Below are 144,179 nucleotides of genomic sequence, written 5' to 3'. Positions count from 1 at the left end.
TATATAGCATTCTCAACGTGACAAAAGTATAGAGATGGAAAACAAATTACTGGGTGCCAGGGATTAGGGATGATTGAGGGGAGGTTATGGCTGACTATAAAGGGGTAACTCAAGGGAGATATTTGTGGTGATGGAGCAGCCCTACATCTTACTTGGAGTGGTGGTTATACAAATCTACACAAATGACAATATGGCATAGAACTATATACACACATCATACCAATGTCAATTCCTAGGTTTGATATTATTACTATAGTTATGTAAGATGTAACCATTGGGGGAACCTGGGTGAAGGGTACATGGGACCTCTCTGTACTATCTTTGCAATATCCTATGAATTTAGTTATTTCATAATAAAAAGGTTTTTTTAAGATGAATTGGGAGATTGGGATTGACATATATACACTAATATGTATAAAATGGATAACTAATAAGAACCTGCTGTATAAAAAAATAAATAAAATCAAGTTAAAAATATTTTTTTAAAATGGCAAAAGACTTGAACAAATACTTCACCAAAGAGGATATATGGATGGCAAATAATCACATAAAAAGATATTAAACATCATTAGCCATTAGGGAAATGCAAATGAAAACCACAAGGAAATACCACTACATACCTATTAGAATGGCTACAATAAAAAATACTGACAAGGAAGCAGAGCAAGTGGAACTCTCATACTTTACTCGTTGGAATGCAAACTGGTACAGCCACTCTGAAAACACTATGGCAGTTTTTTATAAAGTTAAACATACACTTACCATATGACCCAGCAATCCCACTCCTAGGTATTTCCCTAGAGAAATGAAAACTTATATTCACCCAAAAATCTATACATGAATGTTCATAACAGCTCTATTCATAGATGCCAAAAACTGGAAACAACCCAAATGTCCCTCAACAGGTAAATGAATAAACCAGTGGTGGTACATCCATACAATAGAATTCTACTCAGCAAGAAAAAGGAAAGAACTATTGACAAATGCAACATCATGGATGACTCTCAAAGGCGTTGTGCTCCCAAGTCTCAAAAGGCTGCATGTTGTGTGATTCCATTTGTATGACATCTTTCAAAGATAAAACTATAGTGACAAAAAACAGATTAGTGGTTTCCAAGCGTTAGGGGCAGGGCAAGGGCATGACTATAAAATGTTTTCTGCAGAGGGACAGATAGTAAATACTTGAAGGCTTTGTGGGTCACATATGGTCTCTGTTGCATGTTCTTCTTTATTTTTGTTTGTTACTTTTGTTCTTTTTGCAACGCTTAAAAATGTAAAAACCATTCTTAGCTTCTGGCCCTAAGAAATAGGCCACAGGCCAGATTTGACTCGGATGTGGTTTGCCAACCCCTGCTACAACAAGATAGCAAGAGGGAGTGGGGCGGGGTGTGTGATGTAGTTGTTTTCTGTCCTAACTGTGGTAGTGGTTACACAGATCTGTAGATGTGTTAGAATTCATAGAAGTGTAGTTACACAAAAATGTCAATAATATTGTATGTTAATTACAAAAAAAAAAACCCAGTAACCTATCAGATCAGGTCAGTTCATCTCTGTCACAAAAGATCAAAGATTCACTTTTCCCTAAAATATAGAGATCAAGAAATCTTTTAAAAGATATGACTTCTGTCTATTCTACTTACAAAATTATTTACTGTAGTAATTCCCACAAATTAAAATGGCAGGCTTGTGTGAATGAGATAATGAATTCAGTTGTAACTTACTAGGTTATGAGGACGACAACTGTTTCTTTGAGGACAGGAAAGGCACGTGTTGATTATTCTCTGTTACAGAGAGATAAAGGGATTTATCACTTACAATAATGTCCAGTTTCTTAGCTGAGCAATGAACACTGAAGCTCAAAGCAGTATGTGAGTTTCAGCCCTTAAACAGCAATTCAAGCTGAATTGTTTTCGAATAAGGTACCCTTATAAGTGTCAGAAATTATAACTTGTGTTCTAGAGAATATGCCCTTTCTTAACTTTTCCAAACCAGAGAAGAGAATCTGACATTTGCTTGAATACTCTGGACAAGAGGGTCAGTGTACCACAGCAGAAGCTCTTTTTCCACAGGCCTTGATTACTGTCAGAGAGAATACTCAGCATATTGTATAAAGAAAATTGGGAGAACTGAATTCTGTGGTCTGGCCAAATGAATCCATTTTTAATGCTGCCCTAAAAATAGTCTTTAAGAAAACAAAAATATTTAATCTTTAGTAATGACTCTTGCAGTGGTTGGTGTGTGTACCTCAGGGTTGGGGATGTCTTAGGAAATTATATGGCCTAATGCCAGAATCATTGGCCTGGTGAGCCCTTTGAAAAGGAGTGTAGTCCTTCAAACTATATTTATCAAGTGTGTACTTCTGGTAATCATGTGATAGAGAATGAAAATCTTTCCCTACATTTCACTCTGGATACAAAAGGATTTCAAAACTAAGCATAAAACATGAAGCATAAAAGGACAATGTCTTTCTGTGTCCCTACAGGATGGCGTCGTACCAATGGCTGGCTTGGCATTTCTCTCTGTATTTCTTTAGGCACCGTTTCTTCCCATCATCCCAAGCACTGCCCCACACTCCAAAGCAAGTTCTTGTGCTTATGTGACAAGAACTTTTTTCTCTTTATGCCTGTAAGAATATGTTCATGCAGGAAAAATGTACTGAGCACCTATTACATGCTTGGCATACACAAGCAAACAAAAAAAAGTCCCTGCCCCTGTACAGCTTACTTTCCAGTGGGGGAAGAGAGACCACAGACAATAAGTATAATAAATCAGTAAATTATATAGTATGTTCGATATATTTCGATTGCTTAAGGTGACTAGTTAGCTATCTTTGCTAAGTCGCTGATAAGTTATTCTCCCCTCTCTTTTTTGCATCGTCAATTTCCCCCCTCTCTACTGGACTGTTCCATTAGTGTGCCTTGCAAAGAAACTGTTATTTCTCTAATCTTAAAAGGAAGCCCTGTCTTGATTCATTCTGTTCTCATCACAGCAGTCAGAGTGGCCCTGGTAAAGCATAAGTCTGATGATACAACACCTGTGAAACTTCCAGTTCCTCTTCAGCTCACTCAGAATCAAGTTATAAGACCTCACAATGGGTGGGGCATGAGCTGCCCTCAATTACCTCTCTGACCTCTCTCTCTCTCTAGGTCTTCAATGTCTTTCAATAAAGGTTTTTTTGGTTGTTTTTTTAATTACATTTTTCAACTTTTCCCTTTGAAATAATTATAGATTCACAGGAAATTGCAGTGATAGTACAGAGAGACCCCAGGTATTCTTCACTAATTTTCCCCCAATAGTTACATCTTCGCTAACTGTGGAGCCATATCAAAGCCACTAAACTGACATTGGTACAATGTGTGTGTGTAGTTCTGTGTCACTTTTTCACATGTGTAGATTTGTGTAACCACCGCTGCAATCAAGATACAGAACATTTCTGTCACTGGAAAGAACACCCTTTTGCTAACCCTTTATAGTCACCCCACCAACTCGAATCCTGGCAACCACTAATTTATTCTCCATCTTTATAATTTCATCGGTAGAGAATGTCGTACGAATAGAATCACAAGGTATATGAGCTTTTGAAATTGGCTTTTGTTCACTCAATATAATCCCTTAGGAGTCACCCAAGCTGTTGCATGTATCAGTAGTCGCTTCTTTTTTTCTTAAATCACATTTCCTCTTTTTTAAAAAAAATTTATTGGAGTATAGTTGATTTACAATGTTGTGTTAGTTTCTGCTGTACAGCAAAGTGAATCAGTTATACATATACATATGTCCACTCCTTTTTAGATTCTTTTCCCATATAGGTCATTACAGAGTATTGAGTAGAGTTCCCTGTGCTATACAGTAGGTCCTTATTAACTATCTATTTTATATATAGTAAGTAGTCTCTTCTTTTTATTGCTGAGTAGTACTCCGTGGCACAGATGTACCAAAGTTGCTTAACATCATGTGTGAAAGACATCTGGGCTGTTTCCAATTTTAGGCTATTACAAATAAAACTGCTATGAACAATCATATACAGGTTTTGGTGTGGACATAAGTTTTTTGTTTCTCTGGAATAAATACCAAGAAGTGTGATTGCTGGGCCATATTGGAAGTGTGTTTAGTCTTTAAAGAAACTGCAAAACTGTTTTCCAGAGTAACTGTACCATTTTACATTCCACCAGCAATGTATGAGAGATCCAGTTTCTCCATAACCTCACCCACACTTGGTGTTGCCATTATTTTTTTCCAGTTTTATTGAGATATGATTGACTTATAACATTGTATAAATTTAAGGTGTATACCACAAAATGATCATCACAATGAGTTTAGCTAATATCCATCATTTATTCATTTGGTCAGACCACAGAAGTCCGTTCTGTATATACTGCATACCATATACTGTATGATCTCACTTATATACGGAATCTAAGAAACCAAACTCACAGAAACAGAGATCAGATATGTGGTTGCTAGAGGCAGAGGCTGGGGGGATGGAAGAATTGGGTGAAGGTGGTAAAAAAGGTACAGACTTCCAGTGATAAGATAAATAAGCTCTGGGGGTGTAATGTACAACCTGATGACCATAGTTCACGATACTGTATCGTATATTTGAAAGTTTCTAAGAGAGTAGAACTTAAAAAGTTCTCATCACAAGGAAAAAATCATAACTCTAAGAGGTGACCTCATCTCTTATTTCTCTTCCTTTCCCTCATTTTGCTCAAGCCACACTGGCCTTCTTGTAATTCATCTAACACATCAGACAAGCTCCTGTCTCAACATCTTGGCATTTTCTCTTTCCTCTGCCTGGAATTCTCTTTCCCTGGGTACCCTCACTTCCTTCAGATGTTATTTAATGTCACCTTCTTATTCATCTTCATACCACCACCATCACCGCTGCCCAAGACATCTTATCCCCCTCCCTGGCTTCATTTTTTTTTTCTCTTTAGCACTTAGCTCTATTGCTATAGCTCTTTTTGTATCTATATCTGTATCTATATCTTTATATTTTTATCTATAATTTTATTTATCTTGTTTTTATCTGTTTTTTTCCAACCACAGTATAATTTTATGAAGGTATGAACTTCTATCTGTTTTGTTTTCTCTTTAATCTCAGTGTTTAGAACGATCCCTGGCACTTTGTAGGGGTTCAGTAAGTATTTTCAATGAATCATGTTGCCTACTCTAATTAAATGTGTTTCAACAGGGAACTATTGGCTGACGATTATGCTTTAAGAACTATAATGCTGGTCACTGGGCAAATATTTTCTACAAGCTATTCCTTCAATATCATTCAATCGCAACATTTTGATTCTATCAATAGTTATAACTCTAAATAATAAAAGATAATGTTGTCTGTCAGGTCCCCATTCAGTGTATTCAAAAGAGTTGTGAATATGGGCTCCTCCTTCTTCTCCAGACTGTAGATCTTCAAGAGCCAGGATTTTGTTTGTTTTGTTCTTGGGTATGTGTTCTGTTTTCTTCTCAGCAATTCCTTCATGATCGCTTTCCTTTCTTGTGTCATTCATCTTCTTCTCCCACTCCCTGCCCTAAAAAATTGGGGACACTGGTTGATATCCAGGAAAACCTTTCATCTTTTACCTTAATCTCTTTTTCAGTGTTAGCTCAATTTTGAACAGGCTTAAGTGAAATAAATTATTTCTTAGATACAGATAATATTAGACATACAGTTGTATTCATCAAGCTCTGCTTACTGTAAATCTCTCTTCTGGAACTAGCGCTAATTGTAAGTTGAATTTTCAAATTACCTGGACATCATCACCCTGCAATGTATTTTTAATTTTCCTTAGTAAAACCTTTAATTATTCTTCCTATAATTTTAAAGCATAACCAGTTATTATGGCATCTAATTGGAGTATACCAGGCAGTTGGAAAAATATTTGAAACTAGATTGATTTTAAAATTAAGACTTGCTTTCAAATGTGTGTACCTTAAAAACATTTTGCAAGTATGTGTTTCCTTCTATGGCTCCTCAATAAAATATAATGACTAGAGAAGTAGATTCCCTACTTTGTATTATAAAGGCTCAATATTCAAGATAAATGCTTCTTGTTAATCTTTACTTTTTTGATTTTGGTAATTCTTAAAAATAATTTTAAAAATTTATTCTCAGCTAAGGAATTGGAGTTACATTTCCAAACTTGGGCATCATAAATTATTAAGTGAACTAGGGATTTTTTTAAGGTTTAAGATACATGATTTTAAGCATTTAGGGAATTTAAGGCAAAAGTATAAAGTTATTTGTGGAGAAATTCAAAATGTTGCACAACGATGGAAATAAAATTCTTGGGATAAGAATAGTGTGTGTGGAGGTGGGTTTGAAATATCCCATTGAAACATCTTCCTTTTTAAAAATGGAAATTCCCTATTTTAGTCACTGAGAATTCTAAGCACATAGCACGCCAGATTTTAAGATATTTACTTTTAAATTTGAATCTACATATTTATATCTATATATGCATAAATCATCTTATGGTATAATCAAGGTCACAGTTATTTGGTTTAAAAATATCTACCTAGAGCCTCTAGACTACTTTCACTGGTTTCACATTTGTTGGACTTTAACTTTATTGAGTAATCATTTGTACTTAGGTCATGAATATTTGCTTATTTTACTTGTCTTCTGATGGCAGTTGGGAGTAAAATTCAGTCTGAAGGTCTCCCACCTTGAACAGAGAATATACTCTAATAACAGGTCTCATTATCCCACCATGATAGAAACCTCAAACATCTTTATTTAAAGGATTCGAATTACATCTGTTGCAACACCAAAGCACCAGCTCATTAATTGCCTTTCTTCTCCACTCAGAACTACCTTGTGTAAAATATAATACCATACTCCCTAATGTAACTTGATTTTCATTAAATTGTTAAAAAAGAAATTAGCAAGTTGAGGTAGTAGAGGTGAAGAGTGTCACTTTTTTTGTTGTTTTTTCCCCGTCCATTCCCAATTATTTCTGCCACCTGGTGCACAAAAGATGTGGTCCAACAAAAGGGATTATATAACACACACACACATCTGTCACAGTACTGGTCCCAGGAGTTGACATACTTCACTTTTGTTCTTTGGTTTCCCATTTTTATGTTTAAGTTATTTAGCTTCTAGCTTTCTTTTTAAATAGGAGCTATTTGTGCAACAAAACTGGATGATAAATCCCCCCCCCCAAAAAACCCCACAAACTATGAGCAAGTAGGGACAAACTAGTGACAGCTACAATACTTACAGTATCAGCTTATGTACAGAAGGAAGCATAGGGAAGCAATAGGGACTCTCACTGACCTGAGGACAACAATATAACCAACAGGTACTCACTGGGGGTCATAGAGCCAATACGAGGACAGGAGCTAAAACTGTAAAGTTTATAACATTCCAATGGCTACTGAGTACCATGGATCTACAGTAAGGTCTAAGAGGGCTAAAACAGCCTGACTGAAACATGAGCTTTTGGGACTAACCAGTGAAAGCATCCTTTGATGATAAAGATCCACACTGAGGAAATCTGCTGATGAATCTAAATTGAACAAGATAGTGACAATAGAGACAAAGGAAAGAACCAGTCCAGAAAAAGTAGAGGAGGGAATGGAGGCTGGAGATCTCAGAAATTAAGCCACCATAGTTTTCAACACTTCACAAAAACAGCAGGAGAGAGCTCTAGCCATAAAGTTATAAATCCATATCTCCCTTCTAAAAGTTCAGAAAAATTAAATTCACTTGAAAATGAACAATGTGACATAAAAGACAGAAACCATGTGATCATCTCAATAGATATGGGGAAAAAAAGCATGTGACATTCATAATACAAACTCTCAACAAACCTAGAATAGAAGGGAAATTCCTCAACCTGACAAAGACATGTACAAAAACCCTGCAGTTAACATCATACTTAATGATAAAAGAGTGGACGTTTCCTCTTAAGATCTGCAATAAAGCAAGGATGCCTACTCTTTCCACTTCACTGTTGCCACTTCAACATTGTACAGGAGTTCTGGCCAGTGCAATCAGGCAAGAAAAATAAAAGGCATCCAGATTGTAAAGGAATAAGTAAAACTGACTTTATTTGCAGACGACATGATCCTATATGTAGAAAATCCTAAGGAATTCACATACAAAAAACTATTAGGACCAATAAATAAGTTCAGCAAAATCACAGGATACAAAATCAGTACATGAAAATCAATTGTATTACTATTTACAAGCAATAAACAATCCAAAGTGAAATTAAGAAAAGAGTTCCATTCACCTAAAACTAACATAATATTGCATGTCAACTATATTTCCAAAAAGAAAAAAACAATTTCATTCACAATAGCATTAAAAATAGGGAATTCCCTGGTGGTCCAGTGGTTAAGACTTTGCCTTTCAGTGCAAGGGGTGCAGGTTTGATCCCTGGTCGGGGAGCTAAGATCCCACATGCCTCACGGCCAAAATACTAAAACATAAAAACAGAAGCAATACTGTAATAAATTCAATAAAGACTTTAAAAATGGTCCACATCCAAAAAAAATCTTTAAAAAATAAATTAAAAATAAAAATAATAAAAATACTTAGGGATAAGTTTAACAAAATAAGTACAAGACAAGTACACTGAAAATTTAAAAACACTGATGAGGGAAATTTAAAAAGATCTAAATAAATGGAGAAACATCTCATGTTCATGGATTGGAAGACTCAGTATTATTAATACGGAAATTCTCCCCAAACTGATCTGTAGATTAACACAAGCCCTACCAAAATTCCAGCAGATTTTTTTTGGGCAGAAATTGACAAACTGATTGTTGGGAAACAATTTTCCATGGGATATTTCACAGTTCTGCAGTTAGGTCTTCTGTGCAAAGAACATGTTTGAACAGCAAAGGCTTTAGAAGCTAGAGATTTAGAGATATGTCTCTTTAAGAGAGGTATTTGCTTACATTCCAAGGTGATATATCTAAGAGGCCTTTCCCTCTCCTCCCCAAAGAAAATTTGTTTACAATCCTGAATAAAGATGAAGTCATTCTCTCTGTCTCTGTTTCTGTCTGTTTGGCTGGCTGGCTGGCTGTCTCCTCCTCCCTCCCTAAAGAGGAGGATGGGCAGATGTGCCAGCAAACCTTATATAAGCTTAGAGACTCATAATTTGGGGGATCCTTTCCTGTGCTGAAACCCACTGCATGTGCAGGTAAACATCTGACCCTCATTTGTGTTGCCCTGTAGAGAACAGCCACATGGGGAGCTAATGCAAGATGCTACTCTGGATTCTGCTTTTACTGTGAGTGATAAACCATCTGTGTCACTGACACAGGGGTCTGATGTCTTCTGTCAGTATATGTGTGTGAAACTGTGGCAAACTCACTTTGTTGGAAAGTAGGATAAAGTCTCAGATGCTTCACAGTTTCTGACTTAGTACTGATCCTAAAATTAAATGGAATAGACCTAGAATACTCTAAACAATTTTGAAAATAAAAAACAAGGTTTAAGACTTTCACTCCCCAATTTCAGAGCTTATTATAAACTGTAGTTATCAATATAGTATGGTGTTAGCATAAAGACAGACATATAGATCAATGGAAAAGAATTGAGAATCTAGAAATAAACTTTTATATTTATGGTCAGTTGATTTTTGACAAAGGTGCTAGGCATTTCAATGGGGAAAATGATAATCTTTTCAACAAATGGTGCTGGAGAAATTGGACATCCACATGCACACCATACTAAAAAATTAAACAGGATCAGAGACCTAAATGTAAAAGCCAACACTATAAAATCTGTAATAGAAAACAGGAGAAAATCTTAAGGGCCTTGGTTAGGAAAAGATGTCTTAGATATGACCCCAAAAGTATGATTCATAAGAGAATGAATTAATAAATCCAACATCATCAAAATTCAAAACTTTTAAACTTCTAATTGCAAAACACAAGAAACACCAATAAAAACCACTAAGAAGATGAAAAGAAAAGCCACAGACTGGGAGAAAATATTTGCAAATCACATATCCAGATAAAGGATTTGTATATCCAGAATATACAAAGTACTCTTACAACTCATTAATAAGAAAACAAACAAACCAATTTTACAAATGGGCAAAAGGTGGACTTATTCCCTACACCTAAACAGGACTGCCTGCTAAGAATGATTAATTAGGATCCAGAGTCTCACAACATAATACCCAAAATACCGAGGATACAATCAAAGACAACTTTTCATACCAAAAACCAGGACAATTGCAATAGATGCCAACACTGAGATTACTCAGGTGTTGGAATTATCTGACAAGGATTTTAAAGCATTAATCATAAAAATGCTTCAGTGAGCAATTATAAACACTCCTGAAACAATGAAAAAAAAATTCTCAACAAAGAAATAGAAGATATTAAAAAGGAAACAAAGAAATTACTGGAAAGTACAATTACTGAAATAACTCACTGGAAGTGTTCAATAGTAGATTGGAGAGGACGGAGGAAAGAATCAGTGGACTCAAAGACAAATCAATATAAATTACACAACCTGAACAACAGAGAGCTCTTACATTTAGGTCTTTGATAAATTTGAGTTAATTTTTGTATATGGTGTGAGGTATCGGTCCACATTCATTCTCTGGCATGTGAATATTCAGGTTTCCCAACATTATTTGTTGAAATGGCCAGTTGATTTTTGACAAACGTGCAAAAGCAATTCAATAAAGGAAAGACAGTCTTTTTAACAAGTTGTGCCGGAACAACTGGACATTCATAGAAAAAAGAAAAAAGTGAGCCTTGACCTAAACATCACACTGTGTACTAAAATTAATTCAAAATGGATCATGGGTTTAAATGTAAAATGTAAAACTATGAAACTTTTAGAAGAAAGCATAGGAGAACATCTTCAGGACCCAGGACTAGGTGAAGAGTTCTTAGAAATGACACTAATATCACAATTCATAAAAGAAACAAATTAACAAACTGGACTTCATCAGAATTAAAAACTTGTACTATGAAATACTCTATCAAGAGGATGAAAAGACAAGCTACAGTGTGGTTGAAAATATTTGCAAACCATATATCTGCTAAAAGCTTTCTTTGTAGAATATGTTAAAAAAACTCAAAATGTAGGGAAAAAATCCAATTATAAAATAGGCAAAAGACCTGAACAGATATTTTACCAAGGAAGAGATATGGATGGCAAATAAGTACATGGAAAGATGTCAACATCATTAGTCATTAGGGAGATACAAATTTAAACCACAATGAGATATCACTACAGAATTATTAGAACAGCTAAAATAAAATATAACAATGATACCACGTGCTGGTGAGGATGCAGAAAAACTGGATCTCTCATACACTGGCAGTGGGAATGTAAACTGGTCCAGCCACTCTGGAAGAGTTTGGCAGTGTATTAGTTTCCTAGTGCCGCCATAACAAATTACCACACGCTTGTTAGCTTAAACAACAGGAATTTATTCTCCCACAGTTTTGAAGGCAAAACCCAAAAATCAAGCTGTGGCAGGGCCATGCTCTCTCTGAAGACTGTAGTGAAGAATACTTCCTCTTCCTAGTTTATGGTAGCTCCTGGTAATTCTTGATGTTCCTTGGCTTGTAGCTGCATCACTCCAATCTCTGCCACCATCATCACATGGTCTTCTTCCCTCTGTGCATCTCTCTATGTAAATCTCCCCTTACTTTCTCCTATTCATCAAATCCAATCATTGGATTTAGGGCCCACTCTAATCCAGTATGACTTCATCTTAACTTGTTTACAGCCTGACTGATGCTTGGACCTTAAAATACTCTACCCCCAATTTCCCCTTCCATTTTTACATGTCATTGCCAATGTTTTAATTCCACCTTGTTTTTAATACACCCGAATTAATTATTGTTGTCATCTTTGTCTTTTTTAATAGTCAATGCCTATTTAGATTTATCTGCATATTTACCAATTTCTTTCCCACATATTTACCAATTTATTTGTTCACCATCACTTCCCCCATCCTACACTGTCCTTCAGGATTCAAAATATTTCTTCCCAAAGTGAATCCTTCAGAGGTTCTTAGAGTGACAGTCTGTGAGTGATAAGCTCCTTCCGCCTTTGTCTGAAAATGTCTTTATTTTGTCCTTCTTTGAATACAAAATTTAATCACATGGGGTGGCGGCTTTGAAAATATGCTACTCAGATCTCTTGCTATGGGAGTGTAACTGACAGATGGCCTCAGCTGCTGCACTCTGAATCCACCACCACATTAGCATGGAAACCACCGAGGCCACATTTCACACAGGCTGCTCTCAATCAGTGACTAAGCAGGGCAAGGATACTAAGGCAGACCCATTCCGGCAAGACATGTGACTCCTCTGATGGGCTACTTTGGCTTAAGGACTCCTCATTAGCCTGGCTGAACCTTTCTTAGAACTGCACTGCAGTTTCAAAATCTGCCTAGGCAACGCTCCCTTTTTGCCAGGGGTCAGACTTGCATTGTGGTCTGAAGACTCTTTCCTACTTTCTGGTACTCCCTCCCCTTTTACACACAGAGGCATTTCCCCCAATCCGTCTCTTGCATGTCCGATTCCATCTTGGCTTCTGCTTCTCAGAGGACCTACAGTAACACACATGGTTTGTAAATTAAACCAATATAACATGTATACACGAGTACTAGGGATGCAATGTACAGCATGATGACTATATTTAACACTGCTGTATGGTATATTTAAAAGTTAAGAGAGTAGGTCCTAAGAGTTCTCATCATAAGGAAAAAAACACTTTTTTTTCTTTTTCTTTTTCTTTGTATTTATATGAGATGATGGATGTTCACTAAACTTACTGTGGCCATCATTCCACAATATATGTAAGTCAAACCATTATGCTGTACACTGTAAACTTATATGGTGCTGTATGTCAATTATATCTCAACAAAACTGGAAAAGAATAAAGTGAGATATTAGCTTGAGGTTAAAAAAAGAAATAATAAAATGTATGCAGTAACAAAAATCTCAGTCCCACCCTCACCCACATCTACCGTTTCCCCTACCACAAGCACATTCACACAGGTGTACTACTCTTTATCATTTTTGGTGCACCCTTTGAGTTTCTTATTGAAATAAAATATGAATACGTAGTCTCATTTTCCTCTTTCTTACTCAAAAGGTAGCAAACTATAAACACTGCTGTAGGTCTTACACATTTTATCTTCCAGCTCTCTTAAACTTCTTTAAATATTTTCAATCTTTGTGTCACTGTGTCACAAAATTCTGAAACATTTCCTTAAATCTGTTACATAGTTCATTTATTCTCTTTTTAGCTGTGTCTAATTTGCTTTTTAATTCATCCATGAAATTTTTTTTCAGTGCCTGTATTTTTTTATCTTTGTATTTCTATGGTTATTTTTCCGAATCTATCTGTTCTTTTTTCATAGAGTCTTGTTCTTAGTGTTTTGATCCTTCTTTTAGGTTTTTGATTATCTAAAATATTCTGATTTTATATTCTCTTTCTAATTTTATTCTATTATCTCTGGTTTGGGGGCTCTAATCCTTCCACTTATTATGTCTGCTGATTTCTACTTGTGAGTTTTTTCCTTATGAGGCTTTATAATTTTTTATTATAAGTTCAACAGTGGTGGGTTTTTTTTTTCTTTCTTTCTATGTGTATCCAATGCAACTGGGGCTCTTTGCATTTACTTTTGCCAGGTGTATCAATTAGGGTCCAGCAAGGAGACATAAACCACACCAGTAATTTGAACATACTTAATACAAAGAATTACTAATGAGTTAAAGGTGATTACTAAATGGATAAAAGAGAACTCTGAAGAACACAGGAATAGCATTGCAGGGAGCAGCTACTATCTCTAGAGTTGAGGGAAAGGATCCAAGGGTGAAAAAACTTGAAAGAGCACTGCCCCTTCCCCACCCCTAGGCTAAGACTCAGACCTCGTCAGAGAGGTGGGTTGCAGCCCACTGGATGGTGGGGAAATCCTCTGAGGTGCAACAGGTCAGAGCTGGTCCACAACTGGAAGGCCAAGGCTGGCGATCAAGGAGCTGCTCGCCAGGGTGCTAGTGAGCTGGGGCTAGTGAGCTAGGGCTGGAGAGCAGAGAGCTGCCTGTTAGGGTGCCAGGCAAACTCACTGGGGGTGTGTGCCACTGGGTCTCCTATACACTGTTGGCAAGGATGCCACCTGCTGGGATTCTGGTGAAGATTGCTGAATGGTGAGCACCACTCCATCTCCTGCACACCACTGACAGTTGCACCATAGATTCAGGAAAGAAAAACACACCAGACCAGAAAGAGGAGCTCTTGCCTCTTCTGTGCTTTACACTGTTCCTCCAGCACCCTCACTTGACAAAGCCTAACATTACACTATCTGGCAAAGGAGAAATGTTTACAAGGTCCAGTATCACAAAGCATGGCCAAGAAATGTAGATTTAGAGCTGAGAGGCAGCAAACTGATAATTGGCACATTGAGTTCTTGAGGCGGTATCACTGGACCAGGACCAATTCTTCACATTGGTTTTATAGTTTGGGATTATCAAACCATGTAGATAGTATAAATTTGGACTTCAAACCCAGAAGAGGCATATCCCTGGGATTTTGATTTTTCATGTAGACTTCCTCCCCTCAAAGCTTCCCGTATAGCATCACCTGCTCATAAAGGAGGCCCCACTCCCATGTGGCTGGTAATTATACAGCCAGAACAATGTCCATGCAAAAATACTTATATGTCTTTGTACTGAAAGAATGACGTTACAGATTAATTCAGATAACTGAAACTTATCTAGAACCCCTCATTGCTAGCAATGCCAAATTCATTACATGGAACAAAAATCCATAGACAGAATAATAAAATACTTCAAAGAAATATAAGCACAAAATCAAGAACAACCATAAAAGAAAGTTAGCAAACTCCCCAAGTGGAAGAAACAGTTAACATGGCAAATCAAAGACTTTAAAATTAAGTATAATATCCCCAGAGAGAGTCTAGAGGAAAGTGCATGAGGGAAAAGATAACTAGAGCTTTTAGAAATGAAGTATATGATCATTGAAATAAAAAAACTCAAGAGATGGACTGAAAAGAATAACAAACACACCTAGGAATGATATTAAAACTATTTGCTCACTAGTATGGCGTAGGTATCAAACAATCGGAATATACACTTAATCAGGAAGACTCAGAACAGAATGCCCTAATGATGTATATTGGCTTAATTTCAGCCTTAAACACAGATGAAGTTGAGCCAAGAGATTTTTCCAGAATACAGTACATAGAGACAAAGAAATGAAAAGTATAAGAGACACACCAAGAGACAGGGATGATAGATCCACAAGTTTAAATGTGTACATGATAGTGATTCTACGTGGACAAAACAGAGATAGTAGAAGGGAGGGAATGAAGAAATAATAAATGAAATATTGTAAGAGCTCCAGAAAGATACTAGTCTTGAGGAGGCTAGGTCCCACCAAGTGCACAGATGGATTTTTTTTACAAAATTGTTTCATTTAGACACAGTAGAGACAGAGAAGGTATCATTGTTCTTATGTTACTGGTGAGAAAATTGTGGTATAGGGTAGATAAATAACTTACTCAAGTAAGTGAGGATTTGAACCCAGACAGTCTGATTTCTAATCTTCTGATGTACTATTTTGCTGCCATATTGACAGAGGCTTTGGCTTTACTTACTTAATAACTTTGTGAGCACCTCTGAATTCCAAGGCAGTGGGTGAGTATAGGAGGGGAGGCTAATTAGAGGTGAATAAGATGCTGTCCCTATCCTAGTTTACCCTTTTGCAGCCAGTGGGTATATAGAGAAAGTGATGGCATAATGGGAAGAGAATGGATTTCAGCATCAGTTAGAGCTGGGGTTGAATCTTCACTCTAGCCCTTACAAACTGTGCGCTCTTCACGCAATTACTTAATCTGAACTTTGGTTTCACAACCATAGGATGGGAATAACAACAGTACCTACTTCATTGGGTGGTTGTGAAGGTTGAGATATCATCCTATGTAAAGCTTTCAAGCTCTTGTTATTTTAGACAGTACTAATGTATCTTGGGAACTCACAGAGAATTTCAAGTTGGGGAGATTAGGGAACACTTCATGGGAGAGAGAATATTTGAGCTAGGTTGTAAAGAAGAAATGAAATGTTTAATCTGTAGAAACGGGAAGAGATCCCTTGAGGCTGAGCTAACAGCATGAGCAAATGCGTGCAGGCAGGACGTTAAATTGGGTCAGATCAGACAGTACATTAAAGGAAATATTAGTAAGTAAAGCTTGAACAGTGGCTTTGGTTTGTATTTTGGCAAAATAAATGAAACGAGATTATGAACTCCCGGCAGACAGAACTGCTTTGATTTCTTCCTTCATTTTGCTACACTGTGTCCCATTGAGTAGAACTGAATAGCATAGAAGTTATATGTGTTTCACATGTGTTGACAGGCTAACGCGATGTCTGTTCCCATTTGCTTTTGCTCTCACCTGGTCCCCATTCTAGAGGCTACAAAAAGCCTTGGTTTCCCGGTCTCCCTCATAGCCAGTAGTGGCCATGCTTCACGGTTTCTGACTAATGAACTAGAAACAAATCTGTCAGAGGACTTCTGGGAGAGTTTTGCTTTATATAATGAAAAGGACAAAGATCCTGGAACCATTTCTTTTTCTCTACCTCATGCCATGTCTGGAGTTGCAGCAACCATGTTGGGACCATGAAGTTATGGAGCAGAGGATCTTGATACAGTTGAGACATTGAACCAATTCCCCAGCAACCACAAATCTCCAGTCACCTTGTTATGTGAGAAAAATGAACTCCTGTCCACTGCTAGCCACATTGTTCTTGCAACCAAAATCATTTCTAGCTGATACAACAGGAGATATTTGGACTTTGAGAATTTTTTAAAAAATCAAGTACAACTAGTTTTTACTCAGGCAGAGTTTCACTTATTCTCTTTTTCTCAAATCAGTGCCCATAGTCCTAATGATTTGGAAACCTAATCTAGTGTTTGGCTGAGGTCACACTAGAACTGGGAAAGTCTGCAAATGGGCTGTGACAATTACAGCAGAGACAGATGGGCTTAGTGTTCCTGAATACAGGTTTCTGCATGGTCTCTTAAAATTCTTTATTTTTTGTTCTATGTGGAAAAGTGTTCTGTTGTCAAAGAGAAATGCTGTGACATTAAGTAAGGACCTATAACATCAGAATAATTGAATGCAACATCTGTAAAGAGGAAATAACTGACTGATATGGAAATTCAGCCTGACAGAACTGTTATTTTGCTTCCAGATGTAAGGTACCATAATCTAACTTTTTCCTGCCCTGAAAAATTGTTATACAATGATTCCAGGGGATGATAAATGCTCACCCTAGTATCAGCTCTCAAGGTATAGATTCATCCATGTGTATTTTTGTATTGTGGTGGCCCTCAAAGTCAAATAGTTTGGATTCGATATAGTCTAGGTTCCAATACAACAAATACATTTCCGGTTGTTTGGGCTGGCAAAAATATAAAACTTTTGGGGGCTTCCCTGGTGGTGCAGTGGTTGAGAATCTGCCTGCCAATGCAGGGGACACGGGTTCGAGCTCTGGTCTGGGAAGATCCCACATGCCGCAGAGCAGCTGGGCCCGTGAGCCACAATTACTGAGCCTGCGCGTCTGGAGCCTGTGCTCCGCAACAAGAGAGGCCGCGATAGTGAGAGGCCCGCGCACCGCGATGAAGAGTGGCCCCCGCTTGCCGCAACTAGAGAAAGCCCTCGCACAGAAACGAAGACCCAACACAGCCATAAATAAATAAATAAATAAATAAATAAATCTCTGAAAAATTAAGAAAACATATATAAATGAAATTACTGAAGAATTGACAACCTCATGATATTTGGCAATCTTATTTTGGACCCTTGGTTTAGTGAATATGCTGCTATACTGCTACCTATGTCTCAATAATACCTAATTCAACAATCTTTTGGTAACATTTAGAGGGGGTAATTTTGGCAGCCTTCATAAATATCAAAGAAGAACCCAAGTTTTAATTCACATGTTCCTGAGGAGCATTGTTTTCTCTCTAAACTTTGCTTTTAGCTTAGAAGTGGGAGTTTCCTTCCCTTTTGGCTCATTCTATCTTGTTCAAAAGTGTCTAGAAATAATGGGCTAAATTTTTTGGAAGTAAATATGAATTCTCTACAAATCTTTCCAGTGATTTAGGAAGAGGTAGTCTACCATGGATTCCAAACATCCTTGCCTGGCCTTGCTAAGTGTGCCACACTAAGGCCTAAACATCCCCTGATACTGAATAGTTTCTATAGAGAGTCATGTATACAATTAAGTTGGTCAAGGTGACCAAAACATGACTACTCTGGGGAAAGGGGACTGGCTTGTTTTTTGTTTGTTTTTTATAAATTTATTTTATTTCTTTTTGGCTGCATTGGGTCTTTGCTGCTACACGCGGGCTTTCTCTAGTTGTGGCGAGCGGGGGCTACTCTTCATTGTGGTGTGCGTGGGCTTCTCATTGCGGTCGCTTCTCTTGTCACGGAGCACAGGGCTTAGAGTGCGTGGGCTTCAGTAGTTGCAGCACGCGGGCTCAGCAGTTGTGGCTCGCGGGCTCTAGAGTGCAGGCTCAGTAGTTGTGGCACACGGGCTTAATTGCTTCACGGCATGTGGGATCTTCCCGGATCAGGGCTTGAACCCGTGTCCCCTGCATTGGCAGGCGGATTCTTAACTACTGCGCCACCAGGGAAGTCCGGGACTGGCTTGTTTGACACTTACTACAAAATGTACTGAGCCCTTGGCCCTGGATTGCAGTGCAGTCCGCTATGTGTGTAGCCTAGCTCATTGCCTCATGAGACTTGGGGACATAGGAATTGATACCACCATGCTGATGCTCCTCTTGTTTTCTATGCTGTAATAAAATGCTTTATTCTGATTTATCAACTCCCAGTGTCTACTTTTTTGGCATCTGTGGAAGTAGGAGGTTTACTCTGTGTTAGCCCAGACTACCAAGGACACATTTGTAGTGTAACAAAATCAGGTTCATTGACCCACTGCAGTGAGGGAGATCACACAAGAGGAACCATGGGGCATCTCATCAAATAAAGGAAAGGCTAGAGTCATTATGGAATTTAGGGGAAGGGTGGAGTTTAGGTGACATTTAAATGAAGCAGTGTTTTGGTAGGCTCAAAGTAAGGCTGTGTGTAAAGGGCTCAACATCAGCTCTAAGCTGCAAAGTGAACACTTGGATTAGCATGTATGTGGAATAGTGAATCTAGGACCCCTATCTGAAGCTATGCACCTAGGATGGAAATTGTGGCTGCTTCTCTAGGTCAAAGTGACTTAGATCCTCCAGGCAAGAGTGGGATGTTTTATTCTTGAAGATGTAATTTCAAACAGCAAAGCTTCTGACAGTCCATGATTTTAGAGAACATAGTTTCTCAGTGAGTATGGCAGCAGTAGTCACACAAAGAAGGTGGTTATTATGACATTTTCTACCTGCAGCATGTCCTTGAGAGAAATATTATTTTCGGTTGACAGTGCAGTTGACTTTGTGTATTATTCAAGCCTAATGAATGGCTGGGCAGATTCTGAGCTAAATTTGACTTTCACAGTCTCTTCTTTTGTCCAAGGGCTATGAAATCCAATCCATAGGACATTATTTTGTGAAATCCAGATCTGCACCACTGTCTGAGTTCCATTGATTGGAAGACTATTTGGACAGTTGGATTAGTAAGTCCTTCTCATTTCTTTCATTGTAAGATGAATTGGTGAGTCAATTTCTTTGACAGTATCTGAATGGTAGCATTTAAGACTCTGAAGATCACACATTTGAACACTGTAACACAGACAAATACTAAGAGAAAGTTTTATCATCAGAGTTTGAAGAATACTTGTAAGTTAGAAGGTGTCCAAATTAAATTAAGACAACAGATCTTATCCCCAATCCGAAGAGCCCACAGAGCCGGATATGGGGGTATTAGCTAAGTTATCTCATTTTTAAAGGAAACTTCTTTGTCACCTATAAAGTCACTTAGTATTGAGTTCAATTACCTAGGAAACCAATTGATCCGTACTATAGGAAGTTGGATAGAAAGTGAGTACAAACTCAACAGCTGGTTTAATTGTATGTTTTTAGCCAAATCATGAGCAAATTGTAGCCAGGTGTAGGATCTATACCAAGGAGTGATTAAGGCTTCAAAGAGCAATATTAAGAATAGACCCTATATATACTGTAGTTAAAGGAGTCAACAATCTAAACCTTAATCTGGTAAAGAAGGAAAAAAGCCTATCCTGTGCTATGGATGTTGGGTGAAAGCCGTCTACTTCATGCTGTCATCTGCTTCTGAAGGATTTCGAAGAATCTTTAGTTTGAGGTCTCCAACTGATACAGTATTCCAGTGATTTAAGGTGGTTTTTATCTCTTTAATTGAGAGACATGGGTCCAAGGATCAATATCCTGGAGTATTACTGTTGTGTTAGTTAAGAGTACCTGGTAATGTCCTCATCAAAGTTGGAGGGAAGTCTTTCATCGATGTCTTTTTTCAGAAGACGAAGTCTCTGGGTTTTATTAAATTGTAGACTTTGTTTCAGAGCAAGGTTTCTCAACCTTAGCACTATTGACATTTTGGGCTCCTAATTCTTTGTTGTTGGGATGGGGGGCGGTTCTGTGTACTGGAGGATGTTCAGCAGGATCCCTGGCTTCTACCCACTCGATGCCAGTAGCACCCCGCCCCCAGTTGTGACAACCAAAAATGTCTCCAGACATTGCCAAATGTCCCCGGGGGTGGGGATAGCCCCTGGTTGAGAACCACTGTTTTAAAGGATGTAGTGAAAACTCTTCTTGGACATGTCGAATGCAAGACTGAAGACGATATGGACAATGGAGATTTTGAGTAAGATGTAATATCTCCCAAAGATGTTTGGCAACAGTTCTAGAGAAGTGACTGTCACCATCACTAGAGAGAAAATCAAGATTTCCCAAGTAAAAAACAAGTCAAGCAACTTTTTTGTTATTGTTAAAGTAGTGGCTTTTTGATAACATTTGATGATCCTCAAAAATAGATATATAATGGCCGAACATATTTATAGCCCATGTAAATCTATTTGGAGGTTTTTAAAGGAGGCTTGAGGCTTTGGCTACAGTATCTATCCCACCTTAACAGTTTTCACAGGATTACGGCACAAGCAGGTGAAAACATCCTTGGCGGTATCTTTTAAACCAATACTGGTTTTAAAATTAGTCAGATTATCTCTGCCTTAGTAATATGACTGAACACCTCTGGCTAATGTGTTATATTAATCAGCACTAGCAGACTGGAAGAGAATGGCATCCTCTCTTGGGGTCTAACACAATTAATTTATAAGGATAGAGTCAAAATTACCCTGGGAGTAAGAAAATATTACGAACAGTGGGGACAATAACAAATTTCCAGTAGTTTCTGATTTATATCGATGAGAGTTGACCAGGATTGTCCCTGATTGACAAGAGTATTGAAATCTAGAAAGAAAATCACTGTGTAGACAATTATTGTACAAGTCTGTGTGCTAGAGCATGAGGATATTTACTCTAACCTAAAAAGTACACACTGAAGTGTATCTACTCTATTTAACTTATACATAAGTAATCTAAGAATGCTGAACCTTTTTGATGTGTTAGCTTCCTCCACCTCTCTCTCCTCCACCCCTCCCTTTCAATCATAACTTTGGGAAACAAAAGAGTTCTCACAATAGTTTTGAGTTACTTAAATGTGGAGAATACTGAAACAAACCTATTTCTATTATCCTTCTTTTTTATGAGGTGAAGAAGCAAATCTTTATGAGGCCATTCCAGGAAATCCAAAGATAGTTTAGGCACAAAAGACATCTTTACAGTTTTATTATTTCATATGTAGGGTCTGATAAGGGAAAGACAAAATCAGAAACTGTCAGGAGACAGAAGATATTAACATAAGTCATAATTTTTAAACCCAAGATACAGTTATATATTTTAAAACCACAGTAATAATTAACAGTGATTTTTAGGGCTTAACTGAAAAAATAAGAAACTTTTGTTGAAATTGCTCAAGAGTTTGCAAGAAGTACAAAGAGTAAAAAGAATATTTTCGGTCTTAACAAAATAAGTCCTATAAATTTTAAATAGGTCATAACAGAAACCTCTGTTTTCCAGGCAGAGACTTAGTTGGTTGTTCTACAGAAGGAAAGCCCATGTAATAATTTGCAGCAGGGTACTTAAATGCCTTTTTAAATAAATAAATCTATCAACATTGAATATACCCTTAATTTTTTGTTACCATTTATAGACCTTTTAAAAATTACTCTTGTCACTTTCATATCAGGGTAAATTAAAATTCACATAACATAAAATTAACTATTTTAAAGAGTACAATTCAGAGACATTTAGTACATTCACAGTGTTGTGCAACTATCCCCTCTATCTAGTTCCAAAACATTTTCACATCCCAAAAGGAAACCTGGTACCTATTAAACAGTCACTCTCCATTCTCCCCTCCCAGGCCTCGGCAACCACTAATCTACTTTCTGTCTCTATGGATTTGCCTGTTTTGGGTATTTAATATAAACTGAATCATACAATATGTGACCTTTTGTGTTTGGCTTCTTTCACTTAGCGTATTTTTGAGGTTCAGTCAATGCTGTAACATATATCAGTATTTTATTTCTTTTTATGGCTGAATAACATTCCATTGTATGGATTTACCACATTTTGTTTATCTAGTCATCAATTGATGGACATTTGGGTTGTTTCCATCTTTCAGTTATTGGGAACAGTGCTGCTATGAACATTTGTGTACAAGTATTTGTATACCTGTTTTCAATGCTTTTGAGTATATACATAGCAGTGGAATTGTTAATATGCTAATTAATATGCTAATTATATGTTTAACTTTGCAAGACCAACCAAACTGTTTTCCACAGCAACTGCACCATTTTACATTCCCACAATCCATGCATAAGGACTCTAATCTCTCCATGGCCTCACCGACACTTGTTATTCTCTGTTTTTTAATAACAGCCATCTTGCTAGGTGTGAAATGGTATCTCATTGTGAATTGTACACTTTAAAATAATTTGACTTGCATTTCCCTAATGATTAGTGATGTTGAGCAACATTTCTTGTGCTTATTGGCCATCTGTATATCCTCTTTAGAGAAATGTCTATTCAAGTCCCTTGCACATTTTAAAATTGTGTTGTCTTTTGTTGAGTTGTAAGAGTTCTATATATATTCTGGATACTAGACGTTTGTAAGATTTATGATTCACAAATATTTTCTCCCATTTGTAAGTTGTATTTTCAATTTCTTGATAGTTTCCTTTGATGCACAAAGTTTTTTATTTTTATGAAGTTCAATTTATCTACTTTTTCTCTTATTGTTTATGCTTTTCATGTCATATCTAAGAATCCATTGCCAAATCAAAGATCATGAAGTTTTATCCCTATGTTTTGTTCTAAGAGTTTTATAGTTTTAGCTTTTATATGTAAATCTTTGATCCATTTTTGAGTTAATTTTGGTATATAGTATAAGGAAAGGGTCCAATTTCATTCTTTTTTTATTGAGGTATAGTTGATGTACAATACTATATAAATTTCAGGTGTACAGCATAGTGATTCACAATTTTTAAAGGTTATATTCCATTTATAGTTATTATAAAATATTGGCTGTATTCCCTGTGTTGTACTATATATCCTTGTAGCTTATTTATTTTATACATAGTAGTTTGTACCTCTTAACAATTTCAGTCTTTTGCATGTGGATACCTAGTTGTTCCAGAACCATTTACTGGAGACACAATTCTTTACCCCGTTGAATGATCTCGGCACTCATAAAAAAATCAATTGGCCATAGATATGCAAGTTTATTTCTGAACTCTCAACTCTATTCCATTGATCTATATTGTTGTTTGCTTGCTTAGTGACTTTTCTAAACTATTTTTGTAAAGTCTGTATTCTTTGTCATACGTGGCCACCTAAGTCTGTTCTGTTAGCTTAGTGGTTGGCTAGTGTTTTGACAGTTTCCTTAAAGACATGGAGAGGAGAAGGAGGAGGAAGAGAGAAGGAAAAAAAACCCTCTCTTAGTCTTTGCAGATTGGCTCAGTGTCAGGGCACTCCTTCAATGCTTAGCCAAGCCGTTTGCAACTATGCTTACCCAAGCCCTTTGCAACTCTACTTAGCCTTCACATCCTGCTTACACAGAGCCTGAAGGCAAGCCAGAGGTGAGAGTTTAGGATCTTTTCAGGGTTTTTTTGAGCATACATCCAGCTCTGGGCATGCATGTGGCCTTCTTGATTCCCAAGTGTATGTGGGAGCTTTTAAAGTCCTTATTCTCCCATGTATCTCCTTTCCCAACCTCTTCCTTCCCAGGCTTTATGGTCTCTGTATTTATTGTCCTGAAAGTCATTCTTTGTCCCAGGCTGCTACTGCCAATACTTGGGCCCTTAAATGCTTTTGGCAAAAGCTGTTTGGGAAGCTGCTCCAGGCCTGGGAATGCTCCCAGTTGAGCAAAACAAAGGTAAGTCTTGTGCAGGTTCTTTAGGGAGCTGCCAGGCAAGTCTAAACCCACAACAACGATTATTTGAGAATAAGGTCCATATTGCTCCCTTAGGCACTAGCAACCTACACCAGGGGTGTGGGCTGCTATCCTCATGGCTGCCACCATTCTGGGGTATGGGGGATTGTAAGTGGGCAATTTAAAATGCCACTGTGCTCTCTTTCCCCAGTGCAGCAGCTTTTGTCTTCACCAAGCCTTCCTCTCGTTGTTGTAAGTATTTGACCAAATTCTAGAGTTGTGCAAAAGTTGATAATGATCGTTTTTGCCAGCTCATTAGTTGCTTCTGTGGAGGGACACAGCCCTGGAGTTCCCTACTCCACAATTTTCAGTGACATCATTCCATAATATACTTTTATATGAATATGTTTGCATGTAAATATATAGCAATGTTAATAGACAGTAAAATTAAAGACTAATTTTAAGATATAATTAGTGTTAGCATATTAAATAAAATATGTATGACATTGAAATTACTATTTTAACGAACTAATAATTTCCTTATGTGACGGACAAATCCGTCATCAGGAAAAACATTTTCTTGTACACATATTTGTATTTTACGTGATTATTATACTGTGTATAGCTTTTTTTTTTTTTTTTTTTTGGCCTCGCTGTGCGGCTTGCGGGATCTTAGTTCCCCGACCAGGGATTGAACCCGTGCCCTCAGCATTGAAAGTGAAGAGTCCTAACCACTGGACCACCAAGGAATTCCCTATACTGTGTACACCCTTAATCATTTTTATTATTTCCTTTAGTTTACATAGCCAACTTTTGTTTTCTTTAGACCCAGAGAAAACCACTAGACAGGAAGCCAAGAATCATCTAGCTAATTTTCCCTGAATATACTTTTTAGATTATATTTATAAATTTTAAGGTGGCAAAATAAGCACATACATCATCCAAAGGCCTGGAACATTCTGTTAACTTACAAAAGTTTTATAATATATAAGAATAAGGATAAATTGAAACTATGTTTAGTGACCAAAGTTTTGTATATGTTTGTACTTAGAAATTATTCAAGTAGCCAAAGATTATTTACCATTGAATTCAACCTAATATTTAAAACCTTAACAAATGTTAACTAAAGATCTGGAAATTGTAATTTTAGCTAACACACTAAGCCCTTATGATCTGTAGAATCATAAGAAATTTATAAACTCAAACTCTTTTAAAAGATATCTGTCATTAAATTCTCATTTAGTGAAATACCATTTTCATTTAGTGAAACACAGTTTTGTAATCTTTAACATTTTGTGGAAACAATGAAAATTTATTTGATCCATAAGACCAATATGAAAATTTAGGAAATCTAAATCATGAGAAGTTTGGCCTTAGTTTTATATAGACTAGAACACTGGCTTGCATTAATTTTAATAGATTAAAACCAGGAGAAGACATTCTTCTAGTAACAAAGGCTATTATTTAAATTTACTTGTCATATATTTTTTAAAGTGAAGGAAGTACAGTTTATTACATTTTTTCTTTCTCAGACATTTATGACTATTTATCTGTACTAGATGTTCTTAGAATATGAATATGACAGAATGATTTTTCTGATCAATTATCTTTAAAATTTCCCAAGTAATGAAAAGAGAAAAATATGTAAAAGAAGAGAAGGAGCGAGTTGTAGGATAAAATTATCACTGTAAAAGCTAAACACCCATTTTGACATATAGTCATATATACACATCCACACTAGAGTCATTAGAGGTGTTTTAAACAATAACTTGGGGCCTTGATAATTTTTTTAAATTTTATTGAAGTATAGTTGATTTACAATGTTGTATTAATTTCTGCTGTACAGCAAAGTGATTCAATTATACATATATATATATATTCTTTTTCATATTCTTTTCCATTATGGTTTATTACAGGATATTGAATACAGTTCCCTGTACTATACAGTAGGACCTTGTTGTTTATCCATTCTATATATAATAGTTTGCATCTGCTAACCCCAAACTCCCAATCCTTCCCTCCCCCAACCCTCTCCCCCTTGGTTACCACAAGTCTGTTCTTATATCTGAGTCTGTTTCTGTTTTCATAGATATGTTCATTTGTCGTATTTTAGATTCCACATATAATGATATCATGTGGTATTTGTCTTTCTCTTTCTGACTTACTTCAGTTAGTATGATAATCTCTAGCTCCATCCATGTTGCTGCAAATGGGCATTATTTCATTCTTCTTTATGGCAGAGTAATATTCCATACCACATCTTCTTTATCCACTCATCTGTCGATGGACATTTAGGTTGTTTCCATATCTTGGCTGTCGTGAACAGTGCTGCTCTGAACGTTGGGGTGCATGTATCTTTTCGAATTATAGGCTTGTCTGGATATATGCCCAGGAGTGGGATTGCTGGATCATATGGCAACTCTATTTTTAGTTTTTTAAGGAAAATCCATACTGTTTTCCATAGTGGCTGCACCAATTTACATTCCCACCAACAGTGTAGGAGGGTTTCCTTTTCTCCACAGCCCCTCCAGCATTTGTTATTGACACCTTGATAATTTTATCAAGTCATACTATTAAAAAGCCAATACTTATTGATATTAACACTTGTATGGAAAAAATAACATGGTCTCTCTCTTTTAGACAAGGCAGTCTCCTCATGAGTATTTTTGGTCTCTTTTTGTTCTAAAGCTCCTCTCAGATGAACAATCTTATTCATGTCAAAGTTGCCCAAAGTGGCCACTACAATTCCAAACTCTCCTCAGTGAAGTTATGCCAGAAGTTAGTACAAGTTTATTAGCAAACAAAGCCAGGAGAAATCGGCTGACACTTGGTCCAGTGTAAAAATATCACTTACAAATGAGTTGGGCCCTTAACTCTAATGTTAAGTCACCTCGACCACTGACTGGAAGAATCAGCAGCCTCCCGGAAGGCAGAATATTTACAAAGATCTCTTCCAAAGTCAATATCTCATAAGTTCTCAGACAAACAACAGACAAGATGGTGGACACACAGATGATAGAAGATGGTGTTAAAAGCTAAATTTCACCAGAGGACACCAAAGTCTGATCAGGCCTCTAAAATCCTAGGAGACAAATGACACATCTGATACCAAAGGGCCAAAGAAATCAACAGAGTCCAGATTCAGAGCAAAAATCCATGTAATCAGGGACAGAGATGCCTCAAGTGGACGAGATGCAAGGGGCTGCAGATGTGCACGTGATTACTTAGTCAAAGGTCCTGGTCCATGGCAGTGAGGATCTCAGCCATACCTTGGTAGAAACTCCAAATTATTCTAGCCTAATACGCCTAAGACCACCAGGGACAAACCTATAGCCTGACAAAATCAGTTTTAGTTGACCCATCATGGTGAGGGACACCTGGGATGGCTTTGGCTGATGGCCTGGGGAGCCGTTAAAGACCTGGCTGGCGTGTCTGTGTGATGAGGGAACAAGAATGAGTGGCAGCAGTGAGGCTGTCTCACATGCCTCAAGCTGCCATGCAGGCTATTCAGTTGGGACAGAATTATTCCCTCAACAAGGCTTGCTACTTTGGATTTCTGTTCCAATGACTACATTATGGCCAACCCAGGAGGACTCTCCCGAGGCTGATAAAAATCCCACGGAAAACCATGGAAGAAGCTATTCAAAGCCTGAGTGCTGTAGGTGCTCCAGACTGACGATGAGCATTGGACAGAATGACAGCCCCCCACGATGAGCCTCTCACTGCAGAGAATGGCTGAAAAGATACTTCGATCTGCCCCCTGCCCCAAGTGGAAGAAAGACTCCATTATCTTTGTTTTAGTACTTGGGGGTCCTCTGTGGTAGGCTGTGATGATGCTGAGCCCCAAAATGCCCAGGATAAAGATAGGCACCCCAAACCAGGCACAGACTGTGATCTAAGACAAAACTAAGGAAGGGAAAGGCACAACAGTCTTTTCTTATTTAATGAAAATAATAGAGTCAAGGGAGAAGCAAGCCTAGTCCCACAAGTGAAGAGATTGTGGCCACACTTTTAGGGGCCACTGTAGCTCCCTCTCCTAGATGACTCAGAGAGCAGCCTTTGGCTCCCTAGGGAGAAAGAGTGACTACTGACCTAGAACAAATTAACTATGTGGCCACGGAAAGAGAACAATAACCCTGGTACCTGAAGAATGAACACCTTCATTCCTTAGGAAGTTTGGGGTGGTGGGAATATTTAATGCTTTCTTTGTCCCCTAGACCCAGCACTGCAGCATCACAAAATAATCACATGGTCCCCCTGAGTCAAGCAGCGGGTGCAATTGGCAATATAACCCTGCTGCTGGGTTTGTCATCCCATCCGAGTGCTAGGAAAAGAGAAAAACTCATGTGGGTGTGGCCAGAGCAAAACCATTCTGCTGTGTGGGACACCCGCACAATAGCAGGACTGTTCAGTTCTGCCCGATACCCTCAGGAAAGCTGGACTGCTTGGGTGTGTCTGACACCTCAGCTCCCCCCTCATATGTGCACCAGTGTAACCTTTTTTCAATCTGACTGATAGGAATTAAGGCATTGAGCCCTTGGCCCTGGGTTCCTCAGCTGTGATGGATCTCACTGCTCACAGACTCTCCGTCTGGGCTCATTGAATCACTCCCTGGGACTTGGGGGCATGAGAACCAGAGCTACCATGCTGATGCCTCTGCTGTTGCTGTGCTGAGTCTTACTCTGATCACGTGATCTAGTTCCAGTACCTATGGATGCCAGGTTTACTCCTTGCAATCCAGAGGTTGAGGGTTCTTCCCTAACAAAGGTAGAACAAGGCAAGGTGAGATTTTTTATCTCTTAATGAAGAATATGATAATTGTATTCTAAATGGGTTCCTTCCCCCTTCTTTCTGTTTCTAATAATACCCCTCTTTTCCTTTTTCCTTTGTTCACCCACTAGAAATCATTTATTTAAAAGATATTGAATTTTACCAAGAGGTATCTGCACCCTCCGTGTTCATTGCAGCATTATTCACAAGAGCGAAGACATGGAAACAACCTAAGTGTCTGTCGACAGATAAAGAAAATGTGGAATACACACACACACACAAATGCGTGCACGCATGCATATTATTTAGCTATAAAAAAGAAGGAAACCCTGTCATTTGTGACAACATGGATAAAACTTTGAGGGCAGTATGCTAAGTCAAATAAGTCAAATATAGAAAGACAAATACAGTGAACACTTGAACAACATGGGTTTGAACTACAATGAATTTTTTGTTTTGACTAAATATGTACTACACGATCCACGGTTGGTTGAATCCTCAGATGGAGAACTGCATGTACAGAGGGCCGATTGTGAAGTTAGACATGGATTTTTCAACTGGGCAGACGGTCAGTGCCCTCACCCCTCACCTTTTTAATATTTATTTATTTATTATTTATTTAGGCTGCTCCGGGTCTTAGTTGCAGCACGTGGGATCTTTGTTGCAGTATGCGGGATCTTTCGTTGAGGCATGCGGACTCTTAGTTGTGGCCTGTGGGCTTCTTAGTTGCGGTATGTAAGTGGGATCTAATTCCCTGACCAGGGATCGAACCTGGGCCCCCTGCATTGGGAGTGTGGAGTCTTACCCCCTGGCCACCAGGAAAGTCCCACCCCTCACCTTTTTAAAGGGTCAACTGTACTCTATGATCTCAGATGTATTTAGAATCTAGAAAAGCCAAACTCATAGAAACAAAGAGTAACTTGGTGGTTGCCAGGGGTTGGGGGTGGGGGAAATGGGGAGATGTTGGTCAAATGGTACAAACTTGCAATTATAAGATGAGCAAGTTCTGGGGATCTAATATGCAGCATGGTGACTAAAATAGTTAACATGTATTATACACTTGAAAGTTGCTAAGAAAGTAGATCTTAAATGTTCTCACCACAAAATTTTTGAAAAGGTAACTATGTGAGGTGAAAAAAAAAAGATACTGAATTTTAGCAAAGCTAGAAATTTTTAAGATTATAAATTTGTGTGTGTGTGTGTGCGCGTGTGTGTGTGTTTTTGAGAGTCCCTTGGAAACATTCTTTTTTTTTTTTTTTTAAATTAATTATTTATTTATTTTTGGCTGTGTTGGGTCTTCGTTGCTGTGCGAGGGCTTTCTCTAGTTGCGGCGAGCGGGGGCCACTCTTCATCGCGGTGCGCGGGCCACTCACTGTCGTGGCCTCTCTTGTTGCAGAGCACAGGCTCCAGACGCGCAGGCTCAGTAGTTGTGGCTCACGGGCCCAGTTGCTCCACGGCATGTGGGATCTTCCCAGACCAGGGCTCGAACCCGTGTCCCCTGCATTGGCAGGCAGATTCTCAACCACTGCGCCACCAGGGAAGCCCTGGAAACATTCTTATATCAAGGTCTGAAACAAAAATTGTTAAAATATTTGACATTTTCATCTGTTTTACAAGCAGTTATAATTGAAGTTTCTTGTAGTTTTCTTTTTTAATGTTAGTTTTAAGCACCATAAATTACGAAAAAAGTTTTTAAAATCTGAAAAATTGAGTAGATATATAGTAAAGGCTGTTCATTAGGAAAGAAAAAAGATCTGGGCCTTTAGGTTACTACCCATTCTTAATTTTTTTTTTTTTGGCTGCACTGCGCAGCATGCGGGATCTTAGTTCCCTGACCAGGGATCAAACCCATGCCCCCTGCAGTGGAAGCGTGGAGTCTTAACCACCGGACCACCAGGAAAGTCCCCCCTCCCCCAGTTTTTTTTATTGTGTATATTCTTACACATACAGAAAAGAAGAGAAAGAACGGAGTATAATGAACTCCCATGTATCCATCATCAACTTTAACAACCGTCAACATTCTGCCAATCTTATTTCATCTACCTCCCCCAACTTTTTTTTCTGAGCTATTTAAAAAGAACTCCTAGACACTTCATTTCACATGTAAATATATGAAAGTCAAACTTAATCCCAAATAAGTTAACGCAATATAAATAAAATTACAGTGTATAGATGAAGGAATATGCCTGTTCTACTCACTCATTAAAGCCAGATAGCTAGGCACTATGTTAGGTGCTGGGAATATCAGAGAGAGCCACTTGAGGGCAGGAGAAGACAGAACGTTCATAGGTTATTAGGTGAAGAATCAAATATAAACATTATTGCTCCTAGGTGATGATAATGATAATAGTTAATATTTATAGATCAATTACTGTTTTAAGCCCTTTGCAAACGTTATTAAGAATAAATGTTAGGGATTGGTTCAAGATGGCGGAGTAGAAGGACGTGCACTAACTCCCTCTTGTGAGAGCACTGGAATCACAACCAGCTGCTGAACAATCATCGACAGGAAGACACTGGAACTCACCAAAAAAGATACCCCATATTAAAAGACAAAGGAGAAGCCGCAATGAGATGGTAAGAGGGGCTCAATCATAATAAAATCAAACCCATAACCACTGGGTGGGTAACTCACAAACTGGAGAACAATTATATCACAGAGGTCCACCAACTGGAGTGAAGGTTCTGAGCCCCACGTCAGGCTTCCCAACCTGGGGGTCTGGCAACAGGAGGAGGAATTCCCAGAGAATCAGACTTTGAAGGCTAGTGGGATTTGATTGCAGGATTTCGACAGGACTGGGGGAAACAGAAACTCCACTCTTGGAGGGCACACACAAAGTAGTGTGTGCATCAGGACCCAGGGGGAAGGAGCAGTGACCCCATAGGAGACTGAACCCAACCTACCTGCTAGTGGTGGAGGGTCTCCTGCAGAGGTGGGGGGTGGCTGTGTCTCACCACGGGGGCAAGGACACTGGCAGCAGAAGTTCTGGGAAGTACTCTTTGGCATGAGCCCTCCCAGAGTCCGCCATTAGCCCCACCAAAGAGCCTGTAGCCTCCAGTGCTGGGTCTACTCAGGCCAAACAACCAACAGGGAGGGAACTCAACCCCACCCATCAGTAGACAAGTGGATTAAAGTTTTACTGAGCTCTGCCCAACAGAGCAACACCCAGCTCTAACCACCACCAGTCCCTCCCATCAGGAAGCTTGCACAAGCCTCTTAGATAGACTCATCTACCAGAGGGCAGACAGCAGAAGCAAGGAGAACTACAGTCGTGCAACCTGTGGAACAAAAACCACATTCACAGAAATATAGACAAAATGAAAAGGCAGAGGACTATGTACCAGATGAAGGAACAAGGTAAAGCCCCAGAAAAACAATTAAATGAACTGGAGATAGGCAATCTTCCAGAAAAAGAATTCAGAATAATGATAGTGAAGATGATCTAGGACCTCGGAAAAAGAATGGAGGCAAAGATCGAGAAGATGCAACAAATGTTTAACAAAGATCTAGAAGAATTAAAGAACAAACAAACAGAGATGAACAACACAATAACTGAAATGAAAAATACACTAGAAGGAATCAATAGCAGAACAACTGAGGCAGAAGAACGGATAAGTGACCTGGAAGACAGAATGGTGGAATTCACGGCTGTGGAACAGAATAAAGAAAAAAGAATGAAAAGAAATGAAGACAGCCTAAGAGACCTCTGGGACAACATTAAACGCAACAACATTCACACTATAGGGGTCCCAGAAGGAGAAGAGAGGGAGAAAGGACCTGAGAAAATATTTGAAGAGATTATAGTCAAAAACTTCCCTAACATGGGAAAGGAAATAGCCACCCAAGTCCAGGAAGTGCAAAGAGTCCCAGGCAGGATAAACCCAAGGAGAAATACGCTGAGACACATAGTAATCAAATTGACAAACATTAAAGACAAAGAAAAATTATTAAAAAGCAACAAGGGGAAAAATGACAAATAACATACAAGGGAACTCCCATAAGGTTAATAGCTGATTTCTCAGCAGAAACTCTACAAGCCAGAAGAAAGTGGCATGATACATTTAAAGTGATGAAAGGGAAGAACCTACAACCAAGATTACTCTACCCAGCAAGGATCTCATTCATATTCAACAGAGAAATCAAAAGCTTTACAGACAAGCAAAAGCTAAGAGAATTCAGCACCACCAAACCAGCTTTACAACAAATGCTAAAGGAACTTCTCTAGGCAAGAAACACAAGAGAAGGAAAACACCTACAAAAACAAACCCAAAACAATTAAGAAAACGGTAATAGGAACATACATATCGATAATTACCTTAAATGTGAATGGACTAAATGCTCCAACCAAAAGACACAGGCTCGCTGAATGGACACAAAAACAAGACCCATATATATGCTGTCTACAAGAGACCCACTTCAGACCTAGAGACACATACAGACTGAAAGTGAGGGGATGGAAAAAGATATTCCATGCAAATGGAAATCAAAAGAAAGCTGGAGTAGCAATACTCATATCAGATAAAATAGACTTTAAAATAAAGAATGCTACAAGAGACAAGGAAGGACACTACATAATGACCAAGGGATCAATCCAAGAAGAAAATATAACAATTATAAATATATATGCACCCAACATAGGAGCACCTCAATACATAAGGCAAATGCTAACAGCTAAAAGAGGAAATCGACAGTAACACAATAATAGTGGGGGACTTTAACACCACACTTACACCAATGGACAGATCATTCAGACAGAAAATTAATAAGGAAACACAAGCTTTAAATGACACAATAGACCAGATAGATTTAATTGATGTTTATAGGACATTCCATCTGAAAACATCAGATTACACTTTCTTCTCGAGTGCACATGGAACATTCTGCAGGGTAAATCACATCTTGGGTCACAAATCAAGCCTCGGTAAATTTAAGAAAATTGAAATCATATCAAGCATCTTTTCCGACCACAATGCTATGAGATTAGAAATAAATTACAGGGAAAAAACGTAAAAAGCACAAACACATGGAGGCTGAACAATACTCTACTAAATAACCAAGAGATCACTGAAGAAATCAAAGAGGAAATCAAAAAATACCTAGAGACAAATGACAATGAAAACACGATGATCCAAAACCTATGAGATACAGCAAAAGCAGTTCTAAGAGGGAAGTTTATAGCAATACAAGCCTACCTCAAGAAACAATAGAAATCTCAAATAAACAATTTAACCTTACACCTAAAGGAACTAGAGAAAGAAGAACAAACAAAACCCAAAGTTATCAGAAGGAAAGAAATCATAAAGATCAGAGCAGAAATAAATGAAATAGAAACAAAGAAAACAATAGCAAAGATCAATAAAACTAAAAGCTGGTTCTTTGAAAAGATAAACAAAATTGATAAACCTTTAGCCAGACTCATCAAGAAAAAGAGAGAGAGGACTCAAATCAATAAAATTAGAAATGAAAAAGAAGTTACAACAGACACTGCAGAAATACAAAGCATCATAAGAGACTACTGCAAGCAACTGTATGCCAATAAAATGGACAACCTGGAAGAAATGGACAAATTCTTAGAAAGGTATAACTTTCCAAGACTGAACCAGGAAGAAATAGAAAATTTGAACAGACCAATCACAAGTAATGAAATTGAAACTGTGGTTAAAAATCTTCCAACAAACAAAAGTCCAGGACCAGATGGCTTCACAGGTGAATTCTATCAAACATGTAGAGAAGAGCTAACACCCATCCTTCTCAAACTCTTCCAAAAAATTGCAGTGGATGGAACACTCCCAAACTCATTCTATGAGGCCAACATCACCCTGATACCAAAACCAGACAAAGATACTACAAAAAAAGAAAATTACAGACCAATATCACTCATGAATATAGATGCAAAAATCCTCAACAAAATACTAGCAAACAGAATCCAACAACACATTAAAAGGATCATACACTATGATCAAGTGGGATTTATCCCAGGAATTCTTCAATATATGCAAGGATTCTTCAATATATGCAAATCAATCAATGTGATACACCATATTAACAAATTGAAGAATAAAAACCATATGGTCATCTCAATAGATGCAGAAAAAGCTTTTGACAAAATTGAACACCCATTTATGATAACAACTCCCCAGAAAGTGGGCATAGAGGGAACTTACCTCAACATAATAAAGGCCATATACGACAAACCCACAGCAAACATCATTCTCAATGGTGAAAAACTGAAACCATTTCCTCTAAGATCAAGAACAAGACAAGGATGTCCACTCTCGCCACTATTATTCAACATAGTTTTGGAAGTCCTAGCCATGGCAATCAGAGAAGAAAAAGAAATAAAAGGAATACAGATTTGAAAAGAAGAAGTAAAACTGTCACTGTTTGCCAATGACATGATACTATACATAGATAATCCTAAAGATGCCACCAGAAAGCTACTAGAGCTAATCAATGAATTTGGTAAAGTTTCAGGATACAAAATTAATGCACAGAAATCTCTTGCATTCCTATACACTAACAACAAAAGATCAGAAGGAGAAATTAAGGAAACAATCCCATTCACCATTGCATCAAAAAGAATAAAATACCTAGGAATAAACCTACCTAAGGAGTTTAAAGACCTGTACTGAGAAAACTATAAGACACTGATGAAAGAAATCAAAGATGACACAAACAGATGGAGAGATATACCATGTTCTTGGATTGGAAGAATCAATATTGTGAAAATGACTATACTACCCAAAGCAATCTATAGATTCAATGCAATCCCTATCAAATTACCAATGGCATTTTTTACAGAACTAGAACAAAAAATCTTAAAATTTGTATGGAGACACAAAAGACCCCAAATAGCCAAAGCAATCTTGAGGGAAAAAAACGGAGGTGGAGCAATCAGACTCCCTGACTTCAGACTATACTACAAAGCTATAGTAATCAAGACAATATGGTACTGGCACAAAAACAGAAATATAGATCAATGGAACAGGATAGAAAGCCCAGAGATAAACACACATACCTATGGTCAACTAAACTATGACAGAGGAGGCAAGGATATACGATGGAGAAAAGAGAGTCACTTCAATAAGTGGTGCTGGGAAAACTGGACAGCTACATGTAAAAGAATGAAATTAGAACACTCCCTAACACCATACACAAAAATAAGCTCAAAATGGATTAAAGACCTAAATGTAAGACTGGACATTATAAAACTCTTAGAGGAAAACATAGGAAGAACACTCTTTGACATAAATCACAGCAAGCTCTTTTTTGACCCACCTCCTAGAGTAACGGAAATAAAAACAAAAATATACAAATGGGACCTAATGAAACTTAAAAGCTTTTGCGCAGCAAAGGAGACTATAAACAAGATGAAAAGACAACCCTCAGAATGGGAGAAAATATTTGCAAATGAATCAGCGGACAAAGGATTAATCTCCAAAATATATAAACAGCTCATGCAGCTCAATATTAAAAAAACAAACAACCCAATCAAAGAATGGGCAGGAGACCTAAATAGACATTTCTCCAAAGAAGACATACAGATGGCCAAGAAGCACATGAAAAGCTGCTCAACATCACTAATTATTAGAGAAATGCAAATCAAAACTACCATGAGGTATCACCTCACACCAGTTAGAATGGGCATCATCAGAAAATCTACAAACAACAAATGCTGGAGAGGGTGTGGAGAAAAGGGAACCCTCTTGCACTGTTGTTGGGAATGTAAATTGACACAGCCACTATAGAGAACTGTATGGAGGTTCCTTAAAAAACTAAAAATAGAATTACCATATGACCCAGCAATCCCACTACTGGGCATATACCCAGAGAAAACCATAATTCAAAATGACACATGCACCCCAATGTTCATTGCAGCACTACTTACAATAGCCAGGTCATGGAAGCAACCTAAGTGCCCATCGACAGATAAAGAAGATGTGGTACATATATACAATGGAATATTACTCAGCTATATAAAGGACGAAATTGGGTCATTTGTAGAGATGTGGATGGACCTAGAGACTGTCATACAGAGTAAAGTAAGTCAGAAAGAGAAAAACAAATTTCCTATATTAATGCATATATGTGGAATATAGAAAAATGGTACAGATGAACCAGTTTGCAGGGCAGAAGTTGAGACACAGATGTAGAGAACAAACGTATGGACACCAAGGGGGGAACGCGGGGGGGTGGGGCGGGTGGTGGTGTTGGGATGAATTGGGAGATTGAGATTGACATGTGTACACTAATATGCATAAAATAGATAACTAATAAGAACCTGCTGTATAAAAAAATAAAATAAAATTCAAAAAAAAATGTCAGTTTTCAATAAGCTTTAAAAAACACAAATGAATATATCTACGAAACAAAAACAGACTCACATATATAGAGAACAGACTTGTGGTTGCGGTGTGGGGGGCATGGGGGAGGGAGGGTTTGGGAGTCTGGGATTAGCAGATGCAAACTATTATATATAGGATGAATAAACAACAAGGTCCTACTGTATAGTACAGGGAACTATATTCAATATCCTGTGATAAACCATAATGGAAAAGAATATGGAAAAGAATATATGTGTGTATAACTGAGTCACTTTGTTGTATGGCAGAAATTGAACACAACATTGTAAATCAACTATATTTCTGTAAAATTAAAAAAAGAATAAATATCATTTAGTTTTCATAATCATCCTTTGAGGTAAATACTATTATTACAGATGAGGAAACTGAGAAACCCAGAGAAATGAAGTAACTTCCTGGAAAGCATTAAGATCATAAGTGGTTGAGCTAGGATCTTTTTCTAAGTGGTCTGATTTCAGAGGCTGTGCTCTAAGAAAAAAAGACTACCTTAATATTGTGGTAAAAACAATGTTATTTGTTCACCAAACCATTTCATTTTCTTCCTAGGCACACAGGAAGACCGTACTTCCCAGCTCCTTGGCCTTTAAACAAGCCATGTGGCTAATTCTGGCTAATGGAATGTGGGTGGATATTTAAAAAAAAAAAAAAAATCTCCGGGTTAGAGCGATGGCTTCCCAAGATGAAAAGAGACTGTATCTCTAGGTTATTACTTACAGGAGAGCCTCTCCATCAGGTACATCTTTACTGAACTTTGTGAGCACAAGAAATAAACCCTTTCTGTGCTACGTTACTGAGATTTGGGGGGGGGGGTGTTTGTTATGGCAGCTTGTGTAAATAATACTAATAGAAAATTTTAAAATTTAAAAATTATGAAATATTTCAAAAATATTGAAAAGTGCAGAATATATTAACAATCATATCTCTATCCCCAGATTTAACATATATTAATATTGTCACATTTCCTTCAGGTTGTTCTTCAAGAAACCCATTAGATATAACTAATAGCTAATAACCAATAAAGTATCACCTCATCCCTAACCCTTCCTTAGAAGTAACTACTATCCTGAAGGTGGTGTCTATTATCCTCATTTACATTTTTTACTTTGTCTATGATATATTAAATTATAGAGTATTTTGTGTGCTTTAAAAATAGGAATGGTATCAAAAAGATGGGTTTTTTTCATTCCATATTGTTTTTGAGGTGTCTCCATGTTGGTACATGTAGGTCTAATTTATTCAATTGAAGAGTTATGTAGAAATACAGTAATTTATGTATCCATTCTCCTACTGAGAGACAGTTGAGATTCTTCTTATTTTTTTGCTTCTACAAACAACGTTGCAATGAACTTCCTTGTACCTGCCTAATATTATAGAGTCAGGGGAGGCCTCTCTGAGGATTTTCTAATTTAAGCTGATACTGGAAGGATGAGAAGCCAGCCACGTGAAGAGCTGGTATACCAGTGTTTCAGGTATTTGGAACAGTAGACAAGCCCTAACACCTTAGGGAATGGCATGTACTTGATCCAGTGAGGTTACAGTGAAGTGAATGAAGGAAAGAGTGGCAGGAGGTGGAGGTGGAGAAGCAGGCAAGGACCACTGTGTTAATGGCTTTAGAGACCACACTAAGAAGTTTGGGTTTTCTTCTATATGCAAAGCCATCCAAATGTTCTCATTTTTTCTAGGTTGGTCAGACCATACTCACAGTATTGTGAGTTCCTTCCCTCAACTTCACTATGAAAGAAGCATCTCTTAAATGAATGCAGGTACTGCTTTTGCTCTCCATTTTGGAGGAATTGATTGTAATATCATAAAAAAAAGAAAGAAAAAATACTTTTCAATTCCTTTCCCAGACTTTTGTGTCTGAGGGGCAGCTGTATGTTTCAAAAGGAAACTGCAGTTGACCCTTGAATAACATGGGTTTGAAGTGCATGGGTCCACTTATATGCAGATTTTTTTTTTTTCAGTAAATGTTACTACATGATCCGAGGTTGGTTGAAAATCGCAGAACAGCAGATAAGGAGGAATTCCAGTTAGGGAGGGCCAACTATAAATTATACATGGATTTTTGACTGCAAGGAGGGTCTGTGCCCCTAACCCCCAAGTTGTTCAAGGGTCAACTGTATATGTATCAAATTTTCAATTTTCCATCAAAAGGGCTTATAAGGAAATGTTCTTTTTCCCCCATATTTTGCAATCAAATTGTTCCTCATTAAAATCAGATTGACTTCATGAAAGATCTAAAGTGTTAGGTTGATTTAAGAGCTGAGGAAATATGCTGCTAGTTCTGAAATTATCTCAGGTGTGATAGAATCTGGTGATGACCAAATAGAGAAACAATTGAAGAGTGGGAATGAAAAATTAGGTATTTATACTACAGTGCCAAACACTGTACTGTAGGCTTTAAAATGATAAATTACACTATTTCCAAAAGTTTGGGTATGAGCCATTCCTTTAGTAACTCAGCCAAACATGCTAACATTTTCTCTCCTTCCTTATTCATTTCTTCGATTAGCAGTTCCTATATTTGCTTAATTGGCTGTACTATCAGGTTGGGAGGTGGGCTATCACTTTCAGTTTTCATTTAAATTACCTCCCCGATCTCCAACAATTCAAGCACATCAAGTGTCACAGTTCTATTCTTGTATTTTCACCCTATTTTCCGTTAGAATATCATTTTTAATAACCAGTACTTTTCAATTTTTAAAGATACGTATTCAGACTCACAGAAATTTCATTAAAATCTAACCCGATGGATGCCGGTGAAAATTCCTCTTTTCTAAAACAACCCCCATCCACCCATTAATTTTTTTTTTTATTTGCAAATTGGTTGTAGTTTCTCTAGGTAGAATCTTACTGTCAAATAGAATGAATGCCAAGAGGCATGGTGTATAACTGTGTTTAATAAATGCAATAAGGCAGAGTTAAAATCCCATCAACATCACACAGAATCAGAATGTGAGTATTAGAAAAGACCTTAAGGACCATCTTGTACATCTTGTGTGTATGTGACCACCAGGGCGTTTGAAGTCAATAGTTTTCAAAAGAGGAAAAGGAACCTTCAGTAAAACAAATCAAAACAACTGCAAAAGAAATGGTACCATTCTAATTTACTTAGAAAAAACGTGTTTGTTTCCTGAGGTAGCAGCATACGGATGAATCTTAGGGAGGGTATCTGCCCTCCAGCAACTGTACCTGTGGGGGGATGGTGTAAGTAATCTAATGTCTTTTGCTGAGTACTATGATGGTATTGTTTGTGTAAATGTGCTTTAGGATCACAAAAGAGGGAGCAAGTGATTAACTACACTCCAAAAGTTACACCCTCAAAAGACAGGTGAATGGTCTTCAAGAATGACTAAGAATTACACAAGCGGACAAGAATGAGAGTATTTTAACCTTAGGGAACAGCAAGTGCATCTCTTACACCTAAGAGTTACATTTAAGAATCTGCAAATAGATGTTTGAAAAGGGTCGCAGCAATTGACGCTTTTAAACGGTTGCACATTAAAATCACCTAGGAAGCTTTTAAAAATCCTGAAGCCCAGACCAATTAAAGCCGAATGTATTGGGGGTGGGGGTGGCATAAGTATTTTTTAAAGCCACCCACCCCTCCACCCCCCAAGATTCCAACGTGCAGGCAAGGTTGAGAATCGCCGCTTTAACGCAGGAAGCAAAATTATTAAACGTGAATTTTGAGGGGGAAAAAGTGGCAGTAGGGCACAGAAGATGAACTGAAAGTCCTTGGAAGGCAGGGCGGCTACTTCAAGAGCAGGGACAAGAAACAAGTGGGAGAATCAGCGGTAGAGGATTTAAGGGCTGTTTCCGTGGTAGAACTGCCAGGATTTGGGGGTCGGTAAAGAGCTCAGCATATATTTAACTCCGTTAAAGTGAAGTTATTCTGCCAGTGGCCCTGCTCCTACCCCTAATCATATTTTCTCGAATCTTTTCCCACAGTTTAAAAAAAAAAAAAATGACGGAAACGTCTTCTATCCCACGAAAGGCACATGGGCAGACTGTGGGCGGGGCAAAGATCTGAGCAGTCAGAAGTACGCAGCCGCAACAATTTCTTTGCGAGTCCAGAACCATAAGTCACAAACATCTGGGACAGGGTGGCCTCCCGGTCGTGTTGCACCCACCAGGGGAGCGTTGATCGACACCTCAGCGCAAATTGGAGCCTTTTAAATCCCGGAGGGCGGAGAGGGCAAGGGCGGGGCAACTGCTGACGTTCGCGGTGAGGACACCAGCCCTGCCCTCACACTCACTTCCGTGGCCGCGCGGCCCCCGCTTCCGCTTTTCCCGCCAGCGCGCCGGCCCAGCCCCACTCCCACGCGCCCCCCAGCGTCCGAGCGCCCGACAGCCGGGAGAAAAGGCACAGGTTGCTGTCGGAAGTCCCCCTTTGGCTCCCTTTCCGTTCTGCCTAACAACTTCCGCTTTGGGCCGTCAACATGGACGCTGCGGCAGCCTGGCGGAGCTGACTCTGATCGGTTGCGGGGGCGCAGCTTCTCTGCGGCGCCCGCCCCGCTTCCCCGCCCTCCCCCTCCCCCCCGCCCCTTGCTCCAGTCCCTGGAGCCGGCGGGCTTGTCGCTACATGGGGGCGGGCCTCCGCGGCCGGCGCACGGCTTCCTGTTCAGAGGCGGCCTGGCGGTAGTAGGCGGCGGTGGCGGCGACTCCGCCCGCGCCTACTTCGGCGCGGTGATCGAGCGCCCGGGAGGGAGGCTTGAGGGCCGCATCTTGTGCCGCTGCGCCAAGCCCGGCCCTGCGCCGCCATGGCCCCAGTGCAGCTGGAGAACCACCAGCTAGTCCCGACCGGAGGCGGCGGCGGGGGCAGCGGCGGCCCGGCGTCAGCCCCGGCGCCTCCTCCTCCGGGAGCCGCCGTGGCGGCGGCCGCTGCGGCGGCGGCTAGCCCTGGCTACCGGCTAAGCACCCTCATCGAATTTCTGCTGCACCGGGCCTACTCGGAGCTCATGGTGTTGACTGACCTGTAAGTGCCGCGAAATCCACGCCTGCTCCCCAGCCCCCCCTTCCCGCCCAGCCGGCTGAGAGGTTCGCACCTCCTTCTCCCCAAAAGGCTGCTTTCTCCTCTTTGCTGGGCTGCTTAGTCTAGAATTTTTGAACTCTTGGGGCCCAGCGGAGGTGGAGGAGAAGCTTTGCATTTGGGATCTTTCTGGAGATGAAGCAGCCGAGACTTGTGAATTATGCACGTTGTTAGACTTTCCCTGAAAAGCCAGTCTTTGGAATTTTTGCTCGATTTGCCAGCTGAACCCTATTGATTTCTTGGTTGGAAGCTTTCTAGCCCAGACCCCAAGATTACGGTTTAGGAATACATACTATTCGAGCTTAAAAGAAAAAAAAAAAATCCCAAAGATGAGAAATTGTTTTACAGCTTCTTACGGTACATTTTAAATGTAGGTTGTAATTACTTCTGACAAAGTTTGAACTCAGGAGATGTATTGTGTATAAAATAATGCAAAATTTTGGATTCCAAGCTTGTTTGTTTTTCTGGAACGTTTGAGACTGAAGTCTTCACGCATTTAGTGTAAGATTTTTTTGTAACTAGCCTGCTGTTTTTGTCTCTTGGGGTATGAACGGAGTTTATAAATCACCAAGTTACCGGGTGAAATGCCTTGGGACATGATTAGGGTGTTAATCTCTTCAGAATAGGATCAGAATACACTGTAAAGATTTTCAGGTGTGTGAAGAAAAGAAACTAAAATTGAAGGGTATATATACTTGAATTACTGTTTTACATTTTTAAATTCATGTTCAGAAAAAGTAAGAATTACTAGTTTTCATCTAGATTCGTTTTTATCTTTTATCTATTGGTAGGCTCCAGATCAGTGTATTCAGTTGAAATACATGAGTATGCAGGTATTAGGCTGTGCAGTGTCACAGTAATTTGTTGCTAGAGACTGTTAAAATATTTTTTTGCAGATGACTTAAAGAATTAGAATAGGCTCCACTTATTCCTGTAAAACATCATTCTGAGATTTTGGTACATTGTACTTTACAGAAAGAAGCCACCCCCGCGCCCCCCCCCCCCCCCCCCCCCGCCCCGCGCCCGTGTAATGAGAAACTTAAATAGCTGTCATGATTAGGGATTATTGTGGTAATGTACTTCTCTGCACCATTAGTTGTTGGATTTCATAAGAATTTGAGTATCCATGAGAAAATATCATGCACCCGTCCTATGTAGAGCTATGGGAAACTGTTGAAGACTGCCGCTATCGGTGGTTGTGTAATTTGTATACTTTGTTTCTCCATAGGGCATTTGTAGCAATTCTTTGAATTGTGTTGCTGTTACTGTTTTAGGACTTAGTTACGAAAAGAGAAACATTTATTTTATTGCTGTAGAATAAGTATACAGTTTTATACTTCATCCTGCACCCTTTGTATGTTGATGATTCCCGTACTTATTTCTCCAGCACAGGCGTCTCCACTGAGCTGCAGACTATATCCAGGTGCCTACGTATAAGTACCTAATGGGCATTTCAGTGGACCAAGTCCAGAACCAAACTCCTGATTACATTCGATCCCCCCAAAACTTTCCTATCTCACTAAATAGTATCTCCATTCTTCCTTTTGATGCTTAGGCCAGAAATTTTGGAGTAATTCTTGGCTCCTCTTTCTTCCAATCCCACACAGTACATTAGCAGGTCTTGTCATCTCTGACTTAAGAATCTGACCACTTTTCAACGTTTCCATCAAGTGTTAATCCTTTGCTCGTGTTACTGCAGTAGTCTGCTAACTGGGGCCTCTGCTGGTACCCTTGCCCCTCTACGGTTTTTCCTCCATAAAATAGCCAGGATGATCCTTTTTTTTTTTTTTTTTTTTTTAAAGGGAACGCTATTTATTTATTTTTATTTTTTTGGCTGTGTTGGGTCTTCGTTTCTGTGTGAGGGCTTTCTCTAGTTGCGGCGAGTGGGGGCCACTCTTCATCGCGGTGCGCGGGCCTCTCTTGTTGCGGAGCACAAGCTCCAGACGCGCAGGCTCAGTAGTTGTGGCTCACGGGCCTAGTTGCTCCGCGGCATGTGGGATCTTCCCAGACCAGGGCTCGAACCCGTGTCCCCTGCATTGGCAGGCAGATTCTCAACCACTGTGCCACCAGGGAAGCCCCAGGATGATCCTTTTAAAACTTATTTGCTCACAACTTTCCCGTGGTTCCCCATCTCACTTAGAGTAAAAACTTTTTATAGTCACCTGTATAGAGAGTGACCATAAAATTTATGGTCCAAGTCAGGACACTTTTGAGTATGAAAGGTGGTGCTCTTAATAACAATGGCAGAAGGACAGGCATAAACCGGGACTATCTTGAGCAAACCAAGACTGTGGTCTACCTTTAAGATCCTACATGATGTGTCTTCTCTCCCTTACCTCTTTAACTTCATTTCTAATACTCTCCTTGCTTCTTCTGTTTCAGCCACGCTATTCTTATTGATCTTTCTTGATAGGGTCAGGCACACTCCACCTTAGAGCCTTTGCTCTTCCCCCAGAAATCTGTGTGGCTTGCTTTCACATTTCCTTTAGGTCTTTGTTCAGATGTAACTTATCAGAAAGACTTTTTGGTGATCACCCATGAGAAGTACTCTGCCCCTTCAACCTATCCTTCTTACTCACTGCTTTGTTTTTCTACAGCACTTGTTGTTTGTTGTCTGTCTCCTCCTCACTGGAAGTTCTATGAGGACAGGGATTTTGAGTTGTTTGCTACCTTCCCCAGGGCTGAGAACATTAACTGTTCTAAGTCAGGGCACCTGTCATCGTAGACATGGAGAATTTAAGGGGAAAATTCACTGTTGCTTTTGATACATAGGTATATAAAATAACTTTTTTCTCTTTTGATTTGTGGTAACCAAAATTGGTTTAGGAATATACCTTGGAAGTTCCTAAATCATGTATTTTTCCTTGTTCCAGGTAAAAACTGCCAGGATTAATGTATTAATATAAAACCAGTGTTCAAGGTATACTTTGAGTCTTATTTCTGCCACATTTGATGCTTGTCTGTGGACTATTGAAAGTAAAAAAGGTGGTTTGTTTTTGGCCCCAGATTTCTATTTTTTTTTCCTTTTGCTTGTTCATTTCCTCCCCCGACTCATGTAATACATGCTTTCATCTTAGAGTTTACATTCTGCTGTGATTTTTTAGAGACTTAGGTTCTTCCTTTTAAAAACGTCTTTTAATTAAAATCAAAAAATGTTAGGATCTCAGTCATGTAAACTTGTCTTAAAACGCTTTGGTGTAAACAAGGTTTCTGTGACTTCTTCCAAAGATTTGCCCTTTAGGGTTGGTTTTTGCCCCAAGTGGTGGATTTGTCATCCATAAAGGAATTTTAAATAGATTAGGAGGAATTGGGGGCGGAAGGGATGTAGGCAGCAAAGCCTATCCTTTGTCCCTGAAATGACACCACCTCTGGCAAGAGATGATCCTTTTAGGGTCTCTGGGGGGGGCTAGAACAATGATTCCTATTCTTTCTACCCCCAAAGGCTCTACTCTTCTGTTTTTCTCCCTCTCTCACATACAAGCATCCATGGTTCTCATTCTCTGCCTCTCTTGAGGACAGGGGAGTCTTCTCAAGGAGTGTTTTCCAGATCTTTCACAGGTATAGGAACTTCCCAGTAGCTGCTTTTACTTGCAGTCTTATAATAAGGCCTTAATTTTTGCTTCATCCTCTGATCTGCTGGCCTCTCTAGCTCCTACCTAGTTTCTTGTATCACTTGGATCATAACTTGAGCTTCCATCCCATTGTCTACCCGAAGAATTGTAGGTAACTCTAAGTCAGAGTTCATTTTAATAGTTTCCCTTCCTTGTACCTCGAATCTCTGGCAGTGGTTTTAGTTTTTCTGCACCTGTGGCATGTCGGTGGGGAAGAGGGTCTAAGCGGCTCAGTGTGTATTCTTCACGAGCCTATTAGATGTAGGGGAGGCTTTAGAGTTCAGGCTGTTGAATCTTGGACCATAGGATAGAGGTTTACAGAATGTGGTGATTCAGGAAGCAAATCAGGACCTTTCTAAGCATCGGTGGATGTGAGAGTGTTAAATGGTATAATTTCAGGGGAAATGGTGACATTGGTTGCTGGCTTTCGTACTGGAGAACTAGCAAAAAAGAGATCAAAATCTCACTGGAACTGTTTAAAAGTAATCATTTGCATCTAACCAAGCAACATCATAATTACTGTACATCCCTTGGCTGACGCTGGCCCTTTTGTGTGCCTAGCTTCCAGTTTTGCCCACCATAACAAAACATGGAGGGATTAGTGCTTGGAAGCAAGGTTCCATTGAATATGGGGAGGCTGGCAACTAAGTAGTACCTTGCATCCATGATCATTTTGGTCTTAAAAGAATATTTTCTCTGACTCTCTATGATTTAGTGTGCTAAGGTAAGACTTGGTCTTTTTAAATGTTTGAGGTTCATGCAGTATCTTTTGAAGCACTTTGAATGGAGAGAAATGTTCCTTTGTTAGTTTTTCCTTTGTAGCTATATTGCCGGAAACTCATAAAGTAAAAAAGAGTAGGGAGCCACACAAGCCTGTAGTGTCTATTTATCCAGTTTTTCTGAAATACTAAGGTATTTAATAAGTCAAAGTAAAGACCGTTACCGTATTTTGATGAAGGTGTGCATGTATTTAGTCAGTTTCTTTTTTTTTCTTCTTAGACTGCCAAGGAAATCTGATGTGGAAAGGTGAGTATGAAAAAAACCTTAAATCTGTGTCTGTGTTGATATATCTATGAGTATGTGTGTGTGTCTGTGTGTGTGTGTGTGAGTGAGAGAGAAAGTGGCGGGGGGCGGGGAGGTATGTGTAGGTATGGGTGGTAGAGTTGTGGACCGGGAACCTAGGCGCAGAGAGCCTAGGGTGACTTCACACCATTTGTTTAAGGAGCCCTGGGAAATATAATTTCCTCATCCTTGACAATTCTTGGTATGAGGCCAGCTCTGGACCTTCTCTTGTAGAAATCTTTATTGAATCACTGACCAGGTCAAGTGCCTGAGGGGGTAGGAAGATGTAGAAAATACAGAACTAAATGGAGAAAGCTGAGGAAGAGACTGACTTTAGAAAGCTTGCTGCTAATTTATCATTTGCTGCAATGATGCTATTAGATATCTGTGGAGAGTGGACATTTGTCTACTGCTATTGCTGTTTTATAGTTAAGAGAATTTTGATTCAGTTGGAGTTTGGGGCTTAAGACATTACTAAACGCTAGTATGTTTCCATAGTCCAAAGGAACAAGATAAATTAAGGTTTCAAAGAAATCAGGTGATGGAGATTTAAACTGTGGCTACAGTGTAGGCTACTTGACTCTATCTTTGGAACTACTTATGCTCTTTGGTTGATCTTTTTTTTAAATACCTAGTCACTAGGGCAGATTTTAGCATTTATTAGTGACTACGCTCCACTCCCTACCCCCAATGACCTTTCTGAGAGAATTAGACATAGATCGAAAAGATAGAAGTGGAAGAGACAATTGAAGCATACCTGTATTATGGTTTGGCTGGACCGTTTTAAAGGAAGGAAATGAAAATCAGGATTTGAACAAAAATAAACAAATGGGACCTAATGAAACTTAAAAGCTTTTGCACAGCAAAGGAAACCATAAACAAGACCAAAAGACAACCCTCAGAATGGGAGAAAATATTTGCAGATGAAGCACCTGGCAAAGGATTAATCTCCAAAATATACAAACAGCTCATGCAGCTCAATATCAAAAAAACAAACAACCCAATCAAAAAACGGGCAGAAGACCTAAAGAGACATTTCTCCAAAGAAGATATACAGATTGCCAACAAACACATGAAAGAATGCTCAACATCATTAAATCATTAGAGAAATGCAAATCAAAACTACAATGAGGTATCACCTCACACCAGTCAGAATGGCCATCATCAAAAAATCTAAAAACAATAAATGCTGGAGAGGGTGTGGAGAAAAGGGAACCCTCTTGCACTGTTGTTGGGAATGTAAATTGATACAACCACTATGGAGAACAGTATGGAGGTTCCTTAAAAAACTAAAAATAGAACTACCATACGACCCAGCAATCCCACTACTGGGCATATACCCTGAGAAAACCATAATTCAAAAAGAGTCATGTACCACAATGTTCATTGCAGCTCTATTTACAATAGCCTGGACATGGAAGCAACCTAAGTGTCCATCGACAGATGAATGGATAAAGAAGATGTGGTACATATATACAATGGAATATTACTCAGCCATAAAAAGAAACGAAATTGAGTTATTTGTAGTGAGGTGGACGGACCTAGAGTCTGTCATACAGAGTGAAGTAAGTCAGGAAGAGAAAAACAAATACCATATGCTAACACATATATATGGAATCTAAAAAAAAAAAAAAAAAAAGGTTCTGAAGGACCTAGGGGCAGGACAGGAATAAAGACACAGACTTAGAGAATGGACTTGAGGACAAGGGGAGGGAGAAGGTTAAGCTGGGATGAAGTGAGAGAGTGGCATGGACATATATACACTACCAAATGTAAAATAGATAGCTAGTGGGAAGCAGCCACATAGCACAGGGAGATCAGCTCGGTGCTTTGTGACCATCTGGAGGGATGGGATAGGGAGGGTGGGAGATGCAAGAGGGAAGAGATATGGGGATATATGTATATATATAGCTGGTTCACTTTGTTATAAAGCAGAAACTAACACACCATTGTAAAGCAATTATACTCCAATAAAGATGTTAAAAAAATATATTTGACACCAGCCAAAAATAAATAAATAAATAAAATACCCACAGTGCATTCATTTGGGGAAAAAAAAAAAGAAAATCAGGATTTGTTCTGTCCATTCTGGGGTAGGAAGGGACACTGGGCCTTGGAAAACCAACTCATGCTGCCTATCACTTGAGACAGCGTGGTGTCAAGAAAAACCCATATTAAAATAGTTTACAAAGGGGGATGTCTCCTTTCCAGTAGAGAAGCTCCTCTGGCAACGGAATTAGTAATATACAAATATGTTTACTCTGTGAGAGAAGAGACCTCACATCCTCTGTAAGCCGTTGCTGAGTTAGAATGACAGCACTGAGACTCCTAGCACTGAGGTGACTGCCAGATCTTAGTGTACATTTAACATTTCTGCTGTGTTCCAGTCTTGCCTGTGATGCTCTCTGCTTGTTTTATCTCTAAGGATCCTTCACAGACCCTGGCAAAGAGTCATAATTGTATCAGTGTCCTTGATTCTTCTCTTTCTATTACCAATAATCATTTTGCAGGCTGAACCTTAAGGAAGTCTTTCAGGTTGTTTGTGGGCTGCGTATGCTCTCAATAGGAGCTAGACTCTGTGGTCTTCAGTTAGGATTATGCTTCAGCAGAAGCTTTCATTTTGGTGCATTGCATCATGGTATTGCTGTTGGTGAGATACAGAGGTGTGGGTTGGATCTACAGGTCAGTGAACAGCTGTAACAAGATTAATATGTCAGAGTCCACTTGGAGGGAGGTTGGTGTCTTGCTAAGGCCTGTCATCAGTCCTGGCTTGTCGAATATTTTTTTGTGTGTCGTAAGGTAAACCATGAAAGGTATGATTATCAGTTTTGTAGCTGACATGAAGTTGAGAGGTCTAGCTAACATGCTGATTGACAACGTAAAGCTTTTAAGCCTTTATGAGATGATAAAAATACTGATGAGTATGGGGAGAAAAAGCATTGTAGTGGGTGTAGCATAAAAATAGATATGGACAGACCTTCTAGCTTTTATTTTTAGTACTTTGTTATTGAAATTAGTTTGGTAAAGAGTTGCATAGTTAAGCTCTTTATTCAATTTTATAAATCATGCTCTTGCAAGATGGGAAATGGGCCCTTGCCTTTGTAGAAATAATACAGTGTCAAGTTTTGATAAAGAGCTGTTTCACTTTCTTTCTCTTACCAGAAAGGTTACTAATTCATAATTTCAACTTCAAACCATAATTTGGTCCCCTTTGTGACCCAGTTAACTTCTATATAATAATTTTATATTTGTGAATTTAGTATATTTTAGTAAACAACTTTTATTGCAGTATAAAATTAATTTGAAAATGTGATTCATTGCTTAAGCATTCTATTGGAGATGTTACTCTGAGGTAGAAAATGAAGTATATGCAGGTGGTATACAAAATGTGACAATAATTCATATTTAGATAAATATTTTAGGTGGTTCATTTCATTGTAATGGTTGTAAACAAAGACTGATTCATATTTTAGCTCAGATAAAATAAATTGTGAAATACTCCTTCAAATTTGTTGGTTCATTAAGAGTTGTTTTGTTTTGTTTTATTTTAAAGGAAAATAGAAATAGTGCAGTTTGCTAGCCGGACACGCCAACTCTTTGTTCGATTATTAGCTTTAGTAAAATGGGCTAATAATGCCGGCAAAGTGGAAAAATGTGCGGTGAGTTAAACTTTTGACTTTATTTTATATAAAATAACTTTTTTGGAATGTTAACTTGTAATAGGCATAGTTTCTAATTTTAGCTCTAACTTATATCTGCTGATATGTTTTGGGATACATTACTTATGTGAGTAATCATTATTTCTGTATGATAATGTATAATATATATCTGTAGAAACTTAGTATTTGTTTATGGACACCTAATCAGAAAAAAGAGTAGGCCATATCTGGAGATGTCATTACGCCAGAAGACATTAAATATGAGGCTGGACCTAAAGGGGGAAAATGGTTAGCTTACATTCGTATGCTTCCTTAGAGTTTGCAAAGTATTCCCTAAATTTGCCTATTGATTTCTTGACAACCCTTTGAGAATGGCAGAGTCAGTATTCTCTTCTTATTTTACAGATGAGGAAATAAGGTTCCTAGAAGTTAAATGGCTTTTTCAAGGCCACAGAGCTGATGATAGCACTTATCTGTCCCTTCGTTTATTCATCTGTTCATTCTCCAACCGTTTATTGCACACAGGGCATAAGGCATGGTGGATGGAGACTTGAATAAGGCATAGTCCCTGCCCTCAGGAAGCTCATGGTCTTTTGACTGTTGAGTCATTCTTTTGAATTCAAAGGCGTGACCTGTAGTGAAGTGTACCAAAGATTCTAAAATATGCACCCCCCCACCCCCCACAAAAGTTTTAAGCTATGTTCAAGAAATGTTAAGGAGGAGAAACATCAGTAGGGATCTTGTGTTAGCCTATTGAGCTTATAACTTAGGGAGGATGATATGGTGTTAACAGACGAGACACAAAATGAGGAGAATGGAGTTCATATTGGAAAGGGTAGAGTAATTATAATAAAATGAATAAAATCTTAAAATAATGAGAGCATTTATTTATCCACCATAATTTATTTTTTGCACCCTGACAAGCTAAGTTGAAATATTTTTATAGTAACTTTACATTTGCAAATCTATTGGGGTTTGTATATTCCATAATATTTCCCTTTAGAAAGAAATCTCCAACACAGTGTGTTTCTGCATATGATTTTCTGACATCTCCCCTCAATTTTAGCCCAGTGCATTTGCTATCCTCAGTTTCACTAGGTTCCCTTATCATTAGAAAGAGAGCTTATGTGAAAATTGCTAAAGTGAAAGGAAAAAAGAGGTTTGAAGAAGTTGAGAATTTAAAATTCTAGAATAATATATTTTTTGAAAGTTAAAAGAAGACATATTTCTAGCCACAGATCTTTTGTCTCTAGGAGTAAGCTGGTATCATCCTTTTATATAACATTGATCAAAGGGGGAGGATATTTTGTACCATATATTGAATTTTCTTTATGGGGGAAAAAGTCATTTTATTCATGTTGTCATCATTCAAAGGATAGTTTTTATTATAAATATTAATAAACAGGCTTATTCCAAGCTTATTTACCAGAAAGTTTACAATTCATTTCATTGTTTTGCAAATTTGGGTACCAAGTCTAATGAATCTATTTTGGCCGAAATGGAGAAGCATGGTATAGTATTTCTGAAAAGCCTAAGGTTTCTTTTCAGTAATTAGTTAATTTGAGGTAATCTTTTCCTAAAGATATTCAGACTTTCAGTGAAGAGTTAAGTATTACTGAAGTATATAAAATCCAAGTATTCAATTTTTCAAATCTAGTTTTAAATCCCTAATTATACCATGGGTATTTAAATTACCTGTTTGATACTACTGAGCTGTATGTCGTTAAAATAATATCAAGCAAAATCCAAAACTCTTGGTTTTGATATTGAGCCATATTGTATTTATCTTTCATTAATTCATAGTATAGTATTTTCCTATTAGTTTTTTGAATTGGCTGTTCCAGTAAGTCACATTCTGAATAAAGTCTCATATTGAACTTTATACATAAAGTTTTGGTATTTTTGTTTTGTGAATGTAGGTACAGAGATGTGTTTTTGTCAGGGATAAAGTCCATCAGCTGGAGAATTAGAGGATTATTCACGTTTTGACACTTGTGTTCTCAACCTAATGATTATTTAACTAGACTCATTAGAGGTTCTTAATAGATAATGATCTTTAGCCATGTCAGACATATGAAGTGTTTAGCTGAGTGTATAAATACACGGTTTATAGAACTCTAACTAATGGTAAAGCAGTCTGGATAATGTTTTAGCTAAGAAAAAGAAAAAATATCTTTCTCCTCCTTGAGCTTTTTTAAAAGCAATTTTGAGATATAATTCACATACCATACAATCTACCCATTTAAAGTGTACAATTCTGGGAATTCCTTGGTGGTCCAGTGGTTAGGACTCTGCGCTTCCACCGCAGGGGGCACGGGTTCAATCCCTGGTCAGGGAACTAAGATCCCGCATGCTGTGCGGTGCAGCCAAAAAAAAAATAGTAATAATAAAGTGATAATAAAGTGTACAATTCAGTGGTTTTTAGTATATTCACAGATATGTGCAACCATTAGCAGTCAATTTTAGAACATTTTCATCACCTCAAAAAGAAAATCATTACCCTTTAACTATCACCCCAAGTACCCCCCAGCCCTAAGCAACCTCTGCTGTCTCTCTAAATATGCCTATTCTGAACATTTCATATAAATGGAATCATAATATATGGTCTTTTGTGATTGGCTTCTGTCATTTAGCATGATGTTTTCAAGGGTCATCCATGTTGTACTTGTACTGTACATGTATCAGTACTTCATTTTTATAGCTGAATTGTATGGATCTACTACATTTTGTTTATCCATTCATCAGTTAATGGACTTCTAGGTTGTTTCCAGTTTTTGGCTATTATGAATAATGTTGCTATAAACATTCATTATACAAGTTTCTCTGTGGACATGTGTTTTCATTTCTCTTGGGTATATACCTAGGAGTGGAATGGCTGGGTCATATGGTAACTGTATGTTTAATAATCATTTGAGGAACTGCCAGACTGTCTTCCAAAATGGCTATACTATTTTACATTTCCACCAGCAATGTAAGAGGGTTCTAATTGCTCCATGCCAACACTTGTTATTGTCTGACATTTTGATTCTGGCCATCCTGGTAGGTGTGAAGTGGCACTTCGCTGTGTTTTTTGTTTGCATTTCTCTGATGACTAGTGATGTTGAACGTCTTTTCATGTGCTTTTGGCCATTTGTATATTTTCCTTAGAGAAGTGTCTGTTTGGTGCTCAGTTAAATTTTAAAGGAGGTTGGTATTAATCATATCAACAGTTGGTATGTGAGTACTTAAAAATAAAAAAAGAACATGATTATTAGGGACCTATATGGATTCACTAATAAGTAACTCAAAACTAAACTTTTATCTTTATTAATTTGATTTCTAAGTCAAAGAAATATAGCTGGAGCTAGTTTATTTTGAGTTGAGCAAGGTAGTTTAGAGAGTTTCATTAATAACCCACATTGAAGGTGGAATGATGTAGGCTCGATGAACTGTGGCACCCCACTAGGGTTGATGCACATCTTCCTGGACGGAAATCTTTAGTATTCTTTGGCCTAAGCGTTTTTACAGTGTCCTGAGTGAATGGAGACTTGGGAGGACCGAAATCTGAGTAAAAACCTATACAGAAGTTGAGAGAAGCAGGATTCAAATATGTTAAAAATCAGAGTACAGTCATGCCTTAGGTTCAGGGTGGCCAAGGGGACCTTGCTTGATAGAGATTCATGCACAGAAGATCAAGACCTTTTAGTTAACTTCAAGCTTGCTGTGTGTTAGCAGTGTCGTGGCTGCTGATAAGAAGTTAGTGTTGGTGATGTTAATAGAACTCCATTTTACTAGTCATGGAAGGTAGCACTTCTGCGGGGCTGTGCTGGTCTAACTAAGAGTTAGAAAAAACATTTTTTGGTTCCAGCTTCTCTGATTATTCACTATCTTTGAGCAAGTGCCTAAACCTCAGCCTCAATTTTCTCATCTCTAAGATAATAGTAATTATCTTGTTTTGTCTATTTCCTAGAGTCGTGAAAATCAGGTAATAAAATAAGTGTGGGAATACTGAGAAAATGTAGGGCATTGTGTGTGCATGATGTGTTATTAATTCTGAATACCATATTTTAAGTTGATCACTGATAAACTGGAGCATTTCCAGACAGTGGAATAGGGATGGTGAGTCAGGAATTTGGAATGTTCAGCTTGAAGATAGAGTGGGCTTCCCCTGTTTGAAGGACGTGAAAGACCTTAAGTATTGTTCCAGAAAGGAAGTAGTTTTCAGCTTCATGATGACCTCTACTAGTTTAGGCACACTTGTGAAATGCATTGAGTAGAGAACTGATGGAAAGGATTTCTGTATTGGGCGTGAAGTTGGCCTAGATCTCATAATGGACAATGTTTACTGTGTGTTTTATATGTTCTAGGCACTGTTCTAAAGATTTCATATACATAAACTTTTTTTTTTTTAATTAATTAATTTATTTATTTATGGCTGTGTTGGATCTTCGCTTCTGTGCGAGGGCTTTCTCCAGTTGCGGCAAGTGGGGGCCACTCTTCATCGCGGTGCGCGGGCCTATCACTATCGCGGCCTCTCCTGTTGCGGAGCACAGGCTCCAGACGCGCAGGCTCAGCAATTGCGGCTCACGGGCCCAGCTGCTCCGCGGCATGTGGGATCCTCCCAGACCAGGGCTCGAACCCGTGTCCCCTGCATCAGCAGGCAGATTCTCAACCACTGCGCCACCAGGGAAGCCCCATATACATAAACTCTTAATCCTCGAACAACCTTATGAAAGGGAGGAAATCAGCTCCATTTTATATTGAAAAAACTGAGGCAAAGAGGGATTTAAGCAACTTGCCCAAGGTTGTAGGGCTAGTGAGTTGCAGAATTAAAATTGAGACCAAGGCAGTCTGGGTCCAGGAGACCATGCTTTTATGTCTCCTTTATTACCAATCAACTCTAGAAGTCTGTAAGAGAAAAAGCATTTTATTCTATTTATTTTTCCTAACTTGTCATATGTATGTGTAATGTTAAAGATGGAGAAACGAATCGGGAAACCTTTTATTTAAATTGATAGAAAATTACTGGTTTTTAAAAATATTTCTTCTTTCCTCAAATTACTGGAAAATTTTTTGATGAAATATTTTGAAATATGGAAAAGCTATATTAATTCCTCTCAGAGTTTACTTTGGAATCAATAAATGATATTTGACGTGAAAAGTGGCTAGTTTTCAAGGAAGCGTAATACATTTATCCTTTACTTTGAAGATGATCTCGAGCTTCTTAGATCAGCAAGCCATCCTGTTTGTGGATACTGCTGATCGCCTGGCCTCATTAGCTAGAGATGCTCTGGTCCATGCACGCCTGCCTAGTTTTGCCATCCCATATGCTATTGATGTACTGACTACTGGGTCTTACCCACGGCTGCCAACCTGCATTAGGGTAAGTGCATTCCTACCCCAGCCCACCCCCAAAAGGTGAAGGCTTTTGCATTGGATTCTACAATATTAATAAGTAACCCAGCCAAAACAAAAAACTGTTCTGTATTTTTAAAATAAATATTTCATGTAGTTTGCTTTTTTCTCTATAATTAAAATGGGGGGGGGGCGGGTTTGAAATAAATTGGAGCCAGAATGTGAGTAGCTATCAAAATGAGTTTATTTATTTATTATTTATTTATTTAGGTGAGGGTGAACAGAATTATGAAGGTAACTTAACATCTATTTCAGATGTGAAAATACGGCACGCTAGTTGCTTTTTGGAAGTGTTTTTTAAAATTTGTTGTTGTGGTAGTTGTTTACTCACTTGGTGCTGTTGTATTGTATACTTCTAAGAAGTGGTGAAAGTCATCTAGTGACATTAAGTTGGTTTCATAAATAGAACATGAAGAAGATCGTGTTGCATTACCGTCTTAGCTGGGTGACTGGTGGAATCATTGACACTCTAATGCATGATAGTAATGGTCACTATTATTGGATGTAGACTGCAGAAATGAGTGTTGAGGTTCTCTTGGGTAAAGTAAGAAAATACTGTGTTAGAACAGGCGCAGGTAAAAATTATGTCTCTTTGTACATTATTTTTAGATCACTTAAACTTTTTTGTAGGATAAAATTATTCCTCCAGACCCAATTACCAAAATTGAGAAACAAGCTACACTTCACCAGCTGAACCAGATTCTTAGACATCGGCTTGTAACCACAGATCTTCCTCCTCAGTTAGCAAATCTTACAGTCGGTATGTACCTGAAATACATTTTTAAAGAATTGACTCGTTAGAATATTTTTCAAACAGCTTTTGGGGTTTTATCTTTTAAAATATCCTTATGAAGTCTTGACCTACAATTTTGGTGGTATTTGAATCTGTAGCTTGTGCCATATCATTTCCCTTTAGTACCTGGAAATACAATGCTGGTATTTGAAGCTGGGGAGTGGGCAAGATTACCTGGGGCTCTAGGAGAGACTAGGTCCTAGAGTTGAGCCTCAAGAAAATATTGTTCCTTGATGTTAGAAGAGTTGCCTTTGGTTTCTTGATGACCTGGAAGCTGGCTACTGTTTATGCAGGAACCAGTGAATTGTCTGAACACTTATGAAAGAATCTTGAGTCTATTTAAAATTTCTCGTGAGCGAAACTGAAAGTTCTAGGTTAGCGGGAAGCTGCTTATTTTCTAGCAAAGTAGACCTTCTTCTTCTTCTTCTTCTAAAAGCAAATGGCCGAGTGAAGTTTCGAGTTGAAGGAGAATTTGAAGCCACCTTGACTGTGATGGGAGATGACCCTGATGTTCCCTGGCGTCTTCTCAAGCTAGAAATTCTAGTTGAGGATAAGGAAACAGGAGGTAAATCATAAATACTGATTTAAATCGTATGTATTGATTTAAATGTTCGGTGTTATATTATTGAAACATTCTTGCAGAATAATACATGTGTTTAGCAATTTATCCTGTAACCTGATGCAGATTTTATGATAATCGTAACTGCCTACTGACCACAGAAGTTTCAGTGTTTCTCTAGTATACTCTCTAGTTTTCATAGATAATTTCAGTTCTTTTTTTTAAACTCATCGTTAGTGAGCGTACTCTTCCTTAGTTGGTCTATGACACAATCTGTACACTTTTCTGATTAACCACCTTCTTTTCTCCTGCCAATGGAAGATGGACGAGCCTTGGTTCATAGTATGCAGATCAACTTTATCCATCAGCTGGTACAGTCTAGGCTCTTTGCTGATGAGAAACCTCTTCAGGACATGTACAGCTGCCTGCGTATCCTTCTGAAATTTGAGCCCTGTATTTGTAAAGAATTTGTGTCCCCCAACACACACACAATTTCCATCTGCCCCTAGTCCTGAACTAGAGCAGCTTAAACTCTCCCCGTCACCCTTTTTGGGTGGAAATGGGGGCTGGGGAACTGGCCAGTGTAAAGAATAGTGATATGTCTATAAAAAACCAAGTTTTTAATTTTACTATTGACTTTGCAGGTAAAAACTTTAAATGATGAGGTAGAAATAGTACTATTTGGAGAGAAAAAATAGTACCATTTGGTCTACTCATATTCTCTAAACTATGATGAATTAAGGGACAACCTAGACCTTACGTTTTGTTTATATTGGTTCAAAATTAAATACAAAACCTTTTTCTAAAATTATGTCACAAATTCCAACACTTTTTGTATAAGTCATTGGAAAAGTATAATAGCCAACTTTTGGGGAATAGAGCGTTTGTTAAATGAAGTTTGCTTATACTTCATTGGCTGTTGTAGTAATATATTAGATTTGCTTAACAAGATCCATCAGATTCTTTCTGCTTATCACTTCAGTTAGAAGTGCTACATTCCCAAACTCTAATGTTAATCCGAGAGCGGTGGGGAGACCTCGTACAGGTGGAAAGGTATCATGCAGGAAAGTGCCTCTCCCTCTCAGTTTGGAAGTAAGTAAAGTTGATTCTGGTGGGGTCATGCAATGACTGTAAATACTCTTTTTGTTTCTCTCTTTCTCTCATACATCTGATTTACCATATACCTCTGTGTACCTCTAGCAACATGATTTTGTATGGTAAAGTCCTATGGTATCATATAAACCACATAGGACATCCATAATTGACACCTTTCTTAGAACATGGCATGTTTTAAATATGTAGACGTTTATCTATTTGTACTAAAACTTACTATTCTTAAAGATTAGATTACTCTGGCTTCATACCAGATTGCTAAAAGACCATTAGGTTAGATTATCAGGTATCATTTTTAAAAAATCCTTGCTTATCACAGTGTTATCTTTTGAATTGTACCTTTTAAAAACTTCTGGGGGAGTTTTTTGGGGAAAATCAGTATCAGGCTGTTTTACAATCCTCTATTCCCTATTTGAACTTTGCTTGATTCCCATTTTCTGTAAAGGAATCAGAGGTGAATAGACACCACTTAAAGATTGTTTTGGCCTTTTTGTGTGTGTGTGCATGTGTTTTATTTTTAAATTCTGTGTCTGTGTTTTTTTTTTAATGTAGTAAACCATATTGTGTTGGATTACAGAATAGCTGTCTTCCCAATATTAATATTCCCTCAACAAACAGTGAGGACCTGCCATGTTCTAGGCTCTGGATAAGGTGCACAATAGACTGTCTCTCTTTTATTCCAGAAGTTAACAGACTGTGTTGGAAAAAATTCTTAATATTTCTTTTTTCTCTTTAGTCAACAGGTTCTTGGGAGAAAAACAGGGACAGCATCTGTTCACAAAGTTACCATTAAAATTGATGAGAATGATGTCTCCAAGCCTTTACAGATTTTTCATGATCCTCCTTTGCCAGCTTCTGATTCCAAATTAGTAGAAAGAGCCATGAAGGTAAAAGAACTCAATATATTTCAACATTGGTTTGATTAAATGAATATAGTAATATAACTTACCATTTATACTTAAACTTTTAGCACAAATCCTTTAAAATACCTAATTGTTCCTAAAACCCTTTATGAAACTTATTTTAAATGAATGTTATGCTTGTACATTTGTTGTGGTTGTTTTAACATCTAATATAATTTTTAAGATGTTCTTTCAAATTCTGTCATTTAGATCAGATCTATAGTTGCCAGAATGTTAACTGTAGCCTTTAAGTTATCAATACCGTTTAAATTTATTTTTTTAATTTTAAGTTTGCTTTCTTTTACTGGTTAACACTTAATCATTGTGATTCTAAAAGGAAGTATCTTGGAGCACAATAATCTACTCTCAGGCTTTTAAAGTAAAAATGTTTAAATTGCACATACAATTCTGTTCTCGTTTATGCAGATCGATCATTTATCCATAGAAAAACTCCTGATTGACAGTGTCCATGCACGAGCTCATCAGAAGCTCCAGGAACTGAAGGCCATTCTTAGAGGCTTCAATGCCAATGAAAATTGTAGGTTATTTTAAATTGGCATTTTTGTCTGTCTTTTGTTTAAATTAGTATCCACTTTCATTTTCTGAAGAGTCTTTCTTAATGATTTTTTTCCTGATATACTGATTTTGTTGTAGAGGCTGTATTTTAATTTGTGATCTACCAAGCTTGTCTTAATTTTCCCCTTACTTTCTTCTTTTTCATTTAGCTTGACCTTATTTTTGAAAAGTATGTATATCGACTCTCCTTAAAACTTTTCTTTCCTATTGAAATAGAAACTATTTTAACATTTTAATATGAATCTTCTTTTGTTTTTTCTTCTAAAAGGTTAAGGCAGCTTTGCAAATATTTATAATGTGTTTATGAAATAATGCCTGTTTGAATGAAGCAAAATATATCCCTTGTCTTTTTAAAAATGTTTTTGAGTTGTTAATACATTAACAGTGTTCAAAATAAGAAATACAGATATGCACACATAGTGAAAAATCTTCTAATTACCTGGTATATTCAGAGCGTTAGGGGATGGTCAGTCATTTACAAAGTAAGTGCTTTCATTCTAGGAATATAGTTTCACAGTATCACAATGAGCATATTTACTATTCCTACCCCAGTTGTTTTTGGCTGTGATTACCTGGTGCCCACAGTATTTTTGCAATCTTAATTTTTCTAATTTTAATTATTCCTAATTTTTCAAAATAGTAAAATTCTAAAATATCATTGGGATTGTAGAAAATTGGGGTTTATGATCTTTTTTTTTTTTAATTAACAGACTTTATTTATTTATTTATTTTTTAACAGACTTTATTTTTTAAAGCAATTCTAGATTTACAGAAAAATTGATCAGAAAGTACAAAGTGCTCTCCCTCTCCTCTCATCCAAGTTTCCGTATTACTAACTCATGTTAGTATGGTACATTTGTTATAATTGATGAACAAATATTGGTATATTATACGTTATTGTTACCTAATGTCCATAGGTTCACTTTCACTCCTTTGTTGTACAATTCTAAGGGTTTTGACCGAAGTTTAATGTCATATACTTGCCAATGTTTATGCATTATATCAATATATGTGACAATTATAATGTCATATCCATCATTGCAATATCATACAGAGTAATTTCACTGCCACAAAATCCCCTGCACTCCTCCTATTTATTGATCTTTTCCTCCCTCGTACCCCTGGCAGCCACTGGTATTTTTACTGTCTCTGTAGATTTGCCTTTTCTTCAGTGTCATGTATCTGGAATCATACAGCATGTAGCCTTTTCAGACTGGCTTCTTTAACTTAACAGTATGCATTTAAGTTTCCTCTGTGTCCTTTTGTAGCTTGAGAGCTCATTTCCTTTGATCGCTGAATAATATTCCACTGTGTGGATGTACCATAGCCATTTTCGTACTGATAGATGTGTAGTTGTATCTCATTGCATTAATTTGTAATTCCCTAATAACATATGATGTTGAGCACTTTTATTTCATATGCTTATTTGTCAAGAGTTTTAGTCTTGTTTATTGCTGTAACTTGCTTGTATTTCATTTGAATTCTTTTTAATTGATTTTTTACTTTTTTTTCGGCATTTATTTCATCTGTACCTCTTTCCCCCTTAGCTTCTGAAGTTGGACTCTTAATTTATTTACTTCATATTTTATGTGTTTAATGATGGAATATATTAAAATATCCAGTAGTTTTATTGTGAGACTTTAACTGACTTCTTTTTTATTTTTTTAACATCTTTACTGGAGTATAATTGCTTTACAATGGTGTGTTAGTTTCTGCTTTATAACAAAGTGAATCAGTTATACATATACATATGTTCCCATATCTCTTCCCTCTTGCATCTCCCACCCTCCCTATCCCACCCCTCTAGGTGGTCACAAAGCACCGAGCTGATCTCCCTGTGCTATGCGGTTGCTTCCCACTAGCTATCTATTTTACGTTTCGTAGTGAATATATGTCCATGCCACTCTCTCACTTTGTCACAGCTTACCCTTCCCCCTCCCCATATCCTCAAGTCCATTCTCTAGTAGAGGTCTGTGTCTTTATTCCCGTCTTGCCACTAGGTTCTTCATGACCTTTTTTTTTTTTTTTTCCTTAGACTCCATATATATGTGTTAGCATACTGTATTTGTTTTTCTCTTTCTGACTTACTTCACTCTGTAGGACAGACTCTAAGCCCATCCACCTGACTACAAATAACTCCATTTCGTTTCTTTTTATGGCTGAGTAATATTCCATTGTATATATGTGCCACATCTTCTTTATCCATTCATCCGATGATGGACACTTAGGTTGCTTCCATGTCCTGGCTATTGTAAATAGAGCTGCAATGAACATTTTGGTACATGACTCCTTTTGAATTATGGTTTTCTCAGGGTATATGCCCAATAGTGGGATTGCTGGGTCATATGGTAGTTCTAGTTTTAGTTTTTTAAGGAACCTCCATACTGTTCTCCATAGTGGCTGTATCAATTTACATTCCCACCAACAGTGCAAGAGTGTTCCCTTTTCTCCACACCTTCTCCAGCATTTATCGTTTCTAGATTTTTTGATGATGACCATTCTGACTGGTGTGAGATGATATCTCATTGTAGTTTTGATTTGCATTTCTCTAATGATTAATGATGTTGAGCATTCTTTCATGTGTTTGTTGGCAGTCTGTATATCTTCTTTGGAGAAATGTCTATTAAGGTCTTCTGCCCATTTTTTGATTGGGTTGTTTGTTTTTTTGTTATTGAGCTGCATGAGCTGCTTGTAAATCTTGGAGATTAATCCTTTGTCAGTTGCTTCATTTGCAAACATTTTCTCCCATTCTGAGGGTTGTCTTTTGGTCTTGTTTATGGTTTCCTTTGCTGTGCAAAAGCTTTTAAGTTTCATTAGGTCCTATTTGTTTATTTTTGTTTTTATTTCCATTTCTCTAGGAGCTGGGTCAAAAAGGATCTTGCTGTGATTTATGTCATAGAGTGTTCTGCCTATGTTTTCCTCTAAGAGTTTGATAGTGTCTGGCCTTACATTTAGGTCTTTAATCCATTTTGAGTTTATTTTTGTGTATGGTGTCAGGGAGTGTTCTAATTTCATACTTTTACATGTACCTGTCCAGTTTTCCCAGCACCACTTATTGAAGAGGCTGTCTTTTCTCCACTGTATATGCTTGCCTCCTTTATCAAAGATAAGGTGACCATATGTGCGTGGGTTTATCTCTGGGCTTTCTATCCTGTTCCACTGATGTATATTTCTGTTTTTGTGCCAGTACCATACTGTCTTGATTACTGTAGCTTTGTAGTATAGTCTGAAGTCAGGGAGACTGATTCCTCTAGCTCCATTTTTCGTTCTCAAGATTGCTTTGGCTATTCGGGGTCTTTTGTGTTTCCATACAAATTGTGAAATTTTTTGTTCTAGTTCTGTGAAAAATGCCAGTGGTAGTTTGATAGGGATTGCATTGAATCTGTAGATTGCTTTGGGTAGTAGAGTCATGTTCACAATGTTGATTCTCCCAATCCAAGAACATGGTATATCTCTCCATCTCTTTGTATCATCTTTAATTTCTTTCATCAGTGTCTTATAATTTTCTGCATACAGGTCTTTTGTCTCCTTAGGTAGGTTTATTCCTAGATATTTTATTCTTTTTGTTGCAGTGGTAAATGGGAGTGTTTTCTTAATTTCACTTTCAGATTTTTCATCATTAGTGTATAGGAATGCAAGAGATTTCTGTGCATTAATTTTGTATCCTGCTACTTTACCAAATTCATTGATTAGCTCTAGTAGTTTTCTGGTAGCATCTTTAGGATTCTCTATGTATAGTATCATGTCATCTGCAAACAGTGACAGCTTTACTTCTTTTCCGATTTGGATTCCTTTTATTTCTTTTTCTTCTCTGATTGCTGTGGCTAAAACTTCCAAACCTATGTTGAATAATAGTGGTGAGAGTGGGCAACCTTGTCTTGTTCCTGATCTTAGTGGAAATGGTTTCAGTTTTTCACCATTGAGGATGATATTGGCTGTGGGTTTGTCATATATGGCCTTTATTATGTTGAGGAAAGTTCCCTCTATGCCTACTTTCTGCAGGGCTTTAATCATAATTGGGTGTTGAATTTTGTCGAAAGCTTTCTCTGCATCTATTGAGATGATCGTATGGTTTTTCTCCTTCAGTTTGTTAATATGGTGTATCACGTTGATTGATTTGTGTATATTGAAGAATCCTTGCATTCCTGGAATAAACCCCACTTGATCATGGTGTATGATCCTTTTAATGTGCTGTTGGATTCTGTTTGCTAGTATTTTGTTGAGGATTTTTGCATCTATGTTCATCAGTGATATTGGCCTGTAGTTTTCTTTCTTTGTGACATCTTTGTCTGGTTTTGGTATCAGGGTGATGGTGGCCTCGTAGAATGAGGTGGGGAGTGTTCCTCCCTCTGCAATATTTTGGAAGACTTTGAGAAAGATAGGTGTTAGCTCTTCTCTAAATGTTTGATAGAATTCGCCTCTGAAGCCATCTGGTCCTGGGCTTTTGTTTGTTGGAAGATTATTAATCACAGTTTCCATTTCAGTGCTTGTGATTGGTCTGTTCATATTTTCTATTTCTTCCTGGTTCAGTCTCGGCAGGTTGTGCATTTCTAAGAATTTGTCCATTTCTTCCAGGTTGTCCATTTTATTGGCATAGAGTTGCTTGTAGTAATCTCTCATGATCAGTTGTATTTCTGCAGTGTCAGTGGTTACTTCTCCTTTTTCATTTCTAATTCTATTGGTTTGAGTCTTCTCCCTTTTTTTCTTGATGAGTGTGGCTAATGGTTTATCAATTTTGTTTATCTTCTCGAAGAACCAGCTTTTAGTTTTATTGATCTTTGCTATCGTTTCCTTCATTTCTTTCTCATTTATTTCTGATCTGATCTTTATGATTTCTTTCCTTCTGCTAACTTTGGGGTTTTTTTGTTCTTCTTTCTCTAATTGCTTCAGGTGCAAGGTTAGGTTATTTATTTGAGATGTTTCCTGTTTCTTGAGGTAGGCTTGTATTGCTATAAACTTCCCTCTTAGAACTGCTTTTGCTGCATCCCATAGGTTTTGGCTCATCGTGTCTCCATTGTCATTTGTTTCTAGGTATTTTTTGATTTCCCCTTTGATTTCTTCAGTGATCACTTCGTTATTAAGTAGTGTATTGTGTAGCCTCCATGTGTTTGTATTTTGCACAGATCTTTTCCTGTAATTGATATCTAGTCTCATAGCATTGTGGTCGGAAAAGGTACTTGATATGATTTCAATTTTCTTAAATTTACCAAGGCTTGATTTGTGACCCAAGATATGCTCTATCCTGGAGAATGTTCCATGAGCACTTGAGAAAAATGTGTATTCTGTTGTTTTTGGGTGGAATGTCCTAGAAATATCAATTAAGTCCATCTTGTTTAATGTATCATTTAAAGCTTGTGTTTCCTTATTTATTTTCATTTTGGATGATCTGTCCATTGGTGAAAGTGGGGTGTTAAAGTCCCCTACTATGATTGTGTTACTGTCAGTTTCCCCTTTTATGGCTGTTAGTATTTGCCTTATGTATTGAGGTGCTCCTATGTTGGATGCATAAATATTTACAATTGTTATACCTTCTTTTTGGATCAATCCCTTGATCATTATATAGTGTCCTTCTTTGTCTCTTGTAATAGTCTTTATTTTAAAGTCTGTTTTGTCTGATATGAGAATTGCTACTCCAGCTTTCTTTTGATTTCCATTTGCATGGAATATCTTTTTCCATCCCCTCACTTTCAGTCTGTATGTGTCCCTAGGTCTGAAGTGGGTCTCTTGTAGACAGCATATATACGGGTCTTGTTTTTGTATCCATTCAGCCAGTCTGTGTCATTTGGTGGGAGCATTTAATCCATTTACATTTAAGGTAATTATCGATATGTATGTTCCTATTCCCATTTTCTTAAATGTTTTGGGTTTGTTATTGTAGGTGTTTTCCTTCTCTTGTGTTTCTTGCCTAGAGAAGTTCCTTTAGCATTTGTTGTAAAGCTGGTTTGGTGGTGCTGAACTCTCTCAGCTTTTGCTTGTCTGTAAAGGTTTTAATTTCTCCATCAAATCTGAATGAGATCCTTGCTGGGTAGAGTAATCTTGGTTGTAGGTTTTTCTCCTTCATCACTTTAAATATGTCCTGCCACTCCCTTCTGGCTTGCAGAGTTTCTGCTGAAAGATCAGCTGTTAACCTTATGGGGATTCCCTTGTGTGTTATTTGTTGTTTTTCCCTTGCTGCTTTTAATATGTTTTCTTTATATTTAATTTTTGATAGTTTGATTAATATGTGTCTTGGCATGTTTCTCCTTGGATTTATCCTGTGTGGGACTCTCTGTGCTTCCAGGACTTGATTAACTATTTCCTTTCCCATATTAGGGAAGTTTTCAACTATAATCTCTTCAAATATTTTCTCAGTCCCTTTCTTTTTCTCTTCTTCTTCTGGGACCCCTATAATTCGAATGTTGGTGCGTTTAATGTTGTCCCAGAGGTCTCTGAGACTGTCCTCAGTTCTTTTCATTCTTTTTTCTTTATTCTGCTCTGCAGTAGTTATTTCCACTATTTTATCTTCCAGGTCACTTATCTGTTCTTCTGCCTCAGTTATTCTGCTATTGATCCCTTCTAGAGTATTTTTAATTTCATTTATTGTGTTGTTCATCGTTGCTTGTTTCCTCTTTAGTTCTTCTAGGTCCTTGTTAAATGTTTCTTGCATTTTGTCTATTCTATTTCCAAGATTTTGGATCATCTTTACTATCATTATTCTGAATTCTTTTTCAGGTAGACTGCCTATTTCCTGTTCATTTGTTAGGTCTGGTGTGTTTTTACCTTGCTCCTTCATCTGCTGTGTGTTTTTCTGTCTTCTCATTTTGCTTATCTTACTGTGTTTGGGGTCTCCTTTTTGCAGGCTGCAGGTTCGTAGTTCCCGTTGTTTTTGGTGTCTGTCCCCAGTGGCTAAGGTTGGTTCAGTGGGTTGTGTAGGCTTCCTGGTGGAGGGGACTAGTGCCTGTGTTCTGGTGGATGAGGCTGGATCTTGTCTTTCTGGTGGGCAGGTCCACGTCTGGTGTTGTGTTTTGGGGTGTCTGTGGCCTTATTATGATTTTAGGCAGCCTCTCTGCTAATGGATGGGGCTGTGTTCCTGTCTTGCTAGTTGTTTGGCATAGGGTGTCCAGCACTGTAGCTTGCTGGTCGTTGAGTGAAGCTGGGTCTTGGTGTTGAGATGGAGATCTCTGGGAGATTTTCGCTTTTTGGTATTACGTGGAGCTGGGAGATCTCTTGTGGACCAGTGTCCTGAAGTTGGCTCTCCCACCTCAGAGGCACAGCCCTGATGCCTGGCTGGAGCACCAAGAGCCTGTCATCCACACGGCTCAGAATAAAAGGGAGAAAAAAGAGAAAGAAAGAAAGAAAGAAGAAGATAAAAGAAAATAAAGTAAGATAAAATAAAGTTATTAAAATAAATAAAAAATAATTAAGAAAAAAAATTTTTTTAAGTAAAAAAAAAAACGGACAGACAGAACACTAGGACAAGTGGTGAAAGCAAAGTTATACAGACAAAATCTCACACAGAAGCATACACATACACACTCACAAAAAGAGGAAAAGGGGAAAAAATAATATATCTTGCTCCCAAAGTCCAACTCCTCAATTTGGGATGATTCGTTGTCTATTCAGGTATTCCACAGATGCAGGGTGCATCAAGTTGATTGTGGAGCTTTAATCTGCCGCTTCTGAGGCTGCTGGGAGAAATTTCCCTTTCTCTTCTTTGTTCGCACAGCTCCTGGGATTCAGCTTTGGATTTGGCCCCGCCTCTGTGTGTAGGTCGCCTGAGGGCATCTGTTCTTCCCTCAGACAGGATGGGGTTAAAGGAGCAGCTGATTCGGGGGCTCTGGCTCACTCAGGCCAGGGGGAGGGAGGGGTACGGATGCCGGGCGAGCCTGCGGCGGCAGAGGCCTGCGTGACGTTGCACCAGCCTGATGCGCGCCGTGCGTTCTCCCGGGGAAGTTGTCCCTGGATCATGGGACCCTGGCAGTGGCGGGCTGCACAGGCTCCCAGGAGGGGCAGTGTGGAGAGTGACCTGTGCTCGCACACAGGCTTCTTGGTGGCAGCAGCAGCAGCCTTAGCATCTCATGCCCGTCTCTGGGGTCTGCACTGATATCCGCGGCTTGCGCCCGTTTCTGGAGCTGCTTTAAGCAGCGCTCTGAATCCCCTCTCCTCGCGCACCAGGAAACAAAGAGGCAAGAAAAAGTCTCTTGCCTTTTCGGCAGCTCCAGACCTTTTCCCGGACTCCCTCCCGGCTAGCTGTGGTGCACTTGCCCCCTTCAGGCTGTGTTCACGCCGCCAACCCCAGTCCACTCCCTGGGATCTGACCTCCGAAGCCCGAGCCTCAGCTCCCAGCCCCCGCCCGCCCCGGCGGGTGAGCAGACAAGCCTCTCGGGCTGGTGAGAGCCGGTCAGCACCGATCCTCTGTGCGGGAATCTCTCCGCTTTGCCCTCTGCACCCCTGTTGCTGCGCTCTCCTCCGTGGCTCCGAAGCTTCCCCCCTCCGCCACCCACAGTCTCCGCCCGCGAAGGGGCTTCCTAGTGGGTGGAAACCTTTCCTCCTTCACAGCTCCCTCCAACTGGTGCAGGTCCCGTCCCTATTCTTTTGTCTCTGTTATTTCTTTTTTCTTTTGCCCTACCCTGGTATGTGGGGAGTTTCTTGCCTTTTGGGAGGTCTGACGTCTTCTGCCAGCGTTCTGTGGGTGTTCTATAGGAGCAGTTCATGTGTAGATGTATTTCTGCTGTATTTGTGGGGAGGAAGGTGATCTCCGCGTCTTACTCTTCCGCCATCTTCTCCCGGGTTTATGATCTTTTGATAGGCTCTGGTTTACTTTAGTATCATCTGTAAACAAGTCTTAGTAAGTAAAAAAAACTCAGTATGATTGCCTGGGGGATATTTAAATTACTTTGAAAAATGGACTGAACGTGTGTTTACCTAGGAATAGTTTTGCGTGTTCACGTAAGTTGTGAAGATTTTTCTTTAGCAGCATTTTGTAGAGATGTCACTGCTTGAGTAGCCAGAAGATGTGGGTTCAGCTGCTCTTCTGCTCTTGAACAAGTCACTTAAATTCTTTGGGCCCCATTCTCCTCATCTGTAATTTGAGGATGTTAGTCCAGCTCTTCCTGGATCTCTTACTGTAGTGGGAGTGTGCTGCAGTAGTGGTTTTCAAGCCCTACGAGTCTGTTGAGTCCTCGGTGTTAGAGAAAGGTGCTTTGGAGACTGTTTTGAAGGAGAGGGAGGTTCCTGCATGTGGGGTTTGGCCCCTCAGCCCTGCTTTAATCAGAACAATTCTGGAAACAAGGACTGCTGTAGGAAAAGGTCTGCTGACCCACCATTTTAGGACATATGCTTTAACTGTTTTTTTAAATTCACGTTCATGCATTTATACTCTATGTAGTCTTACTTGATCTCTTTTGTGATGGGAAAGCATGCTTTAGTCAGATCCTTTGCTGGGACCAGGGACCATAGTCTGTTCTGCAAACCCCTTAGTGCAATTACCCTTAATTAGATGGCTTTTCTTCCAACTCCTCACTAGAATAAGCCGAGGAAATGAGTAGCTCGGAAGAATGGAGCATTTCAAGGAAGGGCTAAGGGAGTGCACAGATAGCAGGTTTTAGACAGCCCAGGGGGCAGTGTGTGGTTTCTTGAGGGTGGGAGACGGGGGGTGGGAATGTCTCAGGGGAGGGTAGGCAGGACTCTGGGAGAGAAATTTTAAAAAGGCAGTTCAAGGCACTAAAGGTAACTTGCCCTGTGGCCCCTTCTCAGCATCACCTGACTCTAGGAAGCCAGGGTGCTCTCCCTCGGGTTGTGCTCTGTCAGCGCCAGATTTGGGGTCTCGAGGTCAGTTCAGAAGCTGTGAACCACACACAGCCATTCCTAATTGGGCTTAGTTGCTTCTCTTCAGTCTTCCCACTTTATAATATTGTCTATTGGTACTTTCCTCATCTTGTCCTCAATAAATAGATAGGGAGAAATGAAAGAGGAGATTTGTATATATTCCTGCTGCAGGAAGAAGTGTGCAGCCCAGTCATTTTGCATGGCCTTTAATTCTCCCTTCATAAGTTTCTCCATTCTGGATACACTCCATTAAAACCTGTTGCCTTTAAATGCTTAAGGCCTTATATATTTTATTTTCTGTAAAGAAAAATACAGACATCGGCAGCCATAAAATATGTTCAGAGATGTACATCAAAGTATTTTCTATCACACTCTATGACATAAATCACAGCAAGATCCTTTTTGACCCAGCTCCTAGAGAAATGGAAATAAAAACAAAAATAAACAAATGGGACCTAATGAAACTTAAAAGCTTTTGCACAGCAAAGGAAACCATAAACAAGACCAAAAGACAACCCTCAGAATGGGAGAAAATATTTGCAAATGAAGCAACTGACAAAGGATTAATCTCCAAGATTTACAATCAGCACATGCAGCTCAATATCAAAAAAACAACCCAATCCAAAAATGGGCAGAAGACCTAAATAGACATTTCTACAAAGAAGATATACAGATTGCCAACAAACACATGAAAGAATGCTCAACATCATGAATCATTAGAGAAATGCAAATCAAAACTACAATGAGATATCATCTCACACCGGTCAGAATGGCCATCATCAAAAAATCTAGAAACAATAAATGCTGGAGAGGGTGTGGAGAAAAGGGAACACTCTTGCACTGTTGGTGGGAATGTAAATTGATACAGCCACTATGGAGAACAGTATGGAGGTTCCTTAAAAAACTAAAAATAGAACTACCATACGACCCAGCAATCCCACTACTGGGCATATACCCTGAGAAAACCATAGTTCAAAAAGAGGCATGTACCACAATGTTCACTGCAGCTCTATTTACAATAGCCAGGACATGGAAGCAACCTAAGTGTCCATCATCGGATGAATGGATAAAGAAGATGTGGCACATATATACAATGGAATATTACTCAGCCATAAAAAGAAGCGAAATGGAGTTATTTGTAGTGAGGTGGATGGAGTTAGAGTCTGTCCTACAGAGTGAAGTAAGTCAGAAAGAGAAAAACAAATACAGTATGCTAACACATATATATGGAATCTAAGGAAAAAAAAAAAAAAGGTCATGAAGAACCTAGTGGCAAGATGGGAATAAAGACACAGACCTACTAGAGAATGGACTTGAGGATATGGGGAGGGGGAAGGGTAAGCTGTGACAAAGTGAGAGAGTGGCATGGACATATATTCACTACCAAACGTAAAATAGATAGCTAGTGGGAAGCAACCGCATAGCACAGGGAGATCAGCTCGGTGCTTTGTGACCGCCTAGAGAGGTGGGATAGGGAAGGTGGGAGGGAGGGAGATGCAAGAGGGAAGAGATATGGGAACATATGTATATGTATAACTGATTCACTTTGTTATAAAGCAGAAACTAACACACCATTGTAAAGTAATTATACTCCAATAAAGATGTTAAAAAAAAGAAAAGTATTTTCTATCTTTTGGACTGTGTTCTCTATATTCTTCTCTGATGCCCTATCTTTTCAAAAATATTTAATTTTGTAATTAGATTGAAATTATAGTTGTCATCCCAATTGTCAGAATTAGTTTTACTCCGTTGCTACAGTTTAAAAATAGTTTTGTTTTAAAGAATACATTCCTATCCCATTAAGAATTAAGACAGTACAGATATATTTTAAAAATCAGCAACTCTGCTTCAAATCTCTAAGCACTTTTTTAATTTGTCACACTGGTCTGAATGATAGAATATTGTAAAAGAAATTCCCGTTTGTGCCTTTTTTGTCCTGTTTTTTTGTTTGTTTGTTTGTTTTAGATGAGTTATGCTGGACCTGCATGTTAAAATATTTGTATGCAAATATGTTAGATATACTTGAAAGCAGTTTGTTTTCCTCTGATTAAATATGTTTCCTGCAATCTTTTTTTGATTTTTTATTTTGTTTGTATAGACAGTACCAATGGCAACATCACCTATTTTAATTGTTGCAAATTTATAACAAGAGGTTTTGGTTTGTCTCTTTGGTACATAAAGAAATACAGAAAATGTACATTTTTGAGCACTTTGCTTTCTAAAGCACCTTTACAAGCTTGTCACTGCTTCTTCCTGAACCCATGGCGTGGACAGGAAGATGTCATTGTCCTTGTTTAACAAGGCACAGAGAAGTCACACCTGGTGAAGGGCCGGGCCTACGTTACCACTCTCCTCACTGCCCGCCTTTCTTCTGCAGTGTAGCTTTAAAGGACTGTGGTAACCAGAAGAGCATATTCCTTTTGCAGGTCATCAATCTGATGAGCACATGGTGTGCTTTCAGTTAGCACATGGTGTGCTTTCAGGGCTTTGCTCCTTTACTGGATTGTGTTATACCAACTTGTGAGATTAAGGGGAAAGTTAATCGGGCCTGGTGGAAATACTGTGAAACTCTAGAAACAGTATATTGGCAGCTTTGGGAATTTGTGTTTAGCAGTTGCCTCTGTTCTTATTTCATCTGTGACTTGAAAATGAGGTACGTAAATAACTTGAAAAAATCTTTTCCTTTATAATCAATAATGTTTAATAGCGTTCAGAGGTTTTTTTTAAATACATGGGCCCTAATTGCCAGAAACACCTCTCTTTATGAAGAATGACATTAAAAATATTTAGGCCATAAATGAAGTTTATTCTATTTACCAAACAGTATTTTTTTCCCATTATATCAGAAAGAAAATCCTTCAAATTAGCTTATTAGTCATTACTGAGTGAAAGTAAAACTAGAACTCAGCTCACTGATAAGGTTAAAGTTTCACGAGCTATTTTAACCTTTTTAACGGAATCTTGGAGGGTTTTTTTCTTTGCTGTAGTATTTGAGATGGGTGTGTTTGTTTCATGTCACCTTGTAGATTACATTCTTCTTTTGAGCTACTAAGTGACATAATATTACTAACCCAGTTTAGCAAAATTATGTTTTTCCTGTAACATTCAGGATCATTCAGTAGTTGGTTCGTTTCTACTCCCTGAGAAATATATGTATTTTTTTGGGGGGGGGATATTCAAATAGAAATATAACTTAATTCTTAACTGTTCAGCTTCCATAGAGACTGCACTTCCAGCTCTTGTTGTTCCCATCTTGGAGCCCTGTGGTAATTCGGAGTGTCTACACATTTTTGTAGATTTGCATTCTGGAATGTTCCAGGTGATGCTTTATGGACTTGGTAAGTTACTAAATGATAGACTCACTCAGTGTAAAGAAAAATATTTTTAACAAAAGCAGAATAAAAATTTTTTGCCATTAGGTATTGGGAGGGGTGGTATAAACAGTGTATAGAAAGTAGATATGGAAGGAATAACTCTGGCTGATGTCTATTCCTTGGGGCCCATTTTAACTCTCTTGTACCAGAAGTTAAACTTCCCAGTATGAAGTACATTCATGTTGTTTCTCTTATATAAAAGTAATAATATTGATGGCTGATCTTTTTTTAGATTAACTATTTTACCACTAATAGTTGGGTGTCATGGAGAAGACTACAATCTAATGTCATTCACAGCTGAAGAACAGATTTATGACAGTATAAACATCTCAGATGACTCAGGGTACAGAATCCTGTAGGAAAGGATTTTTTTTCTGGCTTAAACACAGTAGAAATTGAAGTTTGATTTCTAGCATGTTCTGTTACCAAGTTGGTGTTCTGAAATGATGAACTACTAGGAACTTAGTGTTTTTGTATTGCTCATGGAATAGTGTTCTTGAATATATGAGCACATTTGCCATTTGAAATTAATATTAAGCTAGATAGATTGATGAAAATAAAAGGCTTTCTGGTTATATTGTATGGCTATGTCGTATGGCTATAAAGATAGATTTTTCTGTGAACTGCTCATGGAAAACTGGCCTCATTACTTTGAATCACATCACATTTATGATGGCTAAATGATAAGTGACACATTAGGAAATTGTTGTTTGCTCTTCAAAACTTTATTTAACTGTTTTCTTGATGATTAACACAGTACATACTCATAAGTAGAAAAACTAAACATGTAAAAATGAGAGAAGCAAAAAAATAGTTGCCTGTTGGTGATCATTGTTTTTAGGGGATATATGCTTGTCTTAGGTCAGGCTGCCATAACAGAGAACCACAGAGTGGGTGGCTTAAACAACAGATACTTATTTTCTCACAGTTTTGGAGGTTTAAAGTATGAGATAAGGTTGCCACCATGGTCAAGTTATGGTGAGAGCTCTCCTCCTGGCTTATAGTCATCAGCCTTCATGCTGTATCCTCACATGGCAGGAAGAGAGAGAGAGCAAGCTCTCTGGTGTCTCTTTATAAGGGCACTAATCTTATATGAGGGCCCACCCTCATGACCTTATCTAAACCTAATTATCTCCCAAAGGCTCCACCTCTAAACACTATCACATTAGGAGTTAGGGCTTCAACATATGAATTTGGGGGGATGCAGTTCAATCCATAGCAATGCTCTTCTAATTTTTTCTATACTTTTTTCTTTAGTTGAACTAATTTTATATTTTGCTTTTTGCTCAACATTCTATTATTAGCATTTTCTAGTGTCATTAAAAATTCTAAGTGACATTTAGCAAGCTAATCTTCAGCAAACAGCTCGTGCTTATGCCAGAGATCATTTGTGTTTAATAAATAAACATTTTAATGGAGTTTAATAGTTTTTATAATTTTTAAGGTTCTAAGTCTAGTAATACTATGAGTTTTAAATACATACAAATTAATAATATTAACTAACTAGACTAAGAGTTTTGGTAAATAAACTATAGGCAAAGAATTAATTCGTGTTGTTTGTTACTTGTTCTTCCTGCTAATGTACATTTGCTATTAATTATCTTAACTATAACTCTCCCTAAATGTTAAAGAGAGAAAACAAATTAGGTTAATTTATGCCTCATGATGCGTTTCGTTTAGTTTTTCTCTGACTCAAAAATAACACTACTTTCTGCCTAAAACAATAATTTTCATATAAATTTTGGGCTACCTGGATATCTTGTGTCTCATGTAAGCAATTAATTAATGAAGTGCTTTATGCTATAGACCAGGCCACACTGGATGACATGGAGAAGTCTGTGAATGATGATATGAAACGGATCATTCCTTGGATTCAGCAACTTAAGTAAGCTTATTTATTTAGCTCAAAACTAAAAATGGAAACTTCTTTTGACAAGATATATTTTCTTCTCCATCATTACTCTTGATCACCCACTATCCTTAATGTTTATGACATGAAACTTGAGTACCTTTTGGTACTTAGAATCTAAATTTTCTTGGAATAGGTTCAAGATGGCAGTGCTTTGTATCAAATTCCCCTCTAGAGCAAATATAGGTATGAAGGGCATGACACTCAGCTTTGATTCCTTTCCACATTTTCTCCTGTGCAAGCACTCTACCAAACACTTACACAATGAATTTTATTGTATCTGGTGTTCTTTGCAATAGAGTCTTATTTGCTCTTATCTGGGATAATCTTCATGGTATGAATCTACCAGCTGACACTTTCAGAGTAGTCATTTCTGCTTCTCTAATACTGTCATTCAGTTTGTCTCAGAATCCTTTGAATGGTTTAGACTGTTAAACTAAATAAAATTGAAAATGGAGCTAGAGATAATTCTGTGAGGTTTCATTACCACCCTGGTACACAAAGGTACCATTATGGCAACTCTAACGGACTCTTTTTAAATCGATAAAACAGAATTCCAAGGGATAAAAATAAATATCAGAGATTAAAACCAAACTGGCAAATGGCAGGGTGGGGGAGTAGGGGTGTGGGGCCAGACTGTTCAGTGGGATTTAAATACTTAAATCTTGATAATTCACATCTTGCATAACTTACGGTTTGGGGCAGTTCCAGCTAGTAGAAATATAACCTAAAACCAGAAAGTCAAATCCCAAAAGCTTTAAACTTATCAAATGTGTATCTGTACTTAAACTCACATTATTTATAGGAAAGGTCCCCTGGTTGTCACTTACAGTGGTGCTTCTCAGATGATCTTTGGTGAATGACCAGTTTATTACTAATCTATCATGGGACGTTAATTTTTTTGAAATAAGTTTATTGAAATATAATTTACATATCATAAAATTCAACTGTTTTAAGTGTACAATTCAGTGACTTGTAGTAAATTTACTGAGTTTTGCAACCATAACCACAATCCAGTTTTAGAACAATTAGAACATTTCCATTGCCTCAGAAAGATGCTCATTTACAGTTAATCCCCATTCCCAGCCTCAGCCCCAGGCAACTATGAATCTACTTTCTGTTTTTGTAGATTTTTCTTTTCTGGACATTTCATATAAATGGAATCATAAAGTATGTGGTCTTCTGTGACTGGCTTCTTTCATTTAGCATAATGTTTCGGGATTCATCCATGTTGAAGCATGTACCAGTACTCCATTCCTTTTCATGGCTAACTAACATTCCATTGTATGGCTAGGCCACATTTTATTTATCCATTCATCAGTTGATGGACATTTGGATTGTTTCTACTTTTTTGGCTCTTATGAATAATGCAGCTGTGAGTATTCATGTGCAAATGTATGGCTGGACTTCTCATTCCACTAGGAATGGAATTACTGGATCATACAGTAAATTTAAGTTTTTAAAGAAGTTGCCATACTAGTTTCCAAAGTAGTTGTGCCATTTTACAGTCACATCAGCAGTGTATGAGGGTTTCCATTTCTCTACATCCTTGTCAGTGCTTGTTACTGTCTTTGACAGTGGCCATCTTAGTGAGTGGGATAGGTATCTGACTGTGGTTTTTACTTACATTTTCTAGGGACTAATGGTGTTGGGCATCTGTTCATGCGATTACTTTTTTTATAACATGCAATGAAAACAAATTCTAGAAAAAAGAATTGAAAAAACATGTTCAAAATATAAGCCCCAATTTTTTTTATTAGAGTGAACAGACATAAAATTGCATTTCAATACATAAAATCAGAACAAAAAATATAAGAAAAAAATTCAAAATCTATGTTTTTCATTGAAAGTGAACATATACAGACAAGATACTCTTCACTCAAATTTTTTGTTCTGCAAAGTCATAACAAAAAAGTTGAGTGAAATAGCAATCCCATATATGCTTTGAAAGAATATCTTGTACTTATTATTCACATATTTATAATTTATATATATTACATTTGTAATAGATTTAGAATTTTTAATGTGGCAAATGAGCTTGTTTCTGGTTTGTTGAAATTTATCTAATCTAGGTTGGATTGATGATGATGAAAATCACAGGAGATAATGTGTATCTTAAATGTTTCCATGTTTTTTTTAAAATAACATACATAGTAGAGATACCAGTCTCACAAAGTTATGTTGATGAGAGTGGAAGTAGAGATCTGAAAGCAGTTTTTGCAAGTTCAGAATATTGGTTTTTAACTGTCATCCAAAATGAGGCAAGTATTGATGTATTTTAAAAATTTATTTTCATTCTTCTATTGATAGTTCTAGCAATTGATCCTGTGAAGCTGTAGTTAAATTTCTTTTTCAGGGTGAAAAAGCAGTTTCCAGATTCTATACATTTTTGGGGGTAATAGTTGACAAAATGCCCGTAAAATATTATATATTAAACATGGTTTTACTGCACATGACTAGTAAACATTTTGTATCCCATGTGGCTCACCACAAAAATGCAACAGCACCCAAACTGGTCTGTACCCTGTTATGCAAGGCAAGCCTACTGATCATGAGCTTGGATGTTGTGGCACTGTTATGTTGCTATGAAAAGCTTCTAAATTTGTATTCTTATTTTTTGAGTTGTCTCATTGTGGATCAGTGAGAGTTTGTGTACCAATCATTTTATCCCTTTTTCACATATTATATGGTATCCTAGCCTCAAGGATAGATAAAAGGAATAAGAGGAGTACTGTAGTAGAAGCATCAAAGTGAAATCTGGTGGCTTAACTGAGAGAGAGGGGAAGAAGGTAAGCAGCACTTACTGGCACCTGCTAGGCATACCCATCACTTTATATGCACAGTATAAAAACTGGGACTGAATATCTCCAGTGATACCAGAAAAATGAGATACTTTTATACTTATTGTTTGTTCTATTTTGTTTTATAAACACTTCAGGCTTTTTATAAAAGATGTTGAGATTAGTTTGTGCTGTCTTATAAACCATAGGAAATCTTTCATCTCCTATAATAAACTGATACAGTGTCTTAGCCTTAATACTAGTTAATTCTACCTTATTAATTAAAAACCATTCACACTGGAGTTTAAACTCCTTAAACTAGAACTAGAACTAACAGTCCAGTACAAAACTAGAGAAATGATTCATCATTATGGTCATGTGTCCTTTTACTAGTTCAGTTAAATTTCATATTAATTGGTTTCTTAGTGGTCTTTAATAATCTATTTATAAATCAGTAGCACACAGTTAATCAGAAAAGTCTATGATTTTGTGATTTGGATTATCTCTTTTAAGGTTTTGGCTTGGACAACAGCGTTGCAAACAATCTATAAAACACTTGCCTACAATAAGCAGTGAAACATTGCAGCTGTCCAATTATTCAACCCATCCTATTGGAAACCTTTCTAAGAATAAGCTGTTCATTAAACTTACCCGTCTTCCACAGTACTACATTGTAAGTATGCAAAGGGGTGATTTGGGTGATCGAGTTCAGTAATTCTATTAGTATCTTGAATAATTTATTGTTTGGTTTAATTTGCAAATGTATTTTATTGGATATTTGAATTTTGTATAGTGATTCTCAACCCAGGAGAGGGGAGAGATGGTAGGGATGAGGGAGAGAGGAAAATCATGTCTGTAAGAAATTATATAATGATTAGGCAGGGTTGGTGAATATAAGGTATGCCCCTATCCCTCACCCTAGGATCTCTCCTGTAGTGAGGCCTAGTTTCTGCTTGGAATGAGGCATCTCTGTGTAAGAAAAAATTTGAAAGCAACTACTGTGAAGGTTTGGAGATGTTTTGGTGTCAGATAAACTTGTTTGGTTTTAATCAAATGTTAACTTGCATAACGCTGCCTTTTAAATACGGCTGACTAAAGTAGCTTTATTTTCTCATCCTTAATTGATTGAAGGCATATATATCCATTTTATTGATTGCATGTACCTTTCAGTACACAGTAAAATCCTCATTCCTTTTACACTCTAGATGTTTTCTAGTAGTTTCTTTGAGATCATTGAATTGGTTAAAATTTGCAAGAGTTTGAAATATGGACTCATATTTTATAAATATATTTCCTGCTTGTAGAAATTTTTGTGTACACCAAGTAGATACTTTTAGATAAGATTCTAAGGTGTTTGAAACAACTTAATTCAGGATTGTTGGTTGAAGGTAATGGGAGTGAATTTTTTTTAAGGTTTTAAGCTGTACTTTTAAAAGATACTGTCATAAAAAGGTACCCTGTGTAGCCTGCTATATCTTAAGTTAGGGTTACTTATGTCAATGAATAAGTCTGTCATGGATGTGAAGTTCACTTTTTTCTGAATTCTAAAACACCAGCTGTGGAACTAGATCTGGCACGTGACAGAGCATTGTTGTTTCAGTTCTCCGTGAGCTGCCCGGTCTACATATGAAATGACATACATAATAATCAAACCTATGAACACACAAAGATCTTTTGTACCCAGCCACACACACAATAAAATGGTTATAATTTATTACTTTCTGACCTTATTTAGTATCAACAAAAAGCCAGGCTTTAAGTTTCAGTGACTAGTGATTTACTATAAAGCAATAATTTGTTTCACATGGTTTAGACCAAAACTGAATGTATACTACTCTTCATCCTTCATCTTTCTCACTTAGGGATGATACATTCATAGTAGTGGGAAAAACTACCATGGACATTAAGAACAGAGGAAAGTCTTACTGCCTTTAAATGTCTTTCTGCTATTTTACTTTCGCCAGCTTTATTGAGATATAATTTATATACAGTAAAAATTCAGACGTTTTAGTGTCTGAAGTTTAATAAATGCATACAGTTTTGTAACTGCCATCACCCCCCAGAACTCCCTCATGCTCCGCTCTATAATCAGACCCTCCCCCCACTCTCATCTAGTGACCATGGACCTGTTTTCTGTCTCTGTAGTTTTGCCTTTCAGTTTAGTTTCTTTCACTCAGCATAATGCCTTTGATTTTCATCCATATCGTTGCATATATGATAGTTCATTCTTTTTCTTGCTGAGTAGTGTTGCATGGTATGGATGTATCACAGTTTGTTTAACCAGCCTCTCATTGAAGGCCATCTGGGTTGTTTCCAGTTTGGGGCAATTGTGAATAAAGCCGCTATAAGCCTTTGCATATAGATTTTTTTTGTGAACATAAGTTTCCTTTTGGATAAGTAACTAAAAGTGGGATTGTTGGGTCATACACTAAGTGTATGTTTAGCTTTATAAGAAACTGCCAAACTGTTTTCCAAAGTGGCCAGACCATCTTGCATTCCTGCCAGCAATACATGAGAGTTCTAGTTGCCCTGCAATTCTTGCCAGCACTTGGTATTGTGATTTTTAAAAAAATGTTAGCTATTCGGGACTTCCCTGGTGGCTCAGTGGTTAAGAATCCGCCTGGTTAAGAATCCGCCTGCCAATGCAGGGGACACAGGTTCGAGCCCTGGTCTGGGAGGATCCCACATGCTGTGGAGTAACTAAGCCCGTGTGCCACAACTACTGAGCCTGCACTCTAGAGCCCGCGAGCCACAACTACTGAGCCTGTGTGCCACAACTACTGGAGCCCATGCTCCGCAACACGAGAAGCCACCGCAATGAGAAGCTCGCACACCACAACAAAGAGAAGCCCCCGCTCGCCACAACTAGAGAAAGCCCACGTGCAGCAACGAAGACCCAATGCAGCCAAAAATAAATAAATACATAACTTAATAATTAAAAAAACCCATAAACCACAACAGTAATTTCTTAAAAAAAAAATGTTAGCCATTCTGATAGACGTGTAGTGGTATCTTATTGTAGTCTTAATTTATGCTGCCCTGATGGCTGATGATGTTGAATATCATTTCATGTGCTGATTTGCCATCCGTATGTCTTTAGTGAAGTTCCATTTTACTTTTAATCCTTCCATTTCCTCAGGGGCCTCAGCGTTGATGCTTACGTGTTGACCAAACAATTTCCTGAAGAGAGTGTGTGGGGAGGAGGGGGTGGAGAGAAGGGAGGCAGGAACAGAGACATGAAAGTGTGTGTTGGTCAAGAGCCTTGTCCAGTGGCATTCATTTCTCTCACTTCTTAAAGTATTTAGGGGACTTTTCTTAAATTTTAGGTAGACCTTGAAAATAGTAAGCTGTTATAGTGAGTAAGAGCAAGGTCTCTGGATCCAGACTTCTAGGATCAAAACGTATCACTTCTCAGCTCTGAGACCTTGAGCAATTAACCTAATTTTTTTGTGCCTCAGTTTCTTTATCAGAAAAATGAAGATAAGAATCCCTACTTCATAGAGTTTTTAGGAGGATTAAATGTGTTAACATCTGTCAAGTACTTAGGACAGTACGTGGCACATAGTAAGCTCTATGTCAGTGTTAACCACTGTTGATGTTATCATCCTCACAGTGACTGTATATTTCAGTTGAAAAATCAGGGTTTATTTTTATATGCTTCCAAGTATGAGAGGTAGTTGTCATTTTTCCTCTGCCATAAGAGTGGAATTCTTAGGCTGTTTCATTGGTTAAGAGAGACAGCAGGGCAATTTAAAATAGATACCATTCTAGAAAATCTAGCAGACCCGCTGGACTTAAGCAGAAAATGTTTTCAATTTATAAGCTAAGGTATGAATTCAAGAACACCTAATGCTGATAGTCTAAATGTTCCATTTGCTCTAGTTTATGGTTGCATTTACTTTTATCATTGTTCTTTAGCCTGATCTATTTTTTTAGAAAACAAATTACATATTTAATTGCAGTGCTTTTTTTTTTTTGAGATCATGACTGATTTGTCCTTGTTTAAAGAAAAAAGACATCCACATTAGGTATATAATTCTGAGCCCTACTTGATATAAGAAGGAAAATATCCAACACTTATCAGTTATGTCTCTGAGTCTCATTTCTGATTTGGGGCCTTTTTAGGTTGTGGAGATGTTGGAGGTTCCCAATAAACCCACACAGCTGTCATACAAGTACTACTTCATGTCTGTGAATGCTGCAGATCGTGAAGACAGCCCTGTCATGGCCCTCCTGCTGCAGCAGTTCAAGGAAAACATCCAGGAATTAGTTTATCGTACAAAAAATGGGAAACAGCCTAGAAGCAGTACCAAGCGCAAGGTATGATCACATACAGAAATGAGCACAGGGTTTGCGTGTATTAACTTTGCTGTGCTCTTTAACCATTTTTAAATGGGAAAGAATTTGGTATGGTTTTTAAGAGACTGAGCAGCAATAAGGTTTAGGTCACAAATGTCTACATATTCTTGAAAATGTTTCTCTCTTAATAATTATATACCATTTTCCACAAGACAGCTTGTTAAATACATAATATTTACTACTAAATTTCCAGCGTTTAGGTCAATATTTGCTCAGTAAATATTTGTTGAATGAATTAACATTTGTTTTGGTTAACCTTGACTTTTGTTATAGTAGTACAACTGCCTTAACTAATTGCATCACATGTACTTTTTTTACCCACTTGCGTTCTTTACTTAAATTCTAGTTGTCTGATGATCTGTGTCCAGTAGAACCCAAGAAAACCAAACGATCAGGAGAAATGTGTGCCTTCAATAAAGTTCTAGCTCACTTTGTCGCTATGTGTGATACAAATATGCCATTTGTAGGACTTCGGTTGGAGGTAATTTGGGGTACTCTGAGTAATTTTTAAATGCCTTGCTAAAGCTACATGAATTCCATTAGGAGAACCAGATGGTTGTGATCTTGTATATTTTGGGAGGGGTGGGGTTGAAATCACAGCATCTCGTGGTATACATGTAAAACATGACTTAAATTATTTCATCTCTCTGGTTCCAAATTGTGGGCCTTCTGTTCTTTGTGGAAATGGAAAGTAAATTCTTCCTAGTTTAAAAAAAAAAAAAAAAAAAGGACAACTTTTGAGAATTAACATCTTACTTTTATACCTCTTAGGAGCATGATTTACCCTTTTAGAGATGGTTAGTTGATAAAGGGGTGGCTCATTTTTCAGTGGGTGAAGCTGTACATATTGCTTACTAATAAAATTGGGTTCCTTTCTGAGAAGCAGGTCAGAAAGAATATTAAACTAAATTTTTACTTTTTTCCCATGGAAGAAGCAGTAGACTTATGCAGAGTTAGTGTCTTTCAGGAGTACACAATTGTGATATCCAGCATGATCCCCAAACATGAAAGTAAAGGGAGGTAACAGAACCTGCATTTTTGTATTTCCAAAAAGGGCTTTGGCCAAGGATTGGCAGCCCTTAAAAGTAATACATCAAAACCTTAATTATTTCCCTCTAGTTTAAAGTTTTACTTTCTGTAAGACTCCTCCCCTCTGTAAATTATTGGGAATGAAGAAGAGACCTAGAAACATGGAAGTGGATTATTTCAGTTGGGCTGGTGATGATAGTCTTGGGAAGACTTGTTGAAAACATTTTGATGCTTTAGAGCAGGAATCAGCAGACTTTTTCTATAAAGGGCCAGATGGTAAATATTTTAGGCCTTTGTGGGTCATAGTCTTTTATTAGAGCTTTTCAAATCTGCTGTTGTAGTGTGAGCCAGCCATAGTTGATATTTAAACAAATGAGTGTGGCTATGTTCCAGCAAAACTTTATTTACCAAAACACGCAGTGGCTGGATTTGGCCCACGAGCTGTTGTATGCCAACCGCTGCTTTATAGGGCTTTGGGATCTGAAGGCCGAGAATAAGGTGTGAAATTGTGAGGAGCAGCAGTAGCCCAGAAAATCCAAGCCCAGAAATAGGCTAAAGTAGATACTTATGTCCACGATGTCCCAGCTCCTAGAACTGTGAGTTTGACGGATGTCCTCTTGTCTGGGAACTGGCCAAAGCTCCAAAACTGTGCAGTGTCCGTGCTTCTGTCTACTTAACTGTGTTGTTGGGCTTTTTCATCGTGCCATGTGGATTGGTTACATGAATGTCATTCAGTTACTCCCTTGCAGTGGGAAGGGAGGCTACATGATGCCCAGGGACAGTGTAATGCCTCATTCATTGTCTGCTGTCTTCCCCATTACCCACAGGCTAGAAGTCGCAAAAACTTGTGTCTTCGTAGTGTCCCTATAGACACCTGTAGACATATGGCCTCTGTCCCCCTTCTCTGTGCTCCTATACCTGTTGCACACATAGGCCGTGTAACATTCTGTAGTAGTCTACTGAACTCAGTCAAGCTCTTAAAAACTTAACTTTTTCTTCTCTCAATGAAAAAGACATGTTAAAGGTAAAAGCAAGCACATTTTCTGCTTAAGGTAATTTATATTGAAATGTGAGTAACTAAATCTAATCTTACCAGGAATGTTTATATTTCTGATCCATAGAAGAGAAGCAGTGTTTTTGAGCCCTCCCACACTTTGCTTCCTTTTGAATCTGGACCCCTACTGCCTATTTGGTCAGCAGCTATTTTCCTAAACCTCTGGTCTTCCCAGGCCCAAAGAGCAGGGCTCAGTGAAATGCTTAGGGCTGCCTTAAATCCTTTCTGGAACAAGGTGGGTATAAATAAATAAATAGTCTGTCAGAGAAGACCTGGGAATATGTGCTTGAAGGCAAGCATTTCTTTGCTAGATCAGATGACTTCCTGGCATACCCAAATAACCTGTAGTTCCACTGATAGGGCCTCAGGCACTATCCCTGCATTTATCTCTTTAACTCATTTACTGAGTCCTCCAATTGGGAATGATATCTCACTGGGTAAATGCATAAAGTGGAAATCTTTTCTTCTTGGGTTTCACGGAGGAAATAGTTGTTAAAAATAAAAATGTATTCCAGAAAAGTTATAAACTGAAAAATATTGTTTGTGATTAAAAATGAGATGTGGCTATGACTTGAACTTTGTTTTCAAACAAACATAATTGAATCACACAAGAAAACCAGTCTTATTTGGTTTCCCAGGAAATCGGATGATGGGGGCACAATGTTCATGCCTAATATGTTGTCACTTTGGGACAGAGTGACCCTAGTACAGATGCCACGAGAATAGAGACAGTAGTACGTAGAAAAGGTAGTTTCCTTTGTAAAATTGGTGGTCTGACATACCTGTGCTTTTCTCTTTTCAGCTGTCCAATCTGGAGATTCCACATCAAGGAGTGCAAATGGAAGGTGATGGCTTCAGTCACGCGATTCGCTTATTGAAGTAAGTCCCGGTCATGTGTCTGACTTGGTGCCGCACACTGCCAGTGCTGCGCCTCTCCTTCCGTGAGCCAGCATAAAGCAGAGTTCAGAACCTGCGGATGTCACAGATTTCTGCATGGAATTACTGCAGTCTGGGGGAGCATTCTCTTTCACCTGCCAAGTGGAGATCCAGCAGCACTTGGTATTTTAGGATGTCTTTCCTCTGGCTTATCTTTCATTCATTCAACAGGTGTTTACTGAGTGTGAGTATGTGTCAGCCTTGAATTCTGATAGGGCCCTTCAGGATGCTGTGGGTTCACATAGCAGGGGGATCTGGGCCAGTTCAGAAGTCAGGAAGGGTATCCCTGAGGAAGTACCAGTTGTACCTAGACTGAAGGAGAGGTGAGAATTAGCCAGAGAAAAGGGAGCTAGAGTGGGAGTGGGTACCCCTAACCAGAAGGAATAACTGCTAAAATGAAGGCTTAGAGGGAAGAGAAAGCTCGGCATCCTGGAACTGAAGGAAGTTGGGCGTGGCAGGAGTTAGGAGAGATGAGCCTAGAGACGTAAGCAGGAAGGGGTCAGATCCTGTAGGGCCTTTGTAAGTGTCCTTAAGGAATGTAGACTTTACCACAATGGCAGTAAGAAGCCATCAGATGATTTTAAGCAGAAACTGACATCATTTGATAGGTGTTTTTGAAAGCTCACCCTGATAGGGGAACAAGACTGAAGTAGCAAAACTAGTTGCTGAAATCGTTCACACCAGAGTTCTTGGTAGCTTGGACCAGAGAAAGTTCCATAAGGACTTAAGGGATGAAATCTTAAGGGGTTGGTGATTAGATTGGTGTCGAAGGTGAGAAAGGAGAAGGTGGCAAAGATAACTCTTAGTTTTATCTTGGGCAAATGATGGATGACAGTGATGTTTTCCGAGACGGGACTGAAGATGTGAGTTTGAAGGGGCTTTGCGAAGTTTGAGGTGCCTAGACATCCCTTTGGGCAGGCAGGGGTGTGTCTCAAGCCCAGGTGACTGGTCTGGGCAGGAGAAGTAAATGAGTCAGTACCAAGGTGAAAGTAATTGAGCTGGGATAGTAACTTAGATCACCAGGAAAGAGCACGCGGAGGGAGATGGGCAGAGGGCTTTGTTCTAAACGGATAGAGGACAAGGGGGCCAAAGGATGCTTAGAGGGAAAACTAAGGCAGCATGTGTGATTTATAAGGTGACCAGGATGGACTTGCAAAGCTAGAATGCCATTTAAGAGATCAGCCTTTTTGGTGCACAAAGCAGTTTTCTTTTTTGGGCATTTGTATTGTTTATTAGACGTTGCTTAATAATATAAATCATAGAAGCAATTTTTATTTATTGAATTCCTGTCTGCCAAGACATGGCGGCTCTGCAATTTGAGCCAGCGGGGCTTTAATTTTTGTTACTTGGGAATCAATTTGCCCTGTGGAAGATGGGAAGGACTCGCAGATAGCGTGCACTCCACCCATGTGTCATGGTGCTCACGTTAGATAAAGAGTTGAAGAACTAGAATAGCTGCCCTGCCTGGTTACCTTAATGCCATCTCTACAAAAAGCTTTCTGGGGAGAGAGCTGGTCTTAGAATAGACATCAAAAGGAAAATGTAAAACTTTTAATTAATTTGCCTTTGGTTTTATATTACTTCCGCCTAAAGTATAGGGTTTTTTTCTGTTTATTCTTTTTGACAACTGTAGATTAATAGATGATGATAACATTTGTGTTCTATTCTCTTAGTTATATTTTTCATGTTTTGCAAGAATCTTAAAATATCTTGCTCTCGGCATTTTTACAAAAGAAATTTCAGTCCCCTTTATTCTTGAACTCAAGAGAATTCATTATAGTCCTTACCTGGAGAAGAAGCACTTCATATTTTTTAATCTTCATTTTACAATAATTTTTGAGAAAGTCTTTACTATATCCTGGCTATTGTTTTCTTTATTTAAAACTTAAAAGGAAAGTATATAGAAATGGATAAAGAGATCTGTTTTGTACAAGCTGTCCATTATCGGGGGTATTTTCTTCATAGAAATGAAGAAGGAAAAAATAATAAATGTCTAAATATGATTTTATTAAATTAAAATCTGGCATAGATCTAATTATAATTAGTAAGTAATTGCTCTAATACATTTCATCTTCAGAAACTCTTCTTTTAAGCATTTAGTCCTAGGTATATTCTTATTAAATGGGAGCATGACTTCAAAGCTTTAAAATTGAGTACATTTTTCTCCTCTTTGCTAAAAAATATGTTCTGTTCTTGTTCAACTTATCTCCTTGAAAATCTGCTGAGCAGGCCTCCTTGCTGTATCTCTGAAAATATCATGGTAAACACCTTAGACTGCTCTGGTTCATGGGCCTGTTGCCTTGTGCAAACTCAAGAGCCTTGATCCCACCGCACAGATGACACAGTCTCGAGAGCAGCATGCTCGCAGTGCCTTGTTTTGAGCTCTTAAGCAAACTTTCCACCCTCTCCTGAACTAACATTACAGTAATGGGCAGTGGTGCTGGTCCTCCAGCCACGCCCACAAGGTTTTTTCATCTCGTGATTCGTTTGCCTCTGGTAGCTTATGCAAGTAATGCACAGGCCCAGCTCTTTTTGCAAGTTGTGTGACTCGGCTTGTCAGTTATGCGACTGAGTCCTTCTGCATATGCACGTGCAATCTATATAAAATCCACCCCACTTTCCTTGTAGGTGCAGTTGTGCTGCTTTTACTAGCACTTTCAGTGATCCTCCTCCCCACTTTTGCACTGCCGGGACATAACGTGGTTACTGATGTTTGTAAAATCCCTCAGAACGCAACTGACACACAGCACATGATGGCCGAGAAGGAGCAGTGCTGACACACATCTGCCCTAGAAGACCAAAGCTTACTTTCTAAATTTGTTCAGTACTCAGAATTACAGGAGAAAAATCAGTCAGGAGTAGCTGTTTAGATCAAAAAACTTTTTTGAAATGATAGAAATTTTCAGATATGTTAAATCCATTGTCCGGGAAACATCTTCCTCGGTTCTTAATTTTTGGCGAATATATTGAATAATAGTATTTTGTGTTTGTAACGATTTTGTCAGGTTTCCTTTTGGGGGAACCTGGTTTTTTTTTTTTTCCACCTCACATGATCATGCAGGGAGGATTAAAGTTATTGTTATTTCTCTCTGTTACATGTGTAACCTTAAAAGCAAGTAGATATTTTGCAGGTTCCTTGAAATAAAGCCAATTATATCGGTATCACAGATTAAGAAAGTGACATAGAATGCATTTTCAGGGTCGTGTTGTCCCTGAGAACATAAATTGGAAGGAGTCTTACTTAATTCTTACTTCAAAACATGCTGACTTCTATGTGTTCATTTTCTAACCAGATGGATTTCATGAAATACCTATTTTATGTGAAAGAAAGATAATGTACTGCATTTATATTTTCAAAATCAGGATTTTAAAAGTCTATCTGAATTGGCTGCTTTATAACTACTGTGGGTTAGAGGTACATTTTGAGGGGTAAGGGCAGGCAAGTCCTCAGTATACCCGAAGTTGAAAGCATATGTGCAGTGTATGCGATTTCTATAATAACTACCCCAAATAAGGTTGGACAGAATCTTCTTGGTAGTGAGTGATAACAAGTATGTAGTATGAAATATTAACTTTTGAAAAAACTTGAAAACCTGTACATTTAAAACAAGCTGTGGTGGAATTTTTAATTAACTGAGAAAATTTCAGTACATTAATTCTATTTTTATGCAACCTGGATAGCTTTCTTTCCCCCTACAGATTTTATTTTTTACCATATACAATCTCTGTCTCTTTTTTCTCTCTTAAATTGTTTATTCTAGGTCAGTGGTTCTCAACCTCAGGGCAGTGTTCCCTGCCAGGGAACATTGAGCAATGTTTGGAGATATTTTTGGTTCTCATTAACTGAGGAGAAGGGGTGGGAGGTGCTACTGGCAGCTGGTAGGTAGAGGCCAGGGCTGCACAGGATAGCCCTCCACAGCAAAGAATTCTGCAGCCCAGGATGTCAGTATTGCCGACACTGAGAAACCCTGTTCTAGGTGTTATATCTGAATGAGAGGCCTGAACCAAAATGCCATATTTCTAGTTATATTTGTTGTTTTTTGCTTAGATTTTGATAATTATTATACCAAGTCTGATAATTAACTCACCTTCCCTGTGAGTTAAAGGATAACGTGTAATTAAATATTATCTCATTATTTCATCCATTACTGAAAAAACAGCCAAAATATATTACCTCATAATGTTTTATGACAAATAAGATAGTTCATAAAGCTGCAAGAGATGGGTATTTTAAGACACCGAAGCTAATACATTCCTCTTGTATATGTGGTATATGTAAGTGACAGTATGTATGTTAAATGAGTTGATACATGTGTAGCTCCATCACAGTGAGTTACCTCTACAGAGGAGGAGGGGAGAAGGTGGGGGGAGATAACGAACCTGAAATTTTGTCATGGCAGTCAGTGATCAAGACTTGGTTTTACTGCAAGGAGAAACTAACATATATGAATACCTGCTGTATCAGCCACCATAAGTACTTTATATATATGTTTTGTCATGTTTTAAAATCAGTGACCCATAAGGTAATTATTTATCTCCATTTTATAGTTGCGAAACTGCAATTCAGAGAGGTTGAATGTGGCTGAGTCAGAATTAGAATGCAGGTCCCTTACTCCAAAGCCCGTGTTCTTTTCACTGTGTCATCCTGACTTCAAAGAGTGGTCTTACAAATATTTTGTTCTCCTTAGCTTTTCCTTGAGGATGTCCTAGGTAGATTTCATAGAAAGCCAGTATCTTTGATTTTCTGAGAAATTGTGGTCTTTTCTAATAACAAGATTAAGGATGAAGGCGAACATCACTGTTAAAATGAGAGTCCTAATCCATACTGATATGAATGGAAGTGGGTTAAATGCTATTAACTGCTGTGAATTGCTATGAATTGTTTCCTTCTCTTGCAGAAGGTGCCTGGTAGTGGACTTTGAACCAAAGCTCTAATATGATACCCTGCCTGTCATTGTGTAGATTGTGCTTTTGTCTTTCTGTGATATGAAGTACACTTCATATGCTGTCTTTCATCACCAGAATTCCTCCCTGTAAGGGTGTAAATGAGGAAACCCAAAAGGCTCTGGACCGCTCTCTTCTCGACTGCACTTTCCGATTACAAGGTAGAAATAACCGCACCTGGGTGGCAGAGTTAGTGTTTGCAAATTGTCCACTTAATGGCACTTCTACCAGGGAGCAAGGTGAGATGCTTCACACGCTTTGTCTTTGCATATTTCTGGATTTTTTTTTGTATTGATTACTATTAATCTTTTCTTTTAATCTGTAGGACCATCCCGGCATGTTTATCTGACATATGAAAACCTGTTGTCTGAACCTGTTGGTGGTAGAAAAGTGGTTGAAATGTTCCTTAATGACTGGAATAGCATTGCACGATTATATGAGTGTGTGTTGGAATTTGCACGTTCTCTACCAGGTACAAGTGATAATTTTCCTTTGGTGCGGTGGGAGGGGGGAAGCATCCCCCACCGCGCCACCGCCTTTTTTAACTGAGGAAGTAAAACGTGCACATTGTAAAAAAAAAAAAAAAAAAAAAAAAAAAATCAGTCTATCCCCGAGAGACAGCCACTGTGATGATTCGTATATATTGAGAAATTTCAACACACAGGTATACCAGATTATAATAATAGTGCTTATTGAGAGTTTACTGTGTGCCATACAGTGTAATAAACACTTGCTTCTATTAACTCATTCACTCCTCACAGTCACCCTATGAGGTAATTTATCATCCCTCGTTTCACAAATGAAGAAAACAAGTCACAGACACTTAAGAAACTTGCTGAAGTTCACATAGCTAGTAAAGGGCAGAGCTGGAATTGGAACCCATAAACCACTATGCTATACTGCTTCAGTACATCTCCGCCGCTGCCGTGGCCCCCTTTTGTCGAAATGGAAATTGAAGCCTACTACCTATTTATTTATTTATTATTATTACTATTATCAACCAACTAAGTAAACTATTAGAACTACTTTCAGCTTTTTTTTTTCTTTTTAAGAAATTTTTCTTTTTTTCTTTTTTAAATTTATTTATTTATTTTTGGCTGCGTTGGGTCTTCGTTGCTGCGCGCAGGCTTCTCATTGCAGTGGCTTCTCTTGTTGCGGAGCATGGGCTCTAGGCGTGCGGGCTTCAGTAGTTGTGGCACGCGGGCTCAGTAGTTGTGGCGCACGGGCTTAGTTGCTCCGTGGCATGTGGGATCTTCCCCGACCAGGGCTCAAACCCGTGTCCCCTGCACTGGCAGGCGGATTCTTAACTGTTGCGCCACCAGGGAAGCCCTACTGCCTATTTATGCTGTTGCTATCTTTTTTCCTTTCTTTTTTTTTTTTTTTTTTTTAAACTAAGTTATATATACAGAGACCTTTCTATCTAGGCATATACTATTGCCAAGATGCCCTCTTTTTCAAATATATATTTTAAAATTTCGTATGTATAATCTTCTTTTTGTTTTCTTTCTGTTTAGACATACCCACTCATCTAAACATTTTCTCAGAAGTTCGTGTTTATAATTACCGAAAACTTATCTTGTGTTATGGAACCACCAAAGGAAGTTCAGTAAGTCTATGAATTAATTAAAACTAAAGTTCCTCTCATATATCTTTAAAAAATCAAGAATTCAAAAATTCTGAAAACTTCCTTGAAATAATTGAGGGTTCAAGTAAAAATTAGGGATAAAATGGTAAATTTTAAATACTTTGATAAAAAATATACTATAATTCTTAACTCTTTAAAATTGAAAACAAAAAGTATACCTTCTTTGGAGTGTGTATTCTTGAAGAGTTTTGGGCAAGGTAATATACTTTTGGTATTTATGTTTTTTTTTTTCTTCACTGATTTCAAATCTGCTTAGCAGCATGATTACTATAATGAAGATTATGTATGAATGGTCTTGAACAATGTGGTATGTCTATGCTTTTAGTCACATGGTTGTTAACATTATCTGATCCTGTATTAATCTTGAAGGTATTCCCCATAATCTGTAGTTTCTTATTTTTTTCCCCACCCCATATGTAAAGTCCTAGAAATTTAGTATATAAACTCAGCCAGCTAGCTTCTTTCTGGACTCTTCCACATAAAGAAATTACTTAATATCAGAAATTACTTGAGTGTCTTAAAATCTGTTAACTGAAGGTGGCATCTGTTGGGGCTGGCTTCCTTTCCCTTTAATACAGTACTCACCTAGGGGGTGACTTTTATTTCGTTCAAGAGAAAATGGAAAAATAAGAAACAATGACAATTTTCAAATAAAGTTTAATCAAAAATTTTTCTTTAGCACCTTCTCCTTCTGTTTTATTTAGTAGAAGTGGGCTGTCTAACACACACATACTCAGTGAATGTCCATAGGGACAGCACATCTGGAGTTTACAGGGTCTAATGAGTTGCTTCCAAAAAAGACCTCATTTAGATCTTTGGCATTTTGCCTTACTGTTTAAACGTTATTTTTTCTTCTGCTTGACTCTGTTCCTTTCTCGGTTTCTGAAACATGTAATCTCTTTGATTTAGATTAGTATCCAGTGGAATTCCATACATCAGAAATTTCACATTTCTTTGGGAACTGTTGGTCCAAACTCAGGATGCAGTAACTGTCACAATACCATTCTCCATCAGCTTCAAGAAATGTTCAACAAAACACCAAATGTGGTTCAGTTATTACAGGTAATTAAGTTCATTTTCTGTTTAAAAATAAGACTCAGTCAGTGTTAGTGTCTCGTGTAAAACTCCTCAAAAAATCATGTGGACTTAACTTGTCTTTAACGACGAAAGTTTTTATGGAATGTGCCAGAAGGACATTGTCTCATTTGTGACGATTTTACTTTGAAAATTCTGAGGTTTTAGCAGACTGGATGCTCTCACGGCATTTGTTCCTTGTAGGTACTGTTTGATACTCAGGCTCCATTGAATGCCATCAACAAACTGCCCACTGTGCCGATGTTGGGCTTGACCCAGAGAACCAACACTGCCTACCAGTGCTTCTCCATCCTGCCGCAGTCGTCCACCCACATCAGACTGGCCTTCAGGAACATGTATTGCATTGATATATACTGCCGGAGTCGAGGCGTTGTGGCAATACGCGATGGGGCCTATAGTCTTTTTGATAATAGCAAGTTAGTTGAAGGTTTTTATCCTGCACCAGGGCTCAAGGTAATGGACTTTAGTGTTTACAGCATTAGTAAACATAAATGTGCTCTCTAAAACAATTCCTTCGAGGGGGAAATAACGGCGGGGAAAGCAACAAATTCCTGTTTAAATTTAATGAGTAGCCATGTTAATTCATCATCTCTGCAACTTCATTCTGAAGGAGCTAGAACTTCTGGTAAAGTGCTGTGCCTACGTATATGAAATGATAAGATGTCCTTCCTTTTATTTCCTTACCATGTAATGAGTGAAGATACTAAAGAGAGTCCTATTTGCTATTTGGAGCTTCAAGGAACTTTAAAAGTAGTCTTTATCAGTGAATATTGAGAAGCTTTGTTCATCAGTTCAGCTGTGATACTTTTTTTTAAAATGTAAGGTCCTGGGCCACAACCCCTGGAGATTTTGGTGTGACAGCTCAGTTGTATGTTCTTATAGTTTAGAGTCAAATAGTTCCAAATGGCCTGTTTTGAAAATTAGTCCCAGTCTTGCTATTTTCCTACTCTGTTTTCAACTCTTACACAGTACAGCTCATTCTCTTGGTATTTACATCCTTACCTCTAAATAGCATGCTTTCATTGCTCTTTGCTGACTTCTTAGTTGAGGGCATTATCTGACTCTCATAATGGAAGATGAGGATTTAATTCTTTTTTAGTTCTTTCTTATATGTCCCTTCCCCTTTCCAGGCTGCTCCCAGTACAGATTCATCTTCTTTCTTTCCTCCAACCTTGTGATACGGTTACGTAGCAATTTAGGTAATTTTTCAGTGTTCACATTATTATGAGTATTTAACACTATTCTACCAAGCTTACTATGATTACTTTTCCTTTCTTGCTCAGCATTTATTTTCCTGGGAACTGTTAATTAACTTTTTTGTTTCTTAGCTCTCTCTGTACTTATCACTAACTCAACCTTAAAGTCTCTACCATATATGTAACTCTCCCCTCAGTACGTTCACAAATCGGATACCTTACCAGTTTCATCTTGAAGACATCTCTTCCACAGTCCTCTGACCTCCAATCTGGAATGGTAGCACTCCAGACCTTTTGCCCAGTTTTGATTTAGGAATCTGCAGAGGGGTGGTGAAGCAGGAGATTCCTTCACTCCTCTGCTGTGTTGCATGCCCTGTGGCTTGGACCCCACGTCTTGTTCTTGGTTTACTTCATTGTTTTGGTGGAATACTTTCTATGTAGCTCCCTGGGAGAAGATACACGGGAGGTTAATTTGAGACCTTGTATGTCGGAAAGCGTCTTTAGTTTAGCGTCATCTAGTTGAGAGAGCGGCTAGGTGTAGAATTCTAGGTTGCAGTCATTTTCTGTAAGAATTTTGAAGGCATTGCTCCATTGTGCCCTAGCTTCTGTTGTGACCATTGAGACATTTCATCCTGTTCCAGTTCTTGAACCTTATGTGACTAAGTGGACTCTTTCGGTCTGGAAACTTACATCCTTTTGTTGTGGGGAATTTCCTTGTGCTCTTCCTCGAGTCTTTTCCTTTGTGTTCACTGTTAGCTCTTTCTAGTACCCCTACTATTCTGAAGTTGGGCATCCTGGACTTATCCTCTAATTTTCTTATCTTTTCTGTTTTTTATCTCTTTGTTTCTGGGAGATTTCCTTTTTTTTTTTTTCCCCAATCCTTCTATTTTTCATTTCCATCAAGAATTTTTTTTTGCCATCTTTTAAAAAATTTCCGAGAGCTCTTTTTGATTCTGAAAGTTCATTTTATGACGTCCTGTTCTATATGGCTGCATTATCTTCTCTTACCTCTTCCTACATAATCTCCATTTCATCCACCTTTTTTTGTTTTCATCTCTTTCATATTAGTATTTTTCAAATATTAAGTGATTCTTAACTCTGTGCTTTTATTTAAAGGTGACACTTGCTGACTGTAATCTTCACTGCAGGATGATCTGCTTGGGCCATTTCATTGGGTAACTCCCAATGTCAGTAGCTTCAGGTCTTTTTGTTGGGCCAGTGTGAGTACCAAGAGAAGAGTATCAAGACTGCATAGCCGTTGTGCATCTGGCTCCCAATATTTGGCAAGTCAAATAAGAGAAGGAAACTAGTATTCTCAGCATTCAGTATGTAAACTTTAATCTCTAATTTTAGTATGGTACCCCTGCTGTCAATTGATCCTAGAGATCGCCCCCCGCCCCAATCAGAGACCTTCCACCTGGGTGGTAGAGGTCAGCCTAACTCAGTGGGAGTACCAGAGGCTCTGGAGGGTTTCACTGTCTTTAAGACGTTTCACCCAGTCCTCTGCTCTTAGTCTGTTTCATTTCCATTTCCAGGGGTATCTGATGCTGCCAGTTCCTGTGTGTCTTGGAGATCTGGATGGAAATAGCTTTGCTTCTTGGCTTTCCCCACTGCTTGCTTAAGAAGAAACTTCCTCACATCAGATAGTTCAGTTACCACTCAACCATCTGCTCTGCAGCCTCCTAGAATTTATTGCTATTTCTCTCTTATCCCATTCTTTTTGTCTTCGTGACTTACTGCTTAAAAAAAATTTTTTAGGAGTTTCAGTGGGGTGTTGAGAGAAGATGAAATGTGTGTTGTGAATAATCTATTATCTTTAATTAGAAATCAGACTATGTACCTTTAAAAGCTTTTCAGTAATTCTGATAAGCTTGTAATCTATATTTTTGAAGATTGGGAAGGTGGAGCGTATTAAAGAGAATCTGGGACTTCCCTGGTGGCGCAGTGGTTAAGAATCCGCCTGCCAATGCAGGGGACACGGGTTCGAACCCTGGTCCAGGAAGATCCCACATGCCACGGAGCAACTAAGCCCATGCGCCACAACTACTGAGCCTGCGCTCTAGAGCCCGCGAGCCACAACTACTGAGCCCACGTGCCACACCTACTGAAGCCTGTGCACCTAGAGCCCGTGCTCCACAACAAGAGAAGCCACCGCAATGAGAAGCCCGCACACCGCAACGAAGAGCAGTCCCCGCTCACCGCAACTAGAGAAAGCCCGCGTGCAGCAACGAAGACCCAACGCAGCCAAAAATAAATAAATAAATAAATAAAATTTATATTTTAAAAAAAAGAGAATCTGTTCTTGAGACACAAATTCTGGTAGCCTTGCTTAATTTTTGATGACATAACCTATAAAACAAGACTGTCCCACTCTTGATGTTTAAGATTAAGTCACATAAAATAAAAAGGGAAAAGGTGGCTTAGTTTCTTTATTAAGTTTTCCTCTTTCATATTTTCTGGCTTAAAAAGTGAGAACTCTCACTAAATAGGGAGTTTTCCAAGTCATTGAAGTTACTCATATGCCTAGCATACAACTTTTTATTCTTTTCCACGTTTTTGATTCAGAAATTAATAAGAAAATATTTTGGCCAGGGTGTACTTCTTTCTTCAACTTTTTGCTCACATAATAACATTTTAACTTAGATGTTATTTTTATTGTTGTGTTTAACTGTTTTCCTCAATTTTCCCCCTTCCTTCAAATTGATCACTCTCTCTTCTAGGTTGGCCTAACAATAGTGGCCATGTGTCAAACTTATATTTCAGATAATGGACATAATATGTTTGTTTCTGTTAACACATTCTCAATGATTAAGAATATCTTACTAAAGTTAGGTAAAATAATCTAAATTTTACCTGTTTATATCCATAGACATTCCTGAATATGTTTGTTGACAGCAATCAGGATGCTCGAAGAAGGTCTGTAAATGAGGACGATAATCCCCCTTCTCCCATTGGAGGAGATATGATGGATTCTTTAATCTCACAACTCCAGCCACCACCCCAGCAACAGGTGATGTCTAGCTGAAATTCCAAACGGTGTCATATTTGTGTTACTTAACAGGTTCCATAGGTGGCTCTGCTTCTTTGTTGAAAGGCAGGGAGGTCCTTGGTGGACCCGAGATGCCCAAGAAATTCATATGAAAAAATAGTGACAAAGGGAGACAGGAGGAGGCTTCTAGTGATGGGAAGTAAATAGTACCAGAAACAGCATTAACTTCAGACTCCCACACTTAAAATAATGTCAGGTGATCACCCATGTGGTCACAAAAGATGATCTCCAAATGGCCAGTAAGCACAGAAAAGGTGAACAGTGTCATCTGGTGTCACAGAATTACACATTACAGCCACAGTGAGATAATACCCCATACCCACAGAAATGTCTTTAAGGAAAAAAAAATTGATAGTCCTTGCCAACATTTGGTATTAGGACCATCTGAAACTCTCATTTACTACATGCCTGTGATTTAACAGTTCTACCTTACGTATATACGCAACAGAAATGCAGCCAAAAGGGGCTTCCCTGGTGGCACAGTGGTTAAGAATCCACCTGCCAATGCAGGGGACACGGGTTCGAGCCCTGGTCCGGGAAGATCCCACATGCCGCGGAGCAACTAAGCCCGTGCGCCACAACTACTGAGCCTGTGCTCTAGAGCCCGCGAGCCACAATCACTGAGCCCGTGTGCCACAACTACTGAGCCTGCGTGCCTAGAGCCCGTGCTTTGCAACAAGAGAAGCCACCGCCATGAGAAGCCCACGCACCACAACGAAGAGTAGCCCCCGCTCCCTGCAACTAGAGAAAGCCCGCGTGCAGCAATGAAGACCCAACACAGCCAAAAATAAGTAAACAAAAAATAAATAAATTTATAAAAAAAAAATGCAGCCAAAAAACACAGGAATGTTCATAGCAGCATTATTTATGCAAAAAATTGTAAACAACCCAAATATCCGGCAACAGTAGAATGAGTGAGTAAACTGGGGTATATTCATACAGTGGAATACTTTACAGAAATGAAAAAAGCTATTGCTACATGCAACGAAATGATGAATTTCACTGACGTAATGTTGAACAAAAGAAGCCAGACACTAATGAGTACATTCAGTATTTATATGAGATGCAAAAACAGGCAAAACCAAGCTTGAGTGATGGAAGTCAAGAGTTTGGGGAGGCGATAGAGATGTGGAAGGTGAGTGAGGGAGGCCTCTGGGGTTCTGGTAATGTCCTTCAGTATCTTGATCTATGTGGCAGTTACATTTATAAAAACTCATCAGACTATACATTTAAGAGTCGTGTGCTTTACTGTATGTGATTCATACCTCAAGTTAAAAAAATAGACTAGGAAGAATTACATTGTCATTACTGGAGATGAAGGTGAAGGTGAGTAGAGGTCAGGCTGAACTACCATATTTCACTGACTCTAAAACTCCACCAAATGCATTGTTTTTATGTACTGCCCGAAACAACACTGCCAGTTCAACTACGACATGCCATGAATTGGAAGACACACACTGATTTCAGAGATGTTAAAATATGGGGAAAATTTATCTTAGAATCAGTCAAATGGTAGATAAATAATATAGATAAATCAGTTATATGGTAGATAAAATGAGCAAAAAACATCTTGGGGGCTATAAGTAGTGATACTGCAAGGTCAGGAATGAGAATGTTGCTATTTTTAAAACATTTTGAAAGGGAGTTTTTTAAAACTTGCATTATTGATGTGAATTTTGGGCATTTTCATACCTCACCTTTCCTATTTGGTAACCAGTGATGTGTGTAAATGTTAACACTGTAGCTCTTTATTGGGGAAAGCCACACTCACATAATCTGCATGGTTGGCCATTTTACCAGCATGGAATTTTCTTCTTTTCAGCCATTTCCAAAGCAGCCAGGATCATCAGGCGCTTATCCTCTAACTTCGCCCCCTACATCTTATCACAGCACAGTTAACCAGTCTCCCTCTATGATGCACACACAGTCTCCAGGTAAGATATTACTTATTCTCTTGTTGTGTTCAACTTTCAGATCCAAAATAGACACACGCATACACACAGGCACACACACACTGAGAAATACTACACATGTAGCCTTAGATGTCAGAGGGAACTGCTTTGCGAGTCCGTGGCTGGATATTTGCCATTCATTCATTATGGCAGGGTTGTGAAATCTGTGTTCATGATTCAGGAGCACTTTTAAAAGGTTTGAGTTAAGTGGAGTTGTTGTCACCCAGAGCCAGACTCATGGCGCAACTCCAAGAATCACAACATGATCTATGTCAGAGGTCGACACACTAAGGCCTGTGGGCCACATCCTGTCCACCACCTGGTTTTGTAAATAGTTTCATCGGAACACAGCCACATCCATTTATGTAGTGTCTGTGGCTGCTTTCCCGCTACGACGACCCGTTTCAGAGAAGCCCCCTTACAGAAGGAGTTGGCAGAGCCCAGGTGTATGTGAACAGTGCCCCACCTCAGAGTCGGGCAGGCCACAACCTGCTTGTCTGAACAAGGTGGCTCTGTTGGCGACCCCATGAAGTGCGCTGTAAAAACTGCTGGAGAGGGACTTCCCTGGCGGTCCAGTGGCTAAGACTTCGCCTTCCAATGCAGGAAGTGCAGGTTCGATCCCTGGTCGGGGAGCTAAGATCCCACATGCCTCGCGGCCAAAAAACCAACATATAAAACAGAAGCAATATTGTAACAAGTTCAATAAAGACTTTAAAAACGGTCCACATCCAAAAAAAATCTTTAAAAAAAAATTGCTGGAGAATGCCAAACTTTGACTTCTAACAGAACAATTAATTCGTTGGTATGTCTTAAGTGCTTGCTCTGTGTCTAATGCTGCACGGTGCTGGGGATTCAGCAGTGAGCCCGATAGCAGTCCTGCTTCTCGAGCTTACCTTCTAGCAAGGAACACTGGTATCGGATTTTTAGGGTAGGTGAGCCCTTCCCTGCTCATCAGAGATGGTGGGACCCCACGTGAAGACTTGAAGTCATTGTCGTGTCATTGAAGGTCCCTGAACCCTGAGCTGGTGGGAGACTCAGACCCTGTGAAGCTCCGACAGTAGACAGTGTGGGAGCCTGAGGAGGAGCAGCTGGGGAGCAAGGGGGAGAACGGGAAGCGGGGTCCCAGCACCCGAGGGGAGGGAGTTTCTAGGATGTGGGTTGAGACTGGTTTCGTATAGAAGGAAGGAGAGGTGATTATTTTGAAATAATTTTAGTAGCAGACAGGTATATAGTGCTTCCTGTGTGCCAAGCCCTGTTCTAAGCACTTTACCCTTTAATCCCTAGGCAGTAAACGGGTAATACCTAGGGATTAAACGAATTCGTTTATTCCCTAGGGAATAAACGATTAAAGGAATACCGAGGCATGGAGAAGTTAAGTCACTAGTCCAGATCACACAGCTAAATATGTAAATATAATACTTAAAGGTTAATCAAGTTGATTAACATTTATTGAATATAAATATGTTAATATTGAATTCATACTGTATTGAATTAGTACTGCATTAGGTATTATAGAACATTAAAAATATGAAACTCTCTTACATAGTAGTAGAGAATTTGAAAGCTGCTGGTATTGAGGATAGTCATGGTAATGTAGCAAGTATTTTGATGTTGCACTGATAGTTTTGATAGCCATAGTCCCCACCCTTCATCATCCTAAATTAAAGCTAGTCCTGTGGCTAAATACCATCTTTAAGCTCATGTCTCCGCGTTTTTTATAGCTCCATCTAGGCCTCTCCCCCAAACTCGAGTCCTGTATTTTCCGGCTAACTATTCAGCATTTCTATGTAGATGTTTAGTCAACATCTGAAACTCAGCATGGCTGAAACTAAATTCCTAACACCCCCCAACCCTGCCCTGTGCTGCTTCTCCCATAGACACTGCATCTCAGCAAGTGGCAGCTTCTTCCTTCCTTCCTGTTACTTGGGCCAAAGCTGTAGGAGTCATGTTGGACTCCTCTTTCTCTCACACCCACAGTCGGTCAGTTACCGAATATTGTCAGCTCTATCTTCAGAATTTATCCAGAATCTAACCACTTTCACCATCTCAGCCTTCACCCTTTCCCGAGTCATTAGCCATCTCTCACCTGGGTAATTGCAGTTGCCTCTAACTGGTTTCGCTGCCTCCTGCCCTATAGTCTGTTTTTCAACAGCAGCTAGAGTGATCCTTCTGGAAAAGAAGTTAGGTCATGACTCCTCTGCTCCAGACTCTGCAGTGGCCTCCCATCTCATTCAGGGTAAACCCTAAGTCCTTAGAGTGGCCTACAAGTCCCTGTGTGATCTGGGACCCTCCTCCCACCTCTCTGACCAAATCGTCTTCCGTTCCCCCCTCCCCGCCTTGCTCACGCTGTTCCAGCCACACTGGCCTCCCCCTGTTATTTATAACTGCTGCTACCATTGGGGCCTTTGCACTAGCTCTTCTGATCCTTCACTTCATGTCTCAGCCCACATAGCCCCTTCTCAGAGAGGTCTCTGGTTGCTCTGTATAAAGAACAGCACCCACCTCCACCGCTACACGATATAGCCCCCTTACCTTGCCCTGTTTTTCTCCATAGCACTTAGCATAACCTGACATATATTTGTTTGTCTTTCTCATTATACTAGAATATAAACTCCATGAGGGCAGGAATTTTTGTCTCTTGTTAACTGCTGCATCCCCAGTACCTACAACAATGCTTGGCATGAAATTGATGTTCATGCCTACTTGTTGAATGAGTGAGTGAGTGGATAAAAAAGTACACTGGATTTTTTTTTTTAAACATCAGTCAATATAAGAGCTAGAATTTGGGCCCCATGGAATTGATGTATCTCTTTTTCCATACTGAAATTGTTCCAGTTTTTCTTTGTGCTACTCATGGGAGCTTTACTACTTGTTTCTTTAGTCTGTAGAGAGTCTTAACTCGGGGTCCTTGGACAGGACAAAATATGTGTCCTGCAAGATCATCTATAATTATTTTCCTTTATTAGGAAATCTGCATGCCGCCAGCTCCCCCAGTGGGGCTTTGAGAGCCCCATCACCAGCATCATTTGTTCCAACTCCTCCCCCTTCCTCGCATGGAATCTCAATAGGACCAGGGGCCAGTTTTGCTAGTCCACATGGTGAGTCCATACCGGAAATCGCTAGAACATAAGAGTCTGATGTGAAAGTAGTTTTTGTTAAGTAAGTTTTTGTTAAATAAATTTTCTTCTTGCAAAATTAGCACTTGTGTATTGGGGAAATAGCAAAAGAAAGTACGTTTTTCCTGGGAATTCCCTGGTGGTCCAGTGGTTAGGACTCTGCGCTTCCACTGCAGGGGGCCCGGGTTCGGAACTAAGATCCCACGTGCCGCGTGGCGCAGCCAAAAATAAGAATACGTTTTTCCTAATCACACAACGAAGAGATCTACCAGTTAGTCTGTCTGCTTCGCACTCTCTCTCCCCCTCGCTCGGCCTGTCACGCACCCCCGCTTGCCTGCCTGCCTGCCCGCCCAAATCTCTGTTGCTCTATCTTGCTCTCTACCCATCTTCTTCTCTCCCCTTAAACACCACCCCCCACACACAAAATTGGGACCCTACCGTATGTATTGTTTTGAGACTTGAATTTTTTAACTCAAAAATTCTATTTTGAATTTGTTCAAAAAGATAAAGAATAGAAGAGGTAGCCAGTGAGGTGTTTCCTTTCGAGTCCACCAACCACCTAGTTCTTCCCCCCAGAGGCATTTAGTGCTACTGATTTCTCGTGCATTCTTGGAGGGATGTCTTATGCGGATTGTTCTTCCCCCTCTCTTTTACACACATGGCAGCATACTGCACACCGTGTTCGGTGCCTTACATTCGTCACTTAACTGTATCATGAATCCCGTGCCAAATCTGAACATAAAGAGCTTCCTCAGGTTTTACAGCTGTGTAGCATCTGTGATTTTCCTCTTTACTATTAATATTTGCAGGAACATTTCTGTCAGTAAAAACTACATCATCATACTAAATGTCTTCATAGTATCCCCTTGTCTGGGCATACCATGATTTAACCGTTCTCTTATTACGATACGTTTAGAATGTTTCTGTTTTTTCACAACTGAAAATGGTGTCTTCTCTGCTCACAGGATTATTTTCTTAGGTAAGTTCCTAGAAGTGGAATTGCTGTCTCAAAGGGTTTGAGAAATTCTAAAGCTTTTGAAACATACTGCAAATTGCTCACCTAAAAGGCTGTACCAGTTTCCTCTAGTATTGTACAAGAATGTCTGTTTTCCTGCATCATTGCCAACAAGGGGTATTGTGATTTTTTAAAAATCTTGGTCATTTTGGTAGGTAAAAAATGGCATATTACTGTTCGATGTGTGGTTTTTTGATTATTAGTGAAGTTGAACTTTTTTTTATGTTCATTAGTCTTTCGTGTTTCTTATTTTACACCTGCCAGTTTATATCCTTTGCCTATATTCTTGTGTTTTTTCTTACCGATTTGTAAGATTTCTAAGTAGGGAACATTTATTCTCTGATACATGGTAGAAGTATTTTCTCATTTTGTCATTTGGTTGCAAAGAGGTGTAAATATGTTAAAAGTATCTGCAGGATGAAATTTAAATATCAGATTGTTCAGGAGGTCACTGCTTTCAAAATTTGATTCTTGGTGCATTTCTTAGTCACTGTACCCTTTACTAAATAAAGAAAATGGAAAATTCCCTCTCTTCAGCCTTCTCTGAGTAGAATGAAAACATAATTGGTCAGGGTTAGTTTAAAAATATAAGATTTCTACCCTTAAAGGAGCTTTGAGATTTTTTTGCTTAATATTTTCAAACATAGTGTTTGTTATATAGTGTAAAGTAGATTGTTACATATTACACATCTTGAAGCTTGTGTAAAGGTAAATTTTATCCTTTCTCAGTATTTTTTTATCTTCCTAATTTTTGTATCATGTTCAAAAGTACAAAAACTACACCAAATAGAGATTCAAATGTGCCATGTGCATCAGGCTTCAGTGAAATATCTTACTGAAAGACAAAATAAAATATCACCACGTGGGGTTTAAGCATTTGAATGTTGTCAGCTATTTAATAGCTTTTCAGCTATTAAAATATAGGTCTTGAAAACCATTTGTTTACTTGTTTCCAGGAACCCTGGACCCTAGTTCTCCATACACTATGGTGTCACCAAGTGGACGAGCAGGGAACTGGCCAGGGTCTCCTCAAGTGTCTGGCCCCTCACCAGCAACACGCATGCCTGGGATGTCACCAGCCAACCCATCACTACATTCTCCAGTTCCAGATGCTTCTCATTCCCCTCGAGCTGGAACAAGTGAGTGTCATCGACACTTTTATGTTAGCTTTTAGGATAACCAATAAATGACCTGTTTTAATCATTCTATCCTCATCCTCACATTTGAAAGTCATGACTTAATAAGGATACTCAGTAACTTAAACTTTTATCCATTTAGTAAATTGGTTGTAACAGTAGTTAAATTTGTAAAAGTCGGGCAAAATGTAAGAAAGGGGAATGTCTCCTCCAGAAGTCTTCTGAGGTGAATCCTGTACCTCTGTTATGACTACTAACTTAGCTGCACTACTAGACCTTAAAAGATACCTAAAGGTAACTGACAAGGTTATGCAAGTTAACACAGAAAAGAAGAATTGTACACATATGTTCATTAGCTTTTGCCATGTGACTTTTAGTGGCTTAAAACAACAATCATATGTTTGCTCGCTGTTCTGCAGATTGGCAATTTAGGCTGAGCCCAGCTGGGTGATTCTTCCAGGCTCTGCTGGGCTCACTCATGCATCTGTGGTCAGCTCCTGGGTTAGCTGGGGCCTGGCTTCTCTCTGCTGCTTGTGGTCTCATACTTGATCATGGGCTTGCTCACCTGGGGCTGGACAGGATTCCAAGAGAGTCAGTAAAAGCCTAGGCCTGCAGCTGGCACTGTGTCATTTCCACTGCATTCTGTAGGCCACAGCAAGTCACAAGGCCAGCCCAGATCCCAAGTAAAGAAGTAGACCCCACTCCTTGAAGGAACTGCTGCAAAGTCACACTGCAAGGGACCTGGCTGCAGGGAGGAGAATAACTGTAAGGAAACTAACATGTGATTGTTAACACCACAGGGAGTAACGGAAACAGTATGGATTGCTATAGAAAAGTTAAGGTGTTTAATAAAAGCAAAATAGGGAACAACGAGATTGTGTGTATTTGTAAAAAAAAAAATGACGTTTTCCTTCCCAAAAGGTTCCCAAACGATGCCCACAAACATGCCTCCACCTCGTAAACTACCTCAGCGCTCCTGGGCGGCCTCCATCCCTACCATCCTCACTCACAGTGCCTTGAATATTTTACTGCTGCCCTCTCCAACGCCAGGCCTCGTGCCCGGCCTAGCAGGTAGTTACCTTTGTTCTCCGCTTGAGAGATTCCTTGGATCCGTCATCATGAGACGACACCTTCAAAGAATTATTCAACAAGAAACGGTATGTGGGTACCTGCTGGATTCCTAAGTGGTGATTGTCAAAGCAGGTGCTAAGTTGCTTCCTAGAATAGGATCTGAACTGAAGTGCTATTCCCTCACCTCCTTTAACCAGCCTGTTAGAATTATGTTTTGCCCTCCACCCTAGCATTAAAAATGGATCCACTATTTTCTTTTCCATTCTTACATTAACAAATTCCTTCACTTATAATTTGCCATACTGTAGCTATCATGGACCTGGAGATAGGTCCTCACGATACCATAGAACAAGTGCACCCAGGATCTGACTTGGTAGAGAATAGCATGTGAGTAACTACTTGCCCTCTGGAATGCTTCTGCGGGCAGGCTGACTCTGAATCTGTGATCATAAAATTATTTATGATCACAAGGATGAAAGCTACTTTTTAAATACATGAGCAATTGGGGATTTCCCTGGCGGTCCAGTGGCTAAGACGTGCTTCCAGTGCACAGGGCCTGGGTTCGATCCCTAGTCAGGGAACTAGATCCCACATGCCGCAACTAAGAGTTCGCATGCCGCAACTAAGACCTGGCACAGCCAGAATAAATAAATAAATAAATATTTTTTAAAAACACATGAGCAACTGAATTGATTTAAAACTCTTATAGAAAAAGACTTCTATCCTGTGGTGATACCCTTAGGAGACAGTTCAGAGTTGAGAGCACCAGTTCTATAATCAGGCTACCCCAGTTTGTAGCCAGGCCATGCCACTGGCTGGTACGAGCTTCGGCACATTTCTTCACCTTTTTGATAATAGTAGATAGTAGTATCTACCTAACTCACAGCAGTTGTGGGAATTTGAGATAACTTCATATAAAACCTTTACATAATGTTTTGGTATTCAGTTACATATTATTTATAATAATTATTATTGATATTTATGTTAATGAGGTAGTCAGAATGGTGAATGTTTAAAATAGCCTCTCCACAGATGGCACCAAGCTATTTTGCAGCCTTCATATTCAAATTTGAAAGAAAGAAAAGTTTTAACGGAAGTTGAGATAAATTAGCATTCAAAAGTAATCATCAGACCTGTGATCTAGCCTCACCTCTGCCACTTAAAAGCCATGTAAGCTTTCAGCCCTTTGAACCTCATTTTGCTCATCTGCATAATCAGCATATTAGGCTAGAGCAGAGGTCAGTAAACTATGGGCCTGGAGGCCAAGTCCTGCCCTCCACCTGTTTTTGTAAAGTTTCATTGGAACACAGCCACACGCATTCAATTGCGTACTGTCTATGGCTGCTTTCATCTCTCATGGCCTCATTGGGTGGTAGCAGCAGAGACCATAGAACCTAAAATATTTACCAACCCCTGGACTAGCATATCGTCCCAGTCCAGATCTAACATTTTGTAATTGAACTCTTTATTCTTTTTTCCTACTGGATCATTTTTTAAAAACTTATTGTGGACAATTTTAAGCATATACAAAAGTAGAGAGAATCGTATAATAAACCTGTCTGTTCTCATCACCCACCTGCAACAGTGAACTCACACTAATATTGTTTCATCTATAACTCCTCCTCCCAGATTGTTTGACAGCAAATTCCTGACATCATTTCATCCATAGTTTCTTTATCATCAGATTTCTAATTGATGTCCAGATTTCGCAAGTTGTCACAGGCTTTACCATCTGAATCAAAATCCATACATGTTCTTAAGTCCTTTCTAAACAATAGGTTCCCCCTCCGTTTCTCATTAGATAATGTATTTGTTGAAGAAGCCATATCATTTGTCCTGTAGAGTTTCTCACAGTCTGGATCTTGCTGATCGCATCCCTTTGGAATCATCTAACGTGTTCTTTTGACCTCCATATTTCTGTAATTGATCAACCCTGTGGATCTGACTATGAATTCACGCTCAGGTTGGTTATGGTTTTGATAGATGGTGTTATGTTCTTCCACCAAGAGACACATAATGTCTGATTGCCCCTGTTTGCCATATGGTTAGCAACTGCTGTTGCTCAGTGCCTAGATACCTTTTTGTGAAACAGGTATCAACTTAGTTGTTTTCCTTTGGAAACGTTTCTCTAGTTAACATTTTCATTTTCCCTTTGACTTACATATTATTTCACATGTTAATTTGATGCATGCTTCTTGTTTTGCAGCTACAGCTGATAAATTCCAATGAACCCGGAGTGATCATGTTTAAGACTGATGCGCTGAAATGCAGAGTAGCCCTTAGTCCCAAAACCAACCAAACACTTCAGCTAAAAGTGACACCCGAAAATGCAGGACAGTGGAAACCTGATGAACTTCAAGTTTTAGAGAAATTCTTTGAAACAAGAGTATGTGTTTCTTAATGCATAATTTTAACACAGTCAGTGAAACAGGAGTCAAGGTAGAATGAAGAGTAACTTAACTTGCTTTATTTATCCTTGTAGGTTGCAGGACCGCCATTTAAAGCCAATACATTAATAGCTTTCACCAAGCTGTTAGGAGCTCCTACACACATCCTCAGGGACTGTGTGCATATTATGAAGCTAGAGTTGGTAAGTTACAGTGACACACAGACTTTTCTAGCCAGGTCGGTCTGAGGAGGTTGGAGTTGGTGGGAACAGTATATGTTGGTTTTCACCCATTTATGTTATGTACTTCCATTTTTCTCTTGCATTCTTAATTTTTAACTTAATTTGTCTTTGGGTAGGTAACACAATCCTCTTGTATCTTTTGAATTTAGAACGAGGTGATACAGTGGGAAATTTCGCATCCGTCCCTATCCAGCCATCTAGTCCTCCTCCCCACAGGCAATCCAAGTTATCAGTGGCTTCTCTCTTATAAAAAGATACATTTAATATACTCTTCCTACTCCCCGATCATGAAGTAATCCTCCCGTGGTTTCTCCTAATACTGTTAACGGATTCATTTTGTAAACTACTTGTATATTTGATCCATTTAAAACATATCTTGGGGTCAAACGGTGAGGTATGGGTCCAATTTTTTCAGATGCCCCCAACTGCCCTAATACCATTTATTGAAAAATCTATCCTCTCTGGGGAGATTTTTAAATGCCTCTTCTTTCCTATGAAAGTATACAATTATATAGCTGGAATCCAGATGGCAGCTAATTTTATTTTTCCAATCTTGCAGTAGTCCTTTCATTTTAATGTTTCTAGCATTGCTTTGCGTAATTCCAAATACCTCACTCCTTTTTTCAGCTGGTGTTTTATTATTAATACTGGGACGGCAGCGTTCCTTTGCTAGTAGTAGTCTCAGCATTTGGCTTCTGCTCTGACAGGCTATAGGAAACATTATTTATGTTAAAAAAAAATCCATTTGAGTTTTTAAAGGAGTAAATATTTATGTCACTAAAAAAGCTCCAGTAGATATAATTTAAAATTATTAATGCAGTTTGACTAGTTTGTTTTAGGGAAGGAGTTGGAAATGAGACTGGGAAGTCTAGATTGGCACCAGTTAAGCGCCTTGAATGCCAGTGTTGGTCCTTGGGGGGTGGGGGGGACAGCATGGATCACTGCATGTCACTGAGCATTTGTGAGCTAGATTAGAACCATGCTCTAGGACATTTGTCTGGCAGTGGTGTAAGGATGGATTGGGAGAGGCAGCCACTGGAAGGGACCATTAGGGGGGCCACGGGAGAAGTAATGGAGCCCTGAGCTCAGTGGCATCAGTGAAAATAGAGAGGAGGGAACAGATGTCAGAGACACCGAGGAAGGAGAACCCGCAGGCCTTGGGAATTAATGAAGTGGGAGGGAAGGAAGGCGAACATATCATATAAATCCAGAGCTGACTCTTCAGTTAGGAACTTCACATGTATATTTCCTTTGAGAAAAGGCAGGTTATCAACTTTATGATCTACTGATAATTGAGTATAAATATTCCATCTAACCTTTCAGGCTCCTACACTAGAATATAATTTTAAATGTTCATATGACTTTATCATAATTTTTTTTTTTTTTTTTCCAAAACAGTTTCCTGACCAGGCAACACAGCTAAAATGGAACGTTCAGTTTTGCCTGACGATCCCTCCCAGTGCACCGCCAATTGCACCTCCTGGGACACCTGCTGTGGTGCTGAAATCCAAAATGCTATTTTTTGTGAGTACCACCTGGCGTGCACATGTGTGTGTGTGTGTATGTGTGTGTGTGTATATGGGTGCAGGTGCGCAGAGCTTCTGAGGGAGAAGCCATTTGAGGATAACAGAGCATCTTTTGGATAACTGCAGAAATTACCTGTTGCTGCCAAATATAGGCCCAGATCCCTTAATTGTCAGTTTAGACCTCGCATAATCTTGGTTCCTTTAGTAAGAAATATATTGAACTAGGTAATTGTGTGACACAGTTGCATCTTAATCATAATATTTAGTTGTTTGTCACTTTTCTTGTTCTATTTAATTTTCTTTTACTTGTATCTTAATCTGACAGTAGAGGAAATGATAGTACTTTTAATACATTTAGATAAATATTTTGTTTTCTTACTGTGTTTTTATTCTCTTTTGTTTGTGTTGTGTCTACAGCTTCAGCTAACTCAGAAAACATCGGTCCCTCCCCAAGAACCTGTTAGTATTATAGTTCCAATCATTTATGACATGGCTTCAGGTACCACCCAGCAGGCAGACATTCCCAGACAGCAGAACTCTTCTGTTGCTGCTCCCATGATGGTCAGCAACATTCTGAAGAGGTTTGCAGAGATGAACCCACCACGACAAGGTACATGACCAGTAGATGATATTTTATTGCATATATGTTATAAACGTTCTTTTGAGAGATCCCCCTTCTCCCCTCTGCTCCCCTCCTTACCCACCTTGCCCCCCAGTCCTAGTAGTAGAGCTCTGGTTGCCGTGGCCCTCTTAATGTCTGCCTGTCGCTTTCTTCCTTTCTCACTGGTTCTTCAGTTTTGTCCATGTCTCTGCTGCCTGGACTTTATTTTTGTTAGTGATTTACTATTGGGACTGACCCAGTTGCTAATGCCAGAAGCTTGTATTTATAGCCCACGTTGCCACAAAGCCCTAGGTTAGGATGATAGAATTTTCCATGGCTGTGAACTCCTGCCCCACCATCGATACCTGCCACTCTGTACATCACCAAGTTGAAATGCATGTTGGTTTCTCCTATTTCATGGTTCAGTCATGAATAGAATAATATCACTCAAACTTCTGTATCTTCTAAATGTTTTGTGAAGAATAAAAGCTGATACAAATGGCATCACTGCTTTTTGGGCTTCTTATATAAGTGTCAGGCGGGTGCAAGTGAACCTTTTCACCAAGTGCACAATGAAGCTCTCAAACTGAACATTTTCGAAGAGACCAGAATGATTCTGGTAGATAAACAAGGTCCCTTCAATACCGGAGTAGCCTATGCTTAACACGGAACTTCTGGCAGTGCTAAATTTTTTATTATAAAACATAAAGCTCAGCAAAGAGAACTTCTCTTCCATTCTGCTTATTTCTAACATTAAGGAAATTAAATTAAATTTTGCTTATTTCTAATATTAACGAAGTCCTCTATATCTTTCTGTTTAGAATAGTATGATAACAGAATTAGTTTTTTAAATGAGGGAAAGTTGTTCTCTGAAACATTTTTTAGGTACCACAGTGTCAAAATTTTACTAGACACAGGAATCATGGGAGAAATCATATTTTCAGCTGTTTGTTGCCCCATATTGTATACATGGACAAGTTCTCACCTACGTATAGTTTATAAGGAACGCACTGGGCAGTAGAGAAGGGTGTGCTTCTTTTGTTGTAATGCTTCTTCCACTTCTTACAATTTTCTGCTTTCATCCTTTGACTTCTCTTCTTTCAGCTCAAAATAGGTCCTTCAGAATCAAAGTTCAAAGCTATCAGCATTTTCCAAGTAGCAGTTCAGTGTCACTTTGATAATAAACACCATTCCTTCGCAAGCAGATGACTATCATTATTATGTCTCGTGGAATTTAAAATTTAAAGGAAAGAATGTTTGATCCTGTTGGGATCGAGCAAGTTTTTCTCCCGATCAATAACGAAAATGTGTTTTTTAAAAAAGAAAAAGTTGTAACTTCTTTTATTTAAGAAATTGTTGCGATATTTTGGAAGTATTTTTCTTTTTTTCTTTTATTTGACCTTAGACTGGTTAAACCTTTGGATTTTTCTTTCTGTACCTTAATTCTCCAGTAGTTGGAGAGAAGGTTGCAGTGACTTGCGCAGGATCACTGCACATCCTGCCCTTTGCCGGAAGGCCATTATTCAATTGAGGTCTTCACTTCCCTTGCTCTCAGCCACTGTAGCGTTAGGCCATGCTCTAGGGAAAGGACCCGCTTTGGGGTTTCTAATATTTACAACTGGTTTTGGTTTATTGTATTGAAATATTTGAGAGAGATATATATATATATGTGTGTGTGTGTGTATGTATACACACACACACACAATAAGTAAGAGGCAGGGTATTTCGTTCTTTGAGCAAAGGGGAAATTGAGAGGATGAATCATTAACCTCCCCCAACCACCCCCCCATACACACGCACACAAACAAATCTTGTTTTGGATTGTTGGTGTGCCGTACTTTAGCCTCCCTCCCCTCCTCCCAAACTCATCACTTCCTCCCCGCTGAAGGAGGAATCATTTTATTTTTGTATTAATTGATTTTAACGTTGAACTCCAGAAGTTGATCAATTCCTGGAAATTTGGGGGAAACTCCAATAGATGTCATAGACCTGCACTGTCCAGTATAACTGCCACTCTTCACATGTGGCTATTTAAATTTAAGTTATTTAAAGTCAAATAAAATGTAAAATTCAGTTCCTCAGTCACACTGGCTATATTACAAGTATTCAGTAGCCACAGCACACATATAGAATATTTCTGTCATCACAGAAGGTTCTATTAGTGCCGTCGTGGACATTTTTATCTGGCCTTTAATGCAACATCAGAAGGACACCATTGATGTTGTTAACTAATATATAAATATAAAATTAGATCTTTCATTAGATTCAAGAAAACGTCATCAGGAGCCTTGAAGTCTGACTTCAAAGGCTTAGCCAATGCTCCAGTGTTTCTGTAGAGAAACTCTAGGCATATTGTCTTAAATTCAGATCTAACTGGGAGTTGCCCAAAATGTCTTCATGATGAAAAAACAAAACCCAAACCAAGTATCATCTGATACTTAACACCAAAGTTTAATCCCCTATAATCCGTGCAGTTAAAATCTAGTCTTTTGTTTTGGTCTTTAAAGTTCTTGCTAATTTTAGATTTAATTACCCCTACCCCCACCGGTGTGTTAACATCATCTTTCCTGTATTGCGAATAGCTAATGACCATTTTTCTCTGTTGCAGGTGAATGCACAATATTTGCAGCTGTTCGTGATTTAATGGCTAATCTTACACTGCCCCCTGGTGGGCGTCCATAGACACTATTGTTTTTAAACCAGGAAAGCTGACAAAAGAGACAAAAACAACAAAAAAAAAAATCTGAATTCAGCCTTCAGTTTAAAAAAGCAAAAGGACTTTTTTGACTTTAAGAGCTGAATATTCTAAAGTGGCAAAAATTTTCAGGGTGCACTTCTTTCATCAAAAAGACCATCAATCTTTTGTATAGTGAACTTGTATAGTGTGTTTAAATGGGACACATTTCAAACTAGGTAATACATCAGTGTCCGTTTGCCAGTAATAGATTTAATATTCTGTTTTATACTATAAAGTTATGGAAATGCCAAACTTGTTTATTTAATTGTTTTCTTATGTTTTGGGTGTAATAGTCCTTTTTTGGTTTTTGTTTTGTTTTTTAAGGCAGGCCTGTCATTTTTGAATACTGTAAAACTGTGATAAACTTTATATTGAAGCTGTATTTTAATATGACCGCTTTGAATCCTTACATGAAAATGTTCTGGGAGTTGTTATAAACACACCCCAAAGAAGCAATATTTAATAAAACTAGGTTAAAAAAAGTGACACTCACTTGTGTGTATATCAGCTCTGTAGACTTCTCAGGGCCTCCCTTCATCTTTAACCTGGTGGGGCCAGTAATTAATTTCTAATAATACATGTCTGAAATTTGACCAAAACATCTGCTTCTTTGTTTCAAGGTTAATTTATTTTCTTTAAACATTCCTAATTTGACTGGTGGTTAACACTTAAGACCTTGGTTGTCTTTCAGTGTAGGATTTGGGTAAAAAAGAAAGAACCCAATCTTTGAGAACAGACAGTGAGTAGTTCATATTGATCAAGGATCCCAACATACTGCAGTCATTCTCTGTTGAGGATGTGGGAACTTTTCTGTTAGGCAAATTTAGTTTACAGGATACTTCTGCATACAGCATTAATTAGGAAACCAAGAACTTGAATGCTCTACCCTTGCATGAAATTTCTGTGACGTTTCTTTATCTTGATTAACTTCTCCCCCTTGCCTTCCCCACCAAAACTGGGGTGGTTCTAAACAATCCCAATTTAATTTATTGTCAACAAAATGATAAAATGTTTTACCTGGAAGAAACCTGGTGCAGTCCACTCACTTGGAAGAATCCAAGACCCAGGGTCTGTCCAGGGTCAAATGGAGTTTCTGTTACACATCTCAGCAGAGTTTCTGTTTGGAGCACTGTGCTGTCTCTCCCAGTCAGTCCGGAACTTTTTTAAGCTTCAAAGAACATGATCCAAAGCAAAGGTCTTCTGGAGACTTGATGTTATTTGGGAAAGTTTTTTAAATGGTAATACCATGTTGAGTTATCTGATCACTGTAATACTGGTTCTCCATGAAATTTTAGATGCTTTATCTAATTCTACTTTAAGATGATTTAATTGAGCTTCTGTGACTATCAACTACCAAATTCTAGTTTCAAGCATCTCATTGCAGTTAATATCTGTTCTCAACTTTGCTTGATTCTCCATTCATTTCTGGTCAGAATTGAGGCCTTCTTTGCCTTTCTTCTATGTCTTATTTCTGCCTTCATCTCCTGCTTCTCACCCAACTCTGCCACTATGCAGAAGCAGGTGACTAAACTTTTATCCTTCCCTTAACTTACCTTTTATCCTTCTGTTTTTGGTTCACCTTACAATGGTAATCACATCAGTTTGGCAGTCTGAGATGTCTTTATCAAGGGTCAGCCCTTTCCTATTTGGAGCTGAATCCTTTCTTTCATGTAGAAATCTACATGTATATACAAGAAATGTATTTTTATCTGCAGGATAATATTGTCTCAAATAATTTTATTAATAGAGTTAAATTTTCAGGCATTTTCCCTTTTAAGTGTGGTTTTGAAATATTAATTGCATTTTTAAACATGATGCATTCAGTGGATACTTTTTTCCTTATTATAAGTCATCTCTGAATGCGTTGTGCAAATCAAAAAATAGGATTCAGTGAACAGAATTTGCTTTTGATGCTTATGAAGAGAAAACCCATGGATGTGAATTTTGATATCACGCTTGATACTTGGAATTGGTGCATACTTTGTTACAGCTGGAAAACACTTAGCATTTGAATCTTAGGTTTCATCACAAACTATGTCTTTTGCCTCTTTTGTTAACCGAGTTCAATCAAAGGGACTGGATGCCCATAGGGATTTTGCCTAATAGGTGGTTTGGGTCTTTAGTGTGTTTCAATGTGACTTTAGAAATTTCAGTAATAAATAAAATTTATACAAGTTTCAGAGAACTACCAACTCTCTAGTTAATTTTCATGAAGATGTTTTGGCTAGTAGTCTGGTTTAATATTAGCTTAACCTTGAAGAAATTGGTCCTGATTTGCCACATTCTTTTCTCCATCTGCTGAAATGAGGACTCCGCGCTTCCGATGCAGGGAGCCGCGGGTTCAATCCCTGGTCGGGGGACTCAGATCCCATGTGCCGCGGCGCGGCCAAAAGCTAAAAAAACCAGAATGTATTAGAAGTATTTTCAGAATTAGAGAGGAAGAAAGCGAAAACTTTAACAGAACATATCAAGTTATTAATAACAGGAGCGCTGAACTTTATGTTTGAAAACTAACGCTGAGTGAGCTAAGTGCAAGCATAAACTAAAATATACATGATTTTGAATTTAAACACCACTAATAACTTTACTATGTTGTAGTTAACACAGTAACCTGTTCAGCGACGGGATACTAGATGGCCTGTTAGTCATTTTTTGGATCATGGTTAATTTGATAACTTCAAGACATATAATTTTGCTACTCTAAATCTGGGTCCAATTTCAACATAAAAAAAGATATTCCTTTCTTTCATGGTTTCTTCCCCAGAAGAAATACCTATTACATTTTACTTTAATCCAGTTTACTATCATCCAAGTGTTCCTGATATAAAATCAATACACAGAAAATTATAAGAGAATTTATACTCAGGGAACTTAAGGGACAGAAAGGAAAGATGTTAATGTATATTTCATTGTTCCTTGTGGAATTTCCTTTTTCATGTGGTTTAATGGGAATGGACAGTTTGTCCAAGCGAATGATTTGAAATTTACTTGGGATGGATTTAGTATCGAGGTTTTTAAGAAAAAATTAGCAGAGGCCAGCCAGCATTGTGCTGCAGAATTCCAGGAGACTATGATCCGCTCACGGTTTTCTATAAATTGCCTCCATTTCCAGGTGGCCAGTGATTTGTTAAAATACTTTGCCCAGGAATGACTGATTGATGAAAGGGCACGTTTAGGTCAATATAAAATAATAGCTAATATTTACTGAGAGCTTACTATTGCCAGGCAGACTGTATTTAATTGTCACAACAACCCAGCAGGGTAGGCCTCCTTTTACTGTGAGTAAACTGAGGCCTAGAGACATGAAGTAACTTGCTGAGATCAAATTAAGATTGCTTAAGATCAAAGAGCTAAGAAGCAGCATTTTGAGTCCAAGGCTAACACTCCTGAACACTGCCACTTTGCTGTGAAACAGAAAGTCAGGGGAAGGCTTCAATGTTTAGACTCTTCCCTCAGAGCCTTTTGACTACACACAATTTTAAAATGTTTTCCAAGCTCAAGAAGCTCACTAAAAGCAACTAAAATTGAGATGACCTCTTGTCATTTGGAGTTGACAAGCCATTGCCTTCTGACCCTCAGGGCACTTATTTGGAACTTAACTCAGATTACCTTATGCAAGGAGCTCTAATTATCATATGACGAAGAGTACTAAATCATCTAAGCTCGATGCTTCAAGACCATAGTGGAAGAAGTCCTCATCCCACTCGAGGCGATGCAGCCCTCCAGAATCCGGGTGATGTGTCGTCCGTCCTGTTTGCCTCTGCTAGGTAGCCCAATGGCGGACGTTTTTGAGCTTTGTGTCACCTTGGCACACCGCAGGCGCATAACAGGTGCGCGGTGCAGACAGCCAACGGTCAAATTTCACTAATGTCCAGATAGGCTACAGCCAACCTGCGGGCTTAGGATCCAGTTAAGTAAACTTTCTAGAATTGTATAACGCAAGGAACGTAAGTAATTCAAGAACTGTGTCTTGAGCACCGTCTTACACCTCTACAATAAAAAATAAAAAAAAAAGGCAGGAGCACAGGCTTCAGGAGAGGGAGCCCAATCGTTGGCTGGCGAGGTCTCAGTTTAAGGGAACAGAGTAGAGGCTTCCTGGGCGAGCACCAGACAAAGTACATAACGCGTCGGTCGTCATCTAAGACGGGGGTGGGGCCGACGTGTCCCGGAAACTAGAACTCCCTGCCGCCCGGCTGTTGGGGGAATCCGGGGCGCCTTCGGGCGGGGCCACGCCCACAGCGCCGCCGTCGCCTCGGGCGCGCCCTGGCTTTCCGCGCCTGCGCACGACCATCCGCCCCGCCCCTCGCCCCGTGGTCCCGCGGGCTGGGTACCGGCATGGTGCTCTCGGAGCTGGCCGCGCGCCTCAACTGCGCCGAGTACAAGAACTGGGTGAAGGCGGGCCACTGCCTGCTGCTGCTGCGCGGCTGCTTGCAGGGCTTCGTCGGTCGCGAGGTGCTCGCCTTCCACCGCAGCCTGCTCGCCGCCGCCCCCGGCCTGGGCCCCCGCGCCGCCTGCCGCAGCGGCTCGCGGTGCAGCCCGCGCGCCCGCCAGGTGAGCACCCGGCCCGGGGTCTTGATCGTCGCCCCTCACCCCGTCCGCGGGCGCAGTGTCTCGTACCCTCCCCGGAGCCGGGCCGACCGCCGTGCCTGGGGTTCAGATCCCCAGACGCCGCCCCTCCCTCCCGGGCCCCTCCTCACCGCCGCCCCCTGTAGTTTCAGCCTCAGTGTCAGGTGTGCGCAGAGTGGAAACGGGAGATTTTGAAACATCACACCAGCAGAAATGGAGACGTCCACTGGGGAAACTGCCGGCCGGTCCGCTGGCCGGTCGACGCCTGGGAGGTGGCCAAGGTAAGCACCTGCGGTCGGGAGGGTAGGAGGAGTTGGCCCACCAGGTAGGAGTTACCTGGAGCCCGGGGCGTCTGTTGGGTCTGTGTGGGAGCTGGGGCCCCATAAACAGATGCAGAGAGAGATTGGGCTTTTGATCTAGGGTGTAGTGTCTAGGCGGCTCAGGGCTGTTATATCGGACCCAACGGAGCTTAGTGAAGTAGAAGATTTCAACAAGAGACGCTGGGTCAAGATGTAGAGCGAGCATCATGGGCACAGGCACAGAGGGAGAAGCAGGCAAGGCGTTTTGAGGGTAGGCTCCCTGAGTAGCTCACTTTGTCTGTAGGGTGCCATGAGGATGGCAGAATAAGCCAAGAGAAGTTGGGGCTAAGATAGAAAGGACCTTAAGTGCCTAGCTAAGGAGTAAAACTTTGGGGAGGTAGGGGTGGGGTAGGCAGCCAGATAAAAGGGGACTGTTCGGCCCGTTTTCAGATCTTGGCGATGTGACTTACTAGCTGGGCTGATTGAAGAATTTTTTTTGACTTTTTGATATTTGCCAGAAGCCCAGTAGGAAGTGGGGAGGGGGAGTCGAAGTAGCCTCCTAACACAAATTCACCTCTGGAGTCAGTCTACATGCTAGTTACCAGCAGGCACAGGCTTGGTGCCTGGGAAGCAGGGATCAGAATCTCCGCTCAGCTGCTGTGGTGCACCGTTGGGCCAGCCTGTGTTCCCTAACCTCAAAAATGAGGAAGTTGGACTATATCGGTGGCCCCCAGACTTTTGGCTATCGTGGTCCAGTAAACCCACCATACCCTCTCCCCCTGTTGTTTGTTGCTGCCATAGAATTGCCAACTTTTGCTTTTACTTAGAAAAGAAGAAAACTTAAAACTCTACCCTTTGCTATGACCGTCCCTCACCTGTTTGTTTTCTGTCGCTGCTTTCATACCCTCAGAAGCCTCTTGAAGCCCACGCCACCTGTTTCTGCCACTCTTTCCCTTCTTCATTGCCGTCACCTGCAGACCTAGTCCAACCACATGTGTATATTCTCTCTCCAAGCTGGACTCCTCGCTCGAGCATCCTGTGATCCTCTCGACCTCAGCCTCCCACTTGCATGCTCACACCCGGACTGTGTCAGCACAGGGAGCTGCGGTGTCCAACATCCTGCTTGCCCTCGGCGTACTTATTCAACCCGCCCCCACCTCTGCCCCACCCCTCGTCCCTCTCCAACGTCCACAGCTCTGAGGCTTCCACTGCTTTCCCAATCCCCAGCAGCCTCTGCCCTCCCAGCTTCCTTTGCTTCCTCAGCCAGCCCAGATTCCACAGTCCATCATTCTGTTCAGTCCCTTGCAGTTGTCTCCGTCTTCTTCCTCCTTTCTCTGCACTTGCCAGGCTCAGCTCCAGCCCTGATGACACCACACCTGCTGCTCTGGGGAAGAATCTTTCGAGGGATCTTTCGCTTTCAGTTCTTGATCACGAGCCCAGCAGTCTGGCCCTGTCTCTCCGTAGGCTCCTGTTCCCGCAGACAACTGTTGCTGCCTCTCCTTCGCCGAGCTCCCACTCCTGTTCCCCCACCTGCAATCCCAGCTGCTAACCTTGCTCTCGCTTTCTTATCTTTTTACCAGACCTACCGACCTACCTCCATGTGCACCATCTTCTTCCTTCTGCTACAAAGGAGGAAGGGCGTCTCTCCTCTTACCGCCCTGTCCCTCCACTTGAGTGTTGGACCTTATCCCCTCCCACCTGCCCAAGGACTTTGAGTCTCCACTCTTCCGACCTCCCAGCTTATTCCCATCACCATACAAATAGCCTTAGTACTGCCTTGGTTTATTCAATTTTTTAAAAAAAGAGATTCAGTATAGAGTTAATATATGACTTAGCAGTGCCACTCCTAGGTACATACCTGATGAAGTGGAAACATGTGTCCGCACAAAAACCTGTGCACGAATGTTCATAGCCGTACTCTTCACAGTAGCCAAGAGGTGGAAACAACACACATGTCCATCAACTGATGAATGGGTAACCAAAATGTGGTCTATGCATACAATGGGATATTATTTAGCCATAAAAAGGAATGAAGTACTGATACATGCTACAGTATTGCATGAACCTTGAAAACATTATGCTAAGTGAAAGAAGCCAGTCATATATTGTATGATTCCATTTATACGAAATGTCTAGAATAGCCAAATCTATAGAGGCAGAAAGTAGATTAGTGGTTGCCAGGGCCTGAAGGAGAGAGGGGGCAATAGCTAATGGGTAGAGGGTTTCTTTTTGGGGTGATGAAAATGTCCTAAAATTGTGGTCATAGTTGTACAGCGCTGTGAATATACTGGAAACCAGTAAACTGTAAATGCTTAATTTTTTTATTGAGGTGTAATTGACTATAATGTTATATTAATTTCAGGTATACAACATAATGATTCGATATTTATATACTTTGTGAAATGATCACCATAATAAGTCTAGTTAATGTCCACTACCATGTGTGGTTGCAAATTTTTTTTTCTTGTGATGAGAACTTTCAAGATCTACTCTCTTAGCAACTTTCAAATACTGCAGTACAGTATTATTAACTATAGTCACCATGCTGTGGATTACATCCCCAGGACTTATTTATTTTATAACTAGAAGTTGGTGCCTTTTGACCCCCTTCACCTATTTTGCCCACTCCTCCACCCCCCACCTCTGGCAACCACCAATCTGTTCTCTGCATCTGCGAGCTCGGGTTTCTGTTTTAGGTTCCACGAATAAGTGAGGTCATATGGTATTTGTCTTTCTCTGTCTGACTTATTTCACTTAGCATAATGCCCTCAAGATCCATCCATGTCATCACAAAGAACTGTGTACTTTATTTATTTATTTTTTTAGCCGTATTATTACATTTTATTTTATTCATTGAAAATAAATAACTATCTCGATTTTCTAGTTTCCCAAAGTTCCCTGTATTCACATTCTTTTTTTTTCACACACACACACTGTATTTTATTTTTACAAGAGATAAATAAACTGACACCAAGCATTGTAAATGGATGACCACAACAAAAGCAACAGTGATTGTAATTACCAAACACGAGACACACTCATACTATGTCATAATATTGACATTCAGTCCAGTAATCCTCCACTGTTAACAGCTCCTTTACTTTGCAGTGATAATTGATTTGTATATTTTTTGCCTCTGAGTCCTTGTGGGATTTTTTTTTTTAATTCAAACAGAAAGTCACAAAAATTATAATCATCCTCATCAGTTCACTCAGTCCCATGTAATTAATTTTTTTTTCATCTTGATCTTTTGTTAGCACTTTTATGAATTCATCAGTTTTCCGTTAGAGTTCTGAAAATGCTTATTCATTCAGTTCAGCAGTATAGTCCGTTACCAGAAACCTGTACTTGTCAGAGTCTTTTCCATGAAGAACTGTATACTTTAAATGGGTGAATTATATGGTATGTGAATTACATTTTAATAAAGCTTTAAAAAAAAATTGAGTGAATACTTGGAAAATAAAATTTGAAAAGAAAGAAAAACTTCCTTCATCCATTCCGTCCAGCTGTCTTCCCATTTCTCTAACTGCCTCCCATATACATACCCAGTAGAACTTCCCAAAAAGTGCTTTATGCCTAATTCTCTTTTCAGGGTTCATGCAGGTCCCGTTGACTCTTCAACCCACTCCCCTCTGGCTTCTGCCCCGCCGCTCCACTGCATGTCTTGTCGGGCACGCGTGACCTTCAGTCCTCTGGCCTCGTCCTTCCTACCTCTCAGATATTCGGCACTGCCGCACTGCCGGCCACTCTTCTTGAAACAGCCCTGGCTTTGTGACATCCTCCCCTCCTGGGTTTCCTCCTGTCTCCCCGGCTCCTCCTTAGCCTCCTTCTGAGTGTCGGTTGGCCTTCCTCGGGCCTTTTCTGTCCCTCCCCACCCCGCCTTCTCCCCTGGTGATACTGCCCAGGCCCGTGGAGTGAAATATTAAATACTACGTTTCTGCTGACGACTCCCAGATTCGTACCCCTAGCTCTGCACTCTTCTGCGCTCCGGAGGCCCATACCCAGCTGCTACTTGATGCCTCCACTTGATCACCTCCTGGGTACTTCGTCTTTACTTCTCAAGCAGGACTCTTCATCTCTCCCCACCAGCCTGCGCCCATGCCCCACCACCAACTACCTACAATCATTCTTGCTTCATCTGTTTCCCCCCACCACCCCTCTTGTACGTGCAAATTATTTTTGGAATCCTCCTCGCCATCTGTACATCACAGCTCTCGCCCCCTCTCCTGCCAGCCTCCCACCTGGCCACCTCTGCTGCTCTGCTCACCCCTGGTTGGTCCTTCACACAGCAGGATGTGTGGTCTTCATGTGGGAATCAGATCGCTTTCTTCCTTTGCCCAAAACCCTTGGATGGCTTCGCGATGTCCTTAGAATAAACTCCAAACTCCTTGTCAAGGCCAGTAAGGCCCAGCATGTTCTGGCCCCTGTTTATTTCTCCAACCTTGTCTCCTGCTACTCAGTGAAGAGACAGGAGGGAGTAGTGAGAGGCAATAACGTGTGTTTCTCACCCAGTGCTTGTCACATACGGAACCTGGCGGTAGGCGATACCATTTTAAGAAACAGCTTTCAGAGGCAAGGAGGCGGCAGAGCCTCTATGTCGGCTTCTGGTTCTGAGGAAAGGAAAGAAGTACTAGAATAAAACCTTGACGTGGGAGAGACAGGTTTGTATTGGTGAGAAAATGCCAGACTGGACATACCTTGTAATGGGAAAGAAAAACTCTGCTTGGTTTTGAGGCAACTAAGGCCCCTCCCACTTCGGATGTTCCTCTCAGCCACAGTTGGAATAAGCAGTGTTTCTTTTCTTCTTCTTTTTTTCCTCTATTGCGTCAATTTAGTTTGCCCGTGATACAGTAGTTAAGTTCTTTGTTAACATTTGTAACATCCATAATCTACTTCTTTCAGCGGGTTGGCCAGAGACAGTGATGGTCTTGGCTACTGTACCTTTTGATAGGGGCCATTCAGTGAGTGTAGAATTCTTCTCAATTACATGAGGCCGAGGTGTGTGATTCTACCACCATCAGGAACAGAGCCCTGACTCTCCTTGGGGGGTGTCGGCCCATACCACGTGCCTTTTTCAGAATAGCACCATGAGCAGCCCTGTAGGAAGGTCTCTTTATTTAGAGTTCTTTTTTTGCGAGTCATTTTTCATATGTCATCTCTTCTAGTCCCTTGGCAGGAATGTACTCTTGAGCTTCGTAGCTTGGTAAAGTTGTTGCCTTCAAATGTAAATTTGGAAATACTTCAGGAAAGAAATATGCCCAAGCCTTGCTATGACACCATTTGGGGGGTACGCACCATAAAGTGCTACAAAAGGCAAGCTCATGCTAGAATGAGGCCATTCTGTTGTATCTAGTATCTCAAACCCTGGGACCCCGTCTGTAACGCCTGTGTAGGTCCTGCTCACCTTGCACCATCAGCATAATAATTGCCAACATTTGTGACCTGTGTATTAGCATGTGGCAGGCACCGTGCAAGTGCTTTACCCGCATTAACTCATTTAATTCCCGAAACATCCTTCAAGGTAGATGAGGACAGTTAGCCCCCATTTACTGATGAGGAATCCAAGGATAGGTAACTTGCCCAAGGTCACACAGTTGACAAGTGGCACAGCTGGGATTTGCACCCCAGCTCTGTTGCATTCCAAAGCCCAGACTCTTAACTTCCTACTACCATACTGAACTTTCTCGAGTAATTTTAAAGTGTCCACTTGGGAGTAACTATTACTTTTAAATCTTCTTTAACAACTCAGCCACTGAAACTTCAGTAAGGAAAAGGGTGCTTTCTACCCCTGCCTCCTGCTTATATGCCATTAAGAAAGGACAATTAGGTCAAGCGTATAAGTGTCTCTAATAGCAAGTGGACAGATAGAGCAACTCTTCAGTTATTGCCCTGGGCTGAGGCTTGGCTGCCGCACTGTTTCCCGACTTGTGTTTTGGACTCATGAGGCTCTAACTTGAAACCCCAGTAAGAGAGTTGCAGTCATCTTTTGCGGAACAGGCACATGACATTTGTCCCACTAGCCCCATATAGATAGATGTCTCCTAGGGTCGGAGGAGACTCAGGTGCCCCTTGGGCCTCCCCTGCTGCAGGCCTTCATGCCCCGAGGACTGGCAGACAAAACACGACCCGAGGAATGTGACGCGGTTGCTCTTCTAAGTCTCATCAACTCCTGTGATCACTTCGAGGTTGATCGAAAGAAAGTCACAGAGGTAAGAACTGTCAGACTGAAAAGCAGACAGAGTCGGTGGGGTGGGTACTGTGAAGACCAGCCAGGAGCCACACCCCGTGCTGCTAAAGCAGCCGTGTGGGCAGAGCTCACGGCTCTCCCCAGACAGTGGTGTGCGAAGGAGTTAGACTTTGGTCCACAGTTGTCATCGCTGAGCAGGCAAGCAGGGCTCACATCACATGCACCTTCTGTGATGTCCCAGAACCCATGTGCAAATGCAGGCGGGAGACTGACCCTTCCACCCTCCCCTGTTGAACTTTTCCAACAACCTGCTGTTGCACTGTTTGCCACTAAATCGACGAGCCTCAAATTTCTCTTCCCTGTTCTGCCATAAACAGAAGCAAAGTAATCTTCCATATTAAAAAAAAAAACAAATGCAGAGTAATGCGTCATTCTGTCCATTGGATGCCAGCATTTGAATCCTGCCCTTCTCAAATCTCATTGGCTAAACAGTTGCAAGACCAATTTACCTAGAACTGAAGAAAATAGAAACACTAATGGATAAACAGTGTCAGAACAGATCGCTACGCTTGTCAGACTTCCTCTGGGAGATTTAGACTATCTCCGTTTCACCAGAGAACAGCTCTGGCACATTTGTTACTCTGAGGATCCTTGAAAAGGGTATATAGCATACCTGGATTATTTATAATATGTAGAGAAAATGCATGTATATTTTGCTAGCATGCCATCAGCTGAAAGGACTGAGAATCCTTTATCATCAGCAGACTCAAAAACTATCACAGTATAAAATCAACCCCTTTGGTAGCTTTTAACCAAGAGTGTGGAAGACTTGGCATGAATTATATATTAAAAGATTTTTGCATTGTCTGCTTCGGCCTTTGGGTATTCTCCGAGCCAGTAGCCAATAGTCTTGCTCTTTGGCAGGTGGTTTTAAGTTAGGGCATTTGGGGGATTGTGCGAGAGATACCCACCCAGCCACAAGATTTCAAGGACTAATGACAGTTATAGGCTTGTTTGTATTTCTTACCCCAATTAATTTATTCAAGTGGCCGGGGGTTGAACATCCCCCTCGAGCCTTGACAGCACCTGCAGGCCGCACACTTGTGGATTTTAGAATTAACAAGGCCTTTCAACAGTCTTTCTCTGGAACTACAAAATCTCAGTTTACCCCACTATTGGCCTTGGAAGGCTTTTCTCTTTTTTTGTCTTTCTATAGGTGATTAAGTGTCGTAATGAGATCATGCACTCTTCAGAGATGAAAGTATCTTCTGTGTGGCTTCGAGATTTTCAGATGAAGATCCAAAATTTTCTGAATGAATTTAAGAATATCCCAGAGATTGTGGCGGTATACTCCCAAATAGAAAAGGTATAAAATCACGTTGAACAGTTCTGGCATAAAGAACTAAGGGGGAAAAAAAGGAACCACAGTCACTCATTTAGAATTTGAAGCTTATTAGATTTAAACAAAATTCTAGAATGTAAGCAGGGGAACAATATTGATATGAAGTCAGAATTGTGATTGGGCTGAGCAGCTTTTCTGTGGTCACGGGATGTTATTAGAATGGATCCAGTCAATGATGTTTAATTACAAATTCTTTGAGTAACCGAGTAGAATATCTTTTTTTTTTTTTGGAATATCTTTTACATTCAATCAGTTCATATATTTGTTCGGTAACCCAACAGCTGTTGACATCTGACTGGGCTGTTTACATCCCTGAGGAAGATCAGCCAGATGGGTGTGACTATGAAACAGGAGTTTACCTGAGTGAGCACCAAGTAAACGAGATAGAGATGGAATTACTAAAGGAAAAACTTCAAGAGCTATATCTTCAAGCAGAAGGACAAGAGGTGTTGCCTGAAGAGGTAAAAAAAAAAAAAAAAGCATTATATCCTCTGTGTGAGTAAACAAAACAAAGAAAGGCACCAGGGAGGAAGAGTAGCACATTTTAACTTATTAACGGTTATGTTTCTGCTTTAAAAGTCAAATAATTTCCAGAAATGGATATTCTTTTGGCACAGATTACTGTTACCCTTAAACAAGTGTTTTCACTCCATCAGCAAACATTTGGGTGCCTAATATGTGCCACAGAGTGGAAGACCACAGGAAGGGCGACCACAGAATCCTGAACCGCAGGCTTCCGCGAGTCTCTGCAGCTCAGAGGGGGGATTGCAGAAAAAGGCTTTGCTGAGAAGGCGCTGTTGAGCTGGGACTAAGAATGAAATCAGAGTTCGGCAGATTGGCAAGAGCAGAAGGGCATTCTTGGCAGAAGGCATTTGCCAAGACATGAAAGACTAGCCTGGGCCAGACAGTGACGAGGCGAGCGTAGGAGGGAGGTATGGTCGGATATGAGGGTGGTCAGGTAGGTCGAAGCCGTATTTTGAAAGGTCTTCTATGCCTCACTAAGGGGTTTGGACCTTATTCCCAAAAAGCAGTTGGGAGCCAACAGAGGTTTTAAATCAAGAGAGAGTAAATGAATAGATCAGATAGGGCTTTTAGAAAGTGATGTCTTAATGGCATTTGGAGGTTGGAGACGAGCCAGGAGGCTCTTGCAGTTGTGTGAGGGTGAGAGAAAGAGGACAGAAGCTAGAGGTGTGGGGGAGGAGCCGGGTGCTGGAGGCACTACTGGGGCCGAGCTGACGGCTCGCAGTGGCTGGTTAGATTACTTGGGGCGTGGTTCGGGGCTGGCAGGAGGCGGCGAAGGAGGGGTTAAAGGATCGTCAAGGCTTCTAGCTCAGGACACTGCAAGCTAATGATCGTCTCAAGTACAGGAGATATGAGTCCCCTTTGTTACATGCAAGATATTAAAAAAAACTAACAGTAGTAGAATTATATTTTGGTAAGGTTCAGAAATAGCCCAGCACTTGCTGGATTAGAATTCCAGATTCCCAGGATGTCTTGGACAGATCATTTTACCTCTCCATTCCACCTTGTCCGAGGAAAGTAGTTTTACTGGCTACCTCGTGAAACACAGCGTGTTTTAATACAAAGTGTGTATTTCATTTTTTAGGCCATGCTCCGTACTGGTCCATATGCCTATGTTAACTTCTGACCTTGACCCAGGTGCTTCACTCAGCTTGATGACCTCCTTTAGCACAGGGACTGGGTACCAGTGGTTTGGGGGGTGCACCCACCCTGGCACACCATAGGTATTTAAAGTGACGAATAAGGCTGTTAAAGCTGTTTTCTAAATCCATCTGTTTCATCTGGCTTTATTTTTTTTTTTAATTTTCAAAAAATATTTATTTGTTTGGCTGCATTGGGTCTTAGTTGCGGCGTGCGGGCTCTTTTAGTTGGGGCATGTGGGATCTAGTTCCCTGACCAGGGAGCGAACCCAGGCCCCCTGCATCGCGAGTGCGGAATCTTAGCCACTGGACCACCAGGGAAGTCCCTCATCTGGCTTTACTTTAAAATGCCATTAGAACCATCCCCAGTTTGCTTTCCGCTGCTCCTTTTAAAAGCAGAGTCAGACGACAGAAGAAAACCGGGGGATCAGGCTCACGGTCCCTGAGTCATCAGAAATTCTCTCCTCTTTCTTGAGGGAGCTGCAGTTCTTTTCCTGTTTGTGTAACAAAGAGCAAAATGCATCAGTAGCAACACACTGAAACCAGGAGTCTCTGCAAGGTGGGAGCGGGAAGGGACCCTGGTAATACCCTGCTTTATAGCGACCCTAAGGGGCAGGCGCTGATGGGCTCAAGGCCTCACGGCTGGGGTATGAGGGCTGGCCCCGGGGGTCTTCCCGCTCTGGCCCTGGGCCTGCCTTCCCACGTGCCGTGCAGCAGCTCTCATGTCACCGAGCAGCTAGCAATTGTAAATTTCGACCCTTCATTATCTCTGTTTTACAGAGAGGAAATTGGGGTTAATTGGCTTGTCCTCTGGGTCCCAAAGTCTCTAGATAAAGGTGATAAATTCTCGTTTTTCATGCTTTCTGTTCAGTGGACCGTGGCATTTCTCTTGATATTTCAGTTGATCAAAATGTAAGTTTGGATTGATTGGCACGTTATCTCTGAGAAGCTGAAGGATGGCTTTTCACGATGTGTGGAACAGACCTCTTTTGAAAGTTCAGCACCAAACACGATTATTCATGTTTTTTTGGGTTAGTCTCCAAAGTCAGAGGATTTGATAAACCAAATTTCAGTGACTCTAAAACACTATGAATCGCAAGACACACCATTAATTCAGTCATTTGTAAGAAAAAAAAAATGCTGCCAATTTACTGTAAGACACTATCAATGGTAAGGCGCATTCTCATTCGAGATGTTAAAATATGAAAAAAATGTGCAATTAGGAATCAAGAAATGCAGTGGTTGTATTATGACCACGGCACTTTTTTTGTGAATGTTTAGCAAGACCTGTTTCTGGTGTTCATTAAAACAGCAGGGCTCGGGTTGGAAAGCCAAGTTGAGAAGAAATGGTTAATGGTGGTGATTTAGTACGACAGTCCCCCCAGAGGCATCAAGGAGCACGGGAGTGAGTGCCAGGGACCACGAAGCAGAGAGAGCTCATCATCTCCATTCTTTTCTGTCCAATTGGCGAGCCTTAATGATAAATAACATTATAAAAGGGGGCTCCCATTAAAAAACACTGTGCGTGCGTAACTGTGATTGTAAAATGCGGTCCGCCTCAGAGCCAAATGGGAGCAGCAGCTGCCACCCAAGAGCCCTTCACATACACCTGCCGGCCCTTGGTGCTCTGTTAGGATCTGGGGGGTTCAAAATTTAGCCGAAGAACGTTGAGCGCAGTAAGTGGCTAAAAAACATGCAGAGAACTTGCACATTCTTTAAAATCATTACTGATTTCTTAAACCCTGGTGGGGGGGGGCGCTTTCAGGGGGAAACTCAGGGAGAAAGTGACAGAAAGCAGTCGAGGCAGGGAAAGGAGGGAAGTGACACTCCATTGATTATAGTGCAGATTTATTTCATGAGTGAGTGCCTACTACTTGCCAGGCGCAGTTCTAGAAGCTCGGCGTGCATCAGTGAACAAAACAGACGGTAACCGGTCAGCATAATAAGTAATGATGCGGCGAGGTAGAAGGAGGAGGACTGTGCGCAGCAGGGTGTGGGGGTCAGGAGTGGCCGAATGGGGGTGGGGGCTGGGCTGCGTGGGGTGGCCAGGGAGGCCCCACTGGGAGGCTGAGACGTAGCCATACCGTGGAGGAGGTGCGGAGCAGCCGTGTGCGCTTCTGGAGGAGGAGCACTCGGGCGGAGGGCAGGGCAAGCTAAGCAGGGTGGCTGGAGTGCGGTGAGGAGCTGAGAGAAGGGAAGCCTTGTGGGCCGTTGGGAGGATCCAGGCTCTTCCTCCTGAGACGGCAGCCACACTGAGTTCTGAGCGGCAGAACGATGAAGGGAGCACGCTGGCCGCCGTGTGGAGGATGCAGGGCCGGGGTCCGAAGATGGAAGCAGGGAGACATTAGGAGGCTGCCGCAGGTACCAGGTCAGAGAGGTGGTGGTTCAGACCAGGGTGGAAGGGTGAAGAGTAGAGGTGGAGAGAAGGGGGGCACGTGTGGTGTGTGAGAGAAGGAAAGGCGTCAAAGACACGTCCAAGGGTTTTGGCTTAAGTGCCTGGGAGTATGGAAGCGCTAAGCATCTTTTGCCTAGAACAGCGCCTGCCTGGCACATAGTAGACTCTCGGTACACTTTTGTTAAATGATTGTCGGAAGGGAGGAATGTACCAGACACAGTGCTAGGTGCTTTTAGTAGATTATTTCTAATCCTCACAGGAATGCTTGGTGGCGTTGGTATCATCATCCTATATTTGCATATATGGAAGTAAGCTCAGAGAGATCAAGTGTCTTGCCCAAAGTCACACAGCTAGTTAAGTGGCAAAGCTGGGCTTCAATATCCAAGTCTGTCTGACTACTTTTCTAGCACTTTGTTTTTCCATCTTTACTTCCTTTTCCCATTTAACATATAAACGTGCACAAGCCTTCCCCATTCTTAATAAATTTTTTTAAAAACTCCTTTTGACTCTTTCTCCTCCCCCCAAGCTAAAATAATCACCCCTCTTGAGCACATTTCAAGAGCAGAGAGGGTCGGGAGGTGACAGCACAAAGGATCATAGCTCCCAAGTCATCAAATGAGAAGGTCTATGGGAAGGGAGGACCCCACTCCATCTTGGAGGGTATGTGTGGTGCACAGACCAGGCCGGCATGGTCTCGGGCATCTGATGGGAACCAAGGAATGGGAAGAACCCTCGGGTGCATCTAGAGCACCCGGCACAGGCAGTGAGTGCTAACGGTGCAGTACCCGCAGTTACTAATGTACACTGTGAATCATGTCATTGATGTAATCTTCATTTCACGTTTTTATGGTTTCCAGATTTATTATTTAAAGCCCAGGTATCTTTCAGGAGCTGTAGGCTTGTTTCTAGCCATGTAATAAACAGCTCCAGCTGAAGGGCACATCCCCATCTACTTAGTAACCTATCTGAAGACCTCTGGTCATCCTCAGCTCCACCCTGGCCCTGTTCATCCTGGCCACAAGCCCTAGCCAGTCTTCCCCTCCCTCCCATCCCTGGCAGCCATCGTTCTGCAACCGACCTTCTCATTCGCTGGCATCACAATAACCTGGTGCCTGCTTAGGTTCTGCCCTAGCCCTACTGCACCAGAGTCAATTGTGTACATCTCTAAAGTTTAAGAACCACCACTCTGCTAAGAGTAGGGTACTCCACCACTTTCCTTCGTTAGATGTCGATCATCTTGACTTAGCTTGGAATTGGGGGTCCCTCATTTTAAACAATTCACCACACCCCAAAATATTAATAACTCTCTTCTTTGTAATAAGCACAGTGACCAGTGAGGGTATCCTTGGATAAGCCGAGTGAAAACACTTCCGTGGTACTATTCTAAGAATACATGCTTTTATTAGTTTAAATGTCAGGAAGTATGTTACTGGTGGGAGTTTAAATTGGTATAGCCTCTAGAGATGACAGTTTTGGCAAAATCTATTAACATTAAAACAGAAAACTCTATCAATTAAAACTGCATTCCACTTCTAAAAACAGATCCTACAAATAGCCTGTCACTTTATGCAAAATGACACATGTCCCAGGTTAGTTACTGCAGCAGTATTTCTCTTAGCAGAAGGTTTGAAATAATATGTTAATATATGAGACATCCATAACTGAAAAACTATTCAGCCATTAAAAAAAATAATGAGGCCACTCTTTATAATCTGATATAGAAAAAAATCAGTTGAAGAACAGTGTCTAATATGCTGCCATTTGTGTTTTTTAAAATGTGTATGTGCCAATTATGTCTCAATAAAGCTGAAATTTTAAAAAGGTGTGCACATATATACATATATGCTCACGTGTAAATGCATGGCATATCTCTGGAAGAGACACAAGAAACTTCATTGTGGTCACCTTTAAGAGGAGCTGGGTGACTGGGGACAGGATGTGGAAGAGGACCAACTTTTTACGTTGTACCCTGTGTTCATCTTGAATTTTGTACCAGTATATTTATTACTAGTAAATATGTATGTATATTTTATAAATATTGAATAGTAATAAATGTACATATGTATACCTATTTACTAGTAATAAATGTGTACAAAGTTCAAAATGAAAGAGCATTATATGTGAGTGTATACATTTGTATATATGTGTGTGTATATACATATGTGTATGTGTAAATGTATTTAATCATAATAAATGGGTACAAAATTCAAAATGAAAGGGCTTTTTTTTTTATATATACATATACATGTATGTGTATGTATACGTATGTGCGTATATATGTGTATACACACACACACACACACATATAGGTATAGACATATAGCCCTTTCGTACAAATGCAGGAAGTTTTACAGCAAAAAAAAAATCATCTTTTAAAATTTTTTTCCGGTTTTATTGAGATATAATTGACATACAGCACTGTATAAGTTTAAGGTATACAGCATAATGATTTGACTTACATATATTGTGAAATGATTACCACAATAAGTTTAGTTAACGTCTGTCATCTCGTATAGATACCAAAAAAAGGAAAAAAATGTTTTTTACCTTGTGATAAGAATGCTTAAGATTTACTCACTTAACAACTTTCAAATATACGATACAGTCATTGTGTTGTACATTACATCCCTAGTACTTATTTATCTTGTAAACTGGAAGTTTGTACCTTTTGACCACCTTCATCCAATTCCCTATTCCCACCTCTGGTAACTGCAAATTTGATCTCTTTTTATATGAGTTTATTTTTTTGTTTTTGTTTTAGATTCCACATATAAGTGAGATCATACAGTATCTGTCTCTGTCTGTTTGACTTAACTTAGCATAACGCCCTCTGGGTCCATCCATGTTGTCTCGAATGATAGGATTTTCGTCTTTTTTATGGCCAAGTAATATTCCATTGTGTGTGTGTGTGTGTGTATATATATATATATATACATATATATATATATGTATATATATATATATATATATACACCACATCTTCTTTACCCATTCATCTGTTGATGGACCCTCACGTTGTTTCCTTGTCTTAGCTATTGTGAATAATGCTGCTAATTAACATGGAGATGCAGATATCTCTTCAGCATGGTGTTTTTGTTTTCTTCAGATACATTCCCAGAAGTAGAATTTCTAGATCACCTGGTAGTTCCTTTTTTAAGTTTTTGAGGATCCTCTATACTGTTTTCCAGAGTGGCTACACCAATTTACATTCCCACCAACAGTGTACGAGGGTTCCCTTTTCTCCACATCCTCGCCAACATTTGTTACCTCTTTCTGATGATGACTGTTCTTTTTTTTTGGCCATGCCGCATGGCTTGTGGGATCTTAGTTCCCCGACCAGGGATTGAACCCGGGCCTTTGGCAGTGAGTGTGGAGTCCTAACCACTGGACCGCCAGGGGATTCTCGATGATGACCATTCTAACAGGTGTGAGGTGACACCTCATTGTGGTTTTAATTTTCATTTCTCTGACGATTAATGATGTTGAGCACCTTTTCCTGTACCTGTTGGCCGTTTGTATGTCTTCTTTGGGAAAATGTCTATTCAGGTCCTTTGCCCATTTTTTAATTGGGTTGTCTGTTTTTTTTGCTATTGAATTGTGTGAGTTCTTTTTATATATATGTGTGTGTGTATACATATATATATGTATAATTTTTTTTTTCTTTGGCTGCGTTGGGTCTTTGTTGCTGCGCACAGGCTTTCTCTAGTTGTGGCGAGCGGGGGCTACTTTTCCTTGTGGTGCGCGGGCTTCTCACTGCAGTGGCTTCTCTTGTTGAGGAGCATGGGCCCTAGAGCGCGCGGGCTTTAGCAGTTGTGGCTCGAGGGCTCTAGAGCGCAGGCTCAGTAGTTGTGGAGCACGGGCCCAGTTGCCCCGCGGCATGTGGGATCTTCCCGGACCAGGGATCAAACCCGTGTCCCTTGCACTGGCAGGCGGATTCTTAACCACTGCGCCACCAGGGAAGTCCCTCTTTATATATTTTGGATATTAACCCCTAAAAGCAAAAAATTTTAAGGAGACAAGCAAACACTCCCTTGTGTGGCCCCAGAACCAGCTATTGGTAGACACATGAACAGGAGCCAGTCTTGGAGCTAGTAAGTTTTTCATCTGAATTTCAAGTCTGCTATAAAATTATCTAAGCTGTGCATTGTATGGTTTCTTCTTACAGATCTTAAATCAACTGGAAGTGGTGAAAGAATTTCTGAGAAACAACGAGGATCTTAGAAATGGTCTTACAGAAGATATGCAGAAGCTAGACAGCCTCCATCAACAGCCTCAAAAACTGGATTCGAAGGAACCTAGGGCACAGACACCTGAAGGGAAGGCCTGAAGTGAGTTTAAGCATATGATGGTAAATAAGGACAGAATAGCCTCATCTCTTTAATGTCTGTTCTCTTAGGTAAGGCCATAACACACATAGTCTCATCTGAAGTTCCCCTATGTCCTTATTATTTGAAAGAAAGGACACGGAGCTTTGTGCTCTTTCTAATTGATGGTTCTCACATCTGTGAACTAGTTCAAGATAAACTCCCTGTCAGCTTTGTTTAGTCAAGTATACCTGAAGTCATTGGTCTAGTCTTAAATGAATCAACTTTATGACATAATCAAGAAGCATTTCAGCCCTAAAGTGATGCCAGTGATGCCTCACTCTTAGCCGTGGCATGAATAATAGCAATTTGTTAATTTTCATAAGAAAAACTTGTTGGAACTTCCCTGGTGGTCCAGCGGTTAAGACTCCGCGCTACCAATGCAGGGGGCCCGGGTTCGATCCCTGGTCAGGGAACTAGGTCCCACATGCCACAACTAAGACCCAGTGCAGCCAAATAAATAAATTAACTAATTAATTTTTTAAAATACTTGTTAAAATAAGTAACTATCTTCAGTATTTTACTTTTTTTCCTCAAATGAAGAAAATTAAATATTTTCTTTTATTTTAGGTTGACCTTCAACAAAAATCAGGCATGTTCTGTGAAAGTCAGCTGGGCTTCCATCTCAGCCATCCTTTTCTGTGCAAAAGGGAAAACTTACCCAAGTACTCCACTCAAACAAAAAGGAATTTGTGTCATCTTTTCCTGGACTTTCCTTTAACTCTTTGGGAGTTTTATTTTTTTTTACATTCCTAAACTTGGTGTTATATGATCTGTACCAGCCAAAAAATATTAGATACTCTTGTGCCAAACTTGCTGTCATCCGGGCTTTTTTGTTTGTTTTTTGGGTTTTGTTTTTGGTTTTGTTTTGCTCTTTAAAAGGTGAGATTCTTTTCTGGTCCTAAAACTCTAACTGCTTAAACACTAAAGGCTGTGTTCGGCCAGGCCTGTGTGAAGGGCCACGCAGAGTTCTCTGCCCACTGGCACGCAAGTCCTGTGCCCACACCCTTGCCTGAAAGTCTCATTCATGGGGATGCCCAAGGGTGGGCTGTGATGTACATGTTGAGATATAAATCCTTTTTGCCAGCAGGCAAGGAAAAAATGTGCCCGAAAGGCCATTTTCTAGCCATTTCCAGTTAGTACAGAACTGTTACTACCTGTTTCTGGTAGCTGGAGGCAGTAGGACAAAGAGGTGGGCTGGAGAACACAGTAACTTGACTGACCAAAGCAGGGGGAGGGCCCAGGCCAGCATCACAAGCAGGGATGTCCGGGAAAGTTTTGAGGTTGCTGGCTTGTTTATGGCACTCTTAAGAAAAGTCGGCCTTGGTGGCAGTCACAGCTCTTACGGTTCAGTTATAACCTGAGTGCCCAGCACAAGGCCTGGCCCTTGCGTGCTCAATGAATATTCATTAACTGAAGGGTCAACTGATAGCTTAGAGGTATTCATAGATGCAAATGTTAGTTACACTGTTAACTAAGCCTTGTCCTTTGTTATGAGATTGAGGAATGAAATTTTAATATTCTTATGGAAGTTCAAAGATATTTTCTTTCAGCAAATTCACAAATTCATTCATACTTCCTTATTCCTTTTACCCAAAAAGTCATACACTTTTGACTTTGTCCTGTTTGTTTCCTAAACTGCAAAACCCCTGTCCCATTGTATGCAGTGGTCTGTGGGATCAGCTTTACCCTCACCTTCCCCTACCTCTGCTCATTTCCAAAGCCAGCAGTACTGAACTGGGCCTTGTCGCCCCTGGACCTTGAGGGACAGAATTGCCACATTCCCCACTGCCTGGAGGAAGTGCTTCCATTTCGAGCCCAGGTGAAGCCCTGCTCCTTTGCTTACTCAGCTGCCCAGCAAGGATGTGATTTTTAGAGAATGGGGGTAGGGGGATGTATTTTTACCCTGAAATGCATTTAATGTAGTTCTGTAAAACCTGGATGAATGCAAATATGCCTGTGACTTCCTGTTTTCATCTTTCCTGCTACTATTTGGTCTTTAATCTTACATTTTCTTTCTCCCTTCATTTCATGGAGTTCCTTTAGAAGACTTCAATAGTAAAGTAACAATTTTCTTTCATCTTGCAACTTCCCGCAAACTAAGAAACTTCATGTAATATTTCCTAGTTTGTACACGTAAGATAACAAAACTTGGGATCAGATTAAATCTTGATTCACTAACCAATTTAAGATCTGATTTCTCACCTTAGGAACTTTGGATTATGAACACTTTCATTTCATACCTCTTGTATCTATTTAGCTTTTCCTTATCTACCCAAGAAACGTTTATCAAGTATCAACCACATGCCAGGCACTGAAGTTGATGCAAATGGAGGATATGTAAGGTATGGACAATGGTATGTGAGCTGTCATCTTACTGAATTTATTGTCTGCTCTGATGAATTAAAGATACTGTTCAGGGAATTCCCTGGCGGTCCAGTGATTAGGACTCAGCACTCTCACTCAACTGCCGGGGCCCAGGTTCGATCCCTGGTCGGGGAACTAAGATCCCACAAGGCGGGAGATGCGGCCAAAAAAAAAAAAAAGATATTGTTCAGAAAACATTATTCTGTCAACATTTAATTACATTAAAATTGAAACGAAGATAAGAAGACATGCCTGGAGGGGGCTTTAAAGCAAACATAGCTTTAAAGCAAACACAGCTTTAAGACTTCCATGGTGGCGCAGTGGTTAAGAATCCGCCTGCCAATGCAGGGGACACGGGTTCGAGCCCTGGTCCGGGAAGATCCCGTATGCCGCAGAGCAACTAAGCCCGCGAGCCACAACTACTGAAGCCTGAGCACCTAGAGCCCGTGCTCCACAAAAGGAGAAGCCACTGCAATGAGAAGCCTGCACACCACAACAAAGAGTAGCCCCCGCTCGCCGCAACTAGAGAAAAGCCCATGCGCAGCAACGAAGACCCAATGCAGCCAAAACTATAATAAATAAATAAATAAATTTATTTAAAAAAAAAAATAGCAAACATAGCTTTAAAGGTTGATCCAGGGACATCAACCCTGTGGGACTCTCTCCCACAGATCTGTGCACGTGGGCACAGGGCATGGACAAAAGGGTGTTCACAGCAGCCTTGGCAGGCAGCCATCGAGAGAGGACTGGTTAAATAATCACAGCACATCCATGCTACCGAGTATTATGCAACTGTTAAAAAAGGCTGCAATGCCATGATAGGGAATGACGTGTAAGACGTTAGATAGAAAAGCAGAATGTGTAACAATGCATAGCATGCTATAAAACTGTGGTATTTTCAAATAACAGAGGTCTGAAAAGTTGTGTACTTTTCCCAAGCTTTTTTGCCATGTTACCGCTGCCAAAGGAATTGGGGTCGAATTTGGCTTTTCTAGTTTTTGCACACGTGCGTATGAAATTTTTACAACAAAGCTGCACTCCTGTAGTTTGAAAACTTTTCATTCAAATTTTGAATTTCAAAATAATAGACATAAATTCAAACTGCAAGACTTAACGTGTCACGCTTCCTGGAATATATTGTAGCCTCCATTTTTGCGGGGGTCAGCTCCACCTCCAGGGGCACTCGTGAGTTATCAGGGTCAGGAGAGGCCCAGGAAGTGGTTTCCTTCCCGCACAGGGCTTCATCATCTCTAAGTGCCTTGTTTTTGTCCAGCAATGTGATTTATTCCCAGCCTCTCCCTGAGACACAGTATGAGGTTCATAGTTTTGAAAGAATTAGAGGAGAAAAATGGTTGTAGCATTAGAGTTGTAAAGATAAGGCAGTTCGTTGGATTTTAGCCTGGGCTTTGCCAGGAAGGTCAGAGGACCTAAAGAGAAAGACGTTACTTATTAAACTCAGTATAAAACCCAAATTCTGGGAAGTAACAATAGTGTGTCAATAACAAAAGCTTCTGAAAAAATAGCTCTGCCTATTTGGAAAATGTTTTTGGCTTCATAAAGTAGTGGTAGAGACCTGTAGACAGTTTAAGTTAAATTGCCAAGACCAGAAAGAATTACGTTTGAGAGTTTGGGGAGATTATGAAATGATTATTACCCTAATGATTTGAAGGGTGTGTTTTTATTAAAGTATTAATCACTTACATGGCTTTAAACACTAATATCCTAGGCAACAAAGGGTTAGCTCTTAGCTGGGTGGGCATACTGCAAATTAGATCCTGTAAGTGGAGCATTGCATTAGAATGGAGGTGTTGCAATCTTTTGGATATTTGCTCTAATCGTTTTGCCCTCTAAATTATAAATGTAGAGTGACAGGAAATTATCAGCAGGGTTTACCTATTTTCCCCTTACCAGGTTAATTAGAAACCTACCTGCTCTGATATGTCTTCAACAGACAGTGGCCTTTTACTGAAAAATAATAGTCAAATTACAAAATACATTTTGTAAAACAAATCTAAAAATGCATTAATTTCCACTCATGTAAGAACAAAGGGGGAAAATCCTTTAAAATTTTAATAAAAATCTCGATAAAGGTCATGATTCATTTCAGAACTTTCAGAACTGCTTTTTATTATCGTATGATAGTCTGAACTATCTAAAATATTATGAGCTACCACCTATCTTCCAGAGACTTCTTTCCTGCTTCTCAAACCCATCCTCTGTAATATATGCATGTTTGTAATGACCACAAAACTGTAAACTGAGCATTTTGTGACATCTCTTGGGGAAGGTGGGCTATGACCTTACATGATTTATTACTTTCTACTGAGTTTCAGGAAGGCAGGAGAATTTTTATTTCAGAGCCACGTGTGGTAGCCAGTCTCCAAGATGGCCCCCAATGATCCCTGCCTCCTGCTATTCCCACCCTTGTGTTGTCCTCCCACAGCATACCAAGGTTGGTCCATGTGACCAAGAGAACACAGCTGAAGTGATGGTATGTCACTTCCCAGATTAAGCTATAAAAGACTATGGCTTCCATCTTGGGCTTTCTCTCTCTTGGAACACCTTCTCTGGGGGAAGCCATGTTGTGAGCAGCCCTATGGCCCACATGACAAGGAACTGAAGCCTCCTGCAAACAACCATGTGAGTGAGCTTGGAAGTGGATCCTCCAGCAAGTCTTCAGAGACTGCAGCCCCAGCAGACAGCTGAGAGACCCTAAGGCAGAAGCACCCAACTAGGCCCCTCCCAGATTCCTGGCCCTCCAAAATTATGTGAGATATTTGTTGTTTTAAGTTTTAAGCTAAGTTTGGGGGTGATTTGTTACACAGCAATAGATAACTCATACACTGTCACTTTCCAGAGTTTGTTTTTCCCCCTGTATGCAGAATGTGAAATGCAGAAACTGCCTACAAAGAGGACTACTGCTTAGATGCCACAGAAGGTAAACTTGTGCCTGTCTTGTCCAAAACCTGATGTCTTCAGAAACTTTCAGAGTTGTTTTCAATATCTTTGCATTTGAAATCTTTAACAAAAGTAGGGTTTTTGATCACATACATTGGGGTTCCCCAGTAGACCACCCTGGAACTTCCCCCATTCTCCAGAGGGAGGGGGGATTGGGGGTCAAATCCTAAAGGGCAGCCTCTGCTGCAGAGGTAATGGCCTTACCCCCAAAGCCCCACCCTTCTCTTTTCCCTCCTCATGCTCCCAGGTTTAAGCAAAGTCCTTTAGCACCCATAGGATTCCTAGGGGGGATACCCTGGGCTAATACTGTTGACCACTGACCCTCACCCTCACCCCTAGCTAGAGTGCAACACAGGGTGATAGGTTCACCAGCTTTACAAACTGCCAGTTCCCCCATTTTTAGGCATGAGGAAAAGAGGAAAGGATTATGATCTTGTCATTTTTATTTTCTGTTTACCTAGAATTCAGGTTGACAGCCACTGACCGTTGAGTTGTTTATTTATCCTGATTCCATTGAAGGTTCTGTCATTGCTCCCGGTCACCAACAGATTCTAGGTTCTCTTGCTAAGTACTCCTTAAAAGTCTGAGCTGGATTTCACTGAATTCATTTAAACCCACTCGGAAGTATTTCCCTCAGTAGAAGTAACCCTTGGAATTTTTTGGCGTACAGACATTGTGGCTTATCTGGCCCGGACACCCAAAACAAGTAACAAAAGCATGTTCCCAAGAGAGCTTAAAAAAAAATCAATAAATTAGCTAAGTTGAAGTGTCTTTCATTCAGCCTTCCTCCCCTATATAAACTAACCCTCGAGTTGCATGTTCCGTGGAGAGGAAGACTAGCCAATCTACCCTCACCTTCTAAAAACCATTTTATTTCCCCGTCACGAAATAAACAACACTCAACAGCTTCAGTTCTGTGCTATTTGCCATTTTTTATTAACAGAACTGCAGGTTTCAATCAGATTCGCACTGTTTCAGAGTCAAAACAAAACTTTTTATGGATCTTTTCTTTAGGAAGAACAGTTCAGTGCTTGCAAGCTGCAAAGATTTGATAGGGCCCTCTCAATCATGTTTTGGGGTCAGCGGATCGTAGTCGGTGACCTCCAGGCAGTCGCCGTCAGTCACAGGGTCTTCAGCTGCCGGGGTGGTAGCGGGGGTAGCGGGGGTAGCGGGGGTAGCGGCGGTAGAGCCGGGAGAGGCGACAGAGGCAGCAGCGGCTGTGGCCGCCGTGGCGCCGCCGTAGTGGTAGATCAGATAGCGGCCCCCCTGCATACTCTGCGCCACCACGTTGGTGCCGTGACACGCCATCAGCAGCAAGTTGCGAGGCTGTACGAGGTAGGCGAAGCGCATGAAGGCCATCGAGTAGAAGATGAGCGCCGTCGTCATGCGGCCGCTGATGATGTCCGGCGGCGCCCTCATGTCCTTGAAGGCGGCCAGCGGGAGGCCCCAGTTGGCCACTGGACCCCAGAAGTGCGTGCTGGTCACGTAATCCCGGAACTCCTTGGTCTTCACGATCTCCACCGCCCTCCGCCACAGTGCCGCCACCGCCGCCATGATCGCCGAGCCGTGGGAGCGCCAACGGATGAACAGCCAACCGACAACGAGGTGGAGCGCAGAGCCCGGAACCGTTGATTACCCGTAAAGCGCGCTAGACAGCACGTGCCGCCGTCCTGCGTAGCTTTGGGGGCGGGGGCGCGGCCTCGCCCTCGTGCCTTCGCGTTTCTGCCGTAAAGTGCACCAGATGGCGCGTGCAGCTGTCGTGCCTGTCTTTGGGAACGCGAGGTACAGCCTCGCCCTCGTGCCTTCGCGTGACTGCGGTAAAGTGTGCATGCGTGTGCTTCTAAGTGAAGGTGGGATCACAGCCTCGTCCTTCGCTCCCCGTCGTGCTGCGGCCACCTGAAAGCTCCTCGCCCAGGGAGGCGAGGGTCCTGCTGACTACTTCTCAGCTACACAGGGGGAAACTCTCTTCTTTCCAGTCTGTGGACAGCGTTGACTAGATGTTGATACAGAATTCTTCAGCCAGGTACAGAATTTTCTTTGCACAATTTGCTTGAGTGTTACTTGCGAAGTGACATCTCACCTCTAAATATTTCAGCATCTGGCTCTTCACAAGGACATTTCTCCTACAAACCACAGTACAGTAATCCACTCAGATACTTAACGTTTAGTGCAGTACTATCATCTAATATGCAGTGCATATTTAAGTGTTACAGTTTTATGGCTGTTTTTTTTTCTTTATTGTTGGAGGGGGGAGATCCAAGATCCACTCAAGGTTCACATTTAGTTATCATCTCTTTTACATTAATCTAGAAGAGTTCCCCAGCGTTTTTTGTCTTTTGTGACATTGATATTTTTGAAAAGTACAAGTCAGTGTTTTTTTCAGAATGTCCTTAATTTGAATTAGTCTGTTTTCTCTTAATTAAATTTAAGTTGAATGTTTTTTGGCAAGAATACTACACACGTGTGGTTGTGTCCTTAGTGCATCACAGTGGGAGGCACGTGATATCACTTTGTTCCCTCATTGGTGATAGTGAGTTTGATCATTCGGTTAAGGAGTTGTCTGCCAGATTTCTCCATTGTAAAGGACCTTTTCCTCTATGTAATCAACAGATAATCCAAGGGGAGCCTCTTATGAGAGTGTATGGATAAGTCTTTCACCTAATAGTTAATATCCATTGATGAAAATTCTTAATGACAAAACTGATGACTCTTTTCCCAGTGTTTTCTACCTTTTCCAGTAAAAGTAATGTGTTGAAAAGTAATTAAGTATACATTGAAATATTAATACTTTAAGTAGTGATTTATAAACAAGCCCATTATACCTTTAAAAATTAATACATTCATTATCTATGTTCATTTACATCCCAGATGTTTTACAAATATAGCTTTAAAATACACGGTATAGCCATTGTTCAAAAGGAAAGCAGCATCATTTTCATATAACCCTTTTAAAGCACTGGGCTTCCAAATATCGATGACTGGTATACTGGTGTGAGTCAGTTAAGTATACATTTGAATTAATAAGTCAGCAAGCATGAATTGAATGACATTTTAGGCCTACCCTGCCAGATGCTCCAGTGTCCTAAAAGAAGTGTAAGTTGCCACTCCTTGTCCACAAGAAGCTATCAGTACTTGTAGATCGTCTCACATAGGTTGTTACTGTGGCCCAGGGGGTGGGGGGAAAGAATTACTGTAATGATGACAGCATTTAATTAATTTATTTATTTTTGGCTGCGTTGGGTCTTCGTTGCTGCACGCGGGCTTTCTTTAGTTGCGGCGAGCAGGGGCTACTCTTCGTTGTGGTGCGCGGGCTTCTCATTGCGGTGGCTTCTCTTGTTGCGGCGCACAGGCTCTAGGCGTGCGGGCTTCAGTAGTTGTGGCACGCAGTCTCAGTAGTTGTGGCACGCAGGCTCAGTAGTTGTGGCTTGCGGGCTCTAGAGCGCAGGCTCAGTAGTTGTGGCGCACAGGCTTTGCTCCGTAGCATGTGGGATCTTCCCGCACCAGGGCTGGAACCCGTGTCCCCTGCATTAGCAGGAGGATTCTTAACCACTGCACCACCAGGGAAGTCCCAGCAGTTTATTTTTTAAATGATTTTCTGTCTTGTCGTTTAAAACAAAAATCAGAGATTGTATTTCATTAGAGCTGCCCTGGAATGCTGGCCAACATTTATAAGACATAAGACTATTCCTGAATTATGGCTGTGAAAACTGAACATTTAGGATTTAGGTATTTTATGAAATTTTTTTTGGCCACATCTTATGCTGATTTCCTTGGAATATTTGCTCTCACATTCTACCAAAGGGAATCAATAGCACAGTGCCTCAAGAGAAGCTGGATGAATAAAACAGTAGGCGGATATATTGGCTCTGCTATTTTCAGTTACTGCAAAAAGTAATTTTAGAGCCATCTGTGGCCCTGATTCTAATCTTTTGCCTTCTTATGCCGTTTTTCCCCCACATGTGAATACAGTGGCTGAAGCCTGCGTGGTTATCCAGCGTCTTCCAGTAGCTAAGAGAACGTCAATTAAGTGTGTTATACCTCAGCTTCTCTAGCTATAAAATGCCCCCTGTGTCCTGTTCTGGTCTGGGTCCCTCCGTGCAATCGAGTGGCAGGAGGGGATCATTGGGTCCGGCCCCCAGTGGACCGTGGCTTCCTCCCCATCTTCTGTTTCATGTCTGCCTTATTCCTGTGTCCTCAGATCAGGTCAGTGGTGAAAGAAGCAGAAGGCTGCAGGCCTTCCTCCCCCTCCCCTGCCAGGGCCTCATTCGCAGCATCCTGTCACCGGAAATAGGTCAGTGCCTACTCCTCATACATAGTCTTGGCACCGGAAATGAAAAAACCTTCTGTTAACCTTTTACTGAAAGGATCATCAAGTATTTTAAATCTTAGAAAAATTTGATGTTTTAAAACTTTGTTTTGAAAATGTTTCACACTTACAAAAAGGTTGCAAGAATGCAGAGAATTCTCATATACCCTTTCCTGAGATCCACCAAGGTCAGAGTTCTATCCGGGAAGCAGGGCCGCTGAGCGTGAGAAGGGATTTATTGCAGCGAATAGACGGGACGGAGCTGGGGAGGTTATGGGGGAGGTGGAGGGAGGAAGAGTCGACAGCCGGTCAGTGCGAAGAGCCAAAGCAGGGCCTGGGCCCTGAAGGGAGGCTGACCAGGAGTCTAGTGCTGGGCCTGGGGAGAGGCGCTGGGGTCAGCCCCGCAGTCAGGGGGACGAGCTGGCCACGGAGCGGAGGAGAA

At 39.8% G+C, this 144,179-nt stretch overlaps 3 protein-coding genes and 1 non-coding gene across 6 annotated transcripts; 3 read left to right on the top strand and 1 right to left on the bottom strand.

The window, feature by feature from the left end:
• The first annotated feature begins 41,853 nt into the window (after nucleotides 1-41,853).
• On the top strand, nucleotides 41,854-113,718 carry MED14 (mediator complex subunit 14). Of its 3 annotated transcripts, none has more exons than XM_061178366.1 (31): nucleotides 41,854-42,549; nucleotides 47,214-47,240; nucleotides 50,830-50,935; nucleotides 56,124-56,297; nucleotides 56,960-57,089; nucleotides 57,559-57,687; nucleotides 58,003-58,110; nucleotides 58,641-58,773; nucleotides 59,531-59,681; nucleotides 60,123-60,234; nucleotides 73,376-73,417; nucleotides 75,260-75,338; nucleotides 78,656-78,815; nucleotides 82,268-82,462; nucleotides 82,848-82,982; nucleotides 85,387-85,463; nucleotides 90,543-90,703; nucleotides 90,790-90,936; nucleotides 91,979-92,070; nucleotides 93,019-93,171; nucleotides 93,388-93,657; nucleotides 97,270-97,410; nucleotides 99,272-99,383; nucleotides 102,368-102,499; nucleotides 104,489-104,671; nucleotides 105,590-105,825; nucleotides 107,946-108,125; nucleotides 108,222-108,329; nucleotides 109,767-109,892; nucleotides 110,312-110,504; nucleotides 113,104-113,718. In XM_061178366.1, the coding sequence occupies exons 1-31, from the start codon at nucleotides 42,335-42,337 to the stop codon at nucleotides 113,175-113,177; spliced, it is 4,281 nt and encodes a 1,426-aa protein (XP_061034349.1). In that variant the 5' UTR covers nucleotides 41,854-42,334; the 3' UTR covers nucleotides 113,178-113,718. The 3 variants fall into 3 exon arrangements, with proteins under 3 accessions (XP_061034349.1, XP_061034348.1, XP_061034350.1); XM_061178365.1 differs by having other exon boundaries at nucleotides 73,292-73,417; XM_061178367.1 differs by lacking the exon at nucleotides 102,368-102,499 and having other exon boundaries at nucleotides 73,292-73,417.
• A 3,821-nt stretch (nucleotides 113,719-117,539) lies between these two features.
• On the top strand, nucleotides 117,540-136,134 carry CXHXorf38 (chromosome X CXorf38 homolog). Its single transcript, XM_061178703.1, has 7 exons — nucleotides 117,540-117,783; nucleotides 117,945-118,079; nucleotides 124,187-124,306; nucleotides 125,501-125,650; nucleotides 125,968-126,147; nucleotides 133,908-134,070; nucleotides 134,677-136,134. The coding sequence occupies exons 1-6, from the start codon at nucleotides 117,568-117,570 to the stop codon at nucleotides 134,067-134,069; spliced, it is 963 nt and encodes a 320-aa protein (XP_061034686.1). The 5' UTR covers nucleotides 117,540-117,567; the 3' UTR covers nucleotide 134,070; nucleotides 134,677-136,134.
• Nucleotides 134,450-134,522, top strand: TRNAG-ACC (transfer RNA glycine (anticodon ACC)). Its single transcript has one exon. It is a non-coding gene; the product is annotated as a tRNA-Gly (tRNA).
• A 4,359-nt stretch (nucleotides 136,135-140,493) lies between the features above and the next one.
• MPC1L (mitochondrial pyruvate carrier 1 like) lies at nucleotides 140,494-140,985 on the bottom strand. The gene has a single exon (XM_061178130.1). The coding sequence runs from the start codon at nucleotides 140,983-140,985 to the stop codon at nucleotides 140,494-140,496; it is 492 nt and encodes a 163-aa protein (XP_061034113.1).
• Nucleotides 140,986-144,179: the final 3,194 nt, after the last annotated feature.

The sequence above is a fragment of the Eubalaena glacialis genome, chromosome X, assembly GCF_028564815.1.
Source record: "Eubalaena glacialis isolate mEubGla1 chromosome X, mEubGla1.1.hap2.+ XY, whole genome shotgun sequence".
Taxonomy (NCBI): Eukaryota; Metazoa; Chordata; class Mammalia; order Artiodactyla; family Balaenidae; genus Eubalaena; species Eubalaena glacialis.
This window is presented reverse-complemented; position numbering and strand designations above follow the sequence as displayed.

What these genes read in the sequence shown, in the direction of transcription:
- MPC1L (XM_061178130.1), bottom strand. Translation starts at nt 140,985, where the DNA reads ATGGCGGCGGTGGCGGCACTGTGGCGGAGGGCGGTGGAGATCGTGAAG.
- CXHXorf38 (XM_061178703.1), top strand. Translation starts at nt 117,568, where the DNA reads ATGGTGCTCTCGGAGCTGGCCGCGCGCCTCAACTGCGCCGAGTACAAG. An exon ending in TATACTCCCAAATAGAAAAG is followed by an intron (nt 125,651 to 125,967) that starts GTATAAAATCAC and finishes GTAACCCAACAG; the next exon opens with CTGTTGACATCTGACTGGGC. An exon ending in AAGAGGTGTTGCCTGAAGAG is followed by an intron (nt 126,148 to 133,907) that starts GTAAAAAAAAAA and finishes TTCTTCTTACAG; the next exon opens with ATCTTAAATCAACTGGAAGT.
- MED14 (XM_061178365.1), top strand. Translation starts at nt 42,335, where the DNA reads ATGGCCCCAGTGCAGCTGGAGAACCACCAGCTAGTCCCGACCGGAGGC. An exon ending in TGAGGATAAGGAAACAGGAG is followed by an intron (nt 57,688 to 58,002) that starts GTAAATCATAAA and finishes TGCCAATGGAAG; the next exon opens with ATGGACGAGCCTTGGTTCAT. An exon ending in GAATTATTCAACAAGAAACG is followed by an intron (nt 105,826 to 107,945) that starts GTATGTGGGTAC and finishes CTTGTTTTGCAG; the next exon opens with CTACAGCTGATAAATTCCAA.